A 144,179-nucleotide genomic window follows, 5' to 3' on the forward strand; every position below is an offset into this window, starting at 1 on the left:
GTGTTCTGAGACTCTTGAATATGTTGCATGGGACTTTAAGAGGCCCCAACAATAAGCACCTCAGTGAAGCACTTGACTATTTAAAGTGATCTTAAAATGCTTGCTATCTTGCAACCAGTAGAAATGTTGAAGTAGCAGGCAGGGAGATGGGGTCCCTTATTTTTCTGGATGTTTTTGAACTGTTTCAGCTCTGACAAAGCAAATCCTATAGTGAATGATGAGTTTTCTTTAACTCTGCTTGCAAGGGGTCATCCTAAAACTGAGAGGTAATCTCTGTCTCTCTGCTAAACTAAGCTGGGCTTCAGTCCAGCTGCCAAAAAGGAAAAAAGGAAAAAAAAAAAAAAAAAAAGAGAGGGGGGAGTTTATGAAACTTGCTAAAACAAAACAAAATGTTCAAATTGCTTTTTATAAAATACGTAACTCTCTGGATTTGAACTATTTATTGGCCAAATTATTTCTCTCTCATTTTTAATCCCGTTGATGATGAAGTATTTTAAGTAGTACTGGTTAATTCTTCTTTCTTATTGGAACATTTCCCTTCCTCTTCCCCCTCTTCACCTCATGCTTTATATTTACAGAGAACATCAGGTAACAAGGCAAGCCTGGCTTCTGACCAAACAGGTATTTTACTAGAGATTCATTAGTGTGTACAAAAACAGCCAGCCTTGTTTAAGGGCACTTCTTACACAAGGAGAAAGGGGTTCAATTACCATATTTCATTTAAAGTGAAGATTAAGCATCTTTACCAGGACAGTGCACTAATCCCACAAATCCTATTTATGTTGAAATGTAGTGCTATTGGCAATAAACAGCAATTTGAGAAGTCATAACCCAGGGAAATAATTGTCAAGTGACTTTAGAGCTCCCTATAAATTTCCTCTTCATGACTTTGGCAGTAGTGTTCAACAACAGAGTTAAATATTTGTTTTAGGTGCTCCTACCTTTAACAGACTAATTAAAAAGATGGAATTCTTTGATTCTATCTCAAATAATTTTAGTTCTAATCTGTCTCAGGCAAAGTCAGCTCTGTAAATGGAACTAAACATATTTTTTTTCTGAATAGAGACTTTACAGAATAGCAATAAATTCAAGCACTGGGAAAGTAAATGCAACTGAAGTACCCTTAATGATGCTATTGTGTAGTTGTTATGGTTGTAGTCCCATTACACAGACCTTTACCTTTAAGGCAATAAATTCTTTGAGAAATAATTCTAATGGGAAGGTGTATTACTTAAACATTGTGTTTCAAAATGATGAAAAGGATGATTTAAGTTTGAAAAACCAAGTCACACAAACTGAAGTAGTAATAATGGAGGGAGATTAAACTTTAGCCTACCATGCAAACCTTCTAAATTTGTATTTCCTGAGAAACTGCGCAATGGAGCTATTCCCAGAGCTGCTTCTTGTAATTTGCATCACGCACATGCCTGGAACTTGCCATTATGGATCAGGCCCCCATTCTGCTCTGCATCTGCAAACTTAAAAACAGTACCTGAACCAAAAATTGTCAGTCTAAATACCTGACCCAACGCCCACTGAAGTCAATGGAAGATTTTTCATTGATTTTAATGATTTAGTTCAGGAGCTAAGTAAGTATTTCTAAGACAAAAATCAATATTGTCCCACAGTGGTAATGTTTTCATTTGCTTCTATTGATCCTTTTGACACAGATTACAGGATACCTTGGCACTGTCAACACACCAGGTTTTAACAAACTGATTTGATTTATTAACACCTTTGATTAACATCTGAAGTAGCAAGTATTTATCAAATGTCAGTAAACAAATGTTCAGCAGACGGATCACCACAAAAAAATGACTTGTTGCACAATGTAAGCTGAAGTTCAATAGGAAAGGTCTTTCTGTAAAATCAGTTTATGTGAAAGCCCTACCATGATATGCACAGCATAAGCTGGGTGTTGAAAAACTGGGGATATTTTTAGCCAATATATCATCAGGCCTGAAAAATGCTCTTACCTCTCCTGGAGTACCTTTACTTACCTCCTTACATGAATGGTGAAAAAAACATTGCCATGACAGCATGGTTGTAAAAATTATGCCAAATTTTTCAAATCCAATGGAACTTGCTTAGTCTGTCAGTTATGCTTTATGATTTTATAACCCATCTTCCAAATAAGTACAGTGAAATGCATAATTCTCTTTCAGAAAGACTGCAATCCATTGCAGTGTTTGCAGCATCTGACTTACAAATGGAAGTCCTGGGGCATCAGAAGTGGGACTAGTTGTCAAGGATATTTACAGTGTGATTATTCAATTGTCAGCCCTGAAATTTAGCTTTGCCCCTTTATAAACCAACCAAAACCCTTCAGTCATTTCTTGAGAATGACTCTGAAGTCTCTGATTCAACTTAATTTTTGTATAGCTATTTGAAAAGGAAACCATTCATACAATTTAACAATTGTATAGTAGTAGTCTAATGGTGCACACCTTTCTTACTACATGAAAGAAAATCTACTCTTTTATGACATCAGACTCTTCCACATGATATTGTTTCTCAGTTTACTAATAGTCACCAGAATGATCCCCAAGTTTAAAATATAATTTCCTCCCTTTGAAAGGATATTTTTCTCCTGGAAGAATATTTGAAACCTTTCAGAATTTTCCTGATCCAAACCTAAAACTGCAGGTTATATCTGGCACAGACTAGGATGGGCTACATTCATTTGTATTTTCCAAACCAATATAAAGCCTAATTTGCTAATTGAATTGGTAATCATGTATCACGCATAACCTCTTACAGTATGAAGAGTATCTCTAACAGTTAAATCGATCATAACAAAAATGTGGATATCATGTAAATCTTATCAGGATCACAAAAATAATGGGACTTTTGTTTACAAGGTGTCGATTGGTTTTAGAGGCTTTGATAATGACTCCAGACAGTCAATAAATACAGAGACTTTTACATAGCCAGTAGGAGCCAAACTAAACTATCTAATCTTTTTAAAATGACAGACAACACAATGAACTCTGAACTTAATCCCCTCCAAACATTAAGGAGACAGTTCAGTGCCTAAAGTACTATTCAAACTCAAACCCTACATTAAACAAAAATCATTAAGTGTCTGATTTAAACACACAGGAAAATTCAGAGGTAAGGCTGATTTTCCTTCCCCATTGTGCCTGGGCAGTGGTCTGTGGTGGGCTCCAAGTCTGTTGGTTGCTTGTCTTAGGCAAGGAAAATACCTCTGTGCCTTTTGAAAGTTTGTAGTCAAAGCATTGAAAAAACCCCCTCAAAACAGAAGACTTAATTGGTTTTTGTCTCAATCAGGCAGAATTTCCACTAAGGTTTTGAAGCAGACATGGAGACAATGTTATATGCTACATTTCAAGTTCAAAATTTACACTGTTGGGCTCATAACCTCTGAAAATGATACATTGCCTTTAAGAGGAAAAGGAAACTGTAAGTGTAAAGCTTATGTTACACCGAGAGATGGGGGAGGAGGTAATGGCTAACATACAAGTGGTGTATATATGAGCATATAAATATATTAAATCACCCTTTATTTCAGCTTGTCAATTTTTTGAAATAGATAATAGGACCATCCAACTGTAGGACAGTTTCATCCTGTAGTAATAAAGTAAGAGAAGAAAAAAAAATTAAATTATCATTAACAATTCTTCTGAGATAATTGTTTGCTTTCTAACATTATTAGAATCCCTATTTGCAGTGCAAATTTGAATCCTCCCAGTACTGCTGAAGGTTCATTATTACCCTGTTTTCCATGAAATACATCTTGTCTGTACCTTTTGTTAGTTTGTCTTATGTACCTCTCTGGATAATGAAAAGAGGAATTAATCTGTTCTAGCTTTTGAGTGCATCCATCTTGCTTCCTAATATAAAACCTGATGTGAAAAATTGTTTTGTTTTTATTTTTAATGTGACCCAGATATCTTTAAGGTCTTTCCTGGCTAATTGGATATAGGATTTGTTAAATATCTGAATTTCTAATTAATTAATTCCACTGAATAGATAATATTGCCTGAAATCTTAGTATCTCAGGTAGATTGCTGTATGCAAAGGGGAAAATACAATTTAAATCATCATTTGGACTTTACATTTTTTAATTACCAAAATTTGCTTACATTGTAGAATGCAATTTGTTGTTCTACAATTTTGGAATTTTGTTTTATAGTATCCTCATTGCCTTGGTAAATTTCAGTATGCAAATGGCTTCAAATATTTTACATTATTAACAATGATTCTTAAGTCAGGAATTTCTGATATTCCCACTAGCTGGGTTTTGCCATGATTAATTATTTAATCCTGCAGTGCTTGATGAGCAGACTATAGCTGCTTGTTGTTGAGTTGTCACTCAGATGAGCTACATTATCAGGACAGCCTCAATCTTACAATGGATTGTTATCTGTGCTCTCAGGATGAGATCAACCAGCAGAAGTGAGAGTGTGAGTATTTATTTGGCAACAATTTTAAACCATTTTCTAAAGTCTGAATTTATATTAACTGTATACAAACTCTATCTTGATTTCAGACTCCAGTTATGCTAATAGATTTTCCTTACTGAACACAACATTTCAAGATACTCTAATTTTTAAAACATTCTAAATCCTTACTTTAGATTATTTTTTTTTATGTTTGGCTGACAGTTTTTTGATAATCAATACTTTCTCTGGTGATTATTTGTGGCAGAATTAGTGGAATTTCATGACAGCCTATTATATAGCACTTTTCCTTAGCAAGAGTTGCCTTTCTTTCCATGGTTGCCTAATTAGTATTTCCTGAATCAGAGAATAGCTACATGTTTCATAATGAAAAAAAAAGAAAGGAAGATAAAGAACCAGAGCTCTGCCAGGTCCGTGCTGAATGAAAATCCACAACTGCCAACATATTTGGCTTCTGTTTTTTTTCCTTCTTAATTTCTTTAAAACTTTTCTTAGTCATTCTAATAGATTGCTTCCTAAATCTGCCCCTGATTTGTTACCATGCATTTAAGGACAAATACTGTAGAAAATCTTACAATAGGAAAATTTGTGTTAAAGAACTATGCAACTGGTTGTGAATTACATCTAACCAGGATCCAGCTGGAGCAGAACCTACAAGTGTCTAAAAGATATTCTGCAGCACTTTTTACTCCCAGAAGCTCCTTGGTCCATGCTTTTTCTCTCCTGTTCCCTTTCCTCTACCATGAGTTCCCAAATTCACTGCATTTGGGCATTGCCATCACACATTAAGTTATAACTAAGATTAGTTGAAGGCATTTTTATTTTTTTTTCTCTATTTGTACCAGTGGTAGCAATGACAGGGTTTAAGAAAGCTGAATGATGCCTGCTGGCATTGTGGGCAAAGCATCCTTGGCACAGGCTGGATAGCAGAGGATCCCCAAACTCATGGTGTCCCCTTGCTGTGGACTATCCCTGGCGCACTTTGTGTAACACAGGTCCCCAGCTCTCCTCACCGTGGTGGAGCAGTGGGGACCCCCTCCTTGGCTGGCTGTGCTGCTCAGGGCTGACTTGCTTGGAGGGCCAAGCTGTCCCTGTGCCATGGGGTGCTCTGGAACGTGCTCGTGAGGCTGGCCTGGTGACACTGGTGTCCTGGGCTGAGGGTGTGCTGCTGTGCTGGGTCTGTCTGCAGTGATTCAGTTGCAATTTTTAAAGCATGGAGCTCTCCTACCATTTGTAGGAGAGCAGCGGCCTCCCAGCATGGTGTTAGCCCCCAGTGTGGCTCAGAGCTGGTGTCTGTGGAGGTCCTGCTCTCCTGAATGGAAACCAAGGATTGCTTTTTGGATAAAATCCCAGGCGTGACATGGCCAGTGAGCTTCCAAACCAAGAAGAAAGATAAATGTGTGACTTTTTATTTTCTCCAAAAAAGAATATAATTTACCCTATCTTTAATTCCAAACTGTGCAGTGATTTCACAAGTACTTACCAGTTTTCCAATTTTTTAATTGATCAGTGCTCTTACTTTGCCTGTGTGTGTATTTATAGCAGTGCAAAACTATACCAGATTTGTCTTTGTTTTTGGGATTTATGCATTTTTTTCTTGAACAGGAAAACATTCATTATCAAATGTTGCGAGAACAATACAGTAACTGGAGGTTATTTTATATGAAAATATTGTTGATTGTTCCTCCTCAAGAAGTCTCTCTTGGCAGCTCACTTCCTGTCAAATGAATCAGCAAAAGCTGCTCATGAAAGTTGTTAATATATAATACAATCACCCAGCTCTGCACTTGCTCCTTATCTATAAAGTCCTTTTGTGATCAATGATTCACATCACCTTTTGATTATAGTCTCTGAGCACAAACAGTTTCTTAATATAAATTAATGGCCTTGGAATTTCTAAACAAACATTCCCTTTTGTTTAGCATCATTTCCTATTTTCATACCAAAACAGAGTCTTATTGTAATTGTTCAGTTTTCACTGGAAAAAGTGTTTGTGTCCTGGAATGTTCTCAAAAAACAAGCGGTTCCTTTCAAAGCTAATAGTGTTGATTTACAAGGTCTAACGTGCCATGTTAATTGAATATAGCTAGGAAATATTACACAAAAACAGTGTGGTGTGACACTTTAAATAATGATTCTTGTACTCATTTACTGGAAAAGAGATTTTCTCTTGAAGTATAGTATTATTTGGCAATGTTTGCTTGGTTGGTTTTTCTTTTTTTTTTTCATAGTAATAAGACCCAGCTATCTAAGCAGCAGATAGTCAAGGTACTTCCTTTAAATTTCCTGATTGCTGTTAACACTACTGAATAGGCACGGGCTCTTCAGCAAAATGAATACTGAAGATTTCCTCTGGCCAGATCTGACCAGAAGAACAATTAAATACCAACCATCACACAGTGGTAACCTAACATTAACTCTTCCCTCTTACAAACTTCAGGGAAGCATGAGTGCAGAATGTAGCAGAAGCATAAGCCTGACCTGCACAGAAATGGTGCAAAAAACTATCTGATAATAGTCCTTTCTAAGGCAGAGTTATTTCACTTAAATCAATTAGGCAGAGTTCTAACTAAACTGAAATAAGAACCTGAGAGACTGAAAATGCCTATGGAGATATTTAGTTTAATTAATTATTAGTTAAAGTGATTCAAACCTATATTCAGACAAGGTTGGGTTTTTTCTTCCTGAAGTATTAAAAGAATAAAGGCCATGATAAAAATGATCAAACTTCTGAGCAAGTTGTTCATAGTATTTTCAATTAAATTAAATTTAATTGAAAATACTATGAACAACTACCAGTTTGCAGTGAGAATAGACTCAGAATGGGCACCGTATCTGCCACTCACTGTGGCTCAGCTGACAGAGCAGCTCATCAAGCTGGGATCACTTGGCCATCACCAGTCAGATGTCCATCATGCACTCATCCTAAAATCACAAGTAGTTTTAATTTCTGACTTGTTCATACCCCAAACTAGAACAGGGGCTGTTTTCCTCAGGAAAGTTCTCCTGGGTTACATAAGGAATATAAACACTGTGGCTAAGACTGGATGCTCTTAAAAGCGTGGAGAATAAGAAAAAGCCCTCCTGTTCAAGGAAAGTAATGTCCTCAGAACAGTGTCTGTAATAGAGCTCCTCACTGCCTATGAAGAAGCAAAGCCCTCAGGCTCCCAGGGCATGTCCTTGACTCAGGGTTTTATTCAATGCCCGTTCCTTAAAAGCACTGGTAAGCACAGAGAAAAAAATTTATGCATCGGTGTTTTGTAGAATGCATTTATGCATTTCTAGAATGATAAAGATGCTACTTTGTAGCATCATTCAAATGGTATGCTAAAAAATACGGTTTGTATGTTGCAATGAAAATGAAATAGTACTTGTTCTTCAATGGCATCTAGCATTATATAAACACATGTAATGACAGTGACTCTCCTTCCCACTGCAGTCAGACAGAAGTGCTTCTGTTCAACCAGTAGTTTTGATGCCTTTATTGACTCTTAAAAAGATAATGTCAGCACCAGCTGAGGATCTCTCCAGATATTTTTAGGCATTTGTAAGATGTCAGTGAAATGTCAAAAGCAGTTAGTGATGCACTGCCCTCCTAATGGGAGAGATGTGTGCTGTTCTGACAATTTACCATAAAAAGCCCCCATGTGAAATAGAACATTGTTTATTCGGTATTTTAGTGAAGATTGTTATATACACTGTCCAATTCTTAAATCTAGTATAATTAAAACAAAAAACAAATGTATTTATGATTTTTGACTACTATTCAGAAAACATAATTCACTTAAATGCTCTGAAATACAAAAAGGGAATCTCCCTGCTAATACCTAATGTACTGGCTATATATTAGACAAAAGGTAAAAGGCAAAAAATGGCAGTGGTAATTCCATCATCTCCTCATCTGCCTGTTTTCCCCAAGAATCATTTGATAAGGTTGTTGCTACCATGCTTCATCTGAGAGGCAGAAATGGGTCTGGCCATCAGAAAACCAGGCACAAAGGGAACAGGAGCAGTCCGTTCAGTTTCTAGGGAGAAAGAGCTGGTTTGTAAGGGTCCAGTTTGGGGATGAGCCCAGGAAAGAAGGCAGTAGCAGAGCAGGAGATGCCAGAGAAATGACTAATGGCATTGTTGTCCTTGTGGAGGGATGTAAAGAGGAGATATCTGGGCAATGACCAATGAAGTAATTTGTTATGGATGGCATTGCATGTGAAAATTATCTATAGTAATTCCATTTGAGGGTGGACATTTTCCCTCCTCTCTTTTCCACGATTCATTCAAAATGGATTCCAATCCAACTGGGAAAGAAAATGAAACAGACTCAAAGCTGCTAATTGTGCACTGGCAATTGTAAAAAAAGGAAATAATCTACACTGGAATTGCATACCCAGTAAGGACCCTACTCTACAGCACTTTACACTTTTTGTAAGGTCATGTGGGTAAAATGTATTTTTAAAGTATCAACACAAGCAGGCAAGATTTAAGCCAGCAGTTCTTGGCCGTCTGGTATCCCATTAGGGTTGGGGAAGAGTAGGAATTAGGGGAGGAAGGGGAGAAAGGACGTGGTGAAAGTGGTTTTGCTTTAGATAAGCCTCTGCATCCTGTTTCACAATATTGTTGATAATTTGCCTCAATTTCCCCTCTTGCTCTCTTCTGAGCTGCAAACCGTTTTTACACCTTCAGCAAGAAATAGGTGCTTTGGATAATTTTTTCAAAGGAAAACCTCGGGATGATTGGAAAGATGGCAACAGCTCTACATCTTACAGGGCCTGAGATTTCTGCCTGTCCAGATAATGAAATACTTTCTTCACAGAAATAGTGTGAATTTAACCAGCACAGAAAATACTTTCTCATTTTCTGCCAGGGACTTCTGGAAGATTAATAAATACCTTCTCAGGCTTCTTGATCTGGTTAAATCTGAACTAGTACAAGTATGATACCTCAGAAATGATAATGTCTACTGTCCTTTTCTGCATGGAGAGTACCATTAAAAAAATTACTTAGCATTGTCTTTGGTGACAAACTATTCAGTTGCAGCCTCCAAGTATATTACGTATAGTTGTAAAGCAAAGATACACTGTTCTGCCAGAAGCGGATGTCAAGTGCCTATACTGAATTTGTCCCTTTGTCTTTTTACAAAAATACTTTATTTCCTTGAACAAGGCAGTTCCCTAAAGCCTTTTGAGAGTGGCCCTGAGCTCAGCTGGAAACAGGAAAAGCTCCTGTGTGACTGAAAGACGTAGATGTTGGGCACATCTAATCAGCACTGGAATTATGGTGGGGAGGAGCAGATGACAGAAGTGGGGGAGCACAGGCTGGACAGAGAGCACAGGGTAGAAGTAGGGTCATTGCAGCAGAAAGGGCTTTTGGCAGGTGTTTATGTACTCCTGCCCACGGATCTGAGGTCACATACAGACCCACCACCTTGGATCATCCGCTCGGTGTCATGGTCTTAGGTTCAGTGGGGGTGTAAAACACTCTGGAGAGCTGAGCAGCCAGGCCTGGTGCAATTTGGTCTGATCTTGTCCAGAGAACCAAGGTACTTCAACAGCCACTGCCACAACTGAAGAGACTCTAACATCTGCCTATTTCTTGGTCATACACCTTTGTATTTGTTTGCTTATTCTTACATTGTTTTGTGTTGTTATTAAACATATTTATTTCCAGGCAGCTGTGATACCAACAAGAATATTTGCACAACAGATTCAGAGTCCTGTTTATTTTGGTTAGCTGATTTCCTAAAGCAAGCTACTGTTTAAATTTTTGGCAGAGGAGGAAGAAGAAATTTTACCCAAAGCCTCTGTAAGAATCGAACTAATTTCAAATCACATAAATATATTCATAAAAGCATTTTGTATAAATCGTCATTTTTCCATCACTGAATTCTATTTTTATTGCCAGCCACAGGGTGTGCTGGCTGGGTGTAGATGTCTGAGGCACCTCTGATTTACCTGCCCTGCCTCTGCTCTTCCTCAGTGGCAGTAGATGTACTTTCTTCCATCACACGAATAAGCTTAAGCTTGTTATATTTGCAGTTTACTTTCACAGTGTCACCTCATAATTGTTAAATTAATTCTGAATCTGGTGAATGTTAAGATTAGAATGAGTAGTTTCAACATCCGTCCTTTCATCTGCGTTTGTGTGACATCCAGTGGCTGAATGGGTCAATCACAGGTTCCCATTTCTGGTGAAAAGTGTAAAAATTACTCACAACTCCATGCAGGACATGAAAGCAGGAAATGTATTGCATAGTAATGCTAACAGAGCAATTGCTTAATTTTGGTTCAAAAATAAACTGGTGATTAAAGCAGCTTGTTCAAGGAAACACATTGCAAATTTGTATGTAGCCCTAACTCGCTGCAGCCTTTAGAGTTCTTTCCCTCTGCTACTGAGGTGAACTCATCTCAGTGTTCCCACTGGGCACAGAGAAGTGAATAAACTTTTTATCACCCTGCTCGAAAATGAGTAATCTCTGTTTCCCTGCACTTAATTGCACCATGAGTGTCTGGATTAATCAATTCTGTCAGGACCAGTACTGAGATCAGGAGCCAAATTTTGATTAAAACCCTTGAAATATTTAAAAAACAAAAATATATTGATTATACAAATTATATTGAATTAGGCTTCTAAACAGTTGTTTAAACTTAAAGATCTAGAACTCCAGTCTCATGTTTGAAATTAAAGTAATTCACAGCAGTTGTGCAAAGTGTTTTCTTTGCCATCATCATGAAAATGATGTGACAGCAGCACTGCTCTCAACATTTGTTATCCTTTTTTTTCCACAGAGGTAATAAATTAGTAACAGCTTTTTTTTTTGCTCACACATATAAACCCCAGTTATCACAAAGCACTTTCTGCAATTTGTTATTATAAGTAGCAACTACTAATGTTGAAAAGGAAAATGATGAAAACATAAATGTTTCTCTGTTTTTCTAATCTGCTTTAGGAGATCCATAAACCTTTTTCATAAATCCAGCTAAGTCCTTGTCTGCAAGCTTTTTATATAGCAAAAGGAAAATATAATTAAAAAAAAATCTCATAAAACTTAACAGAGAAATTAAGCATTGATGTCTAGTGTCTAAAATTCCTTTAAAGTTATATTTCCAAAATGACTAAATTTCAGGTTTAATATTTATTTCAAGGATGTAAAAATATTATTTTGGTGGGAAATTTGTTATTAAGACTAATATATATTGGACATATACACACACTCAAAAAAGACTGTGCAGGCCTGGGTAGTGCATACGAGGCAAATGATACCAGCAGACAGGAAAAGAGCAGCTGTGCACCATTCTTGGACACAAAGTCCTCAGGAGTCACGAGGTTAGCACAGGATCTTTTTTTTTTTATGCTTGGTTTTGCTGACTACAGAGTCACTTAGTCAACTATAATAATCAGAATAAAAGTCCTCTCCTAAAGTTAGTTTTATGCTACTCTATGGCAAGGAAAACTAAGTCAAATCTCTCAGAATTGTATCTAGAAGAAAATAAAGATCAGATATATGAAAATGCCCTTGCTGAGATCCAGTCCTTTGAGCTGCCTCTTGGAACCACCTTAAGGTATGCTTCTTTTTAATAGTATTATACTCTTTATGATGGATGTGTTCCATTCTATAGTTGTTCTTTCAGTCAGCACAATATATTAGAAACTTTGTTTTCCTGACCCTGAAGCCTACAAGAAAGTTGAGTTTAATTTCAATGTGATTGGCCCTAAGTGAAGAAATACAGACCAAGGTCACCTACTCTGCTCTTTCTTTTCACCTGGACAAAATGATCTGTTTCTGATGGCTGGCTGCAGATCTGTGAAAAAAGAAAGTGCTCTTAAAAGTGAAAACAAGGGGAAATTTTCTTTTTTGCGTAGTAGTGTTTTTAGTTTAAAGTTAACAGCTACATTTTTAAAGAATAAACTGCTTCTTAAATTTTTAATAAATGAAACTTCTGTTTAATCACCAAAGACAGACCTACTTAAGATTTTACTGTTGATATTTCTAAATAGCTGAAGATTTAATTTTTTTTTTATTTGTAGCTTATGGAAACCGTTTAACAGTAAAAGTGCAACTGAAAAGATTCCTCTGCATATTTGTCCTTAAAAAAGTAATATATATAAGATTGCAATGTAATTTGTCTAGGTATATTGTCAGTATTTGTAGAAGAGTTTTAAAAATAGCCTGCCTGGCACTGTAGGCATCAGGTTGCAGTAACGATGAGGCTAAAAAAAGAAAATTAAATCTACCCTGAAAAATGTGTCAATCTATAACTTCAGTATTTTGGTGATGGGAAAAAAAAAGGAATGTGGGAAAATTGTTACTGCATTTGAGTGATTTCTTGAAGGAAATACAAGTGGTAGGATTTTTCCTTTTTTTTTATTATGCACTTTGTAAGCACTTGTCTACATTCAGAATAGTCCTTGTTGATTTAGTAGGTGAATCAACAATCTGAATCAACACTGAATATGATAAAGGCACAAGCATAGACAAGATGTGAACCGTCTTTGGTGCCATTTATTAACTCATGTACAGGTGTAGTTGCACCAGGGCAGGAGAGATGGTGGGCTTGATAACAGTAACTGGAAGGATGCCAAATGCAATTGTAGACCTTGATGCATTCACATTTGTCAAATGCTGTCAGTTCCTTACAGGAAAATGTAGCTACGCATCACCCTGAAGTTTTACATATCTGGCCTATTTCTTTACAAAACTTCCCACTTGTGTGCAGATAATTTTGCCCAGAAAGCAGGTGCATCCTGTCTCCTGAGCATGCAAAACCCAAGAATTAATTAATCCCTGGCCACAGGCCACAAAGTCTAAAATTTAAATAGAAAATAGGTTATTCCTCCTTTGTTGACACGACCCTTTGCTGTACAAAGCACTAGGAAACATTATGTCAGTTTCTAGTCAAACACACCAAGCCACTGCACAGAAAGGTGCAAAACTTCTTTGTGTTGTCTTGGCTTTGTTCTATTTTTACCCCAAGCCCCAAGTTTCTATCACGTAAAGAATGGAAGGAATGAAGACTGACATAACCTGAATGCAGAAACCCCCTCAGAGCCTCCGCCTCAGGGGTCGTGCCGGGACGGGCACGGCCCGCATGTGCGGGAACCAAAACAAAACCAAATAATAAAACAAGACCACAGCATGAACTAGCCATACGACCAAACCAGAACTAGCTCAGTGGAAAAGGTCGCGTTGAACCCTATAAGCCTTCAAGGCGTCTCTGCAGCGCGGCGCACCGGGGCGGGCAGCCGCTCCGTCCGGGACAGGGGCCGCACTTTGCGCGTCCCTCGTTTGTCGCAGTGCCCTGAGCGGTCGCAGCGGCTGGCGCCGGGCAGACGCAGCTGCCCGCGGTCTCTGCCGGACACCAGCGCCCGGAGATGCCATGGGGACGGAGAGGCTTTGCCCGGCTCCCCGGGCGCCCCCGGCCTAGCTCTGCCCCAGACAAGGGCAGCGGAGCACCGGTGAGCTGGTGCGAATCCGAAGGGCGCGGCCCGGCGCGACCTGCGCCCCGTCACCTGGCCCCTCACCTGCCCCTGCCTCTGCCCCTGCCTCCTCCCCGCCACCCCGCTCCCCGTGCGCACCGGCAAACCCTCCCCGGCGGCTCTGGCCGGCCCCCGCCTGGCTGCGCGGCCGCTCCTCCCTCGCGCCTCCCGCAGCGGCGCGGCCGCCGGGTCCCTCCCATCCAAGATGGCGGAGAGTCTCCCGGAGCATGATCGGATCCTGCAGGAGATCGAGAGCACCGACACGGCCTGCGTGGGACCCACCCTGAGGTGCGGGGCGCGGGGGCCGTGGCGCCGCCGGCGGGTGAGGCTCCCACGCCCTGCCCGCTCGCCGGCCCGGGGAGCCGCGGCGCGGCCCGGCCGCGCTTTCTGACAGCTGCTCCCCAGGGACGGCGCGGGGCCGCCCGCGGCGCCGCCGGCGGGAGCGGCCGCGCCGGGTGCGGAGGGGACGCGCAGCCCCCGCTGCCGCTCCGCGGGGGCCCGACCGCCGCCCCCCGTCCCGGGCGCTGCGGAGGGAAGGGGCCGGCGCGGCGCGGGCAGGGAGCGGGGCTGTCAAGCCGTGCCACCGCTCTGACAGGGAAGGGGGACCGAGCGGAGCCGGCGGCCGTGGCCCGGCTCCGGGCTGGCCGGTCCCTGGCATTGTCTACCGGGCAGCAGCTGGGCAAGGCCCGGCTCCGGCGGGGCTGGAGTGCGGCCTCGGGACGGGGCGGCCCTGGGCCCGGCGCGGGTGGCGGGGCTTGGGGCGCCCGCCGTAACCCAGTGCCGGGCTTTGCTGCCCTCACTTGGGCACGAGTCAGCTCCGGGGTGTGCCGGTACCCCCGGTTCTATGCTGAGAACGGGGCCGAAACCGTATCACGGCTGGGTGTTGCAGTGCTCCACTATGCAACCTCTAATGATGCGTCTGATACCTACTACCCTGGTCAGTTTCCTTCGAAATGTGACAGTGTTTAGAACATTTCTGGTATGCCATGGCTGCAGTGGCCTGGTTTTCTGTCTTTTTCCTCCAGTTCCACGTACTGCCAAATGGCTTAGCCTGCATTTTGAAAAAAAAGGTTTTGCATAACCTTTCCTGTTAGAGGCGAATGTGGAAGTACCTTTCATTTAGAGCTGGGGAGATAAGGGCAGGGCCTGTGGAAAGCGAATTGGGTTATAGAGGAAACACAGGGGAAAGGGGATCTTCATCATGGAGCTTTGCTGGTGCTTCCCTGATTGAAGATGTCTGAAAGAAGTAAAAAAAGCACAGGCACTAGCCAGACGGGGGAGAGAGAACTGTGAATTTGAATGTTATCTCTTTGAAAAGATACAGTGAGCCTGTGTGCAGAAAACTGGAAAAGGCAGTTTGTGTGGCAGTGTGCTGCAAAGCAATGAGCGTGGTGCTGCTGGCTGTTCCTGCAGTGGGAATGGTGTCTGCTGGAGAGTGTGGACAGGGCTGGGAAAGGATGAACATGGGATACATGGGTGAGAACGCCGTCCGGAGAACTGGTGGAAGAGAAGTTCCTGTTGCATGCCAAATGGGTCATTTTGCACATCATAGCAGTTGATTTTGAGGTTAGCTAGTGTCTTACAGTGGATTCTCCAAAGCTGTGTGGGAGGTGGCAGTCTGGGCATTTGTGTGAGGCTGGGGCTAAAAAATCCTCTGAGAGCCCCCATGGGGAGTCTGGGGGCTTGTCTAGACATCACACAGGGACTGCTTGCTGGCTTGTCTGGTCTTGGAGGTCATCTTGGAGCAAACTGCACTCTGATCTCCCCTCATGTTCCTTAAGTACAGCTACTTTTGGGAATACAATGTGGAGATGCTGAAGCTGAGCATCACAAGGAATCTCACCTGTGAGGGTCTGTGGGCTTAGGCTGAGAGAAAGTAGCTGGGATGCTTTCAGACTTGAGTTGTCACTGGAGGCAGTTTCACCTAACAAGCCCAGGCAGGTTGAAGCTGATGCCTGCAAAAAAACCACAACAAAATATTAAATATAATTGCAGTTTCGCCACCATCTTCAGCATAGAGCTTATATCAGAGTAACCTGTAGAAAGGACAGAGTATTAGGCTACACAGCAGAAGAAGGCATCCACAGGTGTGGATGGGAAAGGGACCATATGAATCTCTTATCCATATTAAGCATTTAAAATAGGCTGATTTTTTTAATAAATCCTAAAATTTAATTTCTTATTTTTTTCACATGTTTCTGTCCTATCACTGATTTTCCAGTAAGGGAATTTTGCATTGTTGACTTTCAGGATTTTTAGGGGAAAAGTGGATGTTGGTCTGATTTAACCTCTAGTGTTCAATTACAAATGAAAAAATTAGGTGAAAGAGTGGTTGCACCTGGCTGAGTGTTTTGAAAGAAGTCCAGCCAACACCACAGAAATATGCTTCTACTCCCTAAGAACAGCAGTATTTAAGATCAAAACTTGAGCTCAGCTGTCTGTTACAATTTGTGAATTGCTGTGTGAAACTGAAAAGTCTGAAATCTCACATCAAATTGCAAGATCTATTTCAATGAAAGAAGCATGAATGTAAAATGGAGCATTATTTTCTGCATGAGAACGAGGTTTTACTTGCTAAACAATATGAATCAAAGAAATGAGTTGAGTAATTCTACGTGCAGTTGCATAAGGCTACAACATGAAGTGATCCATTGATTTCCAGTCACAGAAGCTACTGAAGCCAGTTGTCTCACGTAATGACTGAGATTACATTAATTTCATTATGTGAAATGGAATATTTTTGTAATCTCTGGGTTGTAATGCTAGGAGAATATTTATAGCATTGCCACATCAAATAAAGTACCAACATACCTACTTAAATAGCAGAACAAAAGAAGGGACTTGAGGTGAGTGGTTGGATAAGTAGCATGAGGTAATATTAAATGCTGAAGATTGTAGGATATGCAAGATCTGACTTATCCTTAATTGTTAATATCAAGATATTAATGTCCTCGTAGTGCATCCATGCTTCACAAAGGAAGTGTACGTTTTTCTTGTGGGCTGTATGTAGATTCCATGGAAACACATTTTTGCTCCTTTTTTTCTTCAGTGTTTTGCTTGCTGGTTAGGTATAGCTGTCTCTGCCAGGGTGCTGTTTCCTACCCTGCTACAGGAGTGGCAGCACTTGCTCTTACGATATAAAAAATAATAACATTTATTGATATATAATGGTTTAGTGTATAATTTACAGGTAAGGAACAACATACACACTGATCCTGCAGGTGATTTTCTACTGCTGAGATCTACCCATAAAGAGGAATGTGAAATGTAGGTCCTTTATGGGAGGAATCAGCATACAGCTAGTGCACTTGGGATTATTTACTATTTAGGAGAGTATGCTCCTAAAGACTGCTTTGCATCTCAAGAAATGAAGATATTGTATTGGATTAAATTAATTTTCTTTTTAGATTTTAACTGTATTAATTTATTGATTTAAATTGGCTGCTATTTTACTTGCCTCTCTAAATTCAGTAACACATGCTGAATCATTATAAATGAGACCTAAGCCAACATGCCTTTCATTAAATAGGCAGACTGTATCTATAGCAAGCCAGAATTTTTTTTTTTTTTTCATCAGACACTGTGAAGCTTTTATCAGCATCTTTTTGGCTTTAATGGCTAACAAAATGAGATTAGTGACAAAACTTGTTAGAGGCTCATCACTCTCACCTTTTTATAGAACATGTTAATATTGTATAATTCATGTTGCATGCATACTTTTGAGCTTTTCTCAGGGAGAGCTATCTCATTTCTAATCTTTGAAAGGAAGTGGAAGAAGACAAAGAGAAAGAAAGGCAATTTCCATAATCCTCTCAACAGCTACAACAGAAAAATCAGAAACTTAATGACAAAAAACTTAAGGCCCTCACTGAACTCTGTATTTTAACACCTGAATAGTCAGTTGGACATGCTCTGGTAGCTAGTAAGACAAATTCTCTTCAGAAGAAAATAATTGACCTTATATGATGGTTAGTATATGGTTGGTTGAAAAAGGTCAAAGTGGAACTTGACAGAGTAGAAGTTGTTCTGCCAGTGCCCTGTCTACTATAGATATGAGTTTCTTTGAGTCTGTGGTAATGTGTAGTATTTCAAAGCTTTTTTTTTTTTTTTTTTTTTTTTTAATAGATGAATTAACTCTTAAACTCTAGCTTGGCAAAATATTTCATAAACATATGGTAGACTTTCTCTAAACACTTCATGTTGTGAGCTTTGCGTCACTAAGTCTGCGGTGTTCTGTGATTCCCATACACAGCCTGTCAGGGGAGTACCTCCAGGCCCACAGTCCGTTGACTGAACAAAAACACAAAAGTAAAATTAAATATAAAAACTGTGGGGGATGTGATAATGGAAATTCTGTTGCTAAGGTGAAGTTGATAAGGAGGCGCTGTGTCTATTGATGTATCTATCTATAAGCAGAATGTACTCGCAGCTTGGAACGTGCTCCTCAAAAGTCAGTGTAAAAATGCTTTTAATTCAATTCTGTCTTCCTGAAATCTGTCATCACAAAGCTGTTGCCTGGTAGATGTTAGAGCATCTTCTAGGTTGCTCTAAGTTGTGCTGGCCATTGAACTCCTTTGCAGAGTTCTTAGAGAACCTCCTGTGAAGACATTTTGCTGTCCTCTTGTCTCTGGCTGAAGAAATCACACCCACAAGCACCTTTCACTTTGTGTTTCTGTCTGATGCTGCAGCATGCTGCAGTCACCTTCTACTGATCTAGGACTGCATTGCACTGGTAAAAGCAGCACTGAGCTGAGACTGCAAAGCAAAATAATTTCTGTATAGTGCTGCATTTTTCTCATTTAGGTTAAACAGTGTTTGAAGATCAGATGTCATAAATGAGTTTGGCTGAAGTGTTAAAACAAATTCATAGCTGTTCATTCTGAACTTCTGTCCTTGTGTTGCAGAAAAGCCAAAGGTAAAAGCTAGACTTTAGTAAGGCTTACTAGAAAAATAAGCAAGACTATTTTGTCCTTTACTGATCAAGGTTCTAAGAAAATTCAGAGTTAGAGATATGGAGTGACAGTCTAATTCTGCTGCTTTTACTGTGTTGTGGTACACTTTGCAACTGCAGGTGCTTTGCTTTGCCCAGTCTGTAATTTGTATTTTGGAGATATTCTTTTATTCATTGAGGGGGCCTGTCCAAAGCAAAATGAGCAAAGTGCCTAAATGTTATGTAACATCAGTTTTACTGGAAGTGTATATTACAGTTTCCAGCAGGCATGATTTAGGTATGTGATTCTGTGTCTTCAGCACCACAGTTAGTAAGCAGAAACATAGGCAGTATGAATGAAATTTGAAAATGTGGGAAGATTTTACAGCATTAACACAATTGCAGGCAGGGAAATACTTTTTCTGACTATGGTCTGTTGGGATTTGTGATGTGGTTATCCAGTAACAAAATGTGGTTGCCTTCATTTTTCTCCTGCGGTCTTACTTGTCTGGTAGGATTGTCTAAAGTAATTTTTCAGTGCTTTCATCGTTTTGGAGCATGAGCCAGTAATTAGCATTTTTGCCTATATCTTAGTCTTGTTTTAAATATAGACCAGACATAAGAGTACTCTGAGATCATCAGCCGGTGCTTTAGATGAGAATTTTAATGGTTTGATCATATATTTTTATTTCAAATAGTATGAGAATCTTTTACAGAATTGTAAGCTATTGGTTTGAAAATCAATAGACCCTGTCTTTATTAATGGTTTGTCTTGAAGCCCTTCTTACTTTTCAAGTTAATGTGTTTCATTCCTGGTTCCCTTTCAGACAGAAATTACAAAGTAGCCCCAAAGAACTGGAAATTCCTTGTGTGATAGCTGTGATCTCTTTTGGATCAGGACTGTACTTTCATGTATACTGTTGTGGCTTAACCCCAGCCAGCAGCCAAGCCCACCTAGCTGCTCATTCACTCCCCCACCTGCAGCATGGGGGAGAGAATCAGAAGGGTAGAAGCTGGAAAACTTGTGGGCTGGGGTAAAAACAGTTTAATAGGGGAAGCAAAGGCTGCACACACAAGCCAAGCAAGGACTGAATTCACTGCATCCCATGGGGAGACAGCTGTTCAGTCATGTCCACAACAGCAGGACCCCATCGCAAGTAGTGGTTACTCTGGAACACAGAATGAACGAGGTTGGAAAAGACCTTTGAGATCATTGAGTCCATGACCTATGCCCTAACACCTCCTCATTAACTAAACCATAGCACTAAATGCCACATCCAGTCTTTTTTTTGAACACATCCAGGGACAATAATTCCACACCTCTCTGGACAGACCATTCCAGTGCCCAGTCACTCTTTTAGTGAAGAATTTTTTCCTAATCTCTAAACTTCCCCTGGCACAGCTTAAGAATGTGTCCTCTCGTTCTGTCAGTTGCTGCCTGGAAAAAGAGACCAACCCCCACCTGACTACAACCACCTTTCACGGAGCTGTAAAGAGTGATAAGGTCACCCCTGAGTCTCCTTTTCTCCAGGCTAAACACCCCCAGCTCCCTCAGCTGTTCCTCACAGGGTTTGTGTTCCAAACCCCTCACCAGCCTCGTTGCCCTTCTCTGGATGCACTCAAGCATCTCAACGCCCTTCCCAAACTGAGTGGCCCAGAACTGGACACAGCACTCAAGGTGTGGCCTCACCAGTGCTGAGTACAGGGGAAGGATGACGTCCCTGCTCCTGCTGGCCACACTATTCCTGACACAGGCCAGGATGCCCTTGGCCTTCTTGGCCACCAGGGCACACTGCTGGCTCATGTCCAGTCAGCTGTCGACCAGTACCCCCAGGTCCCTTTCTGCCTGGGCATTGTCCAGCCACTCTGTTCCCAGCCTGTAGTGCTGTAGGGGGGTGTTGTGGCAAAATGTCATCGCTCCAAATGTCTCCTCCCTTCCTCCTTGTTCCCCCACTTTATGTACTCAGCATGATGCCATCTGTTCTGGAATAGCCCTTTGGTCAGTTGGGGTCACCTTGGCTGTGTCTCTCCCCAGCCTCCTGGCCAGCGTGGCAGCACGAAAAGGCCTTGGCTCTGTGTGAGCCCTGCTCAGCAACGACAACATCTCTATTATCAGCCCTGTGTGCAGCACAAATCCAAAACAGCCCCATACCAGCCATGTGAAGAAAGTTAACACTACCCCAGCCTAAACCAGCAGATATATTTATATATCAGTTTATCTTTATTATAATAGCTAATTTCTGTTTTGTAACTGGATTGTTATGGAGTAAGGAGAATGACCAGTGTGCTGTGAACCAGTGTATCCTGAAAAAACAGACGATTGCTTGTAGTGTCAGTTGCAGGTTTTGTTACTTGGTGTAGGATTTGATGGTATTCCAAGTACTTAAGTTGAAAGATAACAGTCAGATAAAGCAACTGTCTGTGTGCTGTGCATTGCTATGAAGGAGCAATTTTTTTTTATTGCTGGTCCGTTATATAGAGTCAAAAGGGCATATGAAGAGTGTGTGCTGCAGACTGATTAATCCGGCATACAGCAGCAGAACTGCAGTTCTGATTTTTCTATAGCCTGGTCAGATTTGCCATTGGTAGCAAAAGTATTTTATAAGGAATCACTTGCATTGCTGCAAGTTTCAACATATTACTTTTCAAGTTTTTATAAAGCCTGAAACTATTCACACAAGTAATCGTATCTGCACTGAGGTTTTTTTTTTTTTCTTTTCTTTTTTTTTTTTTTTTTTTTTTTTTAATCTTTAGGTTCAATGCTGATTAAGTTTGTCATGAAATATGTGTCTGCAAATCAGGTTATCTTGATCTTTTAACTGTTCACACATCAGCTTCTGACTCAGTTCTTACAGTGATTTCCAAATGGGCAACTGCCAAGTGAAGCTTTAACCTAGCTAGTAACCTGTATGAATTGTTCTGAAACAGCTCTCTCCAATTTCACAGGCATTACCAAAGAGGTTGAATTGTCCTAGTCTTTAGGAAACAAATTTCAAAATAAATTAAAGCTTTTAAAATAGGGGAATCATGTGATACATCGTCGTCAGAATAGTGTACTTAATAGATGTTTCATGCAGTTTGTGTCATTGTTTCATTTAAATTCAGCCTTCTCTTCATATGAGCGGCTTATGCTTGTGCACTCTTACATCAGTTAAATTCAGAAAAGACAGTTCTTACTCCTGTCATCTCTCCATTGACTTGTTCATCAAGCTGATTTTATTCAGTGTCTGGTGACCCAGATTTTGGACCTGTCATGTGCATAGGAAGTGCATAATTTGTCATCCTTCATAAATGCCAGTCACACAGGTGCTTACTTCTTTGTAGATTTTTTGGAAAGCCAACAGCGTAGCTCCAGCTTTCTTTGTGTGTGGCTGAACCATTGATATCTACCTGAGGAGCCCTAGCATAATTCAGTTAAATATAAGTCTGGTTTTGACTGGTAAGTGCTGGTGTATTTTCAGGTTTTGTCATGTTGCGTTTTATGTATTATACTACTAAAATGAGCTCATTCAAATTGAAGAGGGTTAATATGTCTTAAATAATGTGCTTTTAAGATAATGCCAGAAAAGGATTTGCAAATAGGGAACTATTTTTATGGGTTATAGTAAACTATTAAGTACTAACTCATTCAAAAATACAGCGCTAGCTTTGCATCAGCATCAGGTAATCACATGAGATTTTATCTTTCTGAAAGGCTTGTGGTGGCTAGTTGTAAAATCTAGGTGTGGCTAGTCTTTCTGGCTATTTTCTGCTGATGTTTGAAATGCCCAAACCTAATCCCTGTCACCACAGAGCGTGGTATAACAATAACAGTTCAATTTGAGGTTCAGCTTGATGAAGTATTTTCAACAATGCTTCTCTTCCTCATTTGTACATGTCCAGTACAGAGCTATCTGTACTCCTGAAAAACTGGGTCCTTCCTGTGCAGGAAGGAGTTAATGATCTCTCCTGGAGCCTGGCTGAAGCCCTTCCCGTACCTCAACCTTTGCCAGTAATAGCAAACTAGTAGGGAACTTAATCACTGACAGAGGTATTAAGAAGGAAGGAAACAGATTTTAGAGTGCCATCAGCCTTGATGGAAAGACGTGGGATTGGACAGAGAAGGCCTAAAAGACGCTGGGGATTTTTTTTTTTTTTAATATAGCATGAGAAAAGTGTTCAGTTCTAATACTCTGAGTGGGATTTTCACTGTGTCTCAGGGAAAGTAATTTGCTTGCAAAATTGCAGTGAGTGTAACTTGGCAATTCTCCTGTGAATCAGAGTAATACAAAATTAATAAAGCATATACTGTCATATATGTACCTGGGGGATACTTTTGAGACATTTCAGCTTCAAAAGGAAATATTTAACCTATCAAGTTTTGTGACTTTCACAGTTTGCACACTTCCTTAGGCATAGAGTGGCTTTGAAGGATTTTTACCCCGTTTTGTTCATAGAAGCAATGTTTTCCTACAAGTTTTGTTTTTAGTTAATTTCAATATAAAAATAAAACAGCAGATACTGTTTTATACTGTATATTTGTTCTGGTATGTTTCATAAACTTAGGAAGCTGCAAAGAAATGAACACATTTTCTTAGTTTGTTCATCAGGCAGGTAAAGAACTGGAGTTAGTCAGTTGCATCAACACTCTTAATGGCTTCCTAACTGAGAGAAACACTGGGTTTCAGTTCAGCTTCTGAATTGAAAACAGACTTTTTTTAGAAGTCATGTTTTACTTTCTTCAGTGATCCTGGGAGATATGCAAAGAATATACAGCACAGGCTGTTGTTTTACATTAATTAAATACATGATGATTTATATGTATAGGCTATGTGAGCTCATAGAGTTAACAAAAATGAATAATATAAAATCATTGTAAAATACATGCTTTGGTTATGTGTTTGCAGAGAAGTGTGATGCAGGAAAGGATTGTCTGGTTTGATCTGTATTGAATAGAATACATTCTTAATCCATTTGGTTTTGAAACTTTTTAATTACTAGGTATTTTATCTGGAACTTCTTAAATTTCTGAAATAATGTATTTACCTCTGTGTAGTGTTGATATTCAAAGCCTATTGAAATAAGTAACTTACACATTTCTGACATTAAATATTCTGTTCTATTTCATATGTTTTGTGAAGAGACATATGAGATTGTTGAAATATGACTTTTTTTTTTTTTTAAATTGGTGTATATTTATCTAGAAGATTATGTTTCAAGTGCTCTAGATAAAGTTGACAGATTAGCTAAAGGTTGTAATAGAGGCCTAATTATTTCTTGTACATGTCTAATAGAAATCTCATAAAAATTTTTAAAAGAACTTAGAAGCTCACAATTTGGTTTACAGATTAATCCATTGCTCCTAAAATATAACAATTTATGTAAAAAACAGTCTCTGGAAATATTAAAGGAAGATAAAAATACTGCTATATAGACTTCAGTTTCCTATTTTATATTCTATGAAATAACATAGATTCCAACTACATCCACTTGTATCCATTTAGGTATATGAAACAGATGGCCAAACTTGGCACTTCATTCCCTGGCAATAGCCAGTACCAAAGTGAGCGAAGCTGCCATTTCCTCTGCTGCCTTTTTATCAACGATTACAACACAAAATTAGGAAAAAAAGTGGTAGTGCAGCACTTGTTTTTCAGTTTCTTACTTCATACATCGGTAGGTCGCACAAAGGCTCAGCAGGAAGAGGCATCTCCTTGGTCAGCAGTGTAAAAACAGGAAGGAGGAAGTCTATTGCAAATCTGGGTGTGCTGATTATCAGTTGGGGTTTCGCTGCAGAGGATGTCCATTAACAGCCATCAGCGTGATCCATTGCTTATCCAGCATGAACAATGAAAGCTCTAGTGCTGCTACTACAGAATAAGGACCCTGCTTATAGGAAGTAATGCTAACTAACAAACTGTACTCGGCCCTTTCCTGCTCATAGAAACAGGATACTATTAGTGAGAACAATTGACAGAAATTGCACATCCAGGAAAACCAGGCAAGCAAAGCATAACAGCTAAACTAAGATTAATAAAATCTTTTCTCTGAATAGGCCACAGCTGAGTTCTGTGTTGTTCTGGCATGTAATGTGAGCTTTTAAATAGAGTGGTGAGATGTAATTATGAGTAAGAATGGCAGAACTGGAACATAGGTGGCATCTGGCATTGAAAGGCTGCTTAGGTTTTAAGAAATATGCTTATTACCATAACTGCAATTGAATTACAGGAAACACCTGGACATTATTTTATAAAGCTTTTTAGGGTGTATGCAGCCACCTATATGAAATTACTCCGTGGAAAAATCCCTACAAAGTTTGCAGCTTGTGTAAACAGAAAATATCTTTGTATATTGTAGGACAGAGGAAGTTTCTGCAGTGTTTCCTGTGAAATTGCAGCTCAAATGGAGTGTGTGATACAGTATCATGGTTAGGGATGCCATGGTTATAGTCACAGTGTGACAGGGCTGTTTTAAGGGCAGAATCTTAATTTGCAATGCCAGTGTTTTCTGCTGCACTGATCCCACTAAAATCATCATGCAAATTTGAATTCTCAATATTACTTTGTTTTTAAATTTTATTTAGTATAGCTCGGTGTTGTTTCATTTTGGGATTTTATTACAATGAAAGGAGAAATAGGAAGAACATTTAGAGGGGTACTTCTTGCAATGTGTTTATGGGAACTAGTTGGGAGCATCTCTAGAATCAGGACAAAATTGGCATTGGTAGCAAGATATGAATTCTAAAAACATGATTATCCATAAGCACAGTTTCTTCATTTGAGAGTTGATATATTTGTGTGTGTTTTGTTTAAAGTATTACTTGGAAAAATTGAATAAAAAGTGCATGATTGGGGGGATTTTTTTTTCTGCCTTCTTGTAATTGATCAAAGTAATCAGTAATTTTTTACCCCCATGGTGCTTAATTTGAAGCGCTACAAATGAATTTTTTTCTCTTGCTTCTGTTGAAGGTCAGAAGTTGCATGGTCAAGACTTACATTCCGTGTCAAACTCGTACAGCTCTTGTACAGATACGTGTAATCCCTGTCATTGTCACAGCATTCATGGGGCTGTAACTGATGGGCACTTACTGAGTGGTTATCAGTATCCTGCAAGGAATGTGTACATACAGTTTTTAATTGCTTCATAGGTCTTGTGTAATCAGGAAATGAAAGACTTTGTGGCAGTATAAGCAGGCGTAGGGAAATCTGCAATTCATCCTAGAAATGGAACAGAACAGTATGGGTTGGGGGGAGGTGTGAAAATGGTGAAAGGTGGCAAGTCATTAATAAGGAGTTTCTTTGTCCTGTAAAACGATTACTGGTTTGGGGTTTTTTTCTGACATGTTTTTTGGCTATTTTAAAAGACATGATCTGTTTTAAAAGTCTCTGCTGCTGCTAGAACCTCTTATAAATGATTACTAGAAGAATTGTTCTCTCAAAAAAATTACAGTAATGTTCCATAAGCTCAGATTTGTCTTTCCTGAATATGGATTGCCATTAAAAGTTGAATCATTGCCCATTTACAAGAACACACAAAAATATCCCAAAGCCTTTAAGAAATACTAATTTTTTAAAAACTCCAATGGAATTTCTTAAATATTACTTTTTTCTTTATTTATTAGACTGTTCCAGTAATGATTTTTAAGTGAGAGAGTTATCACCAACCAGGAATTCATATTATCTTCTGAATTACTATTTTCTTATGAAAGTATGGAGATTTTATTTTTAATAAAATAAACTCTTCAAGTTCATTTTTTTTGGCCTGAAGCTTGAGTTCCTGAGCAGTTCTTCTCCCCTTTGAAAAGTTACAGCTACTGCTGTAGATATGAGACAAAATTCTGATTATTCTTGAAATCTATTTTTCTATGTTAAAACAAGAAGACTACAGTAGAAGTTGTACTTCGGTCTGGTTATTGTAATTTCCTGGTGTAGAGGCCATAGATGTGAAGCTAGACTGGAGATGAGGAGGGGAAAAAGCAAATGTGGGGTATTTGCTAAACTTCCAAAAAATTATTTTGGCCTCCTCTCCTTTTACAGTTAATAGTCTATATGCACTTCCATTGTCTGCCCTTCCAGTAGTTCAGTCAATGTATTAAATTAATTTCTGGGATTATATGATTTTTTTTTTTTCTTCTAATTTTTTATTTCCCTCCTCGTGAAATTCTCATCCTCTTTTACTCCCAGCTACACTCAGGCATGCAAGGACATATATCCTGATTGCATGCACAGAAATATTTGTATGAAATGATAGCAGAAACACATTTTTGAAGTGAGCCTGTAACCATTTGTGAAGACATTTATGATGCTCACTTAGAGTGATAATGTATATGTATAGAATAGATAGATGATTTCAGGATAATTTATTTTGAATATTAATTTTTTGAAGGGTTGTGTGGAATTCTTGGGATGTTAAATTTTGGTTCTCTGGAAATTTTTTGATTACTTAACGGTGGGTATTTTCGTGCATAGGATGGTGCCCTCTGGTGCTTCTGTATATTTTTGCATGTAAACACAAAAAGTCTTCAATAAGACCTATTAAATACATGATTTTCATATTGTGTTTCAGTTTTGAAAGTTTTAGGAAAGTTTTTTGCTGTATAAAGTAAACTTATTTTATTGTTTTCAATTGGAAAATGGTTGCATATCTGCAAATCCTCCTTTGTTATTTCTTGTGACCTGAATTCAAATCTGTTTATGCTTGTCATTCTCCCTTCAGCCTACCTGGTAAGAAAGATCAAGATAAAAATGTCTCCATTGCAATAAAATGTATCCAGTGAAGTCAGACACTTTTCTCCTTTAGGTCACTCTCTGACTGCTCCTAGTTTATTTTTTGCCTTTTTCAAGTACTTTCTACACTATCTTCTTTTTACCTAGACTGGCATTAATATGACTCATCCAATTGTTGGAATGAGTCAAAAAAAAAAAAAAAAAAAAAGCATCTCACTTTATATACAGAGTTCTGGGAATATAGACAGATATCTGGTACACATTACCAGAAAAGTTGTTCAGCTCTGCTTATGCTCTTCATGGGTTCCCTGCTTGCCCTGTCAATCAGGAAAGAAATCAGTACCTGTCCTACCACTGATTTGCCATACTGGTGGCTAAGTAGTCACTCAAGTTAAAGTTCTCTCATTCCAGATTGGAAATTAAGGTGATAACGTTGTGTTGGTTTGGGTATTTTGGGTGCCAAAATCAAATATAAACTTCTGTCTCCAACATTAGTGGTTTTCTCCTTTTTTTGTCCAGTCTGAAGACTCATACCAAGAAAAAAACTTTTCTTGTCAAAGTTCCATGGTATGAATCAACCACTAGTAGTCTATAGTTGTGCAGATCAGAGGTTGAAAGCAGTTTTAATAAAAACTAATAATGTCTTTCAGTTTGACACAGTTCAAGTTCGTGCTGTATTTCAGACCATCAGTTTTCACTTCAGGGGCCCATAAAGCTGAAGAGGATCCTTAGGCCTCTTCATTCACAGGTATATAAATGTAGACAAAAATTGAAAGAACTGTGTATTACACACGTAAAAATTCCTTTGGTATCCTAAACATGACACTTCCTACTGCTGGATGTGAAGCAGTTTGCAGTGAGAGAGAGATTTTTGGGGTAGACATAATTGCATCTGCAATTGTAATTGTCATCTCCTGAAGAAATGGACCTAGCAGGGTTACTACTTCCTCACTTGCTTTCCAGCAGAACTTTGTGTGAGTTGTAAATTCAGTTAATTTTGTCTTGTGATTTTAAAGAATTACCACTAGAATGCTTTTAGGATTTCATGTCTCTCCAAGATTACTGCAGTGTTGATTGTCTGCTTGATAATTTAGCTCTCAAAAATGAAGAATTGTTATCAGCATCTCTTGCAGTGTCATAATCTGTTGAAATGTACACTTTCAGATAATTATTAAGAGGTAGCAATTACTTTATTTAGATAGCTATAGGTAATCTTTGAAATGAGTGTATGTATGGAAAATGAGCTTCAGTATCAGAAATAAACCATGATGTGTGATGTTCCCTAACAGGTAAATCAAGTGTGTATTGTCTCAGTTGTGTTTGCAAATTTGAGAAAAAGCCTAATTTCTATTCATGGCCAAAGATGGTTTGGATCTCCAGTGTATGCTTATTTTCTCAAAAAGGATGATGTTATAGGCCAGATGTTGTTCTGAAGCCCCTGAAACTGCATGTGTGAAGTGTCCTCAGAAGACAGTGTCCTAAGGGAGTCAATAAACCTGTTTATTCATCTTCTTCTCACCTAGATGAGAAATTTGTGATACGAAGTGTGAATTTTTTTAAAATACGCTGACGATTTATTTCTGTAAAGTAAGCAGTTCTGTCTCGGGTTTTTTCACTCCTGCTGACGGGAGTTGATTTGTTGTTCCCACAAGATGGAGCTGTTTACGTACGTAATTAACATGGAATTTCTACTACGAGTGCATTTTAGGGAAGACTGTGAAAATACTGGTTTAAATCACAGGTCACAATTTTCTTAGTATCCTTACAGAAAAGGGTACAATGTACAACACAAAATAATAACTATTATTTTAAGAAGGTAGGGTAATCTTGTGATGAAGATATTGAGGGGTACACAGTATTGCTTTCTTCCCCCTTATTTTGAACATTTATTCCCTGTATTATTTTCAATTAAATATTGTGATAATACATGTGAGATTAAAAACCAGTACTTTATTAGAATTAAATTTAAGCATAAGCAACCTTAATATTGAGGAAAACATAATCAATACAGATTTTTCTAACAGTGAAAACTGTATTGCCTATGCTACATTGTATGTACTTCCAGAACTTCTGGCTGTGTTTTCTGCAATTTTTTGATAACATTTTAAAGAGAAATCTTCTGATTGCAAAGGATTTCCTTTTGTCAGTATGGTAAGAACACGTCTGAAGGTCTTGGCACAGATGTGAAATGGATAAAAAGTTACCAAGGCAGCAATTGGATACCCCCAAATCATCAGGCAATAACTAAGTCCAAAACCACATTGCATTGCTACCATCAAAGAAAGTTTGGTGGTACAAACTCAAGTATGGAGTTGTACCATCTTTTTATAGTCTCATTCTCATTTTAATTATATTTTCTTTACTCAGTTTTACAGCTGCTTTCATTTATGCTTTCATGACACAATTTACAATTTGGGCACATAGTGGTAGAACTCCCCTGACTTTGTGATAATGATGCTCCTTTCTCACTTCTCCTTGAGAACACTGGAAGATGACCTAAATTTGGAGGCTTCTTCCACCCTTAAACAAAAGGCTAAAGAAGCACTAATAAATTGAACTTCTTTTTCTGTGAAGTTTTTTAAATTTTGTTTTGTTTTGTTTTCTTCTTTAGCATACAGTGCAGTATAGGTACTAAGTCCAGCCCAATTTGAGGAGGCTTATGCTTGCCAGATGTCTGTGAAGATGCTTTGATGCATCTGGTCCTCCTAATCTTTTTTTCTTCTCCAAGAACTCTGAAGACAGTTGGATGCCCCTCCATGTCCACCTGGTAGCTTCCAGCATCTCTGACCCTTTTCTTAATGGAGCAGCACTCACGTAACTGTAATATGTAGTTTGGAGTGCTGCCACATCAGTTGTTGAACCTTTTTCTCATCCCTTCCCCATTTCTGTACAGGTGCTATGGTCCTCATGCTTGTCCCTGTGTATTCCAATGCAGAACATCAGGCTGCCTAATGAGGCCTCATTCAGTGCCCACTGTCTTGCACCTTTCTTTCCTCCCAGGCCAGAATGCTGCTTCTCCCTCCAGCCAACACTGGGTTCTGCATGTGGGTATTTCCCCCTGGTGGTGCAGATCACTTCTGACCATCCACCACAGCCCTTCAAAGCTCAGTCATCCTGGGCAGCCTTGAGGGAGCCCTTTCAGGCAGTCTGACAGGAGCCTCAGGAGGAGACACTTATGGGTACACATTTGCTCCTTCCAGCTGTCATTTCAAACTGTGGTGGTAGAAATGGTGAGGGGTAAACTTTATGGGTGAACAATCTTATTTTTCCCCTGGTGCACTTTGGAGGAAAGAACCTGCTTTCAGTACTATAGCCTTATTTTCCTATCCTAAGCAAAAGGGAGTATTCTTAGAAAATTTTATTCAATAGATTTTTCCCCTGAAAAAGTATCTGTAACAAGCAGAATATAAGGAATTGCCTTTCTTCCTTCGATATGTAGGACAGCATATTGCCTTTCTTCTGTCACTTAAGTTCAGTTGCTTCACTGAATATATTGTACAAGGTCAAAAGGAACTCTATAAAGAATCATATTGCAAGAGTGTTTTCAATCTCTTTTGCATCCTTTTCTTCATTGAAAGGTCGTGTTCCTGTCAGACACTCAGCTCTAGGTTTGTTGTGCTGATGATGAGCTCAGATCTCAGCAAAGTCCAGATATCTGGATAGAAAAGAGAATCTTGAAGAATATGGGAAACCACGCTTCTCCAAGAAGACTAGGAGGGAAGTGCTTTCTTACTTATTAAGGATTTTAGAGGCTTTGACTCATGGTTGCCTGGGTCTTGAACTTAAGACTGTACTTCTACAAGAAACACTGAAACACTTAGAATTTCAGCTTTTTCTTTTCCTCATATTAATATATTCTATTTTTTTCTTGATCGACTTCTTTTAAATATCTGGAGAAAACTTTATAATTGTGAAAGGAAATTAGAGGCCAAAAAAGCAATTTAAAGATTTTTAATAACTTTTTTTTAACACTTGTAGTTTGCAGTACAAATGTGTTTGTATATGTATGATTAAATCATCCTCATATTTCTGTTCTTATTCTATGTGAAAAGCTACTTCAAAACTACCAGTCTTTGCTGTTGTTGCTGTAGCAAGTTATTAAACAATTTTTGGAACTTTTGTACCTTGCCTTTGTTGGGAGACTCCATACCTTTGATTTCGGTACAGTTCTATGTAAAACCTCTTCTCTTGCTTACTCTGCCAAAGTCTAAAGTTTTAAAATGCCCTCTACCTCCTTCTCATGCTCGAGCATTTTTCCATGCAGATTTCTGTTTCTGATGCTGCTTAACAAACTACACCAGTAATTTCTCCCAAGTCCTGTCTCCTGCTGGAGTTTTCTAAGTGAACTACTTGAGAATAAGTAAAGTAAGCCAGAAGACCTGATTCTAGCCCTTCCTGACAGTTAGGTGCCGTGGAGGAAGCAGCCTTAGGTGTGTGCATGCCGTGGTTTTGCCTTGGGAGCTGTTGGGCATGGGCGGGCGAGGACGGAGCCTTGGGGATTGCCTGTGCCAGGGTCCGGCTGCTGCTGCAGTGCTCCAGTCATTCTGGCTGGAGTCATCCCACCCTGATTTAGTTGGATAACTCTGCTGTTAGGAATACCAGGAAAGCAAATTTGTATGTTTGCACTTCTTTATATTTAGCAAAGAGTGGAATTTGATGGAAAAGTGATCCATGCTATTTGAGGTGGTTGGAGAAACTGATTCTTTTGTACCCATATTTGAGCATTAGGGCATAAATAACAGACCAGTGAGGCTCAGGTCAACCATGATGTAACTGGTTAAGCACCTGGATTAATGCCATAAGGGCTGGGTTTTGCGCCATCGGTTCTCAACTTTGTGCCATCTTTTCTTTAATGTTGATTTTGATGGAGTGGATCCACCAAAGGATGCCACTAACATCAAGTTTGCTTGCTTTTATTTTCTTGTTAAGAGAGATAGGTTTCAATAAAGATGGTTGCATACATACTATTTTCAACTGGGGATAAAAGTAAACTTTTATTCTCTTATTTGTATTTAATAGGTCTGTATATGATGACCAACCAAATGCACATCAGAAGTTTATGGAAAAACTTGATGCCTGCATACGTAACCATGACAGGGAGATAGAAAAGATGTGCAATTTTCACCATCAGGGCTTTGTGGATGCTATTACAGAACTTCTTAAAGTTAGGGCTGATGCAGAAAAACTAAAGGTAAGGAACAAGTTTTTCAGAGTTTCATATATCACTGTCTTTGACTCTAAAATAAGGAACCGGACTCTTCTCCTGAAGATTAATTTAGTGTTTATCACATGCACTCTGATGTTTGCAGCAATTTTTTACAAGTGAATTGAACAGGATTTATGATTAGAGCCATGTTGCCTGACACAGTAATTTTTATTTACAAAGCTGAATATTTTATTAGGTCTCACTTTGATTTTTTTAATGTATGTTTTCAGAAAATGCTACCGTATTATTTTGCCTTTTTTTAAAGGCTTTTTCAGAAGGTGAAGGACAACAAATGATAAACACAGTATTTCTTAAATAGGTATTTTCCTAATCATGTTTTTATATGTCAGACCTTAGAAGAATTGAAAGTCCTTATTAGAAAACTAAAAATACCACAATTATGCGTGGAAAAAAACCCTGTTCTTTACTTTGTAATGAGCAGGAGAGAAGGTGGTGTTAGTAGTTTTCATGAGATACGAGAACCAAGATTTCCTCACAGATCAGAATGCAGAACAGTGAATTATGAGACCCGTCCCTTTTAGCTCTCCTTACACTTTTGAGAGCAAAATATGCACACCAGACAGAATGAGCATAGTTCATCAGAGGTTATGATTAGAAGACCATTATATAAAGGATATTCAGATAACAAGAGACCAAATACAGCATCAATGAGGTCATTGAGCATCTTTGTTCAGAAATTAATGAGATTTTTAATAAACTAGAATGTGCTTCCTTATTATGATGACCTAATGAGTCACTTACTATGTGGGAAAATCTGAGGTTGAGCTTTGCCTGCACCTGCAGCATTAAAATGTTGCTGTGGTTTGGAGATTTCCACGTTTGATGTTAATCAACCACCCAGTGTTTGCATTCAGCAAAGTATGAATGTTTAATTACCATAAAATGCAATCACCATTTCTTACAGACAATGAATGGCCCATAGAGCTCATTGAGGTTATCAAAAAGGGACCAGTGGTCAATTGGGTCAATGATTTGAATTGTTTGACAGACCTACAGAAACAAGGAAAGTTCAAAAATCCCAAGTAAATTTGAGAAGTTTGCCACAGAATCTGTTAGAAAGAACTGTCATAAGTAATTGAATTTAACAAAAGCCCTTTGCGATCAAAAGTTCAAGTTCAAGCTGTAGAGTTAATTTGAATTTGCATTTCTTTGTTCTAAGTTTCTCAGGAAGCATGATCTGATTACAAGGGTGAGCAGTCACATCAGGGCAATATATGCATATTTGTCTAACAAAGGTGAAATTATTTTTAAGGTCCAAGTTACTGATACCAACCGAAGGCTTCAGGATGCTGGGAAAGAGGTGAGAAAATGCTGCTTCCTATATGGACATTATGAATATTTGTAGCAAAATTAATTTATTTGCATAATTTAAGTGTGATTTTCTTTCCTTTTTTTAAAAATAAAACCTTTAAGGTGATAGCCCAAACAGAGGAAATCATCCGATGTAGAGTTCAACAGCGGAATATTACAACAGTTGTGGAAAAATTACAGTTGTGTCTTCCAGGTGAGCGACCTATAGTGAAATATAATGACAAATTAAATAAAGTAAGTCGCAATAGCCAAAAGGAAAAGTCTTCTATTTTTTTAAGTTCTGGTCCTGTAACATCCAGTTTAATGAAAAAATTAATAGGTTTTTAAAAGTTGTCAACATGAAAGTTCCATATCTTTTGCAATATTTGACACAGAGCAATGGCGACAGTGTCAGAAAACAGTGAGACATTTAAATGATGCAAACCATGTAGCCACTTACAGCTTTGAATGAATTAATATTTTTAATATGGTAAACAATTAATTTGTTGCTTGAGAGGGTGGGTTTTAGTGTTTGAATACTGGGGAAAGTACTAATGATACTCTTTCAACATTGTACTTTTCGCTCTGTGTCACTACAGATGTTTTGAAATAAACAAAAGGGCTCTAAATGTTGTTTCAGGGAGGTAATATTGTCAGATTGCACACAGCTCCATAAGGGTTTTATCCTGTTTGTCATATTGGTGTAAAGTAGATGTGAAAATTTTTCTTTGTGAGGTCTTCTTGTTGATGTGTTCTGAGTACAGTAGGTGGTACTGTTGCCTTTTTATGGAGACGGGCCATGGACTGGAAATGCAGATCAGGTTGTAGCATGTAGTATGTGAATGAATATGCTTGATATGTATAGTGTTGACTGTTTTTGTTAAACTTAATTCTTTTTCATTTAAAAGCTGTTAAGAGTTCAGTTATTTTTTTCTCTTTTAGCTGAATTCTAGAATATTTTTTGCTAGGTTTATCACATTTATGCTACAGTAGGAATTAAATAAGGTAAATATAGCACATCCTTTTCTATTTCTAATTTTGCCCTTTACAGTACATATTTTCCTCTTTTATTAACTAAAGCCACAATAAGACTCACAAATTAATCTGCTTGCTTTTATGCAGTGCTGGAAATGTACAGCAAACTAAAAGAACAGATGAGTGTAAAAAGGTGAGTAAACTTATTTCTATGAGAAAAAAATGTAACATTTGTAAGTAAATTGAAAGAATAGCAAACACTTATGTAGACAAGTGTTCTTAGTCTGTAGCTTGGAATATGTGTTTCCTAATACTGGTCTGTATCTCAAGAATATTTGAAAATGTTATATTAAAGAATTTCTAGGACCTTAGTGATTGCGATGAAAAATAATGCTTACTTAAATAGGTATGACATGTAGTGAAATTATGATTATAACATGTGTAATAAAGTTTACTGGTTTTTAATTAGTTAAAGCAGTTTAAGAAGCAAGAAAAATAAGATCCTTAGGGACTGAAGGTATTTTAGAGTACATTTATGTCTGATTAATACATCATGATATATTTAAATTAAACGCATAATACCAGAAGAAAGGACATTTTACTCCTTACATCTTTCTTTAGACCTATCTGGTTTCTCTGTGCTTTTTGTGTAAATGGGACTATGGGAATGAAGTGCAGATAATGTGTTGCTTGGGGTTTTTCCCTCTGTGACAAATGGACTTGTTAAAAAGAATTAAAATTATAATTAATTTTTAATTTCTAGGATAATAGTTTATAACAGGTACATGACCAGCTGCTCCTTCCTATTGTGTCCCCACTTTTCATTTTCTCAGGGAGCCACTCACTGGTGCTGTAGTCCCAGCCTCCCCAGTTCTCCCTCCCTCCATAGCAGCTTGGCTGCCCCTGCCCCCTGCTTTAGCTGCATCCTGTCCCACTGGGGCTGCTGCCTGCATCTTGCACACCACCCCAGCAATACCACTGCTGCTGTTTTCTTCTTCATGATTTCCATATCATCACTGCCTGCCTGCTTTTCACAGTGCCTCAGTCACACCGATGCTCTGTGCCTGCCCTTTCTTGGCTCCTGGTTGCTGGTGCTGCCTCTCTGTGCACTTGGCACCACTGCAGGGAGCTCCTGCTGACAATTCTGTCTGGACAGGACTGTTTCCATTTGGAACTAGCTGTGCACAGTCAGTTGTCTGAGGGCTGCTATGTAAAACATTTACTTTTGGACTGTTTGTCTGGATTTTGGTTTCTGAGTAGCCAACACCTACTACCATACTGTTGGACATCTGAAAACCCTCAACAGCAGCCACTGCGTGAGCAATCAGCTCTAAAGCCTGTGTGCAGATGTGTTCAAAATGCTTCAGATTAACTGTACACATCAGATCTATGGACATTGCAGCAGATCTGATACATCTTTGACAGTAATATATGCCTTATATGATACCTATGCATGTTTGCTCTCCGGGAGGTCTTCTGCAGAAATACAAAAGCTTTAAGAATGACCTTACAGCTATGGCACTATGGTATCTCTTATTACAATTAAAACTTGCTATATGTGAACCAGTGTGGTAGATCTCATCAGCTTGAGTGCTACTGCTAGCAGTGTTACCTCTGAACAGGACACTGCTTCAGCATCTGCTTAGAGTAGCTGGCACATAGTAGTAGTAGCAGCATGTTGTTGCAGTGTTCCTGGAGCAGCTCTGCAGAAAGTTGTAAACAGTCCTTTTGCTACTCCAGTCAGTGATGAGACTTAAGAGTGTGCTGTCTGAATCACACCACTTCCCTCTGTAAGGTCTTCTGTGGACAGTGCTACATTTAGTGTCCTGAAAATATTGAAAACACTGGGTTCAGTGCCTGCATTCTGCCCTACCCTTGCTCTGTCAGGCAAGGCAAGCAGCATCCTGGTTTTAGAATTGCAGGGAAAGTTATAGTTCCTAATGTCATCATGTAAAGATCATTTAAGTGAGATAAAATTGCTGATGGTTTTTAGCATTTTGACTCTGTATTTGCTAATGCTTTTGTAGAGTAGACTGATGGTGATGTTCTTTCCGAGAAACCATCAGTACTCTTCAAATCTTAAAGACTTCTATCTGATAATTTTCCCGTGGAAGTTGTTGCCAGACAGGAAGTCTTAAAAGTCAAAGGACTCCTGAATTGAGGGGTTTGGACATGTTATTGTCATACCAGAAAGAGATCTAAAGGAGAGGGGAGATGCCATAGCTTTGATGTACCATGCCTTGAAATCACATGGAGTGCAGAAGGCTTAGACTCTGCTGCAGGCTACTGCTGCAGCTCAGATAACTCTTTCATTAGCTATGCTACAGTTACTATTTTGCCTGTGACTTTCCAATTCCCCATAATACAGCCTACAGGTGGCTATTCCATGGAACTTGCAGGTAATTCAACTGGTAATTTCCTTGTGGCTCAGCAGAGTGCATGTATTCTGGTTTTTATCACTGCTAAAAGATTGAGCAGCAGCAAGAACATCATAGTATCAGTGCAAAGTCCTGACAGCTGATGTGTGAACATACGAGGGATTTCAAAATTGATCTTCCTAAGTTTTGCTGTGAAGCTTTTTCGTGGAAGAGTCAGAGCATCAGTCACAATCCGAGACATAACAAAGCAATGAGGACTGTTTATTTCAGGCAAAGATAATGTCTCATAAACCTTCATTGAGATTTGTTAATGCCGCAAAGCTTTCACTGCTCTTTTTTTATAAAAAGAGATCTTGACTTTCTCTGCTTGTGGCCTTTCAGAACATATCTTCGTTATTCCATTGTCTTACAGTCTTGCACCATGAATAAAACTCTCAATTCTAATGTTTAAAGGAAGGGAAAACAAAAGTATGGATATTATATATGTTTGTGGGACAATTGTTACAGGAAAAAGATTGGAATTTCATTTCCTTTTTCTGTGGCAGACCTCTTTTAAGATAATACAGGATTTTGGATCTGGAATACATGTTGGTTTGTACAGGTGAAATGGAGGCTTACAGAGAAGTCCAAAAAAACATCTATTGATAGCAACTTTTGGTCCTTTGCCAACATGGGTAATGTTTGAACTGATGACCTAGAGGTGAAAGGCTCTGTATCCTGTTTATCTGTCTCCTGAGCCATGGATAACACAAGTTGACAAGAACTGTAGTAGTGAGAGGAAGTAACTGCAGAATCTGCTCTAAACAGACACAGTTGGCTGGAAAGAGCTACAGAGGGTTTAAAGTCTTAACTGAGGAAGCACAAAGGAGAAGTGTGGTTTCTTTGCTGCTCTGCCAACCGCCTAGTGGGGGCTATGCACTTATACAATTGGAGCTTGAATTTTAAGTCAGAGATAAGGTCATCACACATTTCATACAGCTCTGTTAACCATGGCCTTAGTGTTTGGATTTTGATATGTTTCTTGGGAGGTGGGTCCCAGCTGCTTCAGGTGGTTGTGCTCTGATTTGGAATAGTTAGAACTGGTGTTTTTGCAAGTCTTCTTCCACAGTAAATATTACAAAAAACCCAAACCCATCATACAGTGGAAATAATTCAGTAAGTCAAACTGCTAAGGTTGTTGCTGAATCTTCTCAAATCTTCTGTGAGAGGGACTGAAGAACAGTGAGCACAGTGTTTCAGAGTGAGCTTTTTGCCCTGAAAGACTTGGATTTGTTTTTTGACATTGTTACAAGCTTTTTTCCTAACTGTGGGAAAGGCAGAGTTGATGAGTTATTTAGGTTACTAAAACTCACTGAGACAGTCATGCATCCTTTCTCTGCATAAACCTTCCAAGCATCCAAATAAACCTTAATACTTAAAGGATGCAAATATGAAAAATTCATAATTTGTATAATTTGGTTCTACCCATATCGGTATGAAAGATATCAGAACAAATGACATTGTGGTAATTTGATTTTGTTTTTCTCCATTGTTTTGGAAGAGTGCCAGAACGAAGCACTGGATTTTACCAGCAGCAAATCAACATTTCCCAGAGGTACAATGGATCTGGCAAAAAACCCCATCAGAATTTATATGATGGGGTTATTTGATACCGAAATGTCAACTGCTTTCTTTGTTGCCATTCTCAAGCATTATTAGTTTGATAATTTCACTTTCTAAAAAAATTTCCTACCACATCGTTATTGACAAAAAAGGTATTCCACATAGCTTGTTTTTTTCCACACAGGAGCTCTTTAATCTGATTTTCAGAAATACTGAGCCTTTGATTTACTTTACAGAAATTTCAGAGTTAGTAGTGCCTCTATCTCTGTTCACGGTCATTTGGGCAACTGACAAAATTTGTATGCTGGGAAAGTTTAAAACTTAGGTTTGAAGTTGGTAAGGCAACTAGATGTAAAAACAAAATAAATACTTGTGGTAAAATAATTTCAATTGCAATTTTAACATGTCACCTTCAGGATCTCTCTGAATATGATTTTTCTGTAGCATTATCGAAAAATCCGAAGGAACTCCCTTTAAATGTGTTTGGTAGCAAAGTTCTAGGTATTTACTCAGTGGAAATGTAGTAAGCAAGATTATACAGTATTTCCTCTAAGGGAAGCACTAAAATTGGAGAATATTACTATTTTTTCTTTGTAAACCAAGTTTGTTTCCTTAATTAAAATAAAATGAGGATTTTGTCTCTTGTTTTTTTTTCAGCAGGAAATTTTGGGATATAACTACACGTTTTTTTTACTAATAAGCTTGTGTGCAAATAAAGTATTCTCAGTAAAATTCAGTCTTTGAGTTCATCTTACTCCTGATTTGTGTAATTTCTTTACTGCTGTAGTTTAACTTGATGGGGCTTTTTTGGTAAGTTATGGTATTTCTGTTTACTGCCTCCAAACAACACTCTGCTGATAAAAATGTTAGAAGTTCTCTTTGTCATTTAAAGCATAAAGGAATACTTAATATACACTAAAATAATGATAATTTTCTTTTAATTTTGAGGTTTTTATGTGTTGATGTATTATATTCTATACAGACCTGACTGTTCTGTGCCTGGAGCATTTTGCAAAGAATAAGATGATGCAAAACACTAATATTAATTTTGGGGAGTGTTGGGGGGCGGTGGTTGTTTTTTTTTGTTGTGAGGGTTTTTTAAAATTACTTTTGTGTTGTGAGTTGGTTTTTTTCTTTCCTGGTTCTTGCTGGTATTAAAGGTTCAATTTTTATAGTTTGGAGATTTTAGTAAGATCCATTGTACAGTTTTATTGTTCTGATGTTGAAATGGATCAGTTCTCCACAGTCTTATCATATGACCCATATTGGTGTTTCAAACTTGTGTCTTCAGTTTGAAAAAAATTACAGTTTTTGCATTGAGGAGCATATTGTCATAAGATCAGCTCAGAAGACTAGGCAGAAGAATGCTGTATGTATATTAAAAATAACTTTGAAGATACTTCTTTAACTCATTTGTAGTCAAATGGGCAATCTTCACCTTATGTCATTGATAATATGTGATGGGAACTAATAATATTGTCAAAACCTTCAGTATTGAGTTAAATCTATGGAAAGTTTTAAAATCTAAATATGTAAATACATCACTCTGTGAAATGATATGCAAAACTTTTTTGTTTAAATCCTGACCTGCAGATGACCTTCAAATTAATAAGACTTTAGTGCTTTATCAGAACAGATGTTAAAAGGGCAAGGTCCTGAGCTCCATATATGTGTAATTAGTGAGGGACTCTAGAATGGATTTAGAATGGATTATGTTAATTCTGATCTTAGAGCCAGCAGTCAAAAACCCTTCCAGATGAACTAACAGTGTTCTGATAAGCTGATCTGTATAATTTAAATAAAAACCTTTTATAAGATTTTGGCGCTATTATGGTTTTATTCCCCAGAAGTCTCACCATGTGGCACTCTTGGCCATTTTCTATTTAGAAAAACAAAACCCACACACATCAACCCCCAAGACCTTTTCTTATGTGCAGCATTCCCATCACCTTATGTATATTTTATATAAACCAAGCATATAACAAAAGCTCCTAATTTACACTTGAAACCTCTTTATTTGCAGTCTTCTGAAAGCAGCTCTGTTCTGGAATAAAAGAGAAGATTTTTCCCATCCTCCAGCTATGCTGAGTTGTTAACTTAGAAATGTCTTGATTAAGAAGATCCAAAACACTGTCTTAATTTCAGAATTGAACAAGAAATCATGGTTCTAGTCTTAGTCAATTTTTATTGTTTGTCTACTGAAGGAAACCAGAAGCTTGAATTACATTTTTTGAAAGTAATTACTTACTATATTTGCAAAGTAATTTCCAGAAACTAAAGAACGGTAAAGGACACTTTTCTAGGTTTTCTCATTTGAAGGGATTTTCCTCATATTCAGCTTTTTTCCCTCAAAATATTCTGGTAATTTTTCAAAACAGATGATGTCAGACTTTAAGGAAGAAAAAGGAATTAAAATTATGGAATAAAAGCTGAAAATGGGTGAAGGCTATTACTCCATATTTGTGAAAAGAAAGAGTTGGAACTAGCAGCAAGTTAACTCCATCTGATCTGAGTGTTTTATGCTGAGTGTTTAATGCTATTTCCATTTAAGACCAAGGTAGAAGGCATCAGTTTATCTTATTCTGTTCTAATCGGACAAACTAAATTCATTTCCTAACTCCCTCCAGGGCTGAGTAGCTGGTAAGAATACTACATAAAGGGAAATTATTGTCACATCTGCAATTGACTGCTGTCCTACTCATGTTTAGCCTGGTTCCTGTGCCTCCCTTTGAACTGTGGTTGAGATCACGGGTTTGTTGATAATGGTACTTTGTTAATTCAATGTAGTTGTTTTCTGGATGGGATAGACTGTGTTTTGTCAGAAGAGTTAATAGGTTTGTGGTTTGCAGCAAAATATGATATACTACTGGGAAAAAAACATCGGTCAGGATAGATACATACATGTCTTTTCTGACTGAGGGTGGTGTAAAGAGGGTGGGTGTAGATGTGTGCATGTGTTCACATATACCTGCAGAAGGCAGACACCTGCAGGCATGCTTTTTCAATATTTTTTCATTGTTTGGTGCATATACTGCAGTGTTGGGTGATCGGCAGTTTGTGTTTCAGAAAAACCCCCAAATCATAAAAAACTCTAATCAGTTCAATCTAGAAGGGACGATAACGATTATGGTTTCAGTGTCTTCATTCTGTAGGATGCAGACTGATGGTTCAGGATACTGGGACTGTTGATCAGAACAGTTAATACAATAGGAGCCTACTTACAGTTTTGACGTGGCTGAGTCACTCTGGCACTTCACTGGGTTTTTTTCCAAACTAAAGCATGATAACCTTTTGATTGTTAATTTTTCAAGAATAGAGTAAATTAATTAGATGCATATTGATTCCATGTGTGATATTGATATATGTATTTGATAAATTATTTTGCCAATTTTTTATAAGAAGCTACATAGTTTTATTTTAATCTCTTTGTAGATACTATTCTGCTTTGAAAACAATGGAGCAGCTAGAGAATCTGTATCTTCCTAGAGTTAGCCAATACCGCTTTTGCCAGATAATGATGGAAAATCTTCCAAAACTGCGTGAAGAAATAAAAGAAATATCCATGTCAGATCTGAAGGATTTCTTAGAGAGTATTCGAAAGCATTCTGACAGAATTGGGGAAACTGCCATGAAACAGGTAAGCCAGCCAAACAGAATGACTTCAGTCCTGTTGTTTACTGAACTTTTCAGTTTTATTAGTCTCAAATTACCTCTCAAAGATTACAGTCATCCCACAGACCTCTGATTAAGGGTGGAGAGCTGTGAAATGTGACCATGGTGTGTGGTTTCTATCAGTGCCCTAGACAAGAAGTAGTTTCCTCCCTGAGAAAGGAAGGAAAAATGCTGTGTATCTCGGGTTTCAAGAAATTATGAAGTACTTTGAGTAGTCAGCTCCTGGACAGTCTGTATCTCAGCAGCTACTGCACCAAAACAAAGAGCAGTCTATCTGGCCAGGATGAATTAGACAAAGAAGTGTTGAGATAACTGCCTAGTTCCCTCTAAAGTGCTACTCGTACAGAAGACCGAGGTAAGAGCCAGAAGGAGACTGAGGCAGCTGGAGGCCTTGCTCCGTCACAAAATAGTCTGCCACTTCAGAGCACTACCACTAGGCAAGCTTTAAAGCAGTTAATGCTTTTAAAATTTATTCGGAGAGCAAATAAGGTTTTCATTTGACTTCTTGTTGGCAGAATTTGGGTTGGGTTGCCATTTTGTCATTTAAGGTTCTTGTAAAATGCAGCATTGATTATTATAAATGAAAGTTAATTCCAAGGTTATGCTGTGCTGCCTTCAATAGTAAGGGCAGTATAGTGCCTTTGACTTCTGCAGCTGACTGCTCACTTAGACTTAAGGCAGCAAAAAAGCATGTGGGAACTCAGATACCTGTACTTCATTTAAATATTGATTCTCTGCAATTTATGATGAGGAAAATTGCAGATTGATTTTTAAAAATTTTTCTGCCTTTAAAATGTCATTCTGGGGATTAGGGAAAGTTATGCAGGATTCATTATTGAATTCATTTATCATCCCAAACTGATTAAAGGCAAAATCACTGGTGTAGGCTGAGGGTGTGCATGCACCTTGCAGTTACACTGATGTGTATTCAATTGCAACACTTGTTTTTCATGCCCTAGGATATACTTACCAGTGATGAAATTTGAATTTCATGCCTCTTAATTGATTCTACTCTTAAAACAGGCACAGCAGCAGAAAACCTTTAGTACTGCTCTTCAGAAGCAGAATAATGTAAACTATGGTCGGAATATGCATTTAGGTAGAAACAGGATTTTGGAATCCAAGAATGAAATCACATTGAAGCGAACATTTGAAGATGAGGATGAACATGAAGAAGAGGTAACTTTGTACTAAATCAGTTCATCTTATTTAAAGTGAATTTTGTAGGTGTATTGAAAAAAACACGCTGTCGTTACACTTTCTTTAGATGGTTAACATTAGTTAGAAAACTACACAGAGCACCTTCAAAGTGTATCAGTCCAGATCAACATTTTAGGGTGAAAAATTAGTGCTAAAATATAAGTTGTATTAATGCTAGCTTTAGCATTATGTTTGAGAACATTCAGTTATACAGGACTTTGAGTTATTCTGGAATTCAGTTGCAACCTACATCGTACATTACCTGCCTGCTGTTAGTGTTATGTGGCCCACTAGAATATTCTGGTGTTGCTAAATCCTGCATTTTGGTGTTGAGGACCTCAGCTTAGGTAAGAACTCTTTCATCTGTCAAATACTCAGTATTCCTAAATTGAATAAAACAGTGAGTATTTAGACCTTTAAATGTGATGCTGTGGAAACACAGAGAAAGGAGTGTAGTATTGTAACAAATAAAATTTATGACTGTAATGCAAAAGGAGGAGAGATTGAAGCAACTGTTTTATTGTTTTCCAATAGAAGCTATCCATTTTTGAGTCTTTATTATGTAGACAAGTTCTGTTGGTAATATATCCCATTTTGCAGGGTCTATGCTTATTATGTTTTATATACTCTTCTTTTTCCTTTCCTTCTTCAGGTTTTAACTGTCCAAGATCTTGTAGACTTTTCTCCGGTCTATAGGTGTTTGCACATCTACTCCGTTTTGGTATGTGTTCAGGTGACCTTAAAAAGAGATTTAAATTTTTGAAGTTACATATTCATTTTCACATTGTTCATACTCTTTATAGTAACCAAACAAGCAAATGTATTGCTTCTAGTGTTAGTAGTTCTGGATGAACCAGCTGAGATGGGTATGGGTACTCAGGGCATGAGCTCATGTCCTTTTGTATGCATAAAAAAGGACACTCCAGAACTCATTTATTACCTAGGTGTTTTTAAATATATATGCAAAATATGCTTGTTTGCCTTAATACTGGTATCTACACTTTCACAGTTCCCACAAGTGTTCCATGTTACCCAAATATTTGGATGAATGTTACAAAACATAGGAATATTCAGTCTGAATCTTGTGGAAATCAGAGTAGTAGCAATAAATAGGAAGCAAAATCTGGACAAAATATTCTGACAGGGTGTGCCCAGGCAGATTAGACTGGATTCAGTGGCAGAGACACAATAGGCTATTTTAGTTTCTGTAAAAGAGATGCAGTGCACAAGCTTACAAGGAAGAAAACTCTTCTTGGGAAACATGGTACTGAATTATTTGTTGTTTTTTTTTATCTTTCCTGTGACTCAGTTACTTTTGAAGTCAGATTACTTATAGAATTCAAGTATCAATGACACATAGGTGATGTACTTGTAAGTATTGCTAATCCTACAGTCTCAGCTGCACCTGCCTTCAAGCATTCAGGTTGGGTTGTCTTCTTTTTATGGAATACTTGCAGATTTGTTACATGAAAGCTTGCATATTGAAATACTGTTTAAAATGTAATTTCACTGTAACTTTTTTTAATTAAGGAAAAATGCAAATAAAACCATCATTAATTGTTCATCTCGCTGAAAAGTTGGGAGGGACAGAAAGACAGGCTGCCAGAATTATTGAAAGAGTGGACTGTTTCTTTTAACAGAGAACAGTGTGAAACAACACATTAAAAAGAATGTCTAAAACTAAGCATACCAGTTGACAGCTGCTACTTCTTTCTTTAGTATAATAAAGGAACAGGAAGTAAAATTGACAGATGACATTTAAAAGTAATACATAATTATATTTTTCACTTTGACAAGGATCCTGAAGTTCCAATCACCCTTGTTCCAAAGATATGCTTTTTGGGTCTACACTGAAAGTTTTCTAGATTCCAAATTTACTGGAGACAGAAAACAACTTGGAGTGCTCCCTGATATCAAAAAGGATTGTTGATGTAGACTTCTGTATTTCCTGCCAGCATAATTTCCTTAATAAGCCATGATAGCATCATCAAGAGTTGTGCATTAGCAGCTTTTGGGAGTCCTCATTTACCTTGCGTTGAGTTTAGAGAACTTGATGATGGCAGAGTAGGGGAGTTGATACCAGATGGCTTTTCATTTATATAGTAAGGACCTTACAGCAAGTGTTATGTTCTTAATGAATTCCATCTCTGCTACAAAATTGTAGAAAGTATTCTAATTTCACACAGGACAGAAATTTTCTACTCTGCTTCTTCATATTGAAGAAGAAAGCAGGATTTTTATATATCTCAGAATATTACACAGCTTGTGATTCCAACCTAGCGGTAGCAAGATACATGCATAACAAACGTAGACTGTATTTATGGACCAGTAACCTTTCTCCAGACTAGGAACTTATGAGAAATATACATAAAGATCTTGTTTTAGCCCGTGTATTGTGTGAGATGCTGTATATATAAATTCTGGTGAAGATACCGCTGCCCCTTTTGCATGTAATGCTACCTTTTCATAAAACACTGTCACAGTGCAAAACAAGTGTCTCTATGGTGTGAAATAGTTTTTGATATAATAGAAATATTCCTAAAAGTTTATAACAAAACATGAACTGATTTATTATTTCTGTTGATAGAAACTGTAATCAGTAATTAATGTAAACATGCAAGTTTGGAAGCTGGGCAAAACAAATGCATTGCTTTGTTATATTTTATCTTGCCTAGGCTTTGCTGATTCAGTGAGTGAACCATCAGGGTTGTTGGTGTATTCTGCTGATTGCTTCAGCACATCCGGTTCAGTTGTTACGCCTGAATTGTTAATCGTGACTGCATAGTATCGTGTGGTCTGTAAATAATCATAAGATACTTTACATCTCTTCTTGTGGTGTGGATTTGAGAAGAACAGCTAGTGCTTTTCACTTGAGAAGCTTTGTCAGGACTCGGTAGAGATTTGATGCTGGAGGTAGAAATCAACAATCTGAAAATGGCACTGAATATTTGAGCTGGAGGTGAATGGTTGGTATCTGTGTTCACTATGTTTGTATGAATTGGAGCATACTGTGTAAAATTCTGCTGCAACAGACGGTGTTAGTAAATTTGCTTCTTGGTTTCAAGTGGATTTTTTTAAGCAAAGTCTCTCTTTTAGGCTTTCTTAGGTTAGCAGTATTTCTAAATATTGCTAAATATTCATTATTAACTAAATTTATATCTTATAAATTAATATCTTATAAATTTATATACTAGGTGAGTAATGCTGGATTAGTAGGATAAAATGTCTCTAATAATTTGATTTGGAGACTTTTTGGAAGACCAAGTAATGGAATTCTAAATAGCAGTGGCCTAATAATAGGCTCATAAAACAAAACCAAACCTTAAAAATGCTAAGCTGTTTTATTCTGCTTGCATACAAATTGTATGTGGTGTGGTAGATAGACGAGTCAATTTAACACTGATTTCAAATGGACAGATGGTTTCTACTGAATGGGCATCTTAATGACATGAGTAGGATGTCACTTGAATTCCTCATAATATAATCTTTAGGCACAGAAGGTATTGTATTTTTGAGGATTGTGATAGGAAAAAAAGTCTAAATCCACACTCATTATAAATCCAAAGAGAATAAGCACATATTCAGTAAATCTCATGTGTCTTTCCTCAGGCAAAGCTAATGCAGCTAAGTGTTCAGATGTGCCAAATATTCACAGAAGCATTTTTGTAACAACTTTATAATGCAGTTACTTTCTTGAATAACCTAGAGAAATGCTTTAGGAGACAATGAATTTCAATTGTACAGTAATAGGCAATATGCTTTGTCTATGAATATTAATATACTCTGAAAGTTGTAGTTTAAAACTGGACATACTGTTTAAAATGCATAGTGTTGCTTAGCAAAATGTAGGCATTTGAGCAAAATTTCTATTTACAGTACAGGCTGTAAGCTTCTCTACAGAAAAAGGTAGTTTTTGTGTATTTCATGCTTGCAAAACTTTGCTAGTGTCAGCTGGAGGTTTACAGGCAGAATAAATACAAAATATGTGCTTAGTTTAAGAGAATTCTACCTTTAAATTAAGAACAACTTTTCTCATACTGAGACAATATTCTTTTTTTGACTACTTATGTCTCTTTTAGGGTGATGGAGAAATATTTGAAAATTACTACAGAAAACAAAGGAGGAAACAAGCAAGATTAGTTCTGCAGCCACAGTCAAGCATGGTAATCAATACTTTCAGTTTTGCATTGATTTGAGTTGAAGCTAATGCCTAGTGGTATTTTTGTTCCTGAACTTGTTTTCTTTTTCATTAAAAGCATGAAACAGTAGAAGGCTATAGAAGATACTTCAGTCAAATTGTAGGGTAAGTTTTCTAAATGAAAATTTATTTCAGTTTTTTTGTGTTGATTCTTAATTCAACCTGTGTTCTCCTATTGTCAAAGAACTTTTTTCTGCAAGATTCAGTTTCTGCACAAATCATGTGTTATTGCAGTATCTGAGCAGGAAAGAGCATCCAGATTCTACCCAGCACCGTGCCCTACAAGGGCCCTCCAGCAGCCTGGGCTCCAGATGGCATGAAACAAACTTTTCACATTTTTACTTCATTCTGGATGAAGCACAAGACCAAACCTAAAGTGTCCAAAGTGACCAAAGTGTCACTGCTCCAGTGGGGAGGGTTTTGGGTATGCTTGGGTGTGAAAGGTAGTATTTGTTCTATTATTAGAGACAGCTGAATAATTTAAGTATTATTTTGTTCTAGTTTCTTTGTAGTAGAAGACCACATTTTACATGTAACCCAAGGATTGGTAACTCGGACATACACTGATGAACTCTGGAACATGGCCCTTTCCAAGATCATTGCTGTTCTTAGAACACATTCAGTAAGTGAGAAGTCTTATCAGCATTGCAGTTTGAATCCTCTTACTTCAGAGCCCTGTGTATTTAAAGCTGGGATAGCAACAAAGTGAAAAATTACACCTCGCTCATGTTTTCTTTTTCTTGTGATTAAAAATTGCTCAGATTTGGGAGGGAGCCTGCCAAGCTTTTGTTTTTCCCAACAGTATCAGGCTGTGATCCCCAGCCATGGGCTATTTGCATAATCCTCCACTGATTTACAACTCACTGGGTCTTCCAAACCTTCTCTTAGTCCAGCAGTTTAGAATATGCAGAGTTAATCTGCTGTTATTATTGCAATCCTTCCTCATTAGTCTCAACTGACCTCTTCATTAGATCAGATTGAATAGTTCAGCACTGAAAGCACCACCAGGAAATAGTTCCTAATTATCATTCCAAATGCTGTGTTTCCAAAATAAACTCCACTAGCAAAACCCTTGCAGCTCTCTCTTCAGTGCTATAGTTGTGTTATGTTTATGTTGAGGTAAAGGTATTAGAAAAATTCTGTATCACTTGGGTCTTTCAGTGCATTCAAGTGTGTCTCATAAAGTTATATCCCTACCTTATCTGCAGTGATGCTGGATGCTATTTCTTATTTCTCTGTGAAAAACCAATGGAATACACATTGTTCACTCAGACTGAGTGATAATAAATTGCTTCAGAGTTTACTATTGGTGTCACTTTTACTGTCAGAAAAAATACAAGAACTTTATCTTTCCCTTTTTGAATGTTTGCTAGCAGCCTTTCCTTTATGCAGTATTGTTTTTTATTTTTATTAAAATTGATCTTTAATTCAAGAAGTATTTTGTATTTCATATATACTGGGGAAAAATTGGGAAAAAGTTGAGATTGCAACCACAGTTATCATAGGACCTTTATTAGCAGTGGTACCTGAGATGTTCTCATACTTCTTTTACTTCTTTTGAGAGGATTATTTAAATGTATTCATCCAGCATTTTTTAAAGCTAAATACTTTGCTAGTTAATTGTCACCATGTGGATTTATACACCTATATAAGAATATGATAATTTAAAGGTTGAAAGTAATGTAATCTCTAAAGAACTCTTCAAAGTCTTGTCATGCTCTTAGTCCCTTTCTTCTCTGTATGCATAACTCCCATCAAACCCAATTCAATCAGAATCTCTCTAACATCATCCTACTGAAGACTAATGTTTAGATAAATAAACCATATCCTTCCTTTTAATAAAGTGTGCTAAGAGCAAAACTTCAAGAAAGGTGAAACAGGTGTATATTGTTTTCAACCAATACTGTGTTCTCATGCAGCTTTAAATTATTTTAATATAATTTTTTTACTTTATCCAGTATTTCAAATGGTGAAGCTGAGCTGAAAGCCTTAGTTGTATGACTCTACTCCTCTGAAAATCAAGTTTCGGTTTCAGTCATCTAGTAAATAACTTAATGTCTTGACCTTTTTATCATCCAATTTAAATTTGAAATTGTTTAGAAAATATTTTATTAAGCTTTACCCATACAGCTGGAAAAAACTGTCTGAGCTGGCACAGCACTAGTTAGATCCAAGCTTGGTGGTCAAAAGAATGTCCTGTGGAACCTCTCTGATACTGATTCCACCGTGTGCTTATGTTCCACTAAAATAAATGTAATTTGTTGATTTTCAGTCTCAGTACACCATGCTGGTGCTTACTGAAACTCATATTTTAGTTGACTTTTTCTGAACTTTTACACCATTGATAGTTATATAAAAATTTAACAAATACTTTCATGTGGCTAGACTAAGTAAAGACAAACAAGTCTAAGTTGTTTTTCACTAAGGCTGGAGAGTTTAACCTGTGGTACTATTCTTGGAAAATATATGTCCCATATTTTAAATCCTTTCATTAAAACCAGAATTTCTCACTTTCAGTCATATTGCAGCGATCCTGACCTTGTTCTGGAACTGAAGAATCTCATTGTAGTATTTGCTGATACTTTGCAGGTACATACTGTATTATTAATTTACCTGAAATTCTTGTAGTCAGATTTTAAGTGAGTGCAATGTTCATACTTTCCTGAATCATATATACAAATCAAACCCAAAATTGCACAGTAGTATTAAAAAAAAAAGTATTTCTTGCCTTAGGTCCTCATTTTCAGTATTATCAACTGAACATACATGTTCTGGGCTATCCTGCAAGCAGTTATTCATATCTGTGCAAAATTAATGTTAGTTTTGTGAATAGCATTCCAGTTGTCATTAACTGTTTAGCTGAAAGACTAAGTGAAAATCATTGGAAAGTATTCTTGCAGTTTTTAACAAACAAGGTGAAATGGGGCAAATTTCCCAATGCATAGGATAAATAATTTGGTAAAATTTTAATAAATCACCACATAGTAGTGTGCTAAAAGTACTATAATTTGTTTTATAGAAGTGGTAAGATTGAATATAAGTCTTACCTCAGACTTCTAGAGTGCTGTGATAGGAATTGAGTGTTTTGGTTCTTGAACTATCCCCTCTTCATTTTCATCCTTTAGGGCTATGGTTTTCCTGTGAACCGACTATTTGATCTTTTATTTGAAATAAGAGACCAATACAATGAAACACTTCTTAAAAAGTGGTCTGGATTGTTCAGGTTAGTATATCAGAATAGTTGTGCCTTTTGTTTTTTGTGCCATCTATTGTTTTTGTCTGAGCTCAAGTTTTTATTATGTAATTCAGAAATAATTTGTTAACTCAGGTGTTGTGTATGAATTTCAGGTTGGTTAGGACTAAGATATTCATCACACGTAACTACTAATTAGAAGAAGAGACATCAAGTACTGCTTCTGTAGTTAGTGGAAAGAGGGAAAATCTCCAAAGGGACATTATTGGAGAAACAAGCAGGGGAGAGATATCTGTTTCTCTTCTTTAGGAACTTGATAATTCCAGGTTATTGCAGTAGAGCTTTAGTTTCCTAATTTAGGTTGTCTTAATATCTACTGTTGGCTGATATGCATATCTGCCTGACAAACTACTGACATTGCCACTATGTCTTCATGTTTTTTTTTAATGAAGGACATTTTCCACCAGTTCCTTGGGATCATTTGATTGAAAAAAATCAAAACCCAGGAATACGTCAGTCAGCCTGAGACTGACCTCCAAAGCCTATTTGCAGATAGGGTGTGATGTCTCAATGTGCAGAAATTGTTTGCCATAAAATGTTTTATTACAGAAAACCTTAATATTAACTTGACCACTTAAGCTTCTCCAGTTCCCTGTGCTTCTGTTATAGACATCTGACCAGTACAGAAGTGCAGAGGGTGCCCAAACAATGCTCTGGCCATATCCTGCTTGAAGTTCTTTCAGTCATCTCCGTTGACCATATGTAGCTCTGGTGCCAAAGTGAGACACTCTGAATATCAGCTTTAGTACAGGAAAAGTGCAGGTTTCCTTAATCAACAGGTATATTATGGTTTATTCTGGACTGGATTAGTTGCTCTAAAGTTCCTTTGCTGTATTAAGCACATATAAAAACACTTCTGGGTATTTTTTTCCTCTCTAATGAGACATACTGTAAAGAGTTAAGATATATGAAGTATTTCCAAAGTAATCAAAAATACTTGGGATGTGTAAAGTTCTTAAAACTTTTTGAAGATGCAGACCTAAGTGTGGTGGTAAAATTTATATTTATTTACACATTTTAACACCAGAAAATACTATATGTTACATGTCCAAATTTTTTTCACTTCACTTTCACCAGGGATATTTTTGAAGCAGACAACTACAGCCCTATCCCTGTAGCAAATGAAGAGGAATACAGAATTGTTATAAGCAAATTTCCTTTTCAAGATCCAGAACTTGATAAGGTAAGGAAAACTTTTAAATTTTGTGGAAATCCAGTTGAAGACACTGGGGACAGTAATGATTTCTATAATTAAAAAACAATTAAAATTTGAAAAGCTAGGTCGATTAAGAGGCTTAATCACCTTCTCTGTGTGTAATTATCTAGACATAAATAAATATGAAAATGAAAGGTTATTTGCTCAGATGTTTGAGTGAATAATGAAACCCATTGTTTTGTAAACAAATTAGTAATAGAGTTTAATTGATAAAGTCCTTATGTAATTATAATGCAATCTCTCTTTAGCTAAATTTTGTTGCAACTCATGTTTAATTATTCAATATACGCTGTTGTATTGCAAAAATAGAGATTGGTTAGAGACAATGTTTTCTGTATTTCCCTTTTAAATTTAAATATTTATGTTTGAGCATGTGGGGCAAAATAAACATGAAGGGACTGTGAATAATTCTGCTGTAATAGCACTGCAGTAGGATGTCCTTTTGTAGCCTCAGCCATTCTTTCACTACAGATTCTCTTCACAGAAAGGTGATTAACCTGTACTGCTATTCAAGTATAATTTTAGAAATACCTGTGAAGAAATAAGAGGCTCATGATGTAGAGGGGCACTAAGTCTAAGAACCACATGCCAGTGGGAGTAACTGCTGTAGGGGGAAGCTGTTTTATACAAGATCCATTGCTACAGATACCTGCAAAAGTGAAAAGCTATTTTAATTCTGTGGTTCAGCAGGGATTTGCCAGCAATTGTAACAGCTGCTTGTCATTAATACAGTGTTGTAATGAAGATGAAAAATTAAAGGAGGTTTTTATGCTGATTTTTGAATGAGATTCCAGAGTGCTTTCTGGATGCATTCCTCCATCAAATTAAATTACTTAGCCATTATAGTACTAAAATAAGTTAAATAGAATGGTAATCTATTACAGTATTGGAAGTATACTATACCCTGGATATATTTAGCATGGCATATTTTGCTAATAAACTGGAGATATTTATTTTGAACTAAATAGTTTTATCTGCTATACATACATGTATGATTACTACAAAGCTTTGGCTGTTGTTGATGGTTGTCTTTTTCCTAAAGACAAATTGAATTATTCATGGATGTTGTTGATTATTTTTCTCATGCATTAGTCATAAACAGAAAAATAATTTTTTGTGTCAAAAATTATGTGTTCAGGGCAGAAATACCTATTTAGTCTGTGTAGATTTAATTGAATTTATTCACTTTTGTTCTCCCCAATACAGTATCAGCTTTAAAATCGAAGTAAGAAGCATGATTTTATTATTATAAACTTACTGCTATTTCCCACATGTTAATCCAAATTCCTGAAAATAATTCAAAGTGCCTTGGTTTTGTGAACCTTAAAAAAATAGTCTAAGCATTCTCAAGATACTTTGAGAATCCCAGAAGTGTTGGACTTCTCATACCTTTTTTTTTGCACTGTTTTGTTTGGGAAAAAAAAAATTGTATTTTTGAAATTCTTATCTCAGCTACTTCTATCTTGTTCATTCAGATTAAAAGCAGTTTGAGACCTGTTTTTTAATGTATGTTTGTAAATGGCTTTCTGCAGGGGCATCTTGAATTACATAAAATCTCCAAACTTTATTGTAATTGAAAGAGGTGATAAAATACTATTCTGCTTACAAGCTATTTAAGCAGATGTAGAAGTCAGCTCAACACATGCAGCTTTGTATTTGAGGGAAATCAGAAAGGTTTAGATAGATTAAAATGTTGATAATGTTAAGGGGCTTTCTAGTTGTTGTGTTTAGTACCAAGTTCTTGTTGGAATCAGTATGATCTCTTATTTCCTCAGCAATCCTTTCCAAAGAAGCTTCCAATGTCTCAGTCAGTGCCTCAAATTTACATGCAGGTGAAGGAATTTATTTATGCAAGCCTTAAGTTTTCAGAGTCACTTCATCGCAGGTAAGCTTGAACTGTCAGGAATGTGGCTGTAAAGTAGCTTGTAACTTTCAGGTGACCTAAAATATATATATATATATACACTAAAATGAAAATGCACTTTCTTGTGTGCTTGCTTGCTGTGCTTGTTTCATAATTTACATATGTAATTCTTCATATATATTTAATCTATGATTCCCAATGCTGTAGCATATATTTATCCATATGTGGATATATATATATATATACACACTATATAATATGTGCATCAGTGAGCATAGCTTGGTGTGGTAAGCAGTTTAAAACATTGCTGGAGTTCTTCAAACCGTATTGACTGGTCTGAATAATCTAGAGAATTTATTTATTTAACAAAGCATGTGAAGATTGAAAAGAATACTTTGATACTGACCATTTCAGAAGTAATTGTTTAGTATCCCTGATTACTTCCTAGTGTTTCCCTACTCAGTGCTTTGAATTCCCTTAGCAATGATTTCTCCTGCAACAAAGTGCTGTCTGCATGTTCATTCCTTCTCCTATCCCACCTTTTTCTGATGGAAAACATCACAACTCACCCATTTCCTTTCCTCTTCTGGCCTTCAAAAGCTTAGTTTTAATTGCATAAAATAGGATTCAGAGATCTGAAATCTGGAAGGTATTTGTGGCCTTGTCACCCACTTCTGCACTGTTAAAGATGTAAATTACTCCCTTTCACACATTCTTAATTGATACTGTTTATAATTTACACGTACTAATGAGCACATGTTGACCTCCTTAGTAACTCATTAAAACCCACAAATTACTCTTTACGAACATCTGTGTCAATAAACATGTCCAAAAACTAAAAATAACAGATTTCGCTTCAGTGTTGAAATGTTAATGGATAATTTGGTAGGTGAAAGAGGTGTTCTATCTGCTAGACAACAGAAAAACTTGGAGCAACCAGAATTTAAATGCACACAGAGAATTCTTAGCATTGAAAGTTCCCTTTGCAGGGAAGAAATTAAATTACTAAGTATTGCTGTCAAAGTATTGCTACATACAGCATAATTATAATTTTTTTTTCAGTTCAACAGAAATAGATGATATGCTCAGAAAATCTACAAATTTGCTGCTTACAAGAACTCTAAGTAGTTGTTTACAGAACCTAATTAAAAAACCTCATATAGGTTTAACAGAGGTAAGTTTTGAAACACATATTCAAAACTATGGGTTTTTAAACAATCCATGCTAAAACTATTTTTGTAAATGTAGATACACAGATATTGACACCACAGTATGAAAAATCAAGTAGTGTTTGCTTAACAATTAAAAATAAGTATAAAAAGCATCAATATCTGTTACATACAAAAGAACAATACAGTGTTGGGTCTAGCTGGGACCAGGGATTCCTTTTGAGGGAAACATGACAATGAACGAGTTTTGTGGTTTTTATGATAAACAGAGAGTTGCAGGAAATAAGCCAAAGACATCTACATTTTTGTTTACATGCAGAGTATGATTTGTGTGTTTTATCTAGCAGTTAGTACCACTAATGTTGAGTTTCTCTTTCTTTCTATAAAAAATAGAGTGGAGTGGGATATAAGGTACATCTGAATGCATCATTCTGCAGACAGTGTTGGGACTTCTTAAGAGCAGTAAATTTTAAAAAATCAAATGGCACAAATTAGTGATATTATTTCAGCAATATATTTTCCTTTATTTTCCATTTTTTAATTCTAAACTATCAGTTGGATTTATTTCACTGGGTAGGTGTCTGAAATCTTTGTTTTTGAAATGGCGTAATTTGTATTTACACCACATTATTACTCCTTAGTGGTATTTGAAAGCAAACTTAAAAACTACCAGGAAATAGGTGGTAACCTAAAATACTGAAATTAATTTCTATTAGCATTGTTGCTGAAAGAAGGAACCATCTACAAAATTAAATGACAATAGGTGATATAAAAAGATTTTTACAAGAATTTTTTGTCTCTTGTAGCTTGTTCAAATCATCATAAACACAACACACTTGGAGCAAGCCTGTAAATACCTTGAGGATTTTATATCTAACATTACAAATATTTCACAATTGACTGTTCACACTGCAAGACTTTATGGACTTTCTACATTTAAGGTATGGTATATCTCATCCATTATATGACTATGTCTGAAAAGTTATGTAAATTAAGCATTTTAAAACAAGAAGGGTGAGAGCAAAGCTGCTTCTCATCTTTGTCTCTAAAATAATTCTGAACTCTTAAGCATGCAGTTGTAACACTGAGCAGATAAACAGTGGATTTTTATGTTATTAGCATGATCTGGAATATGTCAGTATGTGAGAAGCCTCAATACTGTCTTTCAAGTGCATTTTTTATTAAGTTGTGAAATGGCAGTCATAGCTTAACTTTACCAGAATTTTTTAATAGATTAAGCTTCAGTTTGTGTAACTTCTCCCTTTTTCTGAATGGAATAAAATAAAACAACTACCTTAATCTAAAATGTTGTATCTATTTTTTACTCTACAGTAGAATTATTTTGTGATGTATTTTCAAAGGGTGTAAGTATTAGTGTAAAAGAAGTATTAGGAACTAGTGCTCAAATTAAAATTATTCTATGATATTTTTAGAATTTAAACTGCAAAACAAAAGTAAAAGTCATCAGGGATTCTACAGCAGCTGCAACTTGAACTTTAGGTATTTGGCATTTTTTCCATGCACGCTGAAACAAAGGAGAGTGATTTCTCGTATTTATGGGATAAAGAGAATTAATCCTATTGAGAAAGTTCTGTTTTCTGCAATTCATTTTATCTTTTGATGCAATATGTGGCCTATCCTCCTGTAATATACCTTCTGGCATAGATGTTAAAAGGTGGGTGAGGTGGAATAATTGCAAGACACTTCATATTTCCAGTTGATAGCTTATGATTCTCCCACTAGCTGTTGCTTGTTTTGCTAAGGATTTAGTGCATAAGGCAAGACAGAAGGGTGGTGGCCTAGCAGCCGTACTTGGTTACCATTGCCCTCCCAGCAGTTTTATTGGGTTTGGTCTAGGGTGCCTAGTTTGCTTGTTGCGTACCAGTAGTGCATGTGTGTCTTGGAATTTGTGTATCTATAGCTATTTACCTCTAAGAGCAATTCATTATCTTTTTACCAATCAAACATGCATTCAAAACCACTTAACACAGCCATAGTCTTTTATTTCAGTAAGAAGTGAGATATTCTTTATCCTTGAATTTCATTTAATACGTGCATTTGCAAGTTGTGTTATATTTTTTGTAGATTGCTTATGCTGTTTTGCAGTTATGTTTAACACTCCTACAAACTGAGTTCTGTTGGAGGGATTCAATACTGTGTCTGTTCTTAGTGAGTTTGCATTTTGGAAAAATATGGGATAAGTGCTGACAAACAGAAGGGGTTTTTGTGTATGTGGTTTCTCTCCTGTCTGCTTGCCTGGAGAACCTGTTAGCACAACGTTCTCCAATTATAGTAGAAAATTCTTTCCTTGTTAATCCCTCTTTTTTTCCCTTTCTATTGTAATGAAAAACTGCTCACAGTTCCCCAACTGGGCCCTCACAGAGTTTGGTATGTTCTACTGTTATTAAATTCATCTCCTGGTGGCAAATTGTATCACCTCCATTCTTTCAGAATGGTCAAAAATTTCCTTTTATTAGCAGCATTGGTCACGTTTACTTTCCATGAGATGAGCTTTTACGTCTACACTGTTTTTTTTAAATGCAAGACAAAACCAGAAGAGAAGGACTAGTCTTGCCATTGCCAGAAAATAATTTTAATTGTTAAAGCTGATACAACCACTCTGTGAATGATGTAGATAAAAAAAAAAAAAAAAAATCCAAACCCAAACAAAAAAAAATTGGAGAAATTTTGCTCTAAGCCTAGGCAGATATATTTGCAAGTCTCGTCATTACAAATTGTTGCAACTGGAGTTTTGTTGTTAATTAGGAACTTTAAATGTAGACTTGGCGTTAATTGAAACTTTCTTAGTCATTGACATCTACAAAATTGTGGATATTCACATACTCCTTTGACATGATGACAGTTTGCCAGATTCTTGCATGTTGGATTTGGAGAACTGTTCAGTGGAGCCTTTCTCAAGTTGGCTTGACAGTAAAAATGCTATTTTTAGGGAATCAGATTTTGATATTTATTTATGGCAGGGCCACATACTTTCTTGCTTACTCCTGAAGTGCCTCTCAGCCTAGGGCCTGATTAGACTAAATTTGGCACACTCAATGTGAGGACACCTTTAAGCTCAGATAAATGTGAATATTTTTATTTTTTCTTTTTGCATTTCTTATTCATGCTTTTCTCAATGCCATTTTTCTTGGATTGCTTTCGTCTAGAGGAAAGTAGCGATGGGAGTTTCATCTGCTTTTTGGTTACTTCAGTATAGCCAGGCTATTTTGACCCTGTAAAAACCTTAACCAACTGATCCATTTAGTTTAAATCAGATGTCTTACTTGAATTATTTCTCCATATCAATTAAGAAAATTTTATGTTGAGCCCAAATTAGAAAGATACTCAATATCTTTAAACTCCAGGCTGGCATAAGCACAACTTTTCAGCAGCACACACACAAGCATCTGCACATAGATCCCTTTGGATCTCTGAGGATGTCCCTTGTACAAATGAGGCAGAGACAGCATTGTAAACTCAGCTCACAGCAAAGGCAGGCCTTGGCTGTTCCAAAAAGCAGAATCCAGAGTGTGGCAGAACAAAAGCAGGATCAAGAAGGGGAGTGCTCTGCATCACAGTATGTGATGATCAGGATATTTAAAGGAGGATGAAAAATTATGACTATTCTTCAGATGTGCAGCTTTAAGACAGCAATTACATAAAAATCATATGATTGCTTGACCTCTGTCCATAAAAGACAAAATTATTAGGTTCTTTTACTATTTTCTTTCTAAAAGAAAAAACAACTTTGTGTCAGGGTTGATAAATTTGTAAGGCAGAATTAAAGGTGGTTGTTGTGAAGAAAGTAAACAATTTGCTTTGTTTTCAAATTAACTTAATTTGTCTGAAAACTTTTGATTATTCTGTAAACACTCAGTGTTATGAACACTCATAGTATGCATTATAGGAGTGTTTAAAAAACCACAGCCTCAGATGTAAGACAGACATTAAAGTACCAATATCAATAAAGTATTTTTTAATCTAAGAAAAACACAAGACTTCAGTTTTGTTGATGGATATAATTTTATCTGCATTTAATAATATTTTAGAATTCTGACATATATTGCACATTTTTTTTTTCAGGATGCAAGGCATGCTGCAGAAGGAGAAATATATACAAAACTTAACCAAAAGATAGATGAATTTATTCAGATTGCTGATTATGATTGGACAATGTCTGAGTCAGATGGAAGAGCCAGTGGATACTTAATGGACCTAATTAACTTTTTAAGAAGCACATTTCAAGTTTTCACTCATTTACCTGTAAGTGCTCAAAATTAAGTTTAATTTCAAACTATTTCATCATCATTTTATTTTAAAACAGTAAGGTTTGAACAAAAGGTTCTGGTTTTTGATTTGTGCACATACTTACAGATGTACTTTTACGATTTTCTCAGCACAGAAATATTGCCAAATGTATATCAGTATGTTTGTGGAGCTTACCCATCAGAACACTTAGAAAATACTTTCAAATACTTTAGTCTAAATATTGTTACCAGCAACTGATTTACAAATAGTGTAAGAACTCATGCAATTTTCTAGAGCCTTTTTGGTATACCATGTAGGTTTTGTGTGCACGTGCATTGGTTCAAAAAAATGCAGAATTGGTGTAAATCCTACATTTGTGCATAAGATTGTGGAGGTCTTGTATTCTTCAAGGTTTTTAGCTAAATATTTTTGATCATAAAAAGTTATTTGATTCTAGTTAACAGAGCTTCATTGAATGAATCCTTGTTCATATTCAAATATCCTGTGTTATTTTGTCCCAGGGAAAAGGGTACTGTTAACCTGTCTTATGTATGAATTGTTATGTTCTGTTGTCTTATTTCCCCTTGCTTTCAGACAAAAAAGACTGTTTCTAGTTTGGCTTACCATCATAATGGTTTATAGCTTTATAGTTCTGGAGTAACTTCAGTGAGTAATTCAAGCTACATCTGCTTTTTATCTGCTTGTGGTTGGTTGTTACAGTCACACTGATGTGTGAGTGCTTTGCCCGCCTGCAGTGCTTGGAAAGAATAAGTCCTCAATGCATACACTTTCTTTATGTGCACAGCAAGATGTTGAAGTTGCTGGCATAGCAGGCTGATTTTGTCTTCCAGATATTACACAGAGGCTGTGATTCTTCTGTCTCCTGTTCTTTTAACTGGCTCAAAGACAAAGGCCACTCCAAATGGATCATGTGATACTGATGTGAACATGTCATGTGAGGCATGTGCTTCTGTGCCAAATCAGTGGAGCGTTTTTTGATAAAGAATAGCAAGTTTGTTAGATAGTGTAATTCATTGTAACTTAGTATACAAAGCAGTGTGAACAAATGGCACTGCTCCTCAGTGGCCATATGCATATGGCAGTTAAGGGATGTGAAGTTTGTAGAGCAGGATGTACAGAAGTCTGTCATGAATGTATGTTGCTAAATGGCTGTTCAGAAATGAGCCACAGACGAAGTAATGTGTTAAGGGAATGCAAAGAAGCAGCTGTGGCATTAGGACTTAAAAAGTGTGGAAGGTATAGAAGTCAGCTTTTGGAGAAAGCTAGTCTCTGTAGAGAGGTTATTTTGTAATTTCAGACTTTGATCAGGTAACAGGCAGGATGTAGAACTGTATGGACAAATAGTCTGCTGTGGAAGAGGTTTCTTGTAATTTTTTACTTATCCTGCATCTTGTTCCCTGTCCTATCTTGGCCAATTGTAGAAACATACCGTCCTGTGAATGTTGTGTGTAAGCTGTGGAATTTATATGAAAATATGTGCACACTATGGTGATTCTAGTTAGATTTGTACTAGTAAGTTATTTTTGTTAAGAGAAAATTTTTAGCAAAAGTGTTTTCCAAGATTAGCCCAGAACCAGGTTCTATAACTCATAAAAATAGTAATTGCTTTGGAGTGATAAACTGAACTAGATTTTTCACCTGCTGTAATTAAGGTTTGGAATAGTTTTAGAATTAATTTTCATTAATGAATTATTCCAATTATCTCACAGTGTCATTTCTATAATAATTTTTGTATGGCTGGCAGAAACATTCTACTGCTCAAAATAGTTATCAGAATCTTTCCTGTAATTAACAGTCAAAGAACAAATTCCTAGCACACTGACCACGATTCTAGTACGGAAAAGAGTGGAACAAATAGAGAGGTGTCTTCTCTTCTACCTTTACATACCCAATTGTGTTAGAGGGCATTGGGCTAGGACTAGGGACACTAGCTGGCCACAGTAGTTCTTTGTTGTCACACTCCAGGGTCACTGACTTTCTCTTCAGTATTGTTTCAAACGCTAGTCTGCCTGTAGAAGTGTTATAATATTATAATACGTTCTTTAAGAATTTTTTTTGTTGCAGTCCATGGGTTCCTCTCATTAGAATCTTGTTTTATTTTCGCTGTATGTATAAGCTGTGTAAATGCACAGGGATGTGTCTCCCTTTGTGCTTTTATGTGGGGCTGTGCTGAAGTATTTCTGTACCAATGCAAACATAACTTTCCAAAAATGCATCTTACGTTGTATATCTGTTTTATGCAATTTGTATTATTTTAATTGGAATATTAGAACTCTAAATCACGTAGACCGTGAACTGTACTGAATCTGCACACAAAGTGACATAAGTTAGTTGGGGTCTGATATCTGTTGAATCATTGGAAATGTCTTGTGTCTCCAAAGCTTTTTTTCCCTCTCAAGTTTTGCAAATCAGTTTTCTCCTCTGTATTTGTTTACTGTACTTAAGAAGCAATTTCAGAAAAGAAAACAGCTTTCTTCCACCCTACGGTTATATAGCCATAAGTTTTATGTTAAAATTTATTAATGGGTTGTATTATATTTAGATTCTTACTATCCTGAGCCATTTTAAATCTTGCTTGAACAAAGTATGTTAATAACATACAGATAGCCTCTGTAAGCCATAATGATACGGCATGGCATTTATTTTTTAACCTAAGACTTCTGGAGTATATTCTTTCTTGTAATGAAAAGTTCTGGAAAGGCATTTCAACAGACACTTTGAAGTTTATTACTTTGATATTTTGGCATACAGTTCTTTATTGTAGAAAAACATATCATTGCCAAATTAGTATTATTTAATGATAATCTCTTTGTTACACTTCAACAAAATACTGTATAAGTTCAGAGGTTTTAAAAAAATACTATTATGTAGCTATAATTGTTCTTTTTGTACGCTTTTTCTTATCTTTTATTGCTACCAAATTTTTTATTCTTTTTTTTTTTTTTTTTGAAGTTGACAGTACATCTTAATTTTTTTGTTTTGACTGCCTTACTGGTTTCCTTCTCAGCATAACAACAATGACCATGCAGCTATGTCGGTAAGTAGATGCAAGATGAAGAAAAAGCATGTGAACAGAAAAACTATGAACTGCCTGCAGGCTTATTGCTTCAATTTTTAATCATTTAATAAAAAGACCCTTTCTGTTTTGCTGATAACTTGCTGTGTACCTTGTGTGGATGCATGCAGGGATCAGGTTAATGACTAACACTGGGCTTTCATACACTGGGACAGACAGCAGGAGTCCTAAAAACCTTGCAGAAGGTTGATAGGGTGTGCCTTGCATCCCAAATGAGGTAACTTAGAGACTGAGACCTCTTGAAAGAGAGGTCAGGTATCAAAATCCAGCTATGAGACATGCATACAGAATTAGGATAGAGTGATAAAGCTGAATAAAGAATCAGTGAAAGTTCCATCGGTCCTCTGCTATATTTGTCTGGGGTCAAGGGAATGTGTGTACTGGTGTTCTTTATTTACTTTTAAAAATTTTTTTTAAGAAACTCATGAATTGCATTTAAGAGTTCTCCCATCCCCTGATTATTTTCACATTGTAATTTTTTCTTTATATGAGGAATTTATTTTGATTTGGCATAAGCACTGTCATGATAATGAAAGTGATGAGGTTAATATTACTAAATTATTAAAACCTGGAGAATGAATCTAGCAGTAGGCTCCCAAGTTGTTTGGAGCCTAAAGCACAAGTTATTAGTGGAGGTGTAGGGAGGTGGAGTATTTGGTCAGTTAAAGAGAAGGCTGAGGAGAGATCCAGTGGCAGCCTACAACTTCTTGAAGAACAGATACAAAACTGATGGAGCCAAACTTCTTGGCTGGACTGACAAATTCAGACGTGGTTGTGGTCAGAGGTTGAAGTTTGGAAGGTGGAACTTTGATATTAGAGGGAAAATGTGCTTAAAGAGAGTAGTGCAGTGTTGAAGGAGATTGCACAAAGAGGCTGCTGAGTTCCCATCCTCAGTAACTTTGAAGGGTCCAGAGGAAAAAGGTCAAAGGACCTGAAGCAATGTTGGCAACAGTGCTCCAAGTAGAAGGTTGGACTAGATGACAGTGGTGGTTCATTCCAATCAACATTTCCATCATCTGAATACTCAGCATGCTGGTGAACTGTCAAGCATTAGTTCTGGTATCATGAGCTCTGTGTTTTGTGTAGAAATATTTCCTGGTAGTATTGTATAGATCTCAGGCTGCTGGTTATTTCCTGATCGAGGGCTAGCAGAATTTCAGCAATGTAGAACACAGAAGCTGTGTGGCTTTGGGAATTCTGGTTATAATTGGAAAGTAATGCAGTTTTTAATGGTTCTGTTTTCTGAATTCACAAGAATTTAGTCTTTTGGGATTATGTTTAAGTCCCATTTTAAGTTAATCTTGCAGTTTGTAGTGCCATTAGATGCTTTGAATCAAAAAGCAAATTAAAGTTTCATTATACAGCCATTAATATCATGAAATAAATTGGATGATCAAATTTGTTATTAAGGAACTACCGTTTTTAGTTTTATTTTAAAGAGTTAAGGAAAAACGTTTCCTTGTATTTCCAGATGAGTTAACTTGAAATTATGTGGTCTGTATGTAAGTGGTTTTAATCTAAGTTTAGAATTAGCTGCATTTTTATTCTAGATCTATTCTAGATTTTATTCTAGATATATGCCTTGTCAATACAAAGTTGGAAAAGAGTGGTCATTGAAAAGAGACAGTTGCAAATTACTTTTAGTTAGGTATTTTTAATTGTTTTGGTAACATTTAGGGCAGAGACTGGAAGTAAACTTGATTCGTAAAAATTCCATTAATGTTTTTAGTATACTTGTATTCTATCACTAGTTCAAAAGTTGGAGTTTTTAACCTTGAGTGATAAAATTTGTATGTTTAATTTATTTGCATTTTCAGAAAGAATCGCATTTTGTTATTTCATATTGCTAAATAAATTCTTCACCTTAGCATCTTAGATTTAAGGGGTAAGTTTTGTTATTTTCTTTTTATGCTGAGGATGGCAGTTTGTATTATTTTATTGTTTCTGTGATTGGCAGCAAAAGCCTAAATTCACAGCTTGCAGTGAGGGTGAAGGGGTGGTGGTTTTCTGCAGCTATATTCAAAAACTGTCAATCAACAGCCTCCACAGGCTACTTAGAGAATGGGTTTTCTTACTGACTTCTCCAACTGCTGCTTCATGCTGTCTTTGATTGGCATAGCCTGGCAGGGAGGATGGATGAATCTGTCACTGGCTGGTTAATTGTGTTGCTGGTCTCAGCCTGACATCAGGTCTTTGACTCCTAAGTGGCTCAATACAAAACAAATTAGCAGATTGTAGTCATATTTCTCATTCTATATGCTTTGACTTTGTTGAATGCAGTCCATAAATCATATTGACTGGCACCATAGTGAATGATGAAAGCTGCTTTTGAGACAGCTAGCATGGGCTTTAGAAAGCAGCACCGCGAAGGTGCCGTGGAAGGATGCATATGGCTGACCCTTTGGGAATTTCCTAGGAGCCAAATGTCTCTACTACAATTGTTCTTAGGAGAAAAGCTTTTGGGTCCTATAAAAAAGGATTTAATATGTCAGCAGATTCTCTTTACAAGCTCCTTTGAAATATAAGAAGTTTGTCTAAGGGTTTTCTCTTTTTACAAACTTGTATTTCAGCAAAATGTGGAGGCTGGGTGAAAAAACAGTTGCCTTTAACACTGTTAGCAGGTGTTTTTGCGTATAGAATAGGGTCCTTGTTTCCTAAACTTTACACTGACTGAGTGGAAGAATAGGTTTTGTAGATAGGAGCAATTAGCATAGGCACAGCAGAGACAATAGTAGTGTCTCCAAATGGGAGGCAACTGGGGCAAATGTGAGAAGCCTGCTGAATTTCTGCATGCTGTTGAATATAGGTATTTAATTGCTAGATAACCATGGCCACCCCCACCCCTTTAAATAATAATAGTAATTTAAAAAAGCAAAATAGCCAAACATCAAGACTGTTTTAAAATTAACTGATATTTCTTCAATCCTGAAAAATAAATGGTTTTGCTATGTTCACAAATCCTTATATTTCCTCTTCAAAATGCTTTATGAAAAATTGGCAAGGAATTGATGATGTGGTAGACGTTGGAAATTTGGAGATGAATTTTTAACTAGATCCTATTTTTCAAACACAAATGTTAAATTTATTCTTTTCTTGGTATCATACATCCAGTGTAATTTGAACTGGGAAGCACTGAATTTTGAAGAGGATAACATAGTATAGTTCACATTTCTCTTAGTTAAAATTCAGCATTTTGATAAATATATGTAGATTTCTTTTTTTCGCTGAATTTTAGAATATTAAGTGATTTTTAGTAAGTATCCATTGTGTATAGTAAACTGGTAGTATTTGTTGATGTGTCATTTGAACAATAAGCCTGTAGTTCAAGTTACATAGTTGGAAATAGTTTATATGTTAGGATGTTTCCATTTTATGATACTTCAAAACCAACATTAAATGTACATGTATTGATACTTATTTAAAGTCCGAGTGGCTTTAGCTGTGTCATTTCTGTATTGTAACCATTATCTTGTGCTCCAGTACTATTGATATTTGCCAGAATGTAAAAATTAACTACACATGCTTGTTAGAAATATAAACATGTCATATATTTCAGACAACAGAGGAGTATATATTGTTTCCGTATGAAATAAACTGAATGTTAAAATTTTTCATGACAACCTATTAATCTGGTTGAACTTTTATTACATTATAGTGGCAGCATAAATAGGACATGGAGCTGATTTGATGGAGCAGTACATTAAACAGAGATGCACTAGTTGTTCCATTAAATCAAAATGACATTTCCATTAAGTATTTCAAACGCACTACACTGTAATTACATGAACTGTGGCCCATTTAGTCCCCTTCTCACCTCCCCTTTTCCTTCCGTTTTTGCCTATTCTTTTTTTCTTCTTCCCCCCCCCCCCCATTCATATTGATATTGTTCTGCTTGGGGAATAGAGCTGCATGTCTCCCAGTGTAATTGCTGTTGGGTTTGGGAGACTTTTGAGCATGCTGTTCTTGTATTGTTTCCTACATTCTTTGTTGTCAGTTCATCTATTTTGCTCAAATATGTTATTTGCTTTTCTGAGATTTTCAATTAAGAAACTGACATGTCATTTTAATAAAAAGCTCTTTACAGTTCAAGGTCTCCTAATGCTAGAAACAATTAGCAACAGCCAATGTTTCAGTGTGAATGTGAGGAGAGTTGAAGGCTTTCTATTGTAGTCACTATATTTTAATTACCTTTTAACAAATAATGGATTTTTAAAGTGTGAAATATTTGGGGCCAAATTTGCTTTCTGTTATGAAAATTTTCTACACATGAAAATTCAATCATCTTAGCAAGTTGACTTATTAAGGACAAGACCTGGCTCTTCAGATGCTGAAGCAGAACTTTCCAAACTTTTTGGGACAGTGAACTGTCCATTATAGTTGTTCATTATTTATATATGTTTCTGGGAGTCAACAGTGAATTGATCAACCTGACTTTGCAGAAAACAGCTGGGGAACCATTACTTTAGAGAAACAGGTGACATAACTGTACTGATGGGTAGAAGTAAAACAATGTTGCCATGTGCTCCAGTAGCTCTGTTGTGTTCCTATGATTTCTTTTGTGTGTGTTGTTACCTTTATTTCAATATCATTGTAACGTGCACATCAGTTGAAAAGAGTGGTTTCAGTACATTAAACTACAGAGATTCATATAGTAGCATTTGACACCCAAGATCACTCTGTTTTAAGAGATGGCAGTGCTGTGAATAGAATGGTGCCATCTGGTTTGGTATCTGGTCTCAAGTGGTTTTCTTAACTTTAAGGTAGAATTTTGTTATATTTAAGTTTTATTGTACTAAATTTTAAATAATTTATTCAGGTTAATGTCTGACTTTGTGTTTTAATTTTTGGTCTCATGTTGGAAAAATTGCCTCAATTACATATAGATGATGGGGAGAACAATATTGCCATCTAGACTGTGATTGGGAAATTATTTCTATTTTGTACAGCAGAGGGCTACATTTCATTTTGTAAGTAGTTGATCACTGGCAGCGCTGATTTATTAAGCACCTGAGATAATGGATTAGTATGAATTTTTAAAGTAATTTAGCAATAAACTTTGAGATGGGATCTGAGCAGTTAAACTACCAACAATTAGCACAAGCTCTTACAAGAAATGCTCCAACTAACTGCAATCATTTTGGTTTATATAAAGTTGGGAGTTTATTTAATTTGCTATTGTTAAAAATATGCCGCATGTTGATTTTCATTACATCCTTGCTTTCATTCTGTTTGGGTTAAAAATACTTAAATAAATCCACAAAGCTGTTCATATGCTTCAGCAACTTTAATGTCATTGTTTTGGAAATGTCCTTGTATTCATGAAGACTGTTGGATTGCTGGAAGAAATATCAATAATTGCTTTAACATCTATTTAATCTAGTTCTCTGTTTGATCTAATAGAAACAAATCTAATAGATCAAAGAAATAACAGGAAGTGTGATCTCTCTCCTTCTAATCTAAGTTTTGTCTCATTAAGACTTAGAATGTGTATTAAATCAGATGAGCAGTTCTTCAGTGACATATCATTTGTTTCTATTGTAAAACTTGTTGCTTTTTCTACTAGGGAAAAGTGGCCCAGACAGCTTGCATGTCAGCCTGCCAGCATCTTTCAATGTCCCTAATGCAGATGCTACTGGACAGTGAATTAAAACAAATAAGCATGGGAGCAATTCAGCAGTTTAATTTAGATGTGATACAGTGTGAATGTAAGTATATATTCCCATCTGTATTGGTCTTAAATTGAAAAAAGTTATTTAGTGTAAGCTATATAGTGATCCTTTTCCAAAATCTACTAAAACTTTGTCTTTTATTAAAAATAATATACCAGTACATCTTCTTGTAAAAGTATTTATAAGTAAGTATGTTGACATTCCTGGGAAATTTTTTAAATGAAACTTTTCTTTTAGCTAAAATATCTCAATTAAAACATGCATTGTTGTTACTCCTAATGGGATCATAATCACTATACCCAGTAAAGATTTAGTTTAGTACAAAATTGCCCAAAACTACTACATAAATACTACGTTTTAGCAGTTAAGGAAAAAAGATCAAATGTCTATGAAATTTTAATGTTTCCTCTTGAGTTCATCTATAATGATACAGATTTTAAATGTGCTGTTATGTGGGGTTTCCTCACTCCTAAAACTGCTACTGTCTTACTGTGCAGAATAATAGTACTTATTTAGTAAACAACAGATGTTGTTTTACTGTCACTGTTTAAAATATGGTAACAGAATTATTTTATAAACTGGTTCAATACAACACTGAAGGCAGCATTAATTACCTCATGCTTTGCATGGAGCTCATGGCTCAGGGTGAGCTGTTAATCTGTAGGAAGGAAGTTCCAAGAATAAGTGTTAAGGATGGTTGTATAGTTGATGACTGAGATACAGTGGAAAGGCTCACTAGAGATTTTTTTCAATGTGTGTTTTCAGATTCTTCTGCTCTGGTTTTGTGGTTTTTTTTGTTTTTTTTTTTTTTTTTTTAAGTATCTTTCATGTTATGTATTTGAAGCGTAGATCTCAATGATTTTGGTGACAGCTGTAAAATGGGACAGTTATACAAGTCAGATCCTGAGGCTTTTAGTTTGGTTACATGAAAAAAATTGGTGACTACTCCATTACAAGCCACCTATGGGAAACTGAAAATTTAATTTCAAGCAATTTGGTTAGCATCACGAAAGGTTCTTGTGGGAGTCTAGAGACAGACTTAGGGGTGTTTTTGACATTCTAACCATATACTTCCCGCCTTATTTGTTACATTCCAGCTGAACTCAGTAACAAGTAGAGCAGGCATCTTTCTGACAGTCCCTCACTGTCCAGCCTTAGGGCCTTTCAGGGTCAAATTGATAGAATATTTGTGATTGTGACATTAAAATTCTGTGCTTGTACAAGTTAACCAAACAGATCATGGTTTGACTTTTCTTACTTTTAGTATGCTTGATGTTGCAAATTTAATAGTGTACTTTTCAGGTAGGTACATAGGAATGTGTTTGAGCATTTGTGTAGTTTCCTAGATGTAAAAAAGATACCAATTGTTAAAAGAGAAATTATACAGTATTCATAATACTGACATCATAATCATTCATCTTAACAAGGTGAATTAATGCAACCACTAAACCATCATGTGCCTTCTGAACAAATAAGTGTAACAGTGAAGAAAACTTGTCCATTACAATATTATTCTAATTGTTTCTAATATTTAAAATATCAGCTGTGAACAACACAGTACTTCACTACTCTCTGTAGATGACCAATGCCCTGTTTCACCCTGAGATTTCTAGCAGTACAGGGGATAAAATGCATGATAGTCTTGCAGGTGACTTTCACAGTACGTTCACTGCAAAGAAGGGGGAAGTTCCACTGTTTCCAGCTGTCATCTGGTCTTTGGGTTGTTTTCAGACCTTTTTCTTTTCAGGCCAAGGTTGACATGTGCCCTGATTAGTGTTATCCTAATTTCTATTACCATTCTGTCTACCATCTTTGGTTGATGCACAGCAGAAACTTTATTTAGTGAAGAAATCTTAGTAGAGATTTATTTAGTCTAAAATGATAACATTTCATTATTTTAAAATAAATAATATAATATAATTGTAAGATGACATCATTTTTCATATGCAGCAGTTATTCTGAGTATATGGCATGGACAGGGCATACCAAAACTTTGGCCAAAATAAGAAAGTTTCAGAAAGCTAGTAACTTAAAAACTGAAAAACGCATTCTTCCACCACTGTGTAATTTCTAGCATGGGCTGTATAAGTGCTAATAGAATGAACTTCATTTCTTCCTATGTGAAAAGCTTTTAAAGCATGTTAGAAAAAAAAAAAAAAAGGTTTTGCACAGAAACAGAAACCCTTTGAGTAGTTTGAGTACAATTATGGAAGCTTGTCAGAATAGTGTGTTGCAACAAACCACATTTTGCAGTCTGTGGAATAAAGGAGTGACACAAGATTTTGGTCAGACTGTTTTGCTGATGTGGTTTCATTCATAAGGTCCATCACAGGCACATTCCAGGCCTCACTGTGATGCCTGTGATTTATGTTCTTGCTCATCACCCTCCCCCAGCTTTATTCTTTGATGCTTTGGGATTAATGGATACGACAGTGACATTTCAATTAGTGCTTAGAGTGTGCGAATAATTCACAACTGTTGGGAGTTTTCTACTGTATTGTATTAATGGGTTTGACCTTTTACTTACAATGGAGTATACTCAGATGAATTTTGAACTAAGAATTTAGATAACATGTGGAAAATTATTAATATCTGAATGTAAACTTTTAAAAATTCTTGCTAATATTGTAGAATTTTTTTCGGGTCTTTAACATTATAATTTTAGTCTTTCTGATATGAACTGGAGAGATCTAAATGAAATCAGAAAAATGTGATAATTGGTTAGTTTTTTCCTTTTCTGTTTAAAAGTCAACATTCCAAACAACAATTCAGCAGTCAGTTAAAGTCAGTAAGTGCTCTTCTTAGGAAAAAAAAAGTCTTCATCATCTCGTTCTTCTTCTAGCACGTTTTTTGTTTCCTTCCAAACGTTCCAAAAAGATTTCAGTTTGATTTCATTTTGTCCTATTCTAATGAAAGTATTTCTCTACTTCCACGGCAGATTTTATAACCTAGAGCAGTGTTTTACCCCTGTATTTTGTAGTGTTCTTTCTCTTTTCACTGGGATGATTGAGATTCCTGAAACACCTTTCAGAAAATACAATGTACTGAGTCCCGTTGAAGAAAGTCCAAAGAGGAGTCTTTTGCTTGAATATTACATTTTGGTTCCCCAAGGAAGGAAGTGGGTTGGGAAGGGGGTGTTTCTGTTTCTTGAAGATGAAATTCAAATGTGGGTTACTGTATTTCACTTTACAGGAAGAAAGGTGTGCATAATAAAAAATGAGCTTTTCAGAGACACCATCCAGATCTACTTAGCTTACATCAGCTTCTTATTAAGGAATTCGAACCTCTCTAAAGTTGTAATTGTTGGAGGAGCTAAATGTTTTTGGTCTTTTTTATTGATGTGTTTTAACACAGATGAATTGTGAAGCAGGATTAGTTAACAGAATGAAATATAGGTGAGTGGGCATCCTTCTTCACCCAGATGTGGAAGGGTGAAAAGGTTTTGGGTCTTGCCTATAAGCAAGCAAGGGTGAGCGGAGAGTTAGTGCAAAGCTGGGTACTCTGGATTTTCCTGATCAGCCCTCTGTATGGCTTCCTGGCAGTCCCTCCTTTCCCCCACTGCGTGGAGAGCAGCAGTATCCAAGAGCAAGTGACATCCTGACCAAAGTGTTCTCTGCTGAGCACACACAAAAGTGGTCTCCAGGTGGGCATGCTAGAAGCTGAGGAACTCAGATCCTGTATTTCCTTGAAAAGGCACCATATTCTTCTCTGGAGGCCCCTTGCTCTACCTGCCTCCTCTTCCATCTGGGCAGTCAGGTTAACTTCACTGGCTGGAGGCCATCCTTCATCTGCCGCTCACATATGGCAGCACGGGCGGCACAGGAAGCAGCGAGACCTTGCTGGAGCTGGGGGCTGCTGCCTGGCCAGCTGGCAGCTCCCTCAGCAAGGCTCCCTCCAGGCCTGTTTGAACAGCTGGAGCATCCAACAGGGCTGCAAAGTGGCTGAGGCAGCTGAGATAGTCACCTGATTCTCTGGTCTTCTTTTAAAAATACTTCTGTAGCTTTGCTGTCCTGCCTGTGAATCAGTGCTATGAGACTGGAGTTAAACTGTCCTCATTTGGCTTTTGATTCAGAGTCTGGACTCTGGTTATTAATTTCTTCCACTGAGCAGTAAAACTATTTGTCAAGAATTAGGTACTGAATTCCCAGACCAACAGAGAGGCACAACCAGATGATGTCTAAAAGATAGGATTTTGAGCCAATAAATTTAAGAGATCTCATAATAAATCTAGAATTGTGTAGAAATTCAATGCAATTTACAGTTAAAGGTGTCTTAAATTCCATTTAGTAGATACAGCCTTTATCTTAAGATCTCCATTAATAATTACTTATATATATGTCAATTCTCATATATCCTGTATACAAAATGTAATTATATGATCAAAGCAAAATATTCAAAAGAAAATGGACTGAAGTAATATTTGCAACATTTATATTAATCATTATAATTTATGTGTTACCTCCCAGCTTGTTTTTATATATTTGTTTCATTTGATTCTATCTTCCTTATATTTCTAAACTGTTTGTTACAAGGAAGTATGTTGAGATTGTACATACTGAGGACCCACATTGTTCTTGTTCTAAATACACAGTATCAGCAAAGCAGAGGAAGAGAAGATTAACAAAACCCTTGTGAATACCAGATTCATATAATGTATATTTTCAACTGATTTTTCCCGAACATTTGAGTTTTTGAGTCAAACTGCCAAACAGCCAGTTGTTTGCCCCTAAGAGAGACAGTTTAATAGTGATCTTTGCATTTCATTCTCCTATATTATAAAATTCCAGAATGCTTTTTATGCACATTAAGCCAAACATCCAACCAGCCCCCTACCCCTGCAAATCCTCTTTAAGCCTAGAATGATTGTAGGGGGTGAATATTTTAAAAGATGTATATATGACAGTGTTTCATTACTATCTAGAAAAGGGCCCTTAGGACAAAGACATTAAGAATGTTAATCCTGTTCTTATATCTTCCTAATATGCTGTGCAGTAGAAAATATTTAATTAGCTTTGTAAAATTGTTAGCAAAACTTAAAAGCCCTGCACTGAGGGTGGAGGGGGAACTGTCTGACTGTTACCATAAGTAGATTATCTGTTTGCCCTCTGAACTCATGAAATTATAATAATGAAACAAATTCTATTGTAGTCACCTGTCAGAGCGTTCCAAATGTGAGAATAAATGTTTGTGCTATAATGAGTGTCCCTAATGTTGTAAATGCATTCATAGTATAAAATTGTAGTTTAAGAGAACAAAGCTTATACAACAATTAGGTTTGGTACATTATGTACTACTTTTTGTTCTGCAGCTGCAATGCTAGTAGGTATTACGTAGAGAAACAAAATTATTCTGCATTTTTAAATGCATTAGGATAAATTCCAAACTCTCTTGGCCTGATGAGCACATAAAAGATGCAAATATTTGCCCTGTGGCATGTAAGAGTATTCTGCTGTAGGAAGAGATCTCCTGAAGCATAAAGTGCCAAAAGCTAGCTGAAAAGACTTTCTGAAGGTCACAGTTTTCAGTTTCAGAACTTTTCAGTTCTGTAACCCCTTTTTTGCCATTGATCTTCTTTCTCCCAGTGCTAGCTATAATTGTGGAGTGACTGGAAGAGCTGAGATTCTGGTGGGGGAAGCTGGTGGCAGTGTGCTGTGTATGAGCAGAAAGTTAGGATCAGATCAGATGATCTGATGAGCCTTACCTTTCTGAAAGGTTTAAGGAGCGTAGAAAAGACCCCTTTTGACCATCATGCATATCCTCCTTCTTAATGTGCTGCAATAGCTCACAACTGTGTATCTCTTCAATCTGTTTGCTGTGGAGCTCTGCTTAGGATTCCCTGCTGGAGTGTGGTGTTCCATTTTAAAATCTGGGTTTGGCTGACCTCAGAGCCCAGCTTTGCTGTCCTTGAGAAAGGGTGTTGCTAGTGGCCATGAAAGACAGAAAACAGCCATGTAGACACACAGGCCTCCAGCCTAGGTTGTTCAGTAGGGTGCCTAAGGTTCCGAGGCTTAGGCATCTTTGTAATTCTGTAGGCTGGTGATTGTACAAGCTGCTTTGTCTTTGCTGATTTAAAGAGTTTATTATGAGAAAACTCTCCCTATAAAATACTGAGCCTCAGGTCTACTGTTTTTTTTTAAGGCATATTTGTGATCATTTAAAATTCCATGAAAACTGCTCTAGAAAGTTGGTGTTACTTATAAAGTAGGAAGATCAGACAATTTCAAATCCACACTTGAATACAGTAATCAGTGAGCATTTGCCAATGTTACCAGTACTTGTCTGTGACATTACAGTGGTCTCCCTAAAGCATTTGATTGTTATTTTTTATTTCTTCAGTTGATAAAGAATAAAGTTGTATTGCAGTTGAATTCATTCTCCTATTACATGACTCTCACAAAATAACTTTTGCACTAGTGTAATACAAGTAGTAAATTTTGCTTCTACTAGTAAAGCTGCTACTCTAATACCATATCCATCTATTACTAAGCTATTTTTAAGTATTCTGAGATGGTCCTAGTAGTTTCTTGTACCATATAAGAGTCTTTATCTAAAATTGTGTTCCATATAGTCATTTTTAGACTTGTGAAATAGTCAATCTGAATTCATTAGTCTGCTTTAGGTTGAAACATACATTCAGAAGTAAATGTTCAAGGCCATTATTTTACCATTGTGTTAGCTCAGACAGCAGTGTTTTTTTTGGATTTTACCTCCACATAATCCATGTTTTCTAACTAGCCATTTAAAAAAAAAATATTAAGGATTTCATATAACTTCTAAATGTTAGAACAGTAGAGTTTAGCACTGGGTCTGGAAATTGGATTCATATGTTTTGTTTCCTCTACCATTGAATGACCTGTTTCTCAAATAGGAGAAAATTACCTTCCACTGCCTTGGCTGATGCTTCTCTAAAGCTGTTGCAGTAGTATCTACTTTGTTTTGTTGAGAGTTCTACCTGAAGGGCATAAGAAAAATACTCTCGAGTTCTTTTGAAATAAGATATCTAACCTGAGTGAGGATGTGAGGTAGTGGTTGTTTGTCTTTGTTATTAACTTCTGTCTGGGATAATAACAACAAAAAGTGTATTTATTTTTAAGTTTAACAACTGTTGATCTTTTCCTGATTTATATAAGTAGCTGACTTTCTTTCTCTTACCATGTTGACATTTTTTGTATTATGAATATATTTTTGCCTGCAATTTTGATAGCCAGTTTTGGGTTCAGAATGAGCAGAAGTTCATTACTGATAAGCAGGCTAAAAGGCATGAGCAGGCATTTCAGCTCTGCCCTGACCATGGCACGTAGGGCTTTCTATCTGTTGTCTACACATGAAACCAACTCCCACCTTAGTGTTTGTCCTTTAATGATATTTGGCTGGAGGTGGAGGTTTGCTGTAACAAAGGCAGGTGTCTGAAAATACTTTGACAGCCATGGAATTGGTATTATTTTGAAATTCTTCAGTAATCATGCACCTCAGGCTAAAAAATATCTTGGTTTCTGTGGTCATAGCATTAATTCTGGCTTAGAATTTTAAGCAGAATTTCTAATAATACTCCTAAAATTATTATTCTTTAAGATTATTGGAAAAACTGTGGAAAGGTTTTTTGTTGGTTTGTTTGGTTTTAATCACTGTGAGTTATTAAACTATTCCTATGAAACTATGCTACCTAGCATTTATATTGCATAGAGCTTGATTTTTCTGTTAGATTAAAAGAAAAAAATCCACATCCGTAATATTTTAACCTTTTTTTTTGCAGTGTTTGCTAGTTCTGAGCCTGTGCCAGGATTCCAGGGAGACACCCTGCAGTTAGCTTTCATCGACCTCAGACAAGTAAGACACTAGTTGGTGTTTTCTATCCTTCTAATTTCCCCTTCTGACCAATGCTGAAGTTATTAAATTCAAGAACCTTTCATGGTTTTGCATTCCCATGTAATTAGTTGTGAAAAGCAGTTATTTGAAGTGTTGTTAGTGGCACTATTCCCTGTAATTTAGTATAAAACTGTTTCTCCAGTGTGTGGTTAGGGGGCACTGTGCTACTGGAAGTACTGTTACAGGAATATTGGATTGAATTTTGGTCCTGACAATTTTGTGAAGATCCTGTGACACCTTTTTGCAAGAGTGTACGTGTCATCCTGGTGTGTGCTGGTCTGATTCCATTCTGAGCACTTGCTCCTGTCTACAAAACTACTCTGGATAGCAGAATGAGGCATGGTATTATTTAACATTTCCTTTCCTGAGTTTGTTACATATAATTCTTTTAAACTGTTGGAAAGTAGCTTTATTCCAACTGGATGATCTTTATTCTACATAAAATTTAATTATTTTTTACATGCTGTAATATTGGAAGCAGTTCTCCACAGATCTTGCCAAAAAGAAAGTTTTCCCAGACTAAAATCTTTGTAAATTTGGACATTATAACCACCATAACAAAGGATCTTCAAAACCTTTTCATGCTTGAAGTTATCTTTTACAAAGGATTTATTATTTCACAAAATTCTAAGTGTAAGTATCATTTAAATAGTGAAATGAATAATTTACTGCACATGGGGGATCTTTACCCTTCTGCAGATGTTGGTGATGTTTTTCAGTGCCATTATGAGCCTATCAAAGTCATTTGAAAAATAAGAGGAAGTAGAAAGAATTCTATACCAAATTATCTATATAGTAAGAATATTCTTGCTTTTAATAATTTAGTAGGTTTTTCACAACAAGATTATTAAAGGGCATTTCAGAAGGGAGGATTCTTGAGACAAAAGTATTCAGATTTCTCCTGGTAGTTAGAAAGGACTTCATTAAAGTTTCTTTTAAAATGAAAAAGTTAAAAGGTAGGGTTCTCTGTTAGATTCTCACAGTAATATAATAATGAACAATATCTACAGTGGGATAAGTGTGTGCTATGTGAGAAGGCTACAGGATTATGGCTACAAGACTTGTTCGTGCCACAAGTCATGCCTTGACTAGCAGCCTTCCTCTTTTGGATTCTTTTTTAACTCTTTTATTGTTAGTGTCAAAAGAGACTAAACATCTTCCTATTTGTACTTAGATAATTTCAGTTGAAGGGACAGGATGTTGAGATTTTGGCACCATTTCTGTCATCCACCTGAGTGGAGTCCTTGCAGAGCCTACATTTGTTTCAAGGGAAAACATGATTTCCATATATACAAGAGGGCAGGGTGTGTGCATACTTGCTACAGGAAATAAAGATTTTTGTATGTTTTAAGCACTAACTGGGGAGTATGTCACTTAAATAGGTATTATGTTGTTTGTTAGCAACTTATATTTAGAATTCTCTCAAGCACTTTACAGAGGATGCTCTGTCGGTCATGTGAGTTTGATTGACTTAATATACTTTATAAACAGGAAAATTTTGAGCAACTCTATTGGGTTGCAACTGGAGCTTGCAGATGTAGAACAATTCTAGTATATTTGGTTTGGTTTGGTTTTTACTGTATTTTTGTGTGCATCACCAAAAGGCATTTCAAGCACACATCAAAAGCTTCTACCATTTAGTAAGGATTTTCAGTGCTTTCCCTCTTCTCCTTATTTGTGATCCATTTCTGTCTTAATAGGGTAGATGACAGTTCTTTTCAAGAATACTTAGAAAGGCAACAGAGCCTTTTTCAGAAGGTTCTTATAAAAGGTCATGCTTCTGTTTTTTAGTTTGAATTTGATACTTCTTCATGAATTGCAGGATATGAAAGATAAGGAAGTAGGTCCAGTGGTCAGGTTTTACCTGCCCACCCGGACTGTGCCCTGAGGTCAAACTCCTGATATTGGCTGTTTGGTACAGAGGAGCTGATGACAGGTAGGGGCTGATACAAGGGGGAAAGCTTGAACCGTATCAAAGCTAAAAGGCAGGAGATTTGGGACTCAGTGAGAGACTGTAGCTAAAAGATGGATCAGCAGGATTGCCCTCTTCTTAAAAAGCAGCTGACCTGCAAGGGAAAAGACTTTATCGTCCTGCCAATCACATGGTTGCTAATGGAAGCCAGTTATCTCAACAACTGCTACTCACTCTGTGCTGTACTAGTGCAGTGTGTAAGATTCATGAGGGTTGGGCAGTAGGATATTATAGCACGTTTTACTAATGAAGTAAAGTCACTTACAGGGAGCTTGGAAGACAGAGAGAGGAGCTACACGTGAATGATTACCATGTAGGGAGGAGCAGCTTTGAGAAGAATTGCCATAGGTATTTTCAACCTAACAGTTCTTGATCCTCTATCTTTCCCTGAAGACAATGTGTAGCCAGCATGTTGCCCCGAGCAAGCCCACTTTCCTTCTTCCTTCCACAGACATAGAAGAGCAAACAGAAAGGGCTGGCACAAGAAAGAGTTGTGTCTAACAAGACAACAGTAGTTAGTAGCAGGAAGCTCTTAGAGGACAGAAATCACAAAGGAGCAAGCACGTACCAGTGTCCCATTTGAGCCACCTCTGTCTCTTTATATTATTCTCCACTTAGATTTTGTCATACTTAACATGCTCTTTAAAGATTTTTGTAATCTGAAGAAACCCTAGTCAATAAAGATTTTTTTTGTGCTATTTTCATCACCACAGTATCTCAGCATCTTACACAGGTGACTTGGTGGAGTTAGCTGATCCCACTTGGTCATCTAGAAAGAAACTTGTAGTTCCAGCTAGTTTAGCAGGTAGAAAACTGGGGCAGATTCATGGTTCTGTGCAGCTGCAGTAATTGTGTCGTGCCTTATGCCACTTGTCTTAGCACATGACCTGAGGTCACACCTACGTGCACCCTTTGACCCCACTTAAAGCCATTGAGGGGCCATCTCAGCAAGGCAATTATCAAAGTGGCATGTGCTGCTTTACAGAGCCTGGTTTCTGGCATCTTGTGGAGATGACCCAGCTCTCCTGCAACTTGCACTGCTCTCTGACAATCATTTCTTGCTACTGTCTGTACAGAGAACCTGGGTAAATAGTGCAGTGGCCCAAAGTGAGGGGGGAATAAATTCTGGGGACTTTGCTACCAATTCAGATCTTAGGTCAATTGGAATTAACCTCCTAAAGTAAACAAGTCTTAGTTTGTCTTACTTGAGTCGTCTCTGAGGAGGAAGCACATGCATTAGTTTTTTCCTAGTTATGATCTGTTCTTTAGTGCCTAAAGACTAGGGTTACAGTTCTGGAATGTGAGGCAGTTTCTTGTATGTCCTGTACACTTAAGTACTGTGAGGATAAGACATGAATATTATAATTCGTTTGTTATTTTTTAGAGAGCCAATGTAGTGTGTAGTGGACAAGATCAATAACCTTGCGGTAGGCTAAGAGTTCAGCAGTTTCTGTCCCAGGCCAAATGTCCTGATTCTTAACCAAGTGGGTGCTAACAAATACCTATTCTTGAAATCAAATTATTTCCTGCAGAGATATAACTAAGCTGCCAACATAGCTTGACTTCGTTTCACTTTTGACTTGACAAGTTGATCCTAATGTTTCTGTCCACCATCAGCAGTGCTTAGGGGCTTCTTCCTCTACTATCTCATCTAGCTTGATGATTTGTGGAATTACCTTGTTTTGCTGGGTTGAGGAGAACTGTGTCTTATCTGTGTTCTTTTGGCACTTAAGTACATGTTGTTAACACCTTCCAGCTGCTGTCAGTGTTGGTTCTGCAAGGGGCAGCAGTCTCAAGTGAAAATGATCATATGCTGTTGGTAACTCCTGAGTTAAGCAACCACAGTAGCAGTATCTCTACCCACATGGCAAACAGAGTTTACAGTCTGATAGTGGTGTCCTTCAGATGGAAGACCAAGGGCTGTGATCAACAATGTCCATAAGCTCTGCTTAAGCATGGGGGAAATTTTAGAAGAGCAGTTTCTGTTTGTATTTTCTCAATGTTAGAGATAAATTGTACACAAAGTCATGACACAATCAATACGATTAATATAGAGAATAATTTATCATAGAAATATTAGAAGATACTTTTTTTGTCAGACTTTTGTTTATGATGTGTGTACATAAGCATGTGCCACTTCTGTGAACTGAAGTTATTGGTAGTATACAACATGTATTCCATCTGCAAATTGACACCTGATATTTAGAAGTATAATACATTTTCTTCTAATTACGAATCCTTGATAGTTTATTTGGTTGCTTGTCCATTTATACTGGAATGTGTTTTCTGGTGAAAAATATTACTAATCTTGTGAACTGTAGTGTTACATGCAAAAAATGTGATGTAAATTTATTTGAAAAAGGAAATTGTTATTACTACTTAATATAGCCCTCCTCTTCCCATTCATTACTGAGACATAGCATTGTCATTCTGATAAACTCAAAAGGAACTCCTTGTAGGTAGGAACTGTGTAACAGGCCACTGGGCTTCAATCCCAGGCACAGGATTTTCTGACACTAAAGGCAGGGTGACAGTTCAGTCTTCCCCACTGTTGTGCTTGCAGTGTTTAATTTGAATTAATTTCCTGTGGCAGTAACTACATTTCAGCTCTGGCTTGTCTCCGATTCCCAAACGTGCAGCCTGCCAAAACTCTTGCCATCTGTGTTCCCTGTGGAGAATGCTCTTGAGCCCTTCAGTAGACCTCAGAGAATAAGTTGCAGCCTGCTGCCAAACCTGTTTGCCATAGCTCTTGGAGGCTGAGGGCTCTAAAGGTGTGCTCCAGCTTCCTTTACAAGCTGCCAGCCCACAGAGTGCCTATGCTTTGAAATTAGTGGAGTATACCCACCCTGACCTCTGTTCTGACAGAGTCTTGAACTGGAAAAACATCAGGAGTTTTCAAGAGGGAGAAATCCCCAACAGTATGTTTAGGAGTAAGTCTTAAAAACTTCTGAGTTTGAAGATAAAAGTAAGACTTTTTTTCATAAGGCAACAGTTTGAATTTTTAATTAGAAAGTAGTATAGAACATTTCATCTTTTGCTTCCTGAGGGAAATGGTTGCTGAGACTTTCATCTTCACAGAGGCTCTTTCACAATGCTTACTGATCCCTTTCCCCCTGTTATGCACTCCCCAGCTTCTCTGAACAAGCAGAAGAGCATGTTACATCTGTAACATGAAGCCCAGCCTCAGGGTGCTATGTAATGGGATTTGTGCTTCTCTAGTTTTCAGTGCAATGCTGCTTATTTAGCTAAAGGAAGGAGCTCAGGTTTCAGACAGCAACAAAGCAGGAGTTGCATCTCCCTGGATTTTGGAGCATAGATCCTCACTTTGCTGGAGGAGGAAGACAATTCCTCCTGGACTTTCCCTTCTCCATAAATTGACTAAGGCAGGAGGGCTTGAGGCACATTGTGAGCAGAACAGGCACAAGTCGAGGTTCAGTATCTCATATTTTTGCATCATACAATGCATATGCATCTCTGGGTTTAAAATGACAAAGTTATTTGAGTATGACTGCAAGCAAAATGAGCATTACCTGGCTTGCAGGAAAGACACAATATTTCTACAGAGTACTATATTCTTCCAAGTAAGCAGGAATTCTTCACACAAATGTGACAACTTGTTTGTAAGTACTTATATTCCCCAATGGAATCTCTTACTTTTGATTTCTCCTTTTCAGCTATGTTCTGCAAAGCCTGTAGTTAATCACAATAGGCTCAGATCACAAGCTGTGTGTATAGATATTTGTGAGGAAGATCTCAATCAGTGCTCTGTACACAGAAGCAAGCTGGCTCATCGCTGGGATGGGATTTATACCTGCCAGCTGGTAAGAATTAGGAAGCTTGGGAAACAAATGCACAGAAATTAGCAGCAGGAGGTCAAAAACAAGCATGGCTTTGGATTCACTATCTTGATAAGGATTTGCAGAATCAAAGCAGAATGGCAAGTTAGTAATTTCCTGGTAGTAAGGAAATTCCTACCCTGTAAGTGCCAGAAACTAAAAGCACACATGCTGAGTATTAGGTGCCTGTGTATTCTTTGGAACATTAAATCATTCGTCAAATTCAGTGCAAAACAGATTGTATCCAGTTCATGTAAATGTCCCTTTTTCAGCAGAGAAGTGTAAATAACATGCTGATCATGTACCAGGTTTTTGCTCTAGATCATGGTGTACTAATGATGAGGGGGCATACTTGAAAACAGGTTTGAAAACCTCAGTGTACAAATGCTGTTACTTCACTAGCTCTACCAATACCTCACTTAACAAAAATTATATACATATGGCTATTTAACTTCAAGATACCCCATTCCATCTATGGCAAAAACCTGAGTAGTTTTTCCAAAGGAAAGTATAGCATATTGTGCACAAAAGGCTGTGAGGTGTAAAGGTGTAATGCGTAAGCAGAATGCCATCTCTTCATCGACTGTAAGGAATGGCATAGGTACCTAAATCATGGAAGTTATAAAAATAAGAAAAGTCCTTATTGTTCCTTTAAGCTAGTTAATGTAAGGGATACAATTTTTTGAGTTCTCCTCTTACTTAACAAGATACACACAAGCACTAAATGAGCCGACAAGAAATTTGTACTATGTATTTAGAAACTACACAGAACTTGGGAAGCACTGACTCAGCTTGACTTGGAGACCTACAGATAACAGTCTTTGAATAAGAACATACTATTCTATTTCGTTGTTAGGTGAATTTATATTTTTGGGAACTGAGACAGGAAATAATATTTATTGATCTTGTTTGTGCAGATGAAACACTTGACTTAGAACTGTGCAGGGCAGTTTCATCTTCTAAATGCTACCATCATGGAAATCACTAAAAGTTTCACTGGAGAGGTTGATCAAAGCAGATATGAAGAAAAAAAAAAAAGAAAAGAAAAAGTTGGCAAAAGCTGCTGTCAAGACTATTTAGATGGATATATCGAATCCCTGTCGGAATACTACCATTACATTTAATCAGCTTTAAGCTCTTCTTGGTCATCATTATTTTTGCAAGTCACAGTTTAGAAATAGTTGATCAATTAATTCAAAACCTACAGAGCTGTTGTTATGATGAAAACTTCATATATCTGGAAAACCTTTCCATTCAAGAAAGCTCATCCCATAGTTACAGAGGAAATTCATATAAGATTGGGACCTAAATTTTATCCTTGGTAGTTGAAGTGAAATACCAAGAATACTCTATATATAATGTTAGAACCCAAAGGCTTCTGTTTCCTTGGGCATGACACTTAGTTTCTTTAATAACTGGCATGCTGTGGAACGCTTTGTGAAGCAGCCAAATGACATTATGAGAGAAGGTACTAAATAAACTTTATCTGGAGAAGGTTTTATTCTTTTGCAGAAGGACCCGTTGGTAGGAAATTTTCAAAAGGTTCACTTCCAGATAATTTCTCAATTAACAAATATCTTCCTTCAATTAGAAGCTGATCTGTGTGCCTGTTGTATTTGTGAAATCCTACTTACCCTTTGAATCACTGATACACATTCTATTCAGTCAAAGTTACTCAATGAAATGAAGATTCTCTTTAGTTACTCTTCTGCTAGCAGTTTTGCTCCCATCCAGTCCTTGCCTTTGTCATGTAAGAAATTATGTGCGTGCAAGGAAGAAAGATTTGGGTGCACAGCTTCCCGAAGCTTGTGAATGCATTATATTGAGCTGTTGCCTTCCTGCTGACAGCCAGTTGCTGCAAGATCTCCAGCATTGTGTCTGGGCTCTTCTGTAGCCATGAGTTGATGGATGGAGTTCAGTTTTGGAGCCCCATCTCCCCAGTACTTCCTCTGAATTCTGTGAGCAATTTTGTTCCTATGAGTAATGAATAAGCATTGTTAATTGAGCAACACAAGAGAAGAAAATTATTGGTTTTCTTCAAGTTGCATGTTACCTGTATTCTCTTAATGTTTCTAAGTCCTAGTCTCCCATCAGGGAGCCATGGAACTGGTAGTTGCCTAGTGTATTAAGTAATTTCTGCCCCAAAACCACCTATTTTCTCCAGCCTGATATAAACTGGTAGTACCATTGGTATATAGTATATACTGAGCAGCACTACTAACCCTTTAACCCTACAGATTTGCCTTCAGTATTTTTTTCAGTTGCATCAATCAACATACTTAGGTTTCATTCCTTTTCTAAATTATCTGTCAATCACATGCAGCAGACAGAATACCCCATTTTTTTCCTTTTGCTAGTTTCTTCTGTGAAAGTCCATCTCATCTTTGAAAGTCACTGCAGTGCAAATATAAAATCCAGTAAAATCAAAGGAATGTTTACATCAGGAAAACAAGAGTTTTTCTCTGCTTCAAAACAGTAACAACACAATGAAGGAATTGAATGGGCATAGTAAGGCAATGACTTGAATTGGTGAAGTGTACTTAATGAATGTTTATTCATTTGGATCATAGTATCATAGGAAAAAAGATCATATGTTCAAAAGTGTTTGCATAGGATGTACCATAATGTGACACTGGTCTGCAGTTGGCTGTCTTAGAACTGCAGAAATACAAATTAAAAGGTATTAAGCTATGTCTAGCTAGACTGCCTTCAGTCAGTCAGTGAAATTTGGGAGATGAAGTTAATACAAAGATACCAATAACTGGCAAAAGAAATCGTTGAATTTCATCCTAGTTTGTTATAACTGATTTCTGAATGAAGTGCACTAGTTGTGCTGTAAGCAATATGAAGCTGTAAGCAACTGAACTAGCATGTTCTTAGGCACAGCTTATCATATATGTTAACATTTATGGTTCTTATGCGTGTGTCAGGTTTGGAGCAATTCATACTTCTACAAATTGGGCTATTTAACAAAGTTCACATGGAAGATTCGCATATAGATTGTGCCCTCCTTGCAGAAGACTTTATCTAGAGCATTAGTAGCAAAGGAACAGTGCAACTTAAAAGACCCTGCAATTACAGAAAGTGTGAATAAAGAGTGAATAATAACAGAAATGCAGAAATAAATCAAAATATGAGTAGATGGAAGCACTAGATGATGGGGAGAAAAGAACATAAAAATATGGGTTGAGGTGAAAAAAGGATAAAAAGTCAAATTGTGTCTGTAAATGTACTTTATTATTCTTACCTTTTTCTTTCTGTGTTTATAATTTTCCATGGTTTATGCTGAGACCCAGTAAGAGCAGTTTTTAAACAGTAGAAATTTGAAGAGATGTTTTTATCCAAAGAAAAGAAAGGACTTCCAGTACACAGTTAATGGTGTTTAAAGTCCCTAAAACTATGGGCTTGCCTTATTCCCAGGAGAACTCAAGCTTTCCCAGTTTCAGTAGTGTGCCTCCAGGAAATCGTTCAGAAGGACACATAATTAGCCCACACTCTTCCAGAGTGCACAGTGTAACTTGATGCAGTTAAACCAGAAGACAGTTTTCATCTTTTGACCCTGTGTCAAATGTGTCAGTTGAGTAGCTTACCTGAGATCTGTAAGACAACATAGGCCATCAGATATTTTCCCATAGAAAGGAACATGCAGTAGGACACACACACAAAACCACAATTTTAAAACTTACTTATTAAACCTTTAAAACTTACTTATTTTCAAAGTAACAGAAAAAGTGGCCGTTGAAAGTGGCACAACTCAGTGCATTGAGATTCTTTTTTCGGTCTGAAGTTTAAAGAAAAATGTTTGCCCTTGCTGAGGACAGAAGTGGCTCTTTCACTTTAGGCACTAACAAGATATTTAGTCCCCTGGAAGGGTGAATGTGATACTGTCATTCCAATGCACATCCAAATGATAGTTCTGGGAATGGTGAAATGTTTACTATAGTGTCTCTGTCTATGTCTTGCATCCATTGACATGCAGAATAGTTGAAAAAGTTCACAGTGAAATGGAATAATGTTGAATAACTCCTAGACAGAAATGCCCTGGTACTCTGTGTGAGCTGGGATGGTGGTGGTTTGTGTGTATCAGGGTGGTTCGGCTGCAGGGGGGACCTGTGTAACTGGTAGAAAAGGCACAAGCTGAAAACTCGAGTGACACTGTAAGACAGCCCTCATAGCTTAATTAAATAAAACCAATAATGCGATTTAAACTTCTTTGAGTTAAAATTACTTTAATAAGGGTGTTAATTACTAGAGGATTAACACTGCTTACATGTGATAATAGATCTGGTCAATCAGTAAAGGGTGAGAATAATGTTCGTTTAAGAAGCAAAAGAATCTAGCACAGGATTACTCCCTAGAAAGGGATAACATTTCAAAGTGGCAAGTAAAATCAGGGGAAGGTGTTTCCAAATTGCGGAAGGCATTAGAGGCTGAATTTTGCCATCATTACTCAGCAAAAGTTCCATGTGTACTGGGATCTGTTGGAGCTAAAATATGAAGAGTAATTATTGCAAATTACATATAAAATAATTTGTAATTACTCGGTCTTCCAGGGAAATCATAAGAAATAATTTTTTAGGTAAAACATTTAAAGAAAATACTGTCTATAGGATTGAGGAGAAAATGCATAATCTAAAGGAAAAAAGACCATCTTCTAAGGAGAATAACTTCTTGAAGATGTATTTCTTAGAAAAGAAATTGTATTGGATTATTGCCTTTAAGCAAAATGGGTTTTTTTCCTAATATGTTTGCAAACAACAGCCAGAGGAGAAAGATCTTTTGCAAAAACCCAGTTTAAAAAAGGAAAATTTGAGGTATCCAGGTTGCAACTTGCTGGGCTTGGAAGCCTTTGTTAAACTAAGTTATCTAAACAACAAGTTAACAAAACAAAACCAGGATTTTATATGGGCTATAGTATTTGCTAAAATGTTTTGACAGTCATTTGATAAATATAAATAGGGAAGTAAATGTTCTCTTGTAGCTGAAGAGGAAAGTGAAGGTTGTCCATGAAAGAATATGAGAATTTTTTCCTAATGATTTTGGCTTTCCCTTTAACTTGTCTCTATTTACATTCCTGAGCTACTGACTGCTGAATTCCTTGTCCAGAGGTTCTCAGGTCTAGCATAGCTTTCCCTAAGGGATGTAACTTCATCTGCTATAAAGGGTGGTTATGCAGCCATACCCTGAGTGAACTACTTTGGAAGAAATAATTATCTGTTTACAGTAAACTTATGATGGCCACATCTGTAAGTATCTGTGCCTTGTGGATTGCACTGGATTTTTTGTTTCTGGATGCAAACAAAATTATGCTGTTTTGTAGCCTGTTATGTCTTGAATTTCAGTGGCTTTTCACGTATTTTAGCTCAGCACCCAAGATCAACTGAGATACTTTATTGAGTAGTTGCTGTATTTGTATCTGCTTCCTGCAGAAGCGTTTCAGAGAGACGCCTTGTATATAAAATTCTAAGTGTTTTAATGGCTGCCTAAGAGAAGAATTTGGCACGCTGTGGCTATAATTTTTTACTTAGATGTGCAGCTTTTGAGAAATGCACAGATGCGAAAAGAAACGAAACCAAAAGAAAGTTGTTAATTAAAAAATAATTACTCTTTTGTATTAAACCAAACTATTTCCCCATACCTGCTGTAGAACCTCAGGTTATCTCAGTGGAAATGATGTGATTCATGGTATACACTGTAGATCATGTACTTCTGTGGAGATTTAATTGCTGCAGATTCAAGAGTGCTCATAAACCTTATTGACCTGATGTATATCCTCCTGTTAAGTTTAATCAATCTCTGTGGCAATGTATTTTCAGCATATTTCATAGATGTAATTTTGTCTGGTGTTTTTTCCAAGTCAGAATGACAAGAAATGACTGGAAAGTTGGGAGAGGGAAATACCCTGTTCACTGAATCCCTAGTTCCCAGAAGTGCCTGAACTGGTGGTGTCCTGGGTCTGTTCTTGAGCTGCAGCTTCACACAAGTCTTCTTTTCCTCTGTAAGCACAAAGCTGATGCCATGGAGTTGTGCCATGCTCACTTGTCTTCCCATAGGCATCAGTTTGCATTTGCACACCAGGGCTGTGTATCTAAAGTTCCTTCCTTCAATCCTAGAAGTAACTGGACTGAAATTGAAACTGGAGTTGTATACTTGGGCAGACCACTGCAGATGATTAGTTCTAGGGTACAGCAGCCTGACTGTCTGGATTAGATGTGTGTGCATACAAGGACAGTTTTGGGGTAGTTAGAACCAGCATTTGTCAGATAGTGACTTCTTGTGGTATGGTGTATATACATACTTGTAAGACTGCAGGCATCTGGAGTTACTCTTATGGATAGTGCTAAGTATTAAATGTGACAGATGGGACAAGAGTGTTCAATTCCAGAACACAGTGTGGAAGTGGAAGCGTGTTTTGTGTTTGAATTTTATTCTAGTTACACCAAAATTAGATTAATTGAAATTAGACCCACCTCTAAACCAGAGAAGGTGATTAAAATTTAACTTTAGATTTTGAACTTTTAAATTACATTTTCATAGTGAATCATCTCAGATGGATTTTTACAGGAAGGATTGAGACAAATGACACAGTTTTAATCCCCAAGAAGCTTATTTTAGGATAGTGTGCCTCATCATATGCTATTTATGGCATTATTTCATAGACAAGTGAATAGTTTAAAGCAAACCTGTTGTGAGTCTAGTGCAAGTAAAAAAAAAGTGCCTATAGAAAATTAAAGATCAAATAAACTAAACTATAAAATTTCTTTTTGGTAGATGTCAATATTTAAGTACTACTGGCAAACCTGTGTTTAAAAAAACAACCAGAAGCCAAATGAAAATTCCAGCTGAGATTTAACTCTGCTATATTAAATGCTTCATAATTTGAACAGTTGAAATTGTGTTTTCAAAGTCTCGTTCAGGTGAGAGGCAGATGGCCTGTTTTGGGGGACTGCACTTGTCACCCCTGCTTGTTGTTTGAGTGTGTACACCTCTGTGTCAGGAGCTCAAAACCAGAAAAAATGGTGAATGACCTGACCATTGCATAATACACAATTTTTAATCCACACAAATTTTGCCATTGACATAGTTTTATGCTTTGTCTAAAGGGACTTTGTGTACAGACTAACACGCTTGACAGGAGCAATTTGGCCAGAGCCCGTGCCCTCTGGAGCCTGACTGTCTGCCAGGCTCCCACTTTTCAAACTCTTCTCTGCTTCTAGACTCAAAAGATGGTTCTTTTGCTACTAGTCCAGCTTATTCTTTAATGATGAAGAACAACACACTTCACAATAAACATTTTCACTGTAATTAAACAAATCTTCTTTGAAGAGGTATTACTTGTTGCCGTACTGGGTGTTTCATAGGGCCTAGCTATTTATATTTGTCTCAGAAACTACTTTTCTGTGTCTTCAGATGTTACATCTTGGGCTGCTTGAAGTTTTAATTGGATTTGTAAAAATTATATGTTGTGAGTGTTTTTCTGGTTATGGTAACAGCAACAAAGTTGTTCACGTGGCTTCAACAGCAAATATTCTGTTTTTTAGGTAGGCCTAAGTTGATTTGAAGTGCCAAAGAATTTAAAAAAAAAAATCATGAATGTAACAAGACCAGGCATTTCTCAAAGTGTGCCACAAGGTCCAGATTTTAGGAAAGAATTCTGTCCTTTGCAAGGATTTTTTCTTATAAAAGATATATGAACACAAATAACTTCTGTTTTCTCTTAGCATAGCAACAAATCCCAATGGTTCAGCTGTCATAACATTATATATTGTACATTTATGAATGTGTTGAAGATTGTATCCCAACATTCAAGACAGTGACAGATAAAATTTCACTTATAAATTTGAAACAGATGGTAGCATTTAAATACAAAATTATTTCATTCTTGTGAACATTTCAATGTCCCAAATTTAGACACAATTTCTAAATGTATAGTGCTTAAGAGGAAAAGGCAGGTTTTAATGCAGTGGCTTAAAAACGTTAAGACACTGCCTTTCTAACACAGACTATCCTTCCTTTGAAAATCCAGGGCTCAGTTTTCAAAGCATTGTCTAGGAATTTAGCCTGCGACCCCCATTGACACTAATGGGAATTGCATAGCTAAGTCCCCATAACATCACTTTGAAAATCCATTTGTTGTACCAATTCAGAAAAATAGCATAAACTACGGGGAGACATTCACAGATCAAGAGAGCAATGTACACTTTGAAATAAAAGACCAATGTGCGTTATTCCAGTTATGTGATCAGTAGAGATGATTCTGAAATTCACCACATTCACAAAATAAGTCACCAGGTCTAAATAAAACAAAATATTTTGGCAAGTGGCAGGCAGACTTGCTAACCAGGCTAACAAGATGTTTGTCAGCAGTAATGAACACCTACTGATTAAGTGATAATTGTGTTTGGTTGGTATGGTGTTATTCTACAGTTAGCAAACTGTCTTTTTTTCTTTCAAGCTGGACTTAGGTATCTACATTTTAAGTAGTTCTGTTGTTCTTTTGCAACCAAGAAATGTTCAGAGTAAACAAGACTTGTCCAGTTTTGATTCTGATCCTGGTCCTTTATGTTTTATTTTCCAATTTAGTAAGTGCTCTCTTGGTGTGCATGCTTTAATTAACAGGAGTATAACTTGGTGAATAATGATGGTGTTACCTTCATGGTAATGTAGACAGTATTTGTTGGAAAAAAATGTATACCTGTGTAACATATATTCATATATACTTGTGTGTAAAACCTAAGCAAAGATTAAAAAAGCGTTGTTGTTGTGTAGCTGTGTTACTGCAGTGCCTATGAGTCTCAGTCATGGACCATGGCCCCATTATGCTGGGCAGAATATAAATAAGTGTTTTAACAAAAGAAAGACAGTGCTGCCTCAGAGTTCCCAAAGCAATGAGATTATAGCTTCACTGAAAGGTTAACGTTATGTCAGAGATTATGAAATAGCAACAATTCTGGTTGACAGGCTTCCTTTTGGGTCCTGAAACCCATTTGTCCTTAAAACAAGGCAGGGTAGGTTGGTACAGTGTGAGCTCCTTGGAGTAGGAAATGTTGAGGACTGGAACATTTGTAAGTATCTTTTATGAGTTTACTGTGTTAAAAATGAAAAAGTCACCTTCATGTTTGGTGCTTGTTAGCTCCAAAGCCCAATAAAAGCAGAAATTATTGAAATAATAATGTGTTTGCTCTGTCTTTATCTTAGGGACTGAAATGATACATAGCTAGCAATAGTATTTTTTTTTTCCTATGCCAAAAGCCATGCATCCTCAAGGAAAAAACTGTAGTGTTACTTCTGTATTCTTTCCTAAGAAAAGATTGGGTGTAGCTTGCAGTTGTATATGCTTGGCACTGTTCATTTCCCAGAAGAGTTCACCGTATTCTAGGCTTTGGGTTTTTTTAATTAAAGAGGTCAAAATCCATTATATCAAAATTTCAAAGAATTTACCAATTAGCTGTAGTCTGTGATGCCCAGCAGGTGGCTTTTATACTATTAAAGGGAGATTGTTTCCATCTCTGATCAAAGCGAAAGCAAAACAAAAGAAAATATAGAATATTTTGCTGTACACAGTGCAAACCACATGCTGTGTAAATTATGTGAAAACTGTACGTGAGAGACTATTCAGTCATCCCACTTCAAGAAAAAGTTCTATGTATTTTCACACTGGTCCTCACGAGGATTTCAATGGTAATGTCTAAGTCTGTTTAGATTACTGATTAGCTGAGGTTAGACAGCTTGCTATTTCCTAAAATGAAGACTTTGGCATTTTTCTTATTTAAAAGTAAAAGTAAAAATGCACAATTAAGTAGATAATGAATTTACTAGAAGGGAAATTAGAAAAAGCTGAGTGTGCTGGAATGGTTAAGATGCAAAAAAATTCCAATTTGCACTTTTCAATGAATCTAAACTTCCACGATTTTTGCCTACTTAAAAGAATGTTTGTGACCTTTTGACCCTTTTGTTATCCCTTACTCAGAAAGGCCTTTATTCTGTAAGACTTAGGTATAAAAAAATAAAAAGAGCATTAATGGCGTAACAGTCCTTTCTGATCACCCTGTGTAAGATGTTTATGCAAAGTGTCAATAGAAGCAATTGGCCTAACAGTGTGACAACCTGCTTTGCTTGGAAATGGGCTAATCTCCTGTTTGGGTTATCCAGAGGTCAGGTAAGGATTTCTTTTTTCGCACTCCCCGTAGTGCATGGGTACATAACCTGCGAGCACTACAGGGCAGAAATCAGAAGCAGTTGATCCCAAGGATGCCACAAAGCATTTTTAGTTAATCCTGACCTGTTTGCTTTTCCTGATTTTTTTTTTCCTCTGCCTTCTTTTAGGTTTTTTGTTCTTGTTCTGTTTGAGCGTATAACACATAATGATGACAGAGATTCTACCAATTTCATTCTCTGCTGCTTCACTGTGTTGGTTTTCTCTTTTTCGTTTTTTTTCTGTGGGCTTTTTTTTTTTTTTTTTTTTCCCAAACAGGCATCATCCCACTCTTTTTTGAAGTTCACGTGGAAACCTACTTTAAATCTCAGTTTTTGAGGTCTGCCCCCTTTGCCCTGTCACAGCAGGCTGGAACTCAATAAGAGCTCAGGCAAGCGTAGCGGGCCGGGCAATGGGCCTTGGCGGGCTGCACGCTGTGAACTCCTGCCTCACTGAATCAGCTTCTGTGTGTTTTTATAACTGCCTTTTTTTTCCCTGTTAATTATGCCCCAAGGCTGTGGAAAGACAGCATTTATCTGTTTCAACAGACTAAGCAGCAAGTGTTCTGACATGTTTATCAGGCAAATTGTACCTGACAAAAGGTAATTACACATGCAATCAAGTCTAGAAGTAACTGGGTGATTAGGGGTTAATAAACTGTTTCGCATAAGAAATATTCAGCTTGTGAGCAAGGAGAGTGGGCCAGAACTGACATAACATGGCAGTGATATATTAAAAGAATTACTTTTCTTTGGATGGAATATTTTACTTTACTGAAAGATAAGTGGGAAATTAAGTGTACTACTCAGTTTTATCTCCAGCTCCTGAATCACTGGTGCCATTTTTACAACCAAAGCTATTTGCTGATGCTCGTGCTGCTTCAGAAGAGATTCCAATTTGCACCATTCCAACTTGCACTAAGCTGCCTTTATAATTTATAATTATGATTTTTGTAGTATAACCAGCACAGTGTCTAATGGACACTGCCCCCATTCCCATCTGCAAAGCTCATGTCTCCTCCTTCTGTCTGTTGCTGTGCTCACTCTGTGCATAGCTATTTCCCAAAGTTGTGTCCTCTTCCAAGATTATTCCTGACAGTTGCCCAAAAGTAGAAAGGAAAGGGCATCTGTATGATAGCTGAGGATGTGACAAGAGGCTCAAATGTCATTGAAAGGGCCGGATGGTCAATTCCAGCAGTTCCCAGTGCACAAAATTCTCACGGAATTACAAGATGGCCTAAATACAGGACTATGGCTGAGCTGCTCTGAACTTTAGGTAAGACAATGCAAAGCTTTAGTGAGCAATAATAAAGAGTAATTTCTATTCAAACACGGCCATATCACCTAGATACTGGGAAAACGCTAGAGTACTAACTTTGAAGAATAGGTGCAAGTACCCTGTTTGAAGTCAGAATTCTGTCCCTAGAAGTTTTAAGATCTTTTCCTCTCATAGCATCAATATTATAATGTTTTGTCTTAACTGATCCTATTAGCTAGCAAGGTCTTCCAGTAGGAGCTCTTTTAACTAAAACATAGTTTAGTATCTTTTAAAATAAGTCTTCCAATTAAAAATAGCCGTGTTACCTGTATAATGTCAGAAATTACTATAAACTTTTACATAAGTACACATAAACACCTTTTCTTTTCCAAGTGATGTTTATTTCTACAGAGAGACCTAATGTTAGACATAAAAGGCATTTAGAAAATATCTGCACGAAGGGAAAATTACAAAATCAAAGCACTGTAAAGCATAATTCAAAATAAAAGTGCAATACAGCAACCAGAGGCTTAAGTTACCTATAATGTTAGAAGTATATATATGACTAACAATTTAATGGTTTGGGAAAGCAACACTGTTGCACGTTCAGTAGAAGAAACGTGCTGCTCTCTGATCATCAGCCCTGATGGTTCCAAGATGTTGGATGAAGGTTCCCCTTATATCACACCTTTAGAAGATGCAAAATCCTCTAAATAAGGTGGAAGTGTAGACTGTATCTTGTAAATGTAAGTAGACAATTTATAGGATGTTCTGTGTGGTATACAGGAAAGGCTAAAACTTGTTCTTGTTTTTTTTTTCCTTGTTCCTTTTTTTTTTTTTTCCACAATGACTCAGACACACATACATCTCTGCAAATTTTTCCTAGTCAGAAGGGAATAATTGCTCTTTGCTCCTAGGGAAGCATATTCTGCTTCATTATAAAATACTTGGGTATAGTATTGCCTGTCTGAGCTTATTCTTATTTTTCATGGTTATTATGGGATAAAGAGCACAGCAGTGCCATTGTTCTTGGGTAGCAGAGTACATATATTTAGTTTATTTGGTGCTTCACAGTGTTTTGGCTGCATGATACTCTGGTTCTGACTTAACACCCTTGGGTGGCTCCTTACGTGGGGTTGCAGTTGCCTTTCTGTCTGAGGTTTTTTCCACACATGTTAACTTAAGAAAGATGCATGTGCAAAATAAACATTTTTCCTACTGTAATTTCAAGGCAAGCTGTGCAGAGTCTAACCTTAAAGGAGTTGCAGCCAGTAGCACCGGATGTGATGCACTCTGTGGCCTTTGATTTTTGAGGCTGGGAAATGCTTATTGCCAGGACTTACTGTTTGCCCATATTTATCTTTTGACAGTGTATGCCAGTGTGGGGCATTCCTTGTTAGATAATACATTTCATTTTCAGTTGTTGTCTCAGTAATAGTGAAAGCTTTAATAGATAAAATAGTAGTAGGGACATGTTGCTTTAACTTGGCCTTGATTTTATCCTAGATGCTGCAGTAAAAACTACTGTCACAGAACCAGCAAACTGTCCTGTGCTTCATGTACATCGTATGCCTGTGGCCAAGACAGTCCCACTTTTTCTATATCAGGGAGAGGAATTAAAATTATTAATTTAAATAGGGCACACATTTGTGTAGCAAAAGATGGTGTAAATCAGAAAGGAGCAGAGCAACAGAAATCAAAACAGATTGGTGAGTTAACACCTCTGCATTGTTGCTGGAAGGTGAATTTGGTGTTGTGTTGTGCTCAAGTGAAGCTTTGCATGAATGGATTGAAGTTAATTCCCACCACCCATGTGGTGGTCCTGGGGCCAGTGTGACATTTCTGCTAGACTGTCCTCTCTGCCACTGGCTGCTTGCCAATCTGCTTCCCTCACAGAGCGCCTGCATTGGGCTGTGCATCCACCGAGCCTGGGTGCCAGGGCACATGCAGGTGATAGGAGTGGCCAGAACACAGATCCCAAGAGCTGCACACCAGGCAGCTCTTGCCCACCCCACAGCATGCAGTACTTGCTCACAAAGCCCACTGCATACAGCAGTATGCCACGGTGCAGAACTGCGCCTGTGAGTGGGACAAAATGCACAATGCATAATCATGCACAGCAGCAGTCTGGTCTCCAGCAGTGTCTGCAGCTCCCTGCCACATTTAATCCAGATCCAGGACATGATTGTCATACTGCAGCCCCTGAACAGATGCACAGAAGGAGGGAAGGGGGCTGTGACTGAGTGGCATGTGTCATTTGATTGCATGCCTGGGCCTTTGAGCTACCTGCCATGTGTCATGACAGCTGCTTGAACTTAAGAGATTTATTAGCATGAAGTTGGTTGCGTGCAGCTCTTTGACCATGCATGGAGCAGGGAAGAAGCTCTGGGTACATCACCTTTGCCAATAATGTTTCTTTGGGTGTTCATTCTTTAGGGCCAGGACTATCTTGGAGTGCACAGAATATGCTTTGTGTTCTGTGTGACATTTTTTTACCTTGTGTTGAAAAACAACAGGCTTCATGGTCTCTTTAGAGCCCTACATGCTTACCTGTGTTTGGCCAGGTGACAAATGAGGTGTAATCTTCCAGTCATCACTATTACTGAGATTTCCCAGAGCCATGGTACAATCAGTTGAGTCAGCCATTGAAAGCATCATATGAAACTCACTCCTGCAGTATTGTCAGGGGAGTTTCTTTGAACTTGTCAGGACTTTAATTGTGTCAGTCATCAATGGTTTTGGGCTGCACATTGCTAGCAGGATAACTTTAGATACCTTTCACCCATATGAGCTTCAGGGTTGTTTAGGATTTACCCAGAATCCTCAATTTTAATGGTACAATAGGGATAAGAAATGAAATCTTTCACTTCTTACTCACTCAATACAACTGCAGGTATATTGGTCCATTCTTAAGGACCATGTCCCATGTGGAAGCCATGACAAGTAGCGCTGTAAGTAGCAGTAAGTTATTAATCACCAGATTATACAGTTTGGGTTCCTGTCAGCTTTATTCTCACATCTTGTCTTGTGCATCTGCCTGTCCTATCTTTCCACTCTTTTGGTTGTGCTTTAAAATACTCTTTTTTTTTTTTTTAGCACAACTCTTTTGGTTGTGCTAAAAAAATAAGGACTGGGCACCTCAAACTGTGTAACACGGGTAATAACAAGTGATGAGTAACATGCAGTAGCAACTGAGGCTGTGAGTTTCACAACTGAGTTATCAAGCCTTCCCAAGTCTGTTTGCATGGTGACTGAAGGCATGTTCTCAGCAACTCAGTAAAATTGGTGGTGTCCATCTTGAGAAAGGGCTTTGTGGGAAAGAACTGTTTGAATCTGACCTTGGTGGTTATCATGGATATCTAGTCAGCAGAAAGTGAAATTGCCTCCTTGGATTTTAGATCCTTTCTCCCCTGTGAGATAGTTAAATGTAAAATGTAATTGTTGCTGAGGTTTGTAAGGGTCCCTAAAGGTCTTTGGGATGACAGAGCAGTAGGTGTGTCAGAGGTCCATTATAATGCCAGGAAATGTTGCTACCTAGTCCTAAAAGATTACACTACAAATAAGGAAGGAGTAATTAATTAGAAAATTATGTGTTTAAATTAGACACTATCTTTGAAAGTAACATAAGAAAGTGGTTTGGAAGTGGAAAAATTTGCAAAAGAGAGGCATAGAAATGGGAAGCTGGGAAGACTGGATGTATGCTTTTATTCTGTAAATGAATTGGTGTTATGATTTTGGGCATGAGCATTACTGGACTCCTCTGACAGTTTATCAGGCTGAGAAGTTTGAGTAAGGCAAGGTTCTCTGGGGTGCAGCCTTCCTCTTAGTGTAGCCTGAGAAGTCAGAAGAGCGGGCGTCTGCTCCACCTCTGCTTGTGGGAGCAGGGGCTGCTACTGTTGTGTCCCAGCTCTAACAGCTCTGATCTGCTTTAGCAGAAGCAAATGTTTGAAGTGAACGGTTCTGCCTTGAGTTAGAAAAATGGTGTGACTTGCAGTAGTCTGTTATATTTTTTCAAGTGGTTTTGTTACACAAAATCCTGTTCCAGCCCACCTTTCCAGCATTACTGATTCAGCAGGTCTCCAGGCAGGCAGGGCCCTAGGTTACAGCTCAGCGGAGCAGCCACGGGCACTGCGTGCTGGGGTGAAGTGTTGTTAATGGTTCCCAACGCTTTTTTTAACAGTAGGTTTGGCTAACACGGGACAGCCTGAGAACAAGCCCTTGTTAGCCCTCAGCAGCAGGACAAGGCCAGGCACCAGACGCAGGGGGAAGCTGGGGTGCCCCGCCATTGACGTCAATGGCAGTGGGGCCCACTGGCCCGCAGGTAGCCGTGGGAAAGGCATCCCCGAGCGGGGCTGCCTGTGCCCTGGCCCCTGGCAGCCTGGGCAGGGTGCCCAGCGGTGCCTGGCCTGCACCCGGTGATGGTGGAGGGGGAATTAAGCTTTGAGGACTGTGAGGGTGCTGGCTGCTGGAGGTTTGGCATTGCGTCTGATTGTAAAAGCAGGCTGGTTTATTGTTGAACAGCAGCTCTCAGATTATGAGTCCAAGACCTGATTTGAAACTGCAGCCAAGCGTAGTACTGTGCTTGGGGACTTTTTGTTCCTCCACTGAAGTATTTGGTTTTATTTGGGCCAGAAGTGTGCCCAGGGCTTGGCTCTGAGTTTCAGGGGTCAGTCATAATGGAGACTGCAGCCAGGAGGTGTTAATTCACTTTAATTCGACTACCTGAACCTCGTTTAAATTAGTGTGAGAAGCAGCAGAAACGAGCATCCCTGTCTTGCTCCCCACAGTAAAGCAAGTTCCTAAATACTAAAGTGTGAAGCCATCAGCATCCCCTCCTGGGGCCAAACCTGCACAGCTGAACACTGAGGGAGGTGAGGGACGTTAAAGAAAGAAATGAAGGGCAGGTGAAGGGGGGGTGATGGCTGGGCTCGGCGGGGGGCTGCGCCCAGCCTCCCTCTGCAGAGCCTCCCCGCACTCCCTCACCCGCCTCTCCCCCCGCAGCTCCTGGACCTCTTCATGGTGTGGGACTGGTCCACCTACCTGGCTGACTACGGGCAGGCCACCTCCAAGTACCTGCGGGTCAACCCCAGCACGGCCCTCACGCTCCTGGAGAAGTAAGTGCGGGGGCTGCCGGCGCGGGGATGCGAAGCGGCGCCGGAGCCGCCCTGCCGGGAGCGGCGGGGCCGGGCCGCGGGAGCAGCCAGCGGCTGCCCGAATTGCCGCTCTAGGGAAGGGAGACGCTGAGCTTTGGCCGAGGTGAAGCCGATGCGAGCGTTTCGGCCGGCCTGGCGGGAGGGCAGGGTGAGCAGGGCACGTTACCGACAGCCCGGTACCAACTTGCTTGTAAAAACCGCATCAAAACACGTTGCGGTTTAAAACACGCTTTCTAACAATGTTTTCTCTCCTCTCCTGCCTGCGATGAAAATATCTTTTGCAGAGTTCACAGAGGGTACGTATCACCTATATTGTTACAAAATATTGTTTCTGTAACTTACTTAATTTCCCGAATTTCGTTTTTATATCCGTTGGTGTGGGAAATTAGCAATATAGATGCCCGTTATTGACGGTGAACAAAATTCACCCATTCGCCGAGTCTGAATTTACCATGGAAGCAGATGATACTAACGGGTTTTCTGACTTGCTTCTCTCCTGAGGCAATTGGTAGGATCAGGGTCCTGCTGAAGGGGTACTTGCTTAATACTTACAGGTTATTTGTGAAGTAGCATTTGTTGAAACGAACTCATTCTGCACTTCTGCATTGCAGAAGTTTAATTAAAGAGCACATAGTGAGCGGGTTTTGTAATCTTTCAGTTCTTATTAGCAGAAAGATCAAAAGAAGAACAGTAGTAAACCAATCTAAATATTCGGATTTTTCCTTTTCAATTTACGTTTCTAATGTGTTTGTCATTTGCTTTTTTATTTCTCTAGAATGAAAGACTCCAGCAAAAAGAACAACATTTTTGCTCAGTTCAGGAAGAATGACCGTGACAAGCAGAAGCTAATAGAGACTGTAGTAAAGCAACTTAGGAGTTTAGTGAATGGTATGTCCCAGCACACATAGGCCACTTAAATCGACAGTATCTCATCACACCAAGAGGTGTTTCTTATCCACTATTTCTACTAAGCAAATGGTGATACCAGTTAGGACTTTTGTTTAACCGAGAAAAGGAAAAATGCAGTAGATAGATTGTACATGTAGTCTGCAACAAACAATTCTTTGTACGTATTTTTAATGGGTCGAATACTATTTTGTATATTGTAAACAAATGGTGAAAAATAAGGTTGTACAATAAAAACCAGCGCAATCGTATTGTACATGGAACTGCTGAACTGTAAATATGTTATTTAAATATCTGCAGATATGGTGTCCAAAATTTTGCTCCGAGTAGGAATTATTTGAGAAATGATCCCTTAGTTGCTGTTTTCTGGCTGAATCCTAATTTAATGTTTTTAAGCATTGAGATACTTGTGTTTCAGATGCTGCTTATTGTTTTCCTGCAGTAAATGTCTATTAGCCCTAAAGTGATTGGACATAATTTTGTATACCAGGTTTTGTAGTCTGGAGGTATGAAAAGGTCTTCTGATTTTTAGTACCTTTGAAAACTACCTGAGAACTAGACTTGATATCTATTTAGCATTAGGATTTACAGGCTTTGTTCTCCAAAAGGGTTTAATCTTGAGGTTGTGAATGTAAATAACCATTTGATTTCTTTATAATGTGACATGTTGTTTCGTTTTGGTTTTGTTCCTCAGGGTTGCTATTTCTAACTGTACTTTTGTAAGATCTCGGGTTCTTTATCCCAGGTTGCAGTAAGGAATAGGTTTGCCGCTGTTGGTTTCGTGCCGCATCTGTTTGTTAGTTTGCGCTTTCTCCTGCCAGCCCCATCCCAGCGATTAGCATTTTGTCCCACTACCGGTCTCTTTGCACTGTCCCCTCTGGCTGTTTTAGACACTAAGAGAATGTCTAACAAATACAAACCAAATGGAACGTGTAAAAATAATGTACATTTTCGCTGTATTTTTAAGTTATTGACGGTCTAAATACAGTAATAGAAACCTCACCCATATTCCTGTTTAATTTCACACACCGAAACACACCTCAGAGCTGGTTTCGCGGGACCTGTGCAGGTCCCGACTCACTGGTGATTTACCCCGGGGAAGGGGGCCGGGGATCCGCGCGGCCCCGACGGCGGGGTGCGGGCCGGGAGCACTGCAGGACCGCCCCGACTGCCGCTGCAGGCCGGGAAGCCGGGGTCGGTGGGGCCTGAGGGGCAGGGCTGGGGCGCTCCCTGGTCGGGGGAGCCCGGAACGGGACTCGCTACCTGGGCAGGCTGGCCCGAGGGGGCGCCGGGAGCTGCCGGCGGGGCGGGGAGAGTACCCCGCTCGCAGGAGCGGCCGTCCCGCCTCCGGCTTGGGGCGCCCTGAGGAGCTGGGCGGGGGCGGGAGGGGGCGCCGGGCCCCCAGCCCCGGGGGCTGCCCCGCCGCCGCCCCGAGCCCCTCGGCCGCTGTCCCCGGCCCTTCCGCGCCAATCACCGCACTTGGCCGCGCTGCTTAAATATGCAGCGGATACGTCATCTCCGAAGGTGGATCGGGCGTAAGTGGCCAATATCTATATAAATGTGGCCGAGGGGCGAACCGGCAGCAGGAGGCGAGCGGGGCCGGGCGGGCAGCAGCCGGCTGGACCCGTCGCGCAGCGCCCGTAGCCGAGCCGCGGGGCGCCGGCCCCCCGTGCCTGACAGCCGTGCCGCCCGCCCCGTCCCCGCCGCCGGAGGAGGATGCCGGTCGGGCCCTCCTGGCCCGAGGCGGCGGCGCTGGTGCTGCTGGCCCTGGCTCTGCTGGTCACCCTGTGCCGGCACCTGTGGGCGCTGCGCTGGAGCCTCAGCCGAGACCGCGCCAGTGCCCTGCCCCTGCCCAAGGGCTCCATGGGCTGGCCCTTCTTCGGGGAGACTCTGCACTGGCTGCTCCAGGTAAGGCGCCGGGGGACGGGGCGGGGTGGGAAGGGGCTGGCGGGAGCCACGGGCTGACCCGCAGCTCGTCCCCAGGGCTCCCGCTTCCACAGCTCTCGGCGGGAGAGGTATGGAAACGTCTTCAAGACCCACCTCCTGGGCCGGCCTGTGGTGCGGGTGACAGGCGCTGAGAACATCCGCAAGATCCTGCTGGGTGAGCACACGCTGGTCAGCGCACAGTGGCCCCAGAGCACCCAGATCATCCTGGGCTCCCACACTCTGCTCAGCTCCACTGGTGACCTGCACCGCCAGCGCCGCAAGGTGAGCTTCACAGCCTCCCCGACAGGGCACGCAGCCCAGGTGGCATCTCCTGCCCAGGCCTGGGCCTTGGTGGCATGTGTGCTTTAACTACCTTCTTTAACTACCTGCCTCTCTTCCCCCTTCTCCTAGATCCTGGCCAGAGTCTTCAGCCGTGCCGCCCTGGAGAGCTACCTGCCGCGCATCCAGAAGGTTGTGAGCTGGGAGCTGCGGGGCTGGTGCATGGAGCCAGGCTCTATCGCAGTTTATTCCTCCGCTAAAACCTTAACTTTCCGCATTGCAGCTCGGATTCTGCTGGGGCTCCGCCTGGAGGAAAAGCAGTTCAAGGATCTGGCCAAAACTTTTGAACAGCTGGTGGAGAACCTCTTCTCCTTGCCCCTTAACATACCCTTCAGTGGGCTGCGCAAGGTACTGCTGCCTGCACTGCTTCCTCTGCCTGGGGGCAGGGCCTGGGCCCTGGCAGCACAGACCCCCTGTCCCTAGGCCCACCAAGGGACATTTCTGATGGGCCAAGACACCTGCAACACCCTATTCTAGGTCTGAGGGCTTGTATGTCTTACCTACCCTAGCCATTTCCCCTTCTCTCTGCACTTCTCACATGCTCCTGGCTGGCTTCCAACTCCTCTGGGCACTGGCTCCAGCTCATTGTACAGCATAGGGCTCCTCTTCTCCCTCATCCCATATGTTGCCTCTCATGAGTCCATCATGTGTGACCCTGTCCCATCTTTTCCCATCTGAACTCATGTCAGCCCATGGCAGAGGGGTGGGTACAGCACACCTCAGCTCAGCACCTCCTCCGAAACTCAGGCAGTCTGGGAACTTAAGACCCTCTTATGGTCCTCAGTCCCTTGTAGTCCAGCAGCTACAAGCAACCCAGTCTTCTCTGCCTTTTTCAACCTGCAGTTTCTTCCCTGCTGCTCTGCCCCTCTTTGCCTGCCTCTCCACACTCCTGCTCTAGGTATAGGTCCTGTGTACTATTCTTCCTCTCACATTCCTCCCTCCTCTGGCTTTGGGTTCTCCACCCTTACCACAGCTGAAGTCTCCTGTCCACTTTAGCCCCTCATATATTATTTTCACTGTGAGCTCTGCCCAGTTGGATCACCTTACCCATCCAGTCCCAGTTCTCCCTCAGCCTCCTTGCTACTCTTCATCAAAGCTCTTGTTTTCCCTGTCCAGTTTCCCTTTGCAGGTTGTCACCAGTATGAGCTTTCATCCCCCCTGCCCTCTTTTAGGTCAGTCAAAGCCTGTCTGGCCTCAGACCAGCAACTTTAACTTGCCTTTAGGTCCCCTTGTCTTTCTCCTCACTCCCTGCCCTGTTTACTTTGTCCAATCCTTCCCATCTCAAATCTAAGCCTTTGTATCTTCTTCCCAATATTTGGCCATGGCCATTTTTAATTTCAAATTTCTGGTCCTTCTGGCTTTTGCTGGAGACATTTTTATAGAGAGTCATATGCTCTGTGACCCCATCCATCCCACTTTGCAAAGGCATTGCTGATCACTTCACTTGCTGGGATCGTACATGAATGTTTTGCTGCACTGGAGTGCAACACACCTGAAGATGATCTGACTGTGATTAATGTGTCTTTATCCACTATACCCTTGTAAAACCATTCGTGCCTTGCTGTCTGGACTCAGTTTTCTTGTTACCTTTTCTTGTCCCTTGGAATAAGCTTCTTTTGGACCTGACAGAACTGTAGATTTGCTCAGTGCAGATGCCTCTGCACTTGGTAGCTTGAGTTTATTGCTGTCTTTTCCTCCCAGAGAGTTTCTTGGGACTTGTTGCATTTGATTGACAACAGAATATGCAGCATTTCCCCCCGGACTGCTGCCTCTTGCAAGGCTCTGGGGCTGGACAGCAGATTAAACAGTTCTTGCTGTTACAGGTCCTGGGATTAAGGATCACTACACTTGGGTTCCCGTGGTCTCTCTAGAGAGGGGGGCAGTTCCTAAGGTTCTCCTGAACTGTGTGTGCCTCTCACAGGGAATCAAAGCACGGGACATGCTACATAAGTTTATGGAGAAGGCTATACAGGAAAAACTGCAGAGAAACAGCCCAGAAGACCACAGCGATGCTCTGGATTTCATAATGAACAGTGCCAAGGAGCACGGCAAAGAATTCACCATGCAGGAGCTAAAGGTAAGGAGAACCTCTGCCTTGCAGTGCCACTCCTGACTTGGTGGCTTTTTGAGAGACATGGGCTGAGGGCCAGGAGGAGGCTTGTGTGGGGACCACCCCCAGCTGCTGGCTCCTGCCCCCCTCTTACCAGCAGTGAGGACACCAGCTCCTGCACTCAGCACACTCTTATGCCCTTGTAGTCTTGTGTCTCTTTGCATTAGAAGGGACCCTTTTAAAAGGGAATGAGTGCCCCTTCTACTTTTCCTCTTCATGGCCACCAGCCTTCAGCCTGATGTAGGATGCTGGTAGGGTTATGTGGCTGTGTTAAGGCTCTGCACGTCTGTGCACTCAGTAACCTCCAGGACACTCTCGTGGAAATATTCAGAGCTACTTGTGTGCTTCTCAAACACAGCCCTTCTTTTTGTTCAAATGATCTGGAAAGATAGTTTTCCCAGAAATTTTCCTAAATACACTGTGATTTGTACTGCTGCCATGGACTCACCAGGGCCCTTGCAATGTAAAGGTCATTAAAAAGATGTTGCTTTGCCAACAATACTGTTTTTAAATATTTTAAACCTTGGGAAGATTTGAAAAACCCATCCTGTATAATAACGCTGTCACTGGCTGGGTGTAATGCTGCCCATTCTGCCTCCCAGGACAGGGACAGTTCTGGTAAAGAAGCTTGGGAATATCCTGCCTTCCAGTCACTGGTTCTGCTGGTCTTGTAGAAGCAGGGAGGGGAAGTTGTGACAGCAGCTGTGGCACAAGTTCTGCAGCAGCACTGTCAGAGGTTGATGCAAAGAGCATAAGGGCTGTTATTTCAAACCTAAGAACTTGCCCTAAATTCCTCGCATGCTATTGAAATGTCTTGGGGTTTAATCGCATGTGGTGGAACTGAGAGGTTTCTTTTCATCTGTGTCTGCTACCTTGTGAATGTAAAAATTGCTGCTAATGCCTGCAGGAGGTGTGATAGGGGTTGACAGGGATCTGTTGTTCCAGGGGTTTTATTTCAGTTGAAAGATGCCCTTGAGAGCTGCTCTTTGGCAAAAGCATCTAGACCAGCCAATATATGGCACTAGGGATGGGAGCAAAGAGTCATCTTTGTTACATTATCCTTATCAGATTTGAATCCAAGTACCTTTGGTCTTCAAGTGTTCTTCTCTGTGTTTGTGGCTTCACCTCTCTAGAACTGGTTGTGTCAGAACAATTTAAAGTCCAGACACAGTCATGTGAAAGGAAACTGCTCTGTGTCCCTGGGCTGGAGCAATTAGTGCTTGCTCCTCTTGCCTCCCCTTGCTCCTCTTTGCCCCTGGGCTGGAGCAGATAGTGCTCTGTAATACCAGTCAGGTTCCAGGCCTTCCAGGGGGGAAGCTCCTGGTACTCCTGCCTTTGGCTTCTCCTTGGCTTTTGTCTCTGGCCTCAAGCCTCAGCACTCCCAGCCCTGTGCTGTAGAGCCACTGGCACCTTTAGATGGTGCCGTAGGTTTGAGCGTTATGTTTGCTGTCAGAGATGTGTCATGCCATGAACCAGCTCTGGGCAACCCTTAACTTTTGCGAAACTGTTTGCAAAAGTTGGTCAGAGGGAGGGTGCTGCAAACAGCCCTCAGCAGCCTGGCACGTGCTGTTCCATACAGACCCAGCTGACAAAGGCTGGGAGGCTGCGAGGGGACCCCTGACCTTGGGCAAGGCACATATTACAGATTTGACTGTGCTGTGGTCCATGTATCTGAGCTGATTAACTTCCTAACTTGTTACAGATACATCTGCTGTGGAGATACTGGGAACTCTGCTGTGCTTCAGACTGTACAGCTTGAAAAGCATGTCCTTTGCCTGCTGTGTGCTCCCTGAAGTGCTGCTGGCTACAGCACTTCCCAGGCTGACCTGCTCTAGCAGAGAGGTCTTTATGCTTTTGACTCTTGCCTTGCGTCCCCTCCCAGATAAGATCAATCATAACTGGAGATGGATCAAATGCAACCCACTTTAGCTGTCAGCACATCTAGAATTTGTGCATAAACCACTGCCCATATCCACTGCCTGGACAGAAAAGTAAAAGCTGGGTGCAGAGGGGAATTGGTAGATGATGATAAAAAGCGTAATACTTGAAATGGACTTCACTCAATGTGCTATAATGCATGTTAAAGTGCTGCCTTGAAATTGGTAAATCTTGTGAGGAAAGCTCAGAAGAGCTGGATTGGAGGTAATGTGTAATGTGGAGGTAATTCCAGCTGTGGTTCTGCAGCAGTCACTTGGCAAGTGGATGTCCAGTTCATACAGAAATGCTTTGGTCCCTGGGTCCAACCCAGGATGAGTGCAGGTTTTGGGAGAGCAGAGTGCAGGCCAGGGCCCCCTGCACAGGGGCAAAACCTGCAAAAGGTGAGAACAGTCTGAGACACAATCACTTTGAAATGTTATTCAAACTTGTCATTTTTATTCCTCTCCCAGGAATCAGCAATTGAGCTCATATTTGCTGCTTTTTTCACCACGGCTAGCGCTAGCACCTCTCTGATCCTCCTGCTATTGAAGCACCCCTCAGTGATTGAAAAAATAAGGCAGGAGCTGATGTCCCATGAGTTGTACCAGCAGAGTGAGTGCTGCCCTGCAGGACCCTGCCTGGACACCCTGCCCATCCAGAGCAGGGACAGAGAGAAAACACTTTCCCACCCCATGGCCAAAGACATTCACAAGCACCAGAGCCAGCCCACAGCCCCACTGGAGGAAGATTCCCTCCAGCCCAGTGCCCTGCCAGAGCCCACTGTCCCCCGGAGCAACCCCTGCCCTGGCCCTCAGCTCCTGGCACCACCAGGGCAAAGCTGTCACTGCGCCGCAGATATCAGCCTGGAGAAGCTGAGCCGCCTGCGCTACCTGGACTGTGTGATTAAGGAGGTGCTGCGAATGCTGCCCCCAGTCTCCGGAGGCTACAGGACGGCACTGCAGACTTTTGAGCTCGATGTAAGTGCCTCGCACTCTGGCAGGCTGGTAAAGAGCTGCTGCCTGCCGTTATGAGCAAACACCCTGTGTCCCGCACAGTGGTGGTGCTTGGCAGTGTAGCTCACGGGGAAGTGTCACCCAGCAACCTCTGTAGGTCTCAGTTGGGCTGGGGAGAAAAGGAACTGTAGAGCAGGTGGGTAATGCAGTGGAGCTGTCTGCAGGCACCTCTGCTCCAGTAGCAAAGGTATGTAACAGTCCTCTCCTCCCTCTTCTCTCCCTCCCCCAGGGCTACCAGATCCCCAAAGGCTGGAGCGTCATGTACAGCATCCGTGACACACATGAGACTGCTGCTGTCTACCAGAGCCCCCCCAGCAGCTTTGACCCAGACCGCTTTGGTGCTGGCCGGCTGGAGGCTGCAGGCCGGTTCCACTACATCCCCTTTGGTGGAGGGGCACGGAGCTGCATTGGGAAGGAGCTGGCACAAGCCATCCTCAAGCTGCTGGCCATTGAACTGGTCAGCACGGCCCGCTGGGAGCTGGCCACCCCTGGCTACCCCACCATGCAGACCGTGCCCATCGTGCACCCTGTCGATGATGGGCTGCAGCTCTACTTCCACCCCTTGCAGCCCAGCCAAGGCCACGAGGCCTGAGCCAGTGAGGGGTGCACTGCTCCCCTCAGCCCTGGGGCTGATGCCCCTCCACAGCTGCCAGGAGCAGGTCTCTGCTGTCCCAGGCTGGGAATGCTACTGGGTCACTGCCAAACAAAACCTTAAAGGTCTTTCTATATTTCCTCTCCTGGTGTACAGGCTGGTAGGGTGTGCAGGGTGCTACAGTATGGTGTCCTGCAGAGTCCCACCCCTGAGCACTGGGACAAAACCTGCTGAAGCTGCTGACAGGGTACATATGCCATGGGGACTCAGTCAGCCCCTGCCCCATACAGGCCCCCAGCTACCAGGGATGGGAAGCAAAACTCCCAGACCCACAGCTGAGACTCCCAGAGTTATCTCCTGTAGGTGTGTTATAGGAGAGGCAGGACAAACATCCTGCACACTGTAGCTTTTTAGATTAAAAAAGAGGGAAGGTGGGGGCCTCTGCAGGAAAACACAAGCCAGAGTTGCCCAATCCCCGGCATCAACTCTAACTAGAATAATAGGGTGTAAAGTGCTTTTTATTGTAAATATTTAATCTCATTCATGCACTTCCCATTAGAGCTGGCACAAAGAGGATATCTCTAATTCACCCACTTGTAGAAGCTGTGCATGTTGTGCTTGAGCACTGCGCTGCTGCTTGGAGTCTGCCATGAAGCCATCTCTGAGGTCCCCCCAGGATATTCTCCCCAGCCACAGCCTGCCCATGGGATTGGACTGAAGCAGGGGGAGGGGGCTTTGGGGAACAGATTGTTTAGAAAGGAGATGTTTCTGAATATGGTAGAAAGTTCCTTGTTCCTGATGATGCTGTTCACATTGCAGAGGGGACATTTGCAAGGTGACACAGGCCCTGTCGTGGCTGGCTGGCTGGCCGGACTGACTGTCACCTCTGTCAGCCCAGCTCTGCCAGGGAAAGTCAGAACAGCAGTTCCATGCATCCATCCAGGGGGTGGTACCTGAGGCTAACTGTGGGTGCTGAGGGCACCCTTTTAGATGGCTTTTGAGTACCCCTACAGGATATTTCTTTCTCATGTAAAATAAAATGAAGTGAGTCCTGTTGTTTGTGTACTGAGAACAGAGCTGGGCCTTGGTCCTTGATCTGCAATTACATGTTTGTACGTTTCTTTCAGCTTCACTTCTGCTCCCCACTGTCATGCATTCTGTGTGAATGCAGTGGGAAAACAATCCTTGTCCCTCTAGAGCATCCCATGCCTGATGGTGTCGTGAGCTCTGTGTGAAGAACCAGTTTGACCTGTGAGGGCCAACACATGGCACGAAGACAGTGTCCCTTTGGAAAGGCTCTGGGGAGCTCGCCAATCTCCTGAAACTCTGTCATCATTCTGCTTTGGTGCTAGAGATGGCCTTGCCCTGGCCAATCCCCCTTGCCTGTCTGTGCTGGAGCACTGCAGCAGGGCATGTGCTGGCATTAACTGTTGAGGGCTGTGCAACAACCACCACGCCACCTCGGGCAGAAACCTGGCTCCCAAATGCGACAAGTCAAATCTGGAAGAGGTTGAACTGCAGGGCTGAGTTAAGTGCTATTGGCAAGTCGACCCTGTAGTGAACCAGAGCCTCTGGCCCTCCTGACCTTGTCCTGAAAGGTGAATCTTTTTGCCTATCAGAGGTGAAATCAGTAGATGGTGGCTGAAGTGGCAATGACTAACTTTAATTAGCAGGAGCTGCTGGCTGGCTGAGACCGCAGGCGATTCAGGGTCTCACCGCGGGCGGGCAGGGCTGGGCCTGCAGCATCCAGCATCCTGTGCAGGAAGCTCAGGGCTCCTCCAGCAGCGCACTTAAAAATTACCCTGAGCACCAACAAGCCTGCTGAAAAATGTAACATGAATCTAGTTTAAAAAAAAAAAAAAAAAAAGAAAGAAACTGATAAACTGATTTTGTTTGCAGATAAACATGAGCGTTTACAAATGAAGTGTAATAATTGTTACTTGTAATCAAAGTTTGTTCATATTAGGCTGTTAATTTCTTGACCCCCTTCCAAGATGTTTTTAATTATCCCATTCACTCTTTACCATTTGATTCTTTTCAAGCCGATGGCTGGGGAATACACAGCTGGGAAGATAATAAAGCCTTCCTGTGGCAATTATCGGTGCTCAGGCCACCGTATCTCGTTATTTTGATAGACAGTGAACTTGGCGCGGTTGCCGGCCGGGTTCACGCAGATGTCACGGTCCGTGTTGTAGGTCACAAGCAGGTCAGCGCCCGGCGAGGGGAGAGCGCCGGGTCAGGGCACGGCCGCCGCTCCCGGCCAGCGCCGGCCGGGCTCCACGGAACCTGCCGGGCCCGCGGCGAACCCCGAGGGGCTACCGTCCCCGGGGCCGGGGGAGTACCCTCCGGGGGGTTCCCTCCTGGGCAAGGGGCTGCGGAGGCGGGCAGCCCCGCTCCAACAAGGCATCGTAAGAAGAGGGTGGGTCTCGTGTGATGCGATGATAGAAAAATAATAAAAAGTGACATCACCCTCTCCCCTACACACACACACACACACACAAAACTTCCAGCGTTTATTGAGCTTGTCTGGGAGCAAGAAAGCAAAAGTAACAGGGTAAAAGATAAAAACCGCAAAGAAAAAAAAAGTGTATTGGCAGCAGCCGTGGTCGGCGGAGAGCTCCGCGCCCCGCAGCCGCGGTCCGCGCCGGGTGCCCCTTCCCCAGCGGCCGGCGGCTCCTGCGCCGGCACCAGCAGCAGCCCCAGGCAGAGCAGCCCTCCCGCTGCCCCGCTCCTGCCGCGCCCCTCCTGCCCGGAGCCGCCGCTCCCGTCCGGAGAGCAGCGCCTGTGCCCGCCCGCCCGCGCGGAGCCCCTCTGCGCCGCGGCTGCGGGCGGGGTGCCCGGCCGTGCCGAGCGCCTCTCCCCGGCCGCGGCAGCCCCGACGGGATGCCGGAGAGCCTCAGGCGAGGGTGGGCAGTGGATCCCGGGGAGAGGAGCTGGGAACGGCGAGTTTGGTGTTTCCTTTCTGCGCTCACCTTCTTTTCCCTCGGTGACCCGCGCTTGAACCTGCATCGGGAGGCTGAGACGGACTGCTGCCGGTGGCTCCTTCCTCCGCGGCCGGCAGAAATACAAGCCGCGCCTTTCGAGGTGAACCAGGGGACAGCGGAGGCTCCTCCGCCGATGCGCTGGTACAGCTGCGGCTCTGCTCAGGGGGTCTCCGGGCTACCCCAGCACGGGGGACCGTTCGCTCCGGCCGCCCCACGGTCCCGGCCCCGTGTCTCCCGGGTCCGGCCGCTATCTCGCCGTTCCCAGCCGACGACGGTGGCGGGCGGACGCAGGAGCTCCGCGGAGCGCATCGGCGCCGGGCGGTAGCGCCGCGGGGTAGGTGACTCCGGACAGCCGGGCGGCCGGGTGCCGGCGCGGGAATTTATGGGTACAACCGCTGGTCTCGAAAGAGCATCGGCGATAAATCCGAGGACGAGGAGGCGGTGGTGGCCGACCACCGGCTGTCAGCTGTCGGCGGCGTCCCGCAGCCCACTCGCCGAGCGCGGTGCAGGGTCAGCGAGCCCGGAGCCGCTGCCACCGCCCCCGACAGCACCTTTCCTTCACCGGCAGCGGTCTGCGGCGGGTAGGATGCACTACGCAAAGCAAATAGTTAAAGATTTCGAGGGGAGGAGCCAGGCCGCAATCCGCAATTAAAGATGAACTTTGGGTGAACTAATTTATCGGACCAAGGTAGGGGTGGGCAGCAACCTGGGAAGGGTATAAAAGGCGGCCCGCGGCGAGCCCAGCCCGCGCACTCAGAGCTCCCGGGGGGCTGGGCGGGAGTCACTCTCCAGTCATGGGCTTCTCCGCCCTAGTCGCCAGCGCCCTGTGCACCTTTCTGCTGCCCCTGCTACTCTTTCTGGCTGCCGTCAAGCTCTGGGACCTGTATTGCGTGAGCAGCCGCGACCCCAGCTGCCCGCTCCCGCTGCCCCCGGGCACCATGGGGCTCCCCTTCTTCGGGGAGACGCTGCAGCTGGTGCTGCAGGTAAGGCCAGGCGATGGCGCGGGGAGCGGAGAGGCGCCCCTCTGGAGCCAGGGCTCCTCGGGCTGCAGGGGAGGGAAATGAGCGGCAACTTTGACAGGCTCCCGTGCCCAGGTGGGAAACAGCTGCTCTCCCTGCCTCTTCCTCTTATGCTTTCTAAAATTTATTTTATCATTTCCCCCCTCTCATCCCCTGTCTAGAGACGGAAATTCCTGCAGATGAAACGCAGGAAATACGGCTTCATCTACAAGACTCACCTCTTTGGGCGGCCCACGGTACGGGTGATGGGCGCCGAGAACGTGCGGCACATCCTGCTGGGCGAGCACCGGCTCGTCTCCGTGCAGTGGCCTGCCTCGGTGCGGACCATCCTGGGCTCGGGCTGCCTCTCCAACCTCCACAACGGGCAGCACAAGCATCGCAAAAAGGTACGGGCCGACGGCGGGCGGGGAGCGGGCGTGGTCGCCTCGGGCGCGGCGGCTGAGCCTCTGTCCCGTTCCTCCTCGTCCCCCCGGGCAGGTGATCATGCGTGCCTTCTCCCGGGACGCCCTGCAGCACTACGTGCCCGTCATCCAGGAGGAGGTGAGCGCCTGCCTGGCGCGGTGGCTGGGTGCCGCCGGGCCCTGCCTGCTCGTGTACCCCGAGGTGAAGCGCCTCATGTTTCGCATTGCCATGAGAATCCTGCTGGGCTTCCAGCCCCGCCAGGCCAGCCCCGACGGCGAGCAGCAGCTGGTCGAAGCCTTCGAGGAGATGATCCGCAACCTCTTCTCCCTGCCCATTGATGTGCCGTTCAGTGGGCTCTACCGGGTAAGGCTCACGGCGGGCCAGAGCACGGGGGAATCGAGGGGGGAGGGATGGCAGTACTGGCTGAGACCCAAACTCTCCCTCCTGCTTGGTCAGGGCTTGCGGGCACGCAACATCATCCATGCCAAGATCGAGGAGAACATCCGTGCCAAGATGGCCCGCAAAGAGCCTGAGGGTGGCTACAAGGATGCACTGCAGCTGCTGATGGAACACACACAGGGTAACGGCGAGCAGCTCAACATGCAGGTAAGGTTCCTCAGGACCAGATTAATCTTTTTCCCTCAGGCTCTCTGAGAACATCACACTTACCTTGTGGGAACAAAAGGGAGATGCAGGAGATGCTCTCTCTCCTGATGAAATAAACCAGCTAGTGTTGAGGACTAGGGTGCAGAGGCTGCAGTCAGGCTGTTGGCTGGAGAGATGTGTCCACAGGGAGCATAAGCACCACCAACCACCTCCATCCAGACCCCTGGGTGTCTGTTCCAGTTTGGGAATGATGTACAGCATTGCAGTGGTTGAGTGGGCCTGGTAGAGATACTGTGTTCAAGGCCTGGTTTATGCCTCTTCTATCCTTTGTGTAAGGAGCTGAAGGAGTCTGCCACAGAGCTGCTGTTCGGGGGCCATGAAACCACTGCCAGTGCTGCCACGTCACTGATCGCATTCCTAGGGCTCCACCATGAAGTCCTGCAGAAAGTGAGGAAAGAGCTGCAGGTCAAGGTTTGTGTCTTCCCTTGAGGCATTTCACAGGAGGGGGCAGTGGGAGGAAGGTACCTCGAGGACAGTTATCCCAGACAGGGCTCCCTTTGACCCAGGTGGTGCCCTGCTTTTAGGGGTGTCAGGAAAATACTGCTTGTAGCTGAGGGGCAGCTGCTTTGCAGTGCCAGGAGCCCTGGCTGCGTGGTTCATGAATGTCATGACAACATTTTCCTTTCTAGGGGTTACTGTGCAATTCCAACCAAGAGAAGCAGCTGGACATGGAGGTCTTGGAGCAGCTGAAGTACACAGGCTGTGTCATCAAAGAGACCCTCCGGCTGAGCCCGCCTGTTCCTGGAGGATTTCGGATTGCACTCAAGACCCTTGAGCTAAATGTAAGCAAGGTTTGGGCACAACTCCTCAGAGCAGCTGCAAAGTATTTTTTGTTCATGTAGTCTGTCTGCTTTAGAGTGACCTGCAGGAAGCCAGGAGGGGAGGTGGGGTGCACTGATGTGTCCTGTTCTGTCACTTCACATTATTTAACACAGCAAGGTGCTCCACATCTCCTTTCTGTTCTTTTTTATAGGGTTACCAAATCCCTAAAGGTTGGAATGTTATTTACAGTATCTGTGATACACATGATGTGGCAGATCTCTTTACCAACAAGGAAGAATTTAACCCAGATCGCTTCATGTCTCCATCTCCAGAGGACTCCTCTAGGTTCAGTTTCATTCCTTTTGGTGGGGGCTTGAGGAGCTGCGTGGGCAAAGAGTTTGCAAAAGTCCTTCTAAAAATATTTACAGTGGAGTTGGCTCGGAGCTGTGACTGGCAGCTGCTGAATGGACCTCCTACAATGAAAACGGGCCCCATAGTGTACCCTGTGGACAATCTGCCTACCAAATTCATAGGTTTCAGCGGCCAAATCTGAGAGCTCAACACTCGCCTCCAAATGGATTTCTATGCAGCATTTAATATGTACATAGTAACTTTTTATAGTAACAAAGGCCTTTAAATATTTAAAACTTGTAAATGTACAATAGTTATTTATGTCTTCTAAGTATTTCAAGAGGCTATGATATTTTTTCCCCTAAGCACTACAATTATGGGTCTCTGATTCATAATTAGATAATGTTATTTCTATAGAAATAAGTTTTCCCCTATTTAAAAATATCATTGAGAGCTGGCCAGCTAAGTATTTGAAGACATTTCAGGATGGTGTATGTATTAAGAAATAGCTGAAAAGCATTCAAAACAATGGTAACTAGCTACTCATCCAAATTACCTGAAATGGTTATTGTTTGAGAATGTTTTCAGTATTATTTGTGTCTAGATTGTATGTTTAATGTGTGAATTTTAAGTTTGATAATAAAGTTTATTTTTGATGATCCTCTGTATGAAGATCTGTGTGTATGCTAGAGAGTAACTTAATTGATATGGCTCTGGGTTTGGATGTAAAGCCAGATCTGCTGCTGTGAACAAGGTATTTGCTATTTTTGTGTTCATAACTCTTCCCTCCTTCATGGGTAGTTGCTCATGAGTAGTTAATTGTTATAAATTTTAGCTTGTAAATGCAAGAACTGTACAAAACCACATGCTTGCTGAAAACTGCATGGAGTGATGGCAAGTGCTGCAGGTCTCCTTATCAAGCACATCATATTGAGCCACAGTAAATAAGAAAGAAAAGGAAAGCAGAATAATGTCACATAAGTCTTTCTCTGGAGCTAGTTGAGGAAAAAAATTCCATAAATGTCCTCTCCTCCCATATTACTGCTGACCCGTGTAAACACACCACTGAGTCTCATTCTGTGTTGAGCTTGCTGGCTATGAATCTTTACTTACGAAGGTGTCTCTTATCAGCTGGTAGAGCAAATAAAATCTGCTTATTTCTCCTTGAAATGCAACAGCTCTGACTAGGTCAGAGATAGAGCATGCATTTGGTTTAAGAACTTCTTTCCTGGAATTCAGCAAAGTGAAAACTAAAAGGCAGGCACTAATGTGAATTGATTAACAGAGAATCAACTGTTGAGATGCAATTCCCCAGGGGTGTGTAAGCAGGGCAGATAAAATGCCCTAGGCATGACCCCTATTTTGGCTTAACCATAAGGAATTTTGTGGCCACCCCTGCTTACTACACCTATTAGTCTTCCCTCAAAAGTCAAACAACATAGGCTGGCTCTATAAACATCTACAAAGTAAACCAATGCGATTCAGTGTCATGAGCACTTGTAGCACCATATAGAATAATTAAAATTTTTGTTTGCTTCTGGAAAACAGTCACTTTTTTATTATGTTCTCCCAAGATCAAAATTAAGGACGGAGCTAAGTTGCCCAAAATAGCTGCAGGTGCTTAATAGCATCTATGAGGTTTGGAATTTTTTTAAAGGATGTTTCTATAATGCATTTGATGTGTTTCCAGCTAGCATTTTAAACACGGGAGCTTCTAACATATGGCTTTAGATACAGCCTACGTATAACTATCAATAATTTTTTATCTTCAATTTTTTGTAGCCCCAAAATGCATTCTTTTTAAATTACACCTGAGTCTTCTTGACAATGTTTAAACTCTTAAATATTTTTTTCCTGTGCAAACTTCTTGTACCATTATGTTTCTCAGAGACTTGACAAATAACCTCAGTTTAAGACCCCTTTATTACCAATATAGTGGTGGAAAATCGCAAACCTTGATCCTGATTTAGAGGTGGTCTGAAGTCTGGAGAACAGCAGGACTCTTGTCTTGGTATTCTTTACTAACATTTTCTTCTGTAACATCAAAACATTCTCCAAATCCAAATAGATGTCGATATTCTTTAAATGTCTTTTTGGTTTTAATTAAAATCTCTTATATGTGGGACCTTTTTGCATGGTCTTCATATTATTTTAGTTTATATTTTATTTTTATAAAGAATGGGAACCTAAGTGCTGTCTGGAGAATACAAACACTTTCACAGTGTAAGTCTAAGGTCATACATGCAAGTCTTTCATTTTTGGTTTTGAGTCAAGTTTGCGTGGCTTTTATGTTCGAAGAAGAAAAAAATCATATACTTAATTTGATTTTGTCTGGACATCTGGGGGCACATCCTCAGCTGCTGTAAATCATGACAACATAACCTATGTTAGGTACTGCCCCTGTAATAATTTATCTCTGTAGCTAAGCGGTCTGTCATTGCTGTGCAATTTAGGCATCCTGGAGCTAGCTTTAAACAAGCTATCCTGAGAAATGGTAGCAGTGCAGCTACAGTAAAACGGAGCTCAGTGTGGGTTAATTGCTAAAATATTTGCCCAACTTCTTGAGCAGGTTTTACAACCCCTGCTAATCTCCTGTATGCAGCTGTATTTTGACAGCTTGGATGCTGGCTGCAGACCAGTTTCAGGTGAGCTCTGCTGTGAGTGCAGCTTTGCCTGCTCAGCAGAGGCTGGGGTGGGCACATGCTGAGGCTGTGGTTGCTGTTTAGGTGCTGCCTGTCTGCTGCACCCCGAGCCCCCACCCCTCTTGTAATGCTGGGTCCAGGAACTGATTTTGTTGAAAAATTACCTATCAAAAAACTAATTGCTTTTTGGGCAGACCAGGTCCTCATTCCAGCTCCCCACATGAGCATAGTTTGTGCTGGGGTGCTACACCGAGACAGGAGGAAGGGTATTTCATATTCCTCCTCTTGGTTAGCCTGTTATTTATAAGAAAAATATTTGACCAGGTCTCTCTTCGAAAAATCACACACAATTTAGAAGGTGCCGTGCTTTGGTCCTGGAGTAAAAAGCCATGATTTATATGTAGCATGCTGGTTCTTCCCTGAGGGAAAGGTGAGTTAATAGAACCCACACTTCTCCTAAAATCATGTGAATAACAGCTTCTGCCAGCCAGCATCTCTAATGATTAGAATTTCTGAGCTATGTGTTCAGTGCTGAATGTGTTGTTCTTAACAACACTCAGTTGTATCTATTCTTTAATCAAAAGGACATTTAAGAATTACACTGATGTAAATTGGCATTGAGGAATGCTACTTGATAAATCAATACTTGATTGAAAGGTATGAGTATTTCCAGATAAGGTCAAAACAGGTAAAAGTGAATTTTGCTAGTGGTTATATGACTAAGGAAAAAAAAAAGCTGAAGACTCATTGGAAATGATTAAAAGTAACTTGATCAGTTTATTTATTTTGTCCTTGTGAAACAAGGACATGTTACTTGCATGTTGCTTTCAGCAGTTGAGCTGGGAAAGATTTTCCTTTGTTATGGTTCATAGGAAGCACCTATTCAAGGGACAATATAATTTGTAGTCTTGTGTGCTCAAGACTTTGAATTTTATTTTATTTTATTTTATTTTATTTTATTTTATTTTATTTTATTTTATTATTTTATTTCCTTACGTGAGTCTCTTCCTGGACCTTGCAAGAACGAGAGGCTGACAAAAAGGTTTTCCTTCTTTCTACTCCATTTCAATCTATTGTTTGTTTTCTTATTTTATTCTGTCCAGTGATTTAGAATTAACCTTTGGAGAGGTACCAAGAAAAATACTTAGTAATATGCAAAATACTTCATCTTTGACTTTCAAGTTGTACTTTCCTATGTGCTATATAAAGTTTTTTAAAAAGATTTTACAAATCTGCATCTAGCCATCTTTGAGAACAGAACACTGCTGTTTTTTGTTAATTCTACACATCTGCAGAGGTTTTCAGGGTGGATGCTAATAAAATAATATGCCTGTCTTTCAGAAACTAATGTGCATAAAATTAGAACCCTGAATCCAACTCTCTATTTCTTTTTTTTTCTTTTAATAATTGGAATTGATTTTATGAGGTATAGATTCTGAAAATTTGCTATATATCTCAAAGGGAGTTGCACTGTTTAGACTCCCTGAAAATCCAATATTACTTTTGTTATAGTCTTAACACAGATTAAATAGCCTATGTGTAAACAACATTTTTTGCTGAATCTCTTTACCTGAGTAAAGTAAAAAAAAATACTAAAAAATACCATCAGTAATAAAATATTGCTGAATTTCTTTACCTGAGAATTATTGCACATCATCTTTCCTAGAACAGTCTAACAGGATTGTATGCAAGACTACTGGATCTTTAAGAAGGCTATGCAGGACATTTGCCTAAACCAAACTTTAATCTACTGACTTTTGCAAAGATTTAGAAATTTTATAATGCAGACACAAACCTTGTGTTTGAGATATACTGCTGGTATGTTCCAGGCCCAAATTAGTTAATTTATTTATGGTTTAAAGGTACTATGTTACATGTAGGTGTCCTCTATTATAACAAAAAAAGAGTGGGGTGGGTTTGGATAGCATTTAATTGAGATAGTTTTGTTTGCCAGGTGGTTTGTATTGTAAATTCTTTGTCAAGTTATACATCCAGCATGCAATGCAAAACATATACAGATTAGCAGCAAAAATTCAAAAAGTTTACTAGTTGCAACCATTAGAGTGATAGATTAGGAGAAAGGAAATGTAACTGGCAGCAAGTTTAGAGAAGACTCATTACTAGACTGGCTTGCTTCACTTGTTTAATAATGTCTTACAAAAAATGTTATATGAGAAGTTCAATGAATAATGCAGCCTTCATTAAGTTATGTAAATTAATGTAGCTTCGTGGGTGGGTTAGAAATAAAATATTTAACAAATCTGTTTACATCCAAGGAGTAAAAGCAGCGGAAACAGCTTTTAAAGAATCTGAGATTTAAATATTTAAAAGGTGACAGACAGAACTTTCGTAGTAGGATATAATAGTGCTGTTTTAATAGGTGTTTACAGCTTGCCTCTCAGTTGCAACATAGGCAGGGCAAGATATTAAGTATTCTCAGTTAATTAAAGTGTTATTTGTCCCTTTATCAGCAGTCCCAACATTGCAGTTTCACTTGTATGCTGTTAGTGCCCTGGAGACATGCAGAGCTTGTGTGATTTGCAAGGTTGGAAGGATCATTTTAGCAAAAGTGACTTATGATGTACTTGTTTGCCAGGTCATTTTGTTCACAAATACACAATCATTCATATGTTGCTAGATTTCAATGCTTTTCTTTTCCCCAATTTATGACCATTTAGGAAAGCCTCAAAATTCATGGGTAAAGACTACGCTGCTGTGCAGGATAACTGCACAACATGAGAAAATTATAAACTCAGGACTAAATCAGGCATAGACAACATGTTCTCCTACCACAACCACAAATGCCAACCTTTCCTATGCTTCTCCCAGAGCAAATCCTTGGATTTGGGCCTCACAGCTTACGCAGAAGGTCAAAGATTGTTGGAGGCTGTTTTCGAGCAAAAGGGGAAATAAATTCCAGAGCTGAGGGCCCCTCACAGGATCTCTCTAGAGATAAAAGTAGCCAAAATGCAGTCAGTACCATTTGCACTCTTGAGTAGGAGGCAGGTCCATAACTTTCTGAGATGGTGGGAAGCTGAAAATATTGGTGTCAATACAGAGATGTGGGTCCTGAGCCGTGCTCTAGGCACAGTTAAGGAGGAGATGTACATAGGCACACATCTACCAAGACTTGTTAAGTCATCTTTGTTAATGCTGCTTTAGCTTCCTCCAGGAATTGCTATTTTGAGGGTAAAAGCAACAACTTAGGTTTGGGATTTTTTTCTGCTTGAGCTCTATGAAGTCAAAACCAATTTGGTATATCTGTATCTCAGAAATATACTGCTTTTGTAAAATATCATCAGAACAGACATGTTTTCAAGATTTAATCTGAATTTTCCATGGAATTATAGGAGGTCTTCGTTTCCTTGGCTCGCTGACTTACTTGATGTAAAGAAGCAAGAGGCTGTGGTATGCTTTACCTAATAGCCTTTATTTTCTATCTGAGCCCTCCTGAATGAACGAACTGCTTGTATCCGGTGGGAAAGCAAGGAAGGGACTGCATATTGTCCTGCTAGCAAGAGCAGTGCCTGCCTATGTGAATAGAGTTGGGGTTTTCTTCCCCTCTAAAATCTACATCGTACACCTGTACACTCCTCATCAAACACGCTGCTTCTCTCCAAAGCTTCCCTTGGAAGGCTAGGAACCGCAGAGTACTCGGAAACTGCTCCCTGACCTGGCAATAGCCTCCTCTTTTGTGAATTGTCCTGGCAATAGCCTCCTCTTTTGTGAATTGTCCTTAACTTTGACAAGAATGGAAGGAGATAGGGTGGGAACAAAGGGGAGCCAGCAGTGAGACCAGCAGCCCCACTGCTGCCGGGGCTGTCTGGCACACAGGTGATTTTCCTCCTCCTTGTCCCGCTGTCTCTGGCTCTCGGCGTCATTATATTAAATATATAATATTGATGTTAATGATGCTGCCTACAGCACTGCAGCAAGCTAGCACGTGCATTACAAATTAGCAGTAAAGAGACAAAGAATTAGTTTTGCTTGAAGTGATGGCATGTCGTGATCTTTTTGTTCATTTTATGACATGAAATGTCTCAGATGTGTGATCTTTGTGAGGGAACTTTCCTCTGGGACTAAGAGCATGTTGGCCTCTGAAATTCACAAATTGTCAGTTAGTATTTCTAGGAAAAAATCGCATATTTCACCCACAAGAACATGCACAGCAGAAAACATTTTACAGAGACCAGTTACTTGCCTGCAAAGTAGAACCATCCACTTTTTATGGAATTGTCTTATTGTTCTCCTCCTTTGCATACTGCTAGTAATTCTTTTAATCAACAGTTTGGAGATGTACCTATTATCAAAGTATTCAGGAGGAGAGAAAGGAGACAGGCTGAGCACGCTGATGTGGAAAACCAAGAATCCTTAAGCAGTCAAAGGTACTTGTTTATTTTGGTGGCTCCTTGGTGATTGTCCTTTTCACCTTTTATTAACCTGCAAATGGATTAGCCCTCGTAAACTAAAGAGAAGAGACCAGTGCACAACCCACTGCCCCAGAGATAAGGTCACAAAGAGGGGACGTGTCCCGAGTACAACCTCGGGGAAGAAATAGCAGTCTGAAGGCATTTACACTAGGCTGCCATCGCGCTTTACTAGCCCTACTGTGATTTACCGTATCAGTTCAACTGCTGACACCTTTATGTCCCTCCCTCCTATCCCAGCAGGCCACAGAGACACGGTCCATGATAGATGCTGGTGAACTTTTCCTCTGATCACCTTCTGAAGAACTTTCCCATAATCTATTGTTTTCTATCACAGTGGAAAACAAAACAAGGGTTTTTTTTTTACTTTCAGTTACCAGCTATTTTGCCCTAACTTTAAAGCAATGTACTGAATTTATTACATCAGTGTGAAAGAAGTTTTAAACTCTTGTCTCTTTATCCTACTCCCTGAACTTAACATGGTCCAGAGTAAATCAACGTAATTGCTGCTAGACCTACATTGTTGCAGGAATGTTTTATATTCCATGTTGTCAGTTATTTAGAATAGTTAATTGAAATTGCAACCATAAAGAGAGGAAAGCTACAGTTAAGAAATTAACTTTTTTTTTTTTTTTTTTTTTTTTTTTTTTTTTTTTTTTTTTTTTAAGTGCCTGTGGCTACTTGTATGAATTATATAAAGAGCCAACACTAACTTTAATGTAAGACCAAAAGTGTCTGGAATATCTAAAAGGAAAAATACATTTGTGGATTCAAGTCAAGTATTTCCTTCAATTGACTGATAAAAATATAAGAACCCATTCTGGATTGAGAGAAGCAGTTGACCTATCGTTCTTCTTTATAACTCCAAAATAGTTACTGAAATTTTGTATTTTCTTCTAAATAAATAAATGTCACGGGCTACACCTGGCTTTGTCTCATCAAAATTCAACACCAGTGTTACAGCATGAGGGGGAAAAGAAAGTCACAGTAATATTAACAAGGGGTATTTCAAAGAGAGTGCACTTGGAAGAGGGGGAAACTGTGCCACAAACTCTCCTGAGAGTGTTCTTCCTCTGAGTGTGCCCTCAGCTGAGTTCCTTGCTCCTGCAGCCTGCAGAAAGGCTGAAAAGTGTGCACAGAAACATCATCCCTGTGTAACAGGGAGTTAAGGAGTGGCTGGGCTGGGAAGGACATAGCCAGGGGAGGCTAAGTCAGCGCTTGTCAGTAGTGTCCTGATTGTAGCGCTGATCAGCTTCATCCTTCATCCTAATCAGCAGAGAATTATGCTTGAAAAAGTCCACCATAAAATGCTCCCAAATAAGCTTCCCCAATTTTGTTCAAGGCTCTCTGTTCTCTCTGGGTTGTGAGTGTTGCAGACTCAAAGTTTTTTGTTTTTTTTTTTTTAAATTATTTTGATAATGGCTTCTTATAATTAACATTGCTGTAGAGGAAGATTTGACCTAATGTCTTTTAACAAATTAATTATTTGTCTTGCTATTTTTTTCTTCATATAAGGCCAACTTCTGGGCACTGCTCTATTAGCATGGCTGCCTGTGGTTTCAGAACTGTTGTTCTTAGCGCAAGTGGCAAAAATACAATTGAGATATTATAAACCCATCTTGTATTCCTGAATTCCTTAAAACTGATTGCTTTATCTGGCAGCATGAAACCTGCAGTCAGGTTAGACACACAAATATTTACTCACACTATATGTGGGCAAATGCATATAGTTATACATCTAGCTATATAAAGTCAGGTAGAAATATGAAAAATTATTTTAAATTTCATATTACCTACACTAGGCAAAGAAATACAGAAGCACTGTGGACTTGAAGCTTAACCTGTCACCTTTAAAGCACAATGTGTGTCCCACCTGGCTTCTGCTTCTGTTGTGCTTCTTGTTTGCTTGCTTTTCCTGAAGGTTGGAGGAAGGATAAGAATTTTAGCAGCAGATTCTTGATAGACACACTGTCCTTGCAGCCACAGCAGAAAAGGGGCAGGAGTGCAGTCAGGCCACCAGCTTGTGACAAGGTCAGAGTAGGTCCCTCCGTGCCAGCTCATCTTGTTCAGATGAAGGGCACGTAAGTGTGCTAAGGAAACAGCAAGCGGGGAGCTCGGAAACCCAGCCCTTTGCTGCTGGTTCTACTCCACGCTTGTGCGCCTTGCAGCTCCTGCAGGCTGAGCTGCTGCAGGCACCAGGGTCACCTCCCTGTCAGCTTCCTCCTTTCCCATCTTCCTTTCATCTCCTGCATGTCTCTGACCCCTTCTGTCCGCTGCTGCACTGTGGCTTCCCTTCCCTGCTGCAAGATTCCGTACAGAGGGTAAATGCAGTTCCCCTCCCCTCGTGCTCCCTGCACCTCTCTCCCCTGTGCCAGCTTTCCCCTTCTCCTCGTGTCCCTTAGCAGCGCTCACGGTGGCCCTGTCTCCCTTCCATTCCCGTCTGAATTGCCTTCCTCAGTCTCCTACCCCTAGCGAAGGCAGACTCTCCAGTCTTTATTTGTCTGGGAAATGGCTCATTTAACTGGGACAGGGAGGATGGGCAGGGATGAGAAAGGGCCATTGTTATGCTGAAAGCAGTTAATGGGTGCCACCAGACACTTGCGCGATCTACAGAGCGTAGCAGAAGTCCCTTAAGCAGTGCTGGTACTGCTCAGGCCACCAGGGTTTTCCACTTCTCCCTTCTCAGCTTTCAAATTTTTGTCCGGTTGCCGCTGGTCTGGCACCATTCCTTGGCATTTTCTAATGAATTTGATGGAGTTGTCAAAACATACCATAGTACAGAGGGAGAAACACCCTGGAGTTGAGAAAAGGCCTTATGATAGGGCTGTTATCAAAGACCTGAGGCTTTGGCTTTGGAGAGCTGGCAGCTCCTCTATGGATGGGAAGGACAGGGCTCCCTCCGGCTCTGGAGCCACCAGGGCATTGGCCGGTTTTGTGGAGACAGGGTGGGATTTTGTGGCCCAAGCCCTTACTTTCTGCTGAGCATTTAAATGTGCCGTTAGAAAAAAATTAACCCACAATTTTCCAGGAGAATTTTTTTTTTTTTTTGCGGGCAGATGCTCGGCCTTCAGCAGATATGTAGGTCAGCTGCATGGTCTGGGTGACCTTATTTGATTAAGGAAGTCTTCCTTTGTGCTTCTGTAGAAATTAGGCTTAAGTCATGATTGGACTGGAGCTTTTATGGTTACTAGGCAAAACCACTGTCAATTTAAAAGCCTAAATAACTTAGGCTTTTATACCAAAAATCATTCATTGTCATAGTACTTCTACTTTTCATGGGCCTGCTTGTTAGAGGCAATGTGAATTTTGGCTCCGTTTTTCAGTTCTGCTCTGTGGAGACTTGAAAGTTACTTAAATTTTCACCTTCCCATTTTGTTTCTCTTTCTGCCTCACCCCCTCCTTGGATCACAAGTGCCTACTTTAATGCTTAACATGAGCAGTAATTCTCTCAGAGTTTTCCTGTGACCAAAAAAATTGAAAGACAAGTAAGATTTTGCTGGTCAGAAATTGACTGTTACTGATTCATTGAAACAAATCCAAGTGGCTGTTGGAATGTCTGTAACTATGCTGTAATGAATCACTAGTGACCTCTGAGGGGAAGATAATGTGTCAGAAATTGCCTACAGATACATCTTGTAGACTGGTACGGACGATGGCTCTTTCCATATTCCCTGATAGGTACAGGGAAGGTACTTGAAATAAATCTTATTAGAAACAGGGTGGCTGGCATATGGTGTTATTCCCCTTCCAGTCACATCTCAGCCCAACTCAGCAGTGGCTGGCGCAGTTATCGTTGTCCTTTAATGGTCCATGAAAATGAACTTTTGATCCCAGTCCTGCTTTAAGTAAATAGATGACCCCATCAAGCAACACCATCCCATTTGGGAGCTCAGCAGAGGCTAAAGCTAGCAGTAAAAGATCTGCCATTTACAGACACTGCTAGTGAGCTGTGAACTTTCGTCCAGGGGGTGATGGTGGTGAAAGGACACAGGAGGAAGTAGGAGGAGTGACACTTGGGCCTTACCAATTTATGGCCAGGTTTTTTAAACTCTAGTTCCTTCTGTCAGAAGAAATGTTGGCAAAGAAGGATATTATCCATGAATAACCTCGTGAGGAAGGAAAGGTTAGTAACCCCTCCTGCCTCTCCTAGAGGTTGCCTGTGTAGTGGCAGGAGAGAGTTCACATCTGGTTCCACTGTCCCTGACTGCAGTGGCAGCCCAACACCCTGCTGCTTTTAGCTGGAGTGATGCTGAAGGATGGCGGTCAGCACACGTGCAAGCCCCGGCCCTGTGCAGCTGAACTGGCTGATAAAGTGAGGACGTGTCTCTAGCTGAAATTGTGTGCAGACTGAACTCTTTCCCATTTCAGTGCCGGAAACCAAAACTCTGTTGCAACATGGTGTGCTTAAAGGCTGCCACAGGCCACTTCAAATTTGATCTTTAAAATGTTTTTTCGAGACCATGAAAATTCACTGTCTATAAACCTTTTTTTTTTAAGATTATTGCAATCTTCTTTGTTAAGCCAAATTCATTAGTTTAAACGTAAGGACTGCCTTATACCATAAAGCTGGATAACCTTTTTTTTTGTTTGTTTGTTTGGGGGAAGGGCGCTGCACGGCCTTTCACCTTCCAGCTTTACAAGCAAAGCTAAATTTCTGGGCAATCACTGCAAAATGCTTTTTCCCTCCCCCTCTTCCAGTGATGGCTACAAACAAAGGTCTTAGGGCTGGCTACTCCAGACTTCAGGACTTTTAAAGGTCTTTACTTGACTGGAGATCAAAGGTTTCTCCTTAAAGAGTTTATCACTCAGACAACTCTGCAGTTAGCATTTCAAACTGGGTTTACAAGTCAAATAATTTAGCAATTTCTTCTAACCATGTGGCCTTATGCAGAGGCTGCTGGATGCCAATTATAGCACCATTATGACATGGAGTGCAGCACTATCTATTGACAAATGTCTGTACCCTTTTCATCATTCTTTACTGCAGAAAAAAAGAGGTTTCCACATATTCTGAGTAGGTCCCAGACTGCTCAGCTGGGGTTTGAGTTCCCTTCCTGGGATTGTGGATTCCTTCTTTGTCACCTTGAGTATGGCTCTTCAACTCTCTGTGCCCTGGCAGAAAATGTTTTTCACCTTGGAAAGCATAAGAGCTATGAAGATAAGTAACAGGATGGTGGGCATTATTATCATTGGTGTAAAATGCAGCAATATGACTAAAACAAGGTCTTAAACACTGTTCAGACGCCCCTGACCATTAACACTTCTCTTTTCAATGTTGCTATCAGACTGCCCTGACACGAGGAAGAAGGGATTGGTGTGTACAGGCCAAGCCAGTGACCAAAACACTGCTGTCAGCAAACCTGCACCAGCAGGTCTATCACATTAGCTGCTTGAGTCCAGATCTCTGTTTATTTTCTGTGCTAGGTTATCATCTGTTATGTTGTTGTAGGTTCCCTTGCTGTGCTAACCACTTTAAACACCTTCCAAAAGTGCATTGAACAATGACACTAGCACCCATCTTGGATTCATATAGCTTTTCCTCTTACCAGGCAAAGAAATGGAGCCATTGAATTGTTTTGGGGATGGTGAAACTTAGGGTGAAACGTTTGTTCCTTGTTAGTCCTTTACACATGTCGTCACAAAAAAAATATGTGTTTACGCATGTTGTACTTGAATTTGGATGTAAAATTATGGTAGCAATATCAGCTGCCCATTAAATTGTCAGAAGAGTAATACATGGAATTCATTTGAAGGGAAGGTGCCTAGGCTTACACAAACAATCAGCCTGTTGTAAGCAGAGCTGTGCAAGAAGTATTATATATCCCATATATCCCTTCTTTATGCACCTGGAGGGAGGTTTTGCTCTGCCTGCTAACTATGGAGGCACAGGCTCTGACTTTGGCTGGCAATTCCAGAACAGAAGCATTTTATGGTAGCAGAAAGTGAAAAAGTCTGTGGCTCAGCTTTTTCAGACAAAAGGCTGAATGGTTTCTCAGAGCTCCTGTGCAACCTGTGGTAAACACAGTATTTAGGCAACATTATTGCTCATAGTTTAACTGGCTAATTGTTTTCAATTCAAAGTGCATGGAAAGGTTAGAAAAAATGTCAGCATGCTATGGGTAATTTGTGGCACATATTTTTTCCAGACGGACATTCTGTTTTGTACGTGCCAATCATGATGTAGGCTGATATGTTCAGAATTATGAGTGACTGAGCACTCAATAGAAGAATTGCATGTTGTTATTAAAAAAATGGTGTGTTCTACCTGCACCTATAAGCATGTGAAAGGCTGGTTAAGGATAGCTTTTAATTTAGTATATATATATTAGGTGTACATTAAGTACAAATACTCCCACTAGTTTTACATGACAGCGGTATCTACTCAGCATCCTGATAACTTAACAATGTTAAATCCTTAGGAAACATTTTGATCATCAGACCCTTTCCCTCACAGGGAGGGAAAATGTTATTTTCTACATTATTGGAATTGTATAGCTTCTATTCCCCAGGCTGACAGTTTCTACAAGAAGCCAAGGTCCTTCACACAAACACATTGCAGAGGAACACAGAGGGTGTTGCATCCTTCTCCTGACCAGATTTTGCACGTTAGTCTGTCCTTGTGCAGTGTCTACACCATGCAGAAGGCTTTTGCAGACCAAATTGATGATAATAATGATAGTGGTATGATATCAAGATAGCATTGTCTAACACAGGGACCATGCAATGCTATGTACAAAAGCAAGGTATAATTCGGAAGACAACATCATTTAAGTTGATAAGCAAAATTCCACTTGAATTTGAAAAAAAAAGGCTGTATCTAGCCAAAATGTCTTGCAGGACTTCTCTAGCAACAATCTTTATGCAGGAGTCCTATAAAGAGACTATCTTATTTATTTTATTACTATTTAAAATGTCATAGCATCTAGGAACCTGTAGCATGAACTAGGAGTCTAAAAGAGCATTTTCCAACACATCTTTGTTCTCAATCAGCTACAAACCTTGAGGGCCCTAGATGCATTAATTTTTTAGTAGGTATGCTCAGGATGTCACCCAGAAGAGGAGAAATAACAATGACGTTTCCCTTTCATCTAATTGCCTACTAATGCAAGTTGCCATCCAAGACAGAGGAAATATGAGCCATACCTTGGCTGGGTGACACGCTTCACCCTCTTGCTGGGAAGGTATTCCTGACCACAGAGCCTCCAGCAGCATGGTGGAGTGCTCAGCTCCAGGGCAGAGGTTACCTGGAACTATGCCAGACTATGATTGGAAATATTCACTGGTCTGGTCAGGAAGCAGGATGCTATCACAGGAGCTGGAGTGCTTCTCTGAAAGTGAGGGGCTTGGCTGTACCTTTATTTAAGTTGTACATCTTTTGAAGAAAGCTTGATTAGGATGAGTTTGGTGTCAATCTGGTCACCATGTTGGTGAGATGGCTGCTTGAGCGTGGAGCTGCTGTGTTCAACTCTGCTTTTCACAGTGCCACCTGCAACCTTAGCTCTGTGTAACCCAAGCTTTCTAATGATGATTGTGCTTGATTTTTGAGAGAAGAATAATTTGAAAGATGAAAGTTAAGCTCCTAGGAACCCTAATGCCAAAGGCTCAGGTTTTAGCCTCTGGGATTTAGTTCAATTGTTTCTTGGGATGACAATACAGGCCAGTGCACTCAGGAGTGTATTTGCCCACTGCAGTCCTGGGAATAGTGGTTAAAACTGACAAGAGTGAGGCAAGAAACAGCAGCACTGACTTACTGCAGAAATGCTCAGATTTCCTAATGGACTATCACCTTTTCTGCGCCTGAATGTGAACATTGTCCACTTTATTATCTCTGTCTGGAAAGAGGAATTGAATAGAAGATAGTCACAGACCTGAACCTTTCTGAGTGATTTATCAAGTAGTAGGAGAATTCTCAATATGAGGGTTAAATCTGGAAAACAGCTGTGTTATGAACCGAATCAATGCAAAATACAAATTCCTTGTTCTCTCATACCCTACTTGGTTTGTTCATTTTGTTTCAATGTAGTAAATGGGGATCCAGTTTTGCATTCCTTACTCAAATGCACAATTAATGTAAAAGAATCTCCTTGTCTGAAAACAAGTTGTGAAAGGTCTGAGTTAAAACAGCAGGACCAGGCAGTAAGTCATACACTGCAGAATAATAACTTCTTAACATAATATCATCATGTGCCACAAAAACTGGAAACTAAAATATTCACACTGACCATAAAAATATCTTTCTACACTTCACCACATCCTAAGGTATGTTTTCTTTTGGAAGTAATGTATAATATATTCCTACCATTACTATTGCTTGGTGAAGTGGTTCTTGCAAAGTTTACTATCTGCTAAAGCAAGGTGGGGGGAGGAAGTGGAGGGAGAAAGAGCTTGTTTTTAAATTTTAATTTTGAGAGAAACTATATTAATATGTCAATATCTCACAGGAATTGTTTTACAGATAGCTTTACTTTGGCAACAATGTGGTAATTTTTATGTCAGAGCTAGTAACTTTTATCAAAAGCAATATATGCTATCATGGCACTGTTCTATAAAAGACCTTCTTTGACACTGCTGTTGCAGGTAATTGCTGTATAATCACAAAACTCATTCTCAACATGTATCAAACTTGGCCATCAAAACAGGTATGGTACTTGCTTCTACTGTTCTTAAAGGAAAATTCTCCTTCAATGTCCCCTTTCTAATAGTTAAAACCTTTGAAATCCAGAAAAAAAATTGCCCAGAGCTAGATTATAACCATTTATTCTCACACTAATTTGTTTTTTAAATTAATAAAGGTTTTTCCATTTTGAGTATAGAGAACCACTGTAGCAGACTTCACTCTATTGCACCACACAAACCTTTTCATTCTCATCTCCAGGGTCCTGTCAGTACGACAAGTTTTCTCTTTAGTCATTCAATTGTGAACAAAGATGAATTTAAAATATGGGCTAATGTGAGCAGTATTCCAGATGAGGCTCCAACAACACCTTCTCCAATGTTATGAATGTTTGCTATTTCCACTGGAAGTGCCTCACCTCATATATTCCAGGATCACTTTTGACTTTTCACAGCCATATCATGTTGGCAACTCGGTCTTTCCATGATCAGGTAATACCTCCTGACATTTTATTTTTCCTTCAGTGGTTTCCAGCAGATGAGAATTATTGGTCTCATCTCAGTCTAATTTTAATTCTTGCTATTAGTTGCTAAACATTCCCTTTATATATTACTTTTCATGCCACTAGCACACTCTTTAAGTGCCATTCTCTTTCGGACACTACCACCCTCTTGACTTTTTGCTGTTTTATGAAATGAGATGATCACAAAACTGATCACTGTGAAATTACAGTAGTAATTTCTCACCCAACCACCTCTGACCAAATCCTACTTCTTTTAGAACCTCCTCCCTAGCAAAATCCTATCCACCTCACAGCTCTCAATTCCTACCTTCTCTACCATAACTAGTGACACCTACAAAACACAGCACCAAGTGCTCCACTTCAGGCTTTTTCTGTGCCCAGAAATTCTGTTATTTCTTCAGAAAAACCATCATGAAATGCCTCATTCAGTCTGACATATTTACCATGAATTCTCACTGGTAGAACTGAGCTTCATATGTTAGTTCTGTACAGCATCCTATGAAACAATCCTTAACTTGTCAGGAAAAATTTAAAATGTATGCATTTAAAATATGGAGATGGTATTGTTAACAGCTGCAGCTTTGTGAGACATGAGGGCAATATTCAATAGCTAATTCCTCCCATAACAGAGGGGATAGAATGCAGAAGAAGCAGGATAATGCTTTTTTAATGCTTGTCTGACTTGCTTTTTTTGTCTGTTTTTTTCTCCACTGAGAATCAAAATGATTAAATTCTTTCAAAGTGGGTGAAAAACGTTTTTGTGACTACAGTTGTGCACAAAATCAACTTTATTTATTGAATGATTGCATCTTCAGAATACAGACCTGGCATAGTTGATCTGTCCTAATAGAAAAACAAGATTCAAGAAATATTAATATTCTCCTAATTACACAAAGATGATGTGTATACTAACTTCTTAAAGTATAAACTAATGCCTTCAATTCTGTACCATTTTTATGACTTTACATGCTTATGAGATCTAGGTCTTTGTGAAGCACAATGGAATAGAGAAAGAAGAAGAGGGATTTTCTCTTTTTGTGGTATGGACAAATTCAAGCAGATATAGTTACTTACATAAAGCTATTCATATACTATTTAAAAAATAGAAATTAAATGTAGAGAAGCTTCAAAAAGTTTTCATCCTTGGAATCTCTTGTAAAATACCTTCTGTAATTTGTATATTAGTCATTCTATTAATAGTGGAAAAGATTTATAATTATCACATATAAGTTCCTAGTTCTTGTTTGTTCCCATATATTTTTTAATCAATTACTTATTCGTTAATATTTTTTTGGAAAAGGGAACAAGTAGGTGGTTTGTACTCATATTTGGTCAGATGGCAAATACATGTAGCAAGGCACCAAAATCTTTTCTTTACAGCATGGAAAGAACCCATGATAAATGGGTTTTTTCTCCTTCTCAAAAAACAAACCAACCAACAAAATTAAAATCAAACCACAAAAAAGCCGAAAGAAACAAAAACCCCAACAGCATTTATAACTACTGAAATCCAGCTAAAAAACGGTAAGAAGGAAAACATTTTTGCAGATGACTTCAGAGTCAGACACCTGGTTTTGCAGCACAGAACCACCTGTGCAGAGTTAAACACGAGAGGAAGGAAGTACAGTACACAAGGTAAAAATACAGGGCGAGGCAATGTGATGTGTCCTGTAAGTCAAACAAGAGATTGTTTGTGTGTGACCCTTCTGAGGCAGGCTATGACTTCCCAAGGCTGGAGATCTCTACAAAAGGATGCATAAATAGCAGTTGTTCACAGCAAGGGTTATACTATATGGCTATTAGAGTGAATAGAAGCAGCTCACTTCTTGCCAATGACAGGAAATAAGGTCAAGCAAAGATAACAGGTCATTGAATTAGAGGTTTTCAAAATATTAGTCTTACGCCTTTAGTATGGAGTGAATGAGTGGTTCTCTTTAAAATGTCCTGCTTCTGAAACTCAGGGACATTTGAAACCAAGTCTATGAAACAGCAGTTGTGAGGATTTAGATCTGCCTGACCCAGCCTCACTTTCTCCAGTACATTTAATAACATAGTCAATGTGAACACAAAAAAATTTAAAAGGCAGATGAGGCCTTCTGGGGTGGTTTGTTCAGTCTGCCTGTTCTCTCCAAAAAGAAGGGAGAAGAAATCATGTAGTATGTCAATGTTGTAATAGCACTGTTAAACATCTGCCTTGCTTGAGAAAATAAGTATTTGTATAACAGCATCTTGTTTACTATTAATCTTTAAGACCTGCATGTGCTGCAGGAATAGTTATCTTTTTCCGTAATTCCTTAATGAATTAACTACATCATCACTTTCCAGAGTGACCAAGCCTTAGCTTTCTTCTTAGGAATTTGTTAAAGGAAAGTTGGTCTTTTCGTGTTACATGTTGCTGAACGTGACTCATAAATCATCATCCAAAACCAGTCATTAGCATGTTTTACAATGCAAGCATTTAATATGAAAATTTGTTAGGGAAATAGTTTCTCAGTGATTTCTAGAAGCTCAGTCTGAGCTACTGTCCTCTTAATCTCTTCAAATCTTACAAAGTATTTTTCCCTGCAAGTGTTTTAAAAGCACGAAGCAACTGGATCTGTAATAAATATATTAAATTAAGTCACAGACAAAATCTTCAGATAATTTAAACTCTTATGTACACATCATATTCAGCAATCACACAATAAGTGAGCCTATATAAACGTGTTCCATAATGGGGTGAGTTCAGTAGAGTGGATTCAAAATTAGTGGAGCTGCTAGCAATTGTCAGCATATGGGCAAAACATGAAAGAATGCAATATACTTTTTTTTTTTTTTTTTGGTAGCACCTCTAGTAAAATAGTACCTCATATTAATTTTGTATTGATATTTTGTAGTCAAAGTGAGAAATTAAAAAAAATCAAACAGTAAATTTCTTCTTACAGATACACAGCTGTAACAGTTTTTGTCTCAGCTGTGTATGTGTTTCCTATGTTTAAACAGGTATGCAATTTGATTTTGCACATATGTTTTTCTTTCAATAAAACACAAATCACTGCTAAGTAATTTCTGAATAGTTGGTCAATTCATGTAGCATAAACAGATAGATTCTGTATTTTGTTCTAGTGTTTGTGCACACATTTGTGTTTCAGGTCAAAGAACACTGGATAAGGTCTTTTTTTTGTTTTGTTTTGCTTTAAATAATAGAAAGTCTGGTCTGTCATTCTAACAAGAAAGGGTAAAAAAATCTTGATGGTCACTAATGTGTTAGTTGGGTTAAAAAAAGGTTAAACATCCTTTCTTATTATCCCTTAATCATAGGCAAATTCATTGATTCAAGTTCATCAGCTGCAAGGCAAGGGATTAAAAGAATTTCACACATTTGTGTTCCTTTTGTAATGCTGCAGCTCCTCCTTTAAAATGACATAAAGCATATTTCCCCTTGGGGTTTTGCATTTAAGTGAAAAATCTTTCTCCTTTTATATTATATACTTTTTTCAGTAATAAAATGCCAGTGATGTTAATTAGATAGATGAAGATTGTTAAATAAACAAAGAATTTGTTTCTGGTAAAAATGTGCTATTTAGGCAGAAGAAACAGGAAACATTAGAATATGTTTATTAAAAATAATGATTATAGATAAATTTCATTCCTACATGACATTCTTCAGTTTACAGAGTGATCTACAATCAATAAAATCAAATTCAATTCTGAATATTCAGCAGTCAAATTATATTAAGATAAAATCAGGAATAGTGGTCAGCTTTTCCCAAGGTACATGCATCCAAACATGCAGTAGCAACCAGGACTGGTCAATACCTCTGCTGCTCCTGCTCTGGGAAGGTTTATCTCATCCCCATGTCACAGCAGCAATCTCCATGTCTCCAATTCCTTTTGGCCTGATTGAGGAAGAGATAAAGAAATAAACTTCTTTTTACAAATAAACCTCTGGCTTCTTGTCACAAATGTTAGTTATTGTTGACTTTTTATAGTTCTCACACTGTTTACAATAACATTATAAATAATGTTTACTCTCCCCTTTTTTTTCCCCATTCTAATTTCACTTATTTTGAATAAAAGCTTTTTTGTGTTTTCTTTTAAACAGTGTGCAGAGTAGGATTAGCTTGACAATATATTCTAGTTCTTTGTGGTTTTATATATATATATATATATATATATATATATATATGCAAGGTTATCTCTCTCACATTGTTTTTTCCTACTCTTCATTAATTTTAATGGTTGTGTATTTCTACCATAAATTCTGAGCTCCCTGTGTGGTGCCAATCTCTGAGTGGTATTTGATTTTCTTTCTTCCTTGAGTCTTTAACTTTTATTTAAAAACATTTAAGAAATGGTGCCTCATGTTCTTGTATTTGTCCCCTTGACTTATTTCTTACTCGCCTTTTTACCCAAAGTTCACTGACTCTACTCGGTCTTTTATTCATCCATTATTTCACAAAGGGTGGCATTTTTCCAGGGTTAGAATAATTTTTTTGGTAACTGTTTGAAGTTAAATATTTTATATGCTCTTGAGAGGTTTGCAACTCGTTCACATTTGCCACCTGTACCTGGAGATGTATTAATTCAGGCTGAGTTTCGTGAGCAGGCTGTGTTTCTGGGTGATGACTACACAGACCTCAATCATCCTTTTGCACTTTTCACTCCTCAACTAGGAAGTTTCCCGAGCAGCCTCATTTAAAATGTAGATTTAGGTTGGTCTGTCCTGTGTAGAGCCACTAGGAAATCAATACTGAGTACTGCAGTCTCAATGCATTTTCTTTATGTTTTTATTAATGAGGAAAGGAATTGTCATTATTCTTGTTTCACCTATAGTTCAGCATGCTTCAGTTTATGACTGCCTGCATACTTCAACACAGATTTTCAACTCTTCAACTCGTGCCCTAACTGCTGCAGTTCTAGTATGGTTACTGTGCTTGACGTGTGGTTTCTAGCTAAACCTTTCAAAGGAAAACTCCTAAGAACATAGGATCCTACACAGTCTGAAACTCCTGAGTTTTTGGATGAAAAATATTTATGCATCATTTTCCAATTTTAATTACAAACTTGAGTCCTTCTGCTTTGTCATATTTTCTATCTATGCAGGTGCATGTTTTTTTCTTTTCTGGCTTTACATGTATGGACTTTCTCTGTCTATTGTAGCAACATCCATAAACATTAATATTGTGTCTGAGGTGCCTGCTGAGCATTTCCGACACTTACCCTGGGAGGGGCGCACATGTTAGTAATGATATCTCCAGCTGCTGCTAAATAAATCATAATGCCATCTTAAAAACATTGACAAAATAGAACCAGATTCCATATTGAAAGCTGGCCAATCTTTCATATCAATGTCTTTCGCAGAAATTCCTGGGCACCTGTTATAAGACTTACTCTTCACTTTTAATTAAAAGATATCCATAAGTATTTTTATTAAATACCTAAGCACATATGGTCATCTCTTTTTATCTTTTGTTTCTTTTCCATAGAGTGTAAAATCATCTGCCAAGTATTGTACTCTGTGCAAAGTTTGTGGTTTGGGGGTCATGTTGAAATGGATAACCAGAAAGATGAAAAAAATGGATGTAAAACTATGAAACTATGTTTGTATATCCAATACATAAAATGCAGGCACTCTCTTTTATTTGTCTTATGCTGCTCTCTAGAAATGAAAACCTAGAATAATTTCCTGCTGGAGTATGTTACAGAATAAGTGTTACCCATGTTTTAATAATAAGGAATGAAAACATACACGGGATAGGATTTTTAAATAACTCAATGGTACATCCATATTTTTTGCATATAGGTACCCAAACGAAATCAAATTCAGCAACATTGAAGGTTGCTTCATTATTTTTCTGGTTTTCTATTCTATGATGAATGGATAGGCTTCTGTCTCTCTGTTTAGGTCTCTTTTTTAATGCTCTCTGCATTTTTTCATTTTCTATTCTGTATTACCTGACTTTTGTTTTCCCTAAGGCAAAATGCACAGTTACACAATTTAGCAACAACCTGGAACATTCAAATTTACTGGTAACTCTTAATAGAAAGTCTCCATGTTCCTTTAGTGATTTTCTTTTGTAGGGGCTATGAAATATTTTTTAATGGTCTCTTTCAGAAATATGACTTTGAGACAATTTTCCCCTGTGTATCTGTAAGCTCTGCAGAACACAGTCTGCTTTCAACACAGGTTTTCAGGCAGTCATGTCTTTCAATCCTGCTATGTGTTCTCCTTTCGAAACAGTTTATTCCTATTGTTATAGCCTAATGCCATAACAGAAGAGTAATGGTAGTTGTCTTAAGAGGAAATAAATGAGACTCTCAGGTGCAGGCTGTGGAGAGAAGAATATGTAGGCCAAGGAATGTACTTAAACCATTGGCTGTTCTGCACAGTGGGAGAAGTACAGCGTATGTTCAGAGGAAACCAATGCTGTTCATGTTAACCCACCATTTTCAGTGCACAAGGCTCCTGTGGTGCTGAAATTCTGTGTCAGAAAAGAGCTGCTAAGAGCAAACTTAACAACAGGAACTGGTGGAAATTTACTTGTAAATGTTCTGATAGAAGTCACTAGTGACTAGTATGTGCATTAGTTTGAAATAATTTCAACACCATATGTTGCAAAAGTGAGAACTACCAGCAAGAACCTTATATTGGGGGTGGTCTACCACATATCTGTTAATTCAAGCTTTGCAAAAAACATTGCCAAACCAGGAGGCCCTGCATGCTTTTTGTTTAACTTGCTGTATATATTGTCTAACACATTTAAGAAACTGTTAAAACACTGTTTATGCAAAGAGAATCCCTGATACTGTGTGCCAAGTTCAATGTTAGTATGGTTTACAGACTATTCCCATGCCCACAGGGCTAGAAATTCTGCCCAAGGCCCTAAGAAGGGTGTAGTCTAGTTTGGAGTGACTTAATATGAGGCAGCATGTGATATAAGTACTGGATACTAGAAAGTAATAAAACATTTTAGGTTAAAGGTAGAACTTACATGTTTTTGTTTTCTAGTTTAAATGTATGCAAAGGAATGACAAGAAGTCAGGGTTTTTTTCTTTGTTTTTCTTGGGTTTTTTCCCTTGATTTGTTCCTTAAGCTGTTTTACTTTGTTAATATTGTGTAGGTGACCATCTATATGTTAGAAGCATATTCTATTCATTAGTCTCTTTTCTTTCAGTAAAATACACAATAGCCAACATTTTAATCTTAAACTCATTTAAAATACATTGATAGTGTAAAATAAAATTAATATCAAGCTAAAATTTAATGGATAAACCACTGAGATTATTAAAATTGTTCCATATAATAAATAAAAAAGGGGAGTAAAAAGAATCTGGGACATTGTCATACATGAAGTACGCAAAACATCTCATCTGCTTTCTGGCATTAACCCAGCTGAGACCTAGCTACCATGTAAAAAACAGATTAAACTAACATCCATCAAGGTGAAAGATAATTATTGCTTGTGTCAGACAACACCTGTTTTTGCAGCATTCCTCAACTGAGTTAAACTAGAGACATGCTGAAGTTTTCCAGTGAATTTTACATTTGACAGTTGCCTGAAGCAATTGTGTCTGTGAAACACCTTCACCTCTTCCTTTGTTTACTTTTTGGATAGACTAAAAATGGTAAAATACTAAAGACAAAATTTCAAAAATTAAGCATAAAATTCTGCAGCAAAATATGTAAAGTTTTTGATGGATATTTCTTGAAAAGTGTTGCAATAGTCAGTCTTTTGTGATGTCTACATACAGATCTGTTGAAAACATTCATTTGGTAATGAATTCTGCTTACATTACTCAGGTGAATAATCCCACTTACTTCAGTGGAAGTTTGCAAAGTTCAAGTAGCAGTTCCTAGATAATGCCATAATGTACTCCTGCTATCTTTAAGCTACACTGCATAGGTTGTAAGGCAAGATGTTCATCCTATTGCATAAAGTAATCTGTATTTCAGGCACTGGTTTCACAACAAAGTCCTGCTTCAATTGTGCCAAAACAGCTTAGAATCCATGGATCAAAGTGAATTCTGTTACATGAAAAGCAATGATACATATGAACAGTATAGCTGTCACAGAAGGATTTGGATTTTTTTCCGTTGTTTTTTTTTTTTTTTTTTCTTTTTTTTATTGACTTTTTAAGAGATGTAGGATAAAGTTTGATTTTACAACTGTCTTTTGAAATAGACCTCTTAAAAAAGAACTTATTTTTCCACTATATAGGAAAAAAAACATTGAAAACTCTGTCATCAACTACTCTGCAAGGTACAATCTAACTTGATCAGGTTAAATACTAAATATTAAGAGGTCCAATCCAGGATTCACTTATGTCAGATAGGGTGATATCTGATAGAAAGGCCAGGTGGATGATTATGCTAAACAGTAGCCCCTAAATTAATTTGATTGGTGTATGAATATGAATTGGTGCAAGTAATGGAGCACCAATCATCCAATTAAAATCAAAACTGACAGCACAGGGTAAACTATGATAGACTGTGTTCAAAAGGTAAAGAAAACCCCTCTGCAAAGAATGTGCATCCCAGGAGAGAAACACAGAGGTCCATAGAAGAGAATGAGCTGAGGTCACAGATGTGATGTTTATTGGGGCAATAGATCCAGAGGCAGCACAGCATGGCTCATTGCAAAAGGAGGCAGCAGTTAACAGTGTTTGGTACTAGCTGCTTTTAATGACAATTTCTAAAGATTGCACACAGATCTGAAAACAAACGTGATCAGATGGAGAAATGTGAAACAGATAAAAATGTATAAGCCAAAGGCCCTAAAAAAATAGCTACTGCTACAATAAGGGTAGGCAGTTGTATCAGTGCAGATAAAAGATGCAAGATCATCTTGTGGGAAATCTTTGCTGAACGATCAGGCAGAGAAACTATTTGTGCTACCTCATCTATTCTTAAGAGTTTTATCTGAGAGCATATCAAAGCAGTATGGTCACAGCAAGGGCAGGGCTGACACCACAAAGGTGTCAGAGGGCTTGAAGAGACTCCAGTGGTACCCTTTCCATTGCAAACTCATTTGGAAGGCAGACCCTGGTCAGCAGAATATGTCCTTAAGAGAGTACCCATACTCCTGAGAGAATGAAGAAAGTAGAAAACAGAACAAAATCAGTAGAGGAAATCACAAATTGGCTGAAGTCAATGGTCATTTCACCAGAAACTTAGTCACCTATAAAGATCCCTGAGTTTTTATTAAGATTGTTATGCAAGAGCAGTATTAGGTACTGACAGAAGAAAGACATCGACAAAAAAAAGCATGATCATTAAATAAAAAGGATGTTCTGCAAAAATCATGGTCTTACAGTGGACGTCAGGATGACCGAGAAAATATTTCATAATACTTTATCAACATCACTCCGTTAATTTTCTAAAAACTTCAGAAGAATAATGAATGGACAGAGGCCCAGATGTAACTGGACAGTACAGTAACCAGAGGCAGAAGTTGAGAGCATGCAAACAGTAGACTTATGCCTGTGGAAAGTGTTTTAGAGATGATGCCTCAACAGAGGATGAGGTCAGTGGAGAAAGCTGTCAATTATTTGAGCTGGAAATCTACATTGCTGTGACTTGTATTAACAATACAGCTGGTACCGATTACATAAAAGCACCACAGGAAATACCAGAAAGAGTAGATTAAAAAAATATCCTTTGGTTTAAGTGTATGAAAAATACATCTTTGTAGTTATGGTGGTAACTGTGGATGGTTTTAGTGCATTTCTTTACATTTTTTTTAATATATTGATTCTGTGCTTTAGAATAATTGACTTAGAGCATGATTCAGGTACATCTAACCAAACTGAATAAAAGGTGTAATTGGTGATTAGAGAAGTGCAATGAGATCAATGGGCGGAAGCAAATAATCAACTTCCACACAATATTTTTCAGAGTTTTATATTCCAGAAAAGTCTGAGCACAGACCTAACACACATTCTTTCAAATCCTACCATAAAAACATCATTATGGCTATAAAACATAATATTCTTTGCCCTGGACTTTATAGCCTTGAACTATTTTAGTGCCAAATCTGTATTTCTACCTGTGTTAACATTTTAACTTCTACTACTGCTTGAAATAATTCAAAACTGGTAGAGAAGAAACAAATGCCCAGGGCAACATACAATCTGAAGAACAAATCATTGGGATTAGCTGCCAAAGAGATTATCACAGCTGGGGTCTGGTCCAAGGAACTGGTCTATGGACCATGTACACAGCTGAGTTCTATGTAATCAACCCTCACCCATTTGTCTGCACAACACCACATGCTCAAATTAGTACCAGTGTCGACCATGGTGCTCTATTTAACTTACAGATTCTTCCTGATCTGTGACCTCCAGATGCCTACACATCTAAACCCTTTGAAACTCTCACCCCCTCATATCTTTTTTTGTTCAGTTCTTCCCCATGAATTTCTGCTCAGAAAGACAGCTAAAATATTGTTTTCTTACACTGTTATTTCATTCACCTGTCTCACAATCATTCTCTCCACAATCTAAGTCAGCGGAAGTGACTTGTGCTTTAGGAGTTTCATAGCTTATGTAATCTTCTCATTCAGCATCTAAAGGTTGACTCCTATTTTTAACCTGTTAATGATGCCAGTCTATTTTCCACTTGTTACATTTTCAAAAGAGCACTGGTGTGCTTTCATCCATATATATGGCAGAAGCTCCATTGAGAATTTCTAAAGAAATGCAACCTATTTATCTTCATTGCCCTTAGACACAATGCCTACAAAAAAATTGCCAACAACAGACTGCTGGGGTCCTTAGATGACTACTCTTCAAGCTGATGAGTATTGTTCTGGTGTTCTTTTGTAAAGCTCTGTTATAATTTTGCTCTTTTATTTAATGGTATAGCTCTTTGGGGCAAGGACTTAGGAACTTTTTCTGCTTTGCATTTATGCTGCATTGCTGTGGCCTGTAACAGAACAATTAATAATACTTGTACAAAACTTGTACACACAACAGCCCATAAACGGAAATACTAAGTTTTGCATGATCTACTGGCTATCTTGAATTGCCTTGCATACCCAACTGTTCTTCAGCATCAATCTGTTTGATTAAAGATGTCATGTCTAAACACAGACTTTTAAAAAACCTTTGCCATTTGCTGCATAGTTCCTAACACTGTATTCTGCACACATTAGCTACTTTGCTTCTGCTTACTCCAGAATTAATAAAACTGGTTCCAGCCTTTCAGTGGCACTGTTTGCTTCTAACTTTGTCCCTCCAAATCTCTTAAAAATGCATGAATCAACACAGCAGTCTGACAAACCATTTTAGGAGCTGATTTGATTGATGCTTCTGTAATAGGTTGCCAGTACAAGTCCTACAACAAATTAGAAAGAAATGGGAGAGCAGGGGCACACACAGGGTCTACAGAGCAAGGGTCAACTTCCTAAGTCTCACAGAGGATTCAGTGTTTCAGTGGGGGAATGGGTTTGATATACTGTTCTGAACTTCCCAGAAGAAAGACCTGGGGATCTGAGCGATTAAACACATATTGGTCATCCACACCTGTCATTTTGAAGGTAACAGCAGCCTCAGGGGTGCTGGCAACAAGATCTTCCCTATCTGTTGTCATTCCAGATGCCAGAGCTAACTTTCTCTCTGGGTCGCAAAATGGATGCCAACAGCCACTCCTCCAGTTCAGAGAGGGGCAGGAAGCAGCAAAATCACTCCCATACATATAAGAGAGAATATATATTTGAGATGAAAAGAAATTCTGCTTCTTTCATGCCAAAAGGCTTGACTGGAGAGCCATGCCCAGCAAGGCTCACTTAGCAGAGCCAGCTTGAAAACCATAGTGTAAATCTGTGGTGGCACAGTTGCAGGGTATGCATACTGCACCTGGGGCCCAGGCCTGGTAGGGTTTGTGGTTCTTGACAGGGAATGCTCAGGGTGTTCAACAACTGGGCAGGGCAATGGAGAAACTCAACTTTATCCCTTGGAAAGTTCAGAAGATTAGAGCATCTGGGGAGTCAATTTACATACTTCATGGAGAATATATAGAATTAATCAAGTGGTGTTTCAGGTGATTATTTTTCCAATCTCTGGTAACAATATAATTCGTGGTGTGCACAAATGTTATTGTTTTAGACCACATCCCTGGATAGAATTTCAGCTCAGCATTGCCCTTCAACAGTGCCTCACTGTCAGCCACTTTGCATATTTTAGGAGCACAGGTGGGCTCTGAAAAAGAAAATAAGTAAATAATAATAAAAAGGATCCTCAGCCATCACCCTGGCTACGAGGTGGCACAATCCTTTCCAGGTAACGCCGCTCAGGCCTCGCCCGCGCAGAGGCGGCCGGAGCGGGTCCGGGGCTGGCGGTCCCGTCCCGTCCCCGCTGCTCAGCCGGCGCCCCGCGGGCCGGCCCCTGCCACAGCCTGGTGGGTTCGGCGCCTTTGCGAGTGTCGTCAGAAGATGCCGGGACCGTGATTCGCAGGTACCTCAGGGCATCCCATCCCTGCGTTTGGCCGCTTGGGACGAAGCGGGTCCGCAGTCGGCTTTGGGAGCCAGCTGAGGCGCTCGCTCACGGTTATCGGCATCCGTGTAGCCGGCTGCTCGGCCGGCCAGGAGCGGAGCGAGGCTCCGGAGGGTAACGCTTGCGGCATGTGCGGGGAAAGGAGAGCCCCCGGCACGGCCACGGGAACGGGAGCGCCCGGCCGGGGCTGCGCTTTCCCCGCCGACCCTGTGGGAGCCCGGCTCCCTCACACTTCTCTCACTTTTTTTTAAATGCAGCGAGATTGGTATTTCCTTTCCTCATTCCTGCCGAATGCTCAGCTCTTAGGTGAATAAAACAAAAAACCAAAAAAAACCAACCAAAAAACAAAACAAAAAAAAAAACCCAAAAAACCCCATAGATGTCTTGGACATAAAACTTGCCAGCAAAGGAAGTGCAAGGGCTAGAAGGAGAGCTGTATATGTAGGCCTTGGTGTTAAATGGCAAATTTGCAAGATCTAGTTAGAAAAGAAAATTAGTAATGCAAACTGTCATGAAATTGCTTTAGAATTTTCTAAATCTTGAATCTGTCTTCCTGTCAGAGTTCAGCTGATTAAAAACATACAACTGCATTAGTGAGCTGCAACAGAAGGGCGATATTGTAGTGATTGCTACAGCTGCTCTTTGTAAGTAATCTCTGGGTTGCCTTTCCTCATTCTTTTGGATGGAAGTAATGAGTGACTCTAGCCTTACAGGCTGGTGAAATACAGGGCTTTGTGTGGTATGATTATTTTCAAAGGTAATTTACACAGTTGTAGGAGTTTATCACTCCTCTTTGGATATTATAAGGCTTGTTTGACCCCTAGGTAGTAAGCATTTCTAATGTGGTCAGAAATATTTGTCATTCATATGCACCACTGTGTTATGAAACTGCTTGTGAACTTGGAAGTACAGAACATCTTGTAGTCTTAGTAGTTTTAAAAGCCTCAAAATATTTTCCAGGTTTTGTTGGTTGATAGGTCTAAAACTGATAAAGCATGAATCGAGACTGCTGTAGAATTTCTAATAACATTAAGAAGGGACAGTAGTAGTCACGTGGATGCAGGCCAAGATTTAGGAGGAGCATCAGCACAGGAATCTCAAATGCACTGTGTTTCCCCAGTTTTTCAAAGGCTTTTGCTGATATATATTGGGAATGAAGGTAACAAGCTTTTTCCTTTTGGAAAAAAAGTATTTCTACTTCTTCATAATAAAAGGAATACAGCCTAAATATCAAAATGAAATAGTAGTGCAAGGAGCCAAGTGAACTCATGTGCGCAGAGTTTGTTTTGTTTTGTTTTTTTTTTTTAACTAACTTTATCTGTGAACTCCCAGCCCTGGAGCCTATTTGAAATAAGATAGGAAGCTTCAGTCTTGTCACAAATGCAGCTACAACTTGTCCTGGGGAAGCCTTCGTAATGGGGTCAGGTAAAGTTCAATGAACTACCAAACCAGCACTATTTCAGAAATGCTAAGGTGCTCTTTCCACTGATCGCTCCACTCTCTCTGCCTGTTATTAAACTGGTAGTTTTTACAACATCAATAAAGAACTTTCCTACCCAATTGCCCCAGACAAAGGCCTGAAAGCTAGGTTTAAACTATGAAAACTTTGTGTTAGGTTCATTTAGATTGTTTTGCTGTGTCAAAT

General features: G+C 39.4%; 3 protein-coding genes and 1 long non-coding RNA gene across 8 annotated transcripts; 3 read left to right on the plus strand and 1 right to left on the minus strand.

Moving 5' to 3' along the window:
* Positions 1 to 3,507: 3,507 nt before the first annotated feature.
* Positions 3,508 to 14,077, minus strand: LOC128810625 (uncharacterized). Its single transcript, XR_008438093.1, has 3 exons — positions 13,995 to 14,077; positions 12,164 to 12,220; positions 3,508 to 3,588 (listed from the first exon to the last, which is right to left on the minus strand). It is a non-coding gene; the product is annotated as an uncharacterized LOC128810625 (long non-coding RNA).
* Positions 11,859 to 100,775, plus strand: EXOC6 (exocyst complex component 6). 4 transcript variants are annotated; one of them, XM_053983642.1, is made up of 24 exons: positions 11,859 to 11,980; positions 32,550 to 32,721; positions 34,010 to 34,057; positions 34,171 to 34,261; positions 35,170 to 35,215; positions 42,435 to 42,639; positions 43,698 to 43,853; positions 44,527 to 44,595; positions 47,954 to 48,037; positions 48,131 to 48,177; positions 48,574 to 48,694; positions 50,590 to 50,661; positions 51,198 to 51,295; positions 52,403 to 52,508; positions 54,317 to 54,426; positions 55,468 to 55,579; positions 56,381 to 56,515; positions 59,658 to 59,837; positions 62,851 to 62,880; positions 68,483 to 68,624; positions 76,342 to 76,415; positions 98,716 to 98,828; positions 99,152 to 99,163; positions 99,643 to 100,775. In XM_053983642.1, exons 1-24 carry the CDS (start codon positions 11,859 to 11,861, stop codon positions 99,773 to 99,775), a joined length of 2,478 nt encoding a protein of 825 aa, XP_053839617.1. In that variant the 3' UTR covers positions 99,776 to 100,775. The 4 variants fall into 4 exon arrangements, with proteins under 4 accessions (XP_053839617.1, XP_053839620.1, XP_053839619.1 ...); XM_053983643.1 differs by lacking the exons at positions 11,859 to 11,980; positions 62,851 to 62,880 and adding an exon at positions 14,016 to 14,183; XM_053983645.1 differs by lacking the exons at positions 62,851 to 62,880; positions 99,152 to 99,163 and having other exon boundaries at positions 11,893 to 11,980.
* A 667-nt stretch (positions 100,776 to 101,442) lies between these two features.
* Positions 101,443 to 109,701, plus strand: LOC128810696 (cytochrome P450 26C1). Of its 2 annotated transcripts, none has more exons than XM_053983770.1 (6): positions 101,443 to 101,681; positions 101,757 to 101,981; positions 102,111 to 102,386; positions 103,960 to 104,115; positions 106,536 to 107,042; positions 107,308 to 109,701. In XM_053983770.1, exons 1-6 carry the CDS (start codon positions 101,490 to 101,492, stop codon positions 107,668 to 107,670), a joined length of 1,719 nt encoding a protein of 572 aa, XP_053839745.1. In that variant the 5' UTR covers positions 101,443 to 101,489; the 3' UTR covers positions 107,671 to 109,701. The 2 variants fall into 2 exon arrangements, with proteins under 2 accessions (XP_053839745.1, XP_053839746.1); XM_053983771.1 differs by having other exon boundaries at positions 102,111 to 102,170.
* A 1,747-nt stretch (positions 109,702 to 111,448) lies between these two features.
* On the plus strand, positions 111,449 to 114,126 carry LOC128810812 (cytochrome P450 26A1). Its single transcript, XM_053983957.1, has 7 exons — positions 111,449 to 111,637; positions 111,835 to 112,059; positions 112,151 to 112,438; positions 112,532 to 112,681; positions 113,018 to 113,152; positions 113,371 to 113,523; positions 113,715 to 114,126. Exons 1-7 carry the CDS (start codon positions 111,449 to 111,451, stop codon positions 114,054 to 114,056), a joined length of 1,482 nt encoding a protein of 493 aa, XP_053839932.1. The 3' UTR covers positions 114,057 to 114,126.
* Positions 114,127 to 144,179: the final 30,053 nt, after the last annotated feature.

Source organism: Vidua macroura, chromosome 8, assembly GCF_024509145.1.
Source record: "Vidua macroura isolate BioBank_ID:100142 chromosome 8, ASM2450914v1, whole genome shotgun sequence".
Lineage (NCBI taxonomy): Eukaryota > Metazoa > Chordata > Aves > Passeriformes > Viduidae > Vidua > Vidua macroura.

Bases quoted from the DNA above. Each gene is read 5' to 3' on its own strand.
- EXOC6 (XM_053983642.1), top strand. From the start codon at position 11,859: ATGGCAAGGAAAACTAAGTCAAATCTCTCAGAATTGTATCTAGAAGAA. The intron at 50,662-51,197 runs GTACATACTGTA...TTCATCCTTTAG, and splicing joins TATTTGCTGATACTTTGCAG to GGCTATGGTTTTCCTGTGAA. The intron at 55,580-56,380 runs GTAAGTTTTGAA...TGTCTCTTGTAG, and splicing joins CTCATATAGGTTTAACAGAG to CTTGTTCAAATCATCATAAA.
- LOC128810812 (XM_053983957.1), top strand. From the start codon at position 111,449: ATGGGCTTCTCCGCCCTAGTCGCCAGCGCCCTGTGCACCTTTCTGCTG. The intron at 112,060-112,150 runs GTACGGGCCGAC...CCCCCCGGGCAG, and splicing joins AGCACAAGCATCGCAAAAAG to GTGATCATGCGTGCCTTCTC. The intron at 113,153-113,370 runs GTTTGTGTCTTC...TTTCCTTTCTAG, and splicing joins GGAAAGAGCTGCAGGTCAAG to GGGTTACTGTGCAATTCCAA.
- LOC128810696 (XM_053983770.1), top strand. From the start codon at position 101,490: ATGCCGGTCGGGCCCTCCTGGCCCGAGGCGGCGGCGCTGGTGCTGCTG. The intron at 101,982-102,110 runs GTGAGCTTCACA...CCCTTCTCCTAG, and splicing joins TGCACCGCCAGCGCCGCAAG to ATCCTGGCCAGAGTCTTCAG. The intron at 104,116-106,535 runs GTAAGGAGAACC...TTCCTCTCCCAG, and splicing joins TCACCATGCAGGAGCTAAAG to GAATCAGCAATTGAGCTCAT.